The sequence below is a fragment of the Meles meles genome, chromosome 5 (genome assembly GCF_922984935.1).
Source record: "Meles meles chromosome 5, mMelMel3.1 paternal haplotype, whole genome shotgun sequence".
Taxonomy (NCBI): domain Eukaryota; kingdom Metazoa; phylum Chordata; class Mammalia; order Carnivora; family Mustelidae; genus Meles; species Meles meles.
The window spans coordinates 100,915,233-101,029,286 of record NC_060070.1 but is presented as its reverse complement, the minus strand read 5'-3'; the positions used below and the strand labels follow the sequence as shown (position 1 = coordinate 101,029,286).

Here is a 114,054-nt window from a genome sequence, read left to right as displayed (position 1 = left end):
TCTTCCAGTCCCATCCATGTTGCTACAAAAGTTGGGTATTCCTCCTTTCTGATGGAGGCATAATACTCCATTGTGTATATGGACCACATCTTCCTTATCCATTCATCCATTGAAGGGCATCTTGGTTCTTTCCACAGTTTGGCGACCGTAGCCATTGCTGCAATAAACATTGGGGTACAAATGGCCCTTCTTTTCACTACATCTGTATCTTTGGGGTAAATACCGAGCAGTGCAATGGCAGGGTCATAGGGAAGCTCTATTTTTAATTTCTTCAGGAATCTCCACACTGTTCTCCAAAGTGGCTGCACTAACTTGCATTCCCACCAACAGTGTAAGAGGGTTCCCCTTTCTCCACATCCTCTCCAGCACACGTTGTTTCCTGTCTTGCTAATTTTGGCCATTCTAACTGGTGTTAGGTGGTATCTCAATGTTGTTTTAATTTGAATCTCCCTGATGGCTAGTGATGATGAACATTTTTTCATGTGTCTGATAGCCATTTGTATGTCTTCGTTGGAGAAGTGTCTGTTCATATCTTCTTTTTGATATGATTATCTGTTTTGTGTGTGTTGAGTTTGAGAAGTTCTTTGTAGATCCTGGATATCAACCTTTTGTCTGTACTGTCATTTACAAATATCTTCTCCCATTCCGTGGGTTGCCTCTTTGTTTTGTTGACTGTTTCCTTTGCTGTGCAGAAGCTTTTGATCTTGATGAAGTCCCAAAAGTTCATTTTTGCTTTTGTTTCCTTGGCCTTTGGAGACATATCTTGAAAGAAGTTGCTGTGGCTGATATCGAAGAGGTTACTGCCTATGTTCTCCTCTAGGATTCTGATAGATTCCTGTCTCACGTTGAGGTCTTTTATCCATTTCGAGTTTATCTTTGTGAACGGTGTAAGAGAATGGTCGAGTTTCATTCTTCTACATATCGCTGTCCAGTTTTCCCAGCACCATTTATTGAAGAGACTGTCTTTTTTCCATTGTATATTTTTTCCTGTTTTGTCGAAGATTATTTGACCATAGAGTTGAGGGTCCATATCTGGGCTCTCCACTCTGTTCCACTGGTCTATGTGTCTGTTTTTATGCCAGTACCACGCTGTCTTGGTGATCACAGCTTTGTAGTAAAGCTTGAAATCGGGTAACGTGATGCCGCCAGTTTTGTTTTTGTTTTTCAACATTTCCTTAGCAATTCGGGGTCTCTTCTGGCTCCATACAAATTTTAGGATTATTTGCTCCAGCTCTTTGAAAAATATCGGTGGAATTTTGATCGGAATGGCATTAAAAGTATAGATTGCTCTAGGCAGTATAGACATTTTAACAATGTTTATTCTTCCAATCCAAGAGCATGGAACAGTCTTCCATTTTTTGTGTCTTCTTCAATTTCTTTCATGAGTGTTCTGTAGTTCCTCGAGTACAGGTCCTTTACTTCTTTGGTTAGGTTTATGCCCAGGTATCTTATGGTTCTTGGTGCTATAGTAAATGGAATCGATTCTCTAATTTCCCTTTCTGTATTTTCATTGTTAGTGTATAAGAAAGCCACTGATTTCTGTACATTGACTTTGTATCCTGCCACGTTACTGAATTGCTGTATGAGTTCTAGTAGTTTGGGGGTGGAGTCTTTGGGGTTTTCCATATAAAGAATCATGTCATCTGCGAAGAGAGAGAGTTTGACTTCTTCCTTGCCAATTTGGATACCTTTTATTTCTCTTTGTTGTCTGATTGCCATTGCTAGGACTTCTAATACTATGTTGAACAAGAGTGGTGAGAGTGGGCATCCTTGTCGTGTTCCTGATCTCAACGGGAAGGCTGCAAGCTTTTTCCCATTGAGGATGATATTTGCTGTGGGTCTTTCATAGATAGATTTTATGAAGTTCAGGAATGTTCCCTCTATCCCTATACTTTGAAGCGTTTTCATCAGGAACGGATGCTGGATTTTGTCAAATGCTTTTTCTGCATCAATTGAGAGGACCATGTGGTTCTTCTCTCTTCTCTTATTGATGTGTTCTATCACACTGATTGATTTGCGAATGTTGAACCAACCTTGCAACCCAGGGATGAATCCCACCTGGTCATGGTGGATAATCTTTTGAATGTGCTGCTGGATCCTGCTTGCTAGGATCTTGTTGAGAATCTTTGCATCCATATTCATCAGTGATATTGGTCTGAAATTCTCCTTTTTAGTAGGGTCTTTGCCTGGTTTGGGGATCAGGGTAATGCTGGCTTCATAAAAAAAGTCTGGAAGTTTTCCTTCTGCTTCAATTTTTTGGAACAGCTTCAGGAGAATTGGTGTTATTTCTTCTTTGAAAGTTTGGTAGAATTCCCCAGGGAATCCGTCAGGTCCTGGGCTCTTGTTTTTTGGGAGGTTTTTGATCACTGCTTCAATCTCATTACTAGATATCGGTCTATTCAGGTTGTCAATTTCTTCCTGGTTCAATTTTGGGAGTTTGTAGCTTTCCAGGAATGCATCCATTTCATCTCGGTTGCTTAGCTTACTGGCATATAACTGTTGGTAATAATTTCTGATGATTGTTTCTATTTCCTTGGTGTTAGTTGTGATCTCTCCCTTTTCATTCATAATTTTATTAATTTGGGCTTTCTCTCTTTTCTTTTGGATTAGTGTGGCCAATGGTTTATCGATCTTATTGATTCTTTCAAAAAACCAGCTTCTAGTTTCATTGATACGTTCTACTGTATCTCTCGTTTCTACCTCATTGATCTCTGCTCTAATCTTGATTATTTCCCTTCTTGCATGTGGAGTTGGTTTGATTTGTTGTTGATTCTCCAGTTCTTTAAGGTGTAGAGACAGCTGGTATATTCTGGATTTTTCAATGTTTTTGAGGGAGGCTTGGATGGCTATGTATTTCCCCCTTAGAACTGCCTTTGCTGTATCCCATAGATTTTGGACCGAGGTGTCTTCATTCTCATTGGTTTCCATGAATTGTTTAAGTTCATCTTTGATCTCCTGGTTGATCCAAGCATTCTTAAGCAAGGTGGTCTTTAGCTTCCAGGTGTTTGAGTTCCTTCTGAACTTTTCCTTGTGATTGAGCTCCAGTTTCAAAGCATTGTGATCGGAGAATATGCAGGGAATAATGTCAGTCTTTTGGTATCGGTTGAGTCCTGCTTTGTGACCCAGTATGTGGTCTATTTTGCAGAAGGTTCCATGTGCACTTGAGAAGAATGAGTATTTTGTTGTTTTAGGGTGGAATGTTCTGTATATGTCTATGAGGTCCATCTGGTCCAATGTTTCATTCAATGCTCTTATTTCTTTATTAATTTTCTGCTTCGATGATCTGTCTATTTCTGAGAGAGGCGTATTAAGATCTCCTACTATTATTGTATTCATATCAATATGGCTCTTTATCTTGATTAATAGTTTTCTTACGTAATTGGGTGCTCCTATATTGGGGGCATAGATATTCACAATTGTTAGATCGTCTTGGCGGATAGTACCTTTAAGAATTATGTAGTGTCCTTCTGTATCTCTGACTACAGTCTTTAGTTTAAAATCTAATTTATCTGATAGGAGAATTGCTACTCCGGCCTTCTTTTGAGGCCCATTGGCATGAAAGATGCTTCTCCATCCCTTCACTTTCAGTCTGGGTGTATCCTTAGGTTCAAAATGGGTCTCTTGTAGACAACATATGGATGGGTCCTGTCGTTTTATCCAATCTGCAACCCTGTGTCGTTTTATGGGCGCATTTAGGCCATTCACATTGAGAGTGATTATTGAGAGATAGGTTTTTATTGACATCGTGTTGCCTTTGAAGTCTTTCTGTCTATAGATTGTTTCTATATTTCTGTTCAATGATATTCTTGGGATTTTTTCTCTTTTATAGGACCCCCCTTAATATTTCCTGCAGTGTCGGCTTGGTGGTTGCATAGTCTTTTAAGCCTTGCTGGTCTTGGAAACTCTTTATCTCTCCATCCATTTTAAATGTCAGTCTTGCTGGATAGAGTATTCTTGGTTGCATGTTCTTCTCATTTAGTACTCTGAATATATTTTGCCAGCCCTTCCTGGCTTTCCAGGTCTCTGTGGAAAGGTCTGACGTTATTCTAATGGGCTTTCCTCTGTATGTAAGAAGCTTCTTTGTCCTAGCTGCTTTTAAGAGGGTCTCTCTTGAAACATAATTCCCCATTTTAACTATAAGGTGCCGTGAGGACTTTCGAGAATCTAAAATCTTGGGAGGAAATCTTTCTGCCTCTAGTACATGAACGTTGTTTCCATTCGTGAGATTGGGAAAATTTTCATAGACAACTTCTTCCACTATATCTTCTAGACTTCTTTCTTTTTCTTCCCCTTCAGGGATTCCAATAATTCTGACGTTGGAACATTTCATGGCATCGTTTATTTCCCTGATTCTGTTTTCGTGGCTTCTGAGCTGTTTGTTCCAGGCTTCCTCCTGATCCTTTCTCTCTATCTGTTTGTCCTCCAGATCACTAATTCTATCTTCTGTCTCAGTTACCCTAGCTTTTAGAGAATTTAGATTGGATTGGAACTCATTGAGAGCATTTTGAACATCATCCCTGGTGGCTTTCAGTTCTGCCCTAACATTGTGAACATCATCCCTGGTGGCTTTCAGTTCTGCCCTAATCAATTCTGTTTGGTCATCCATGGCTTTCTCCAACCTAGCTATTGCCTGGATAATTGTTAGTCTGAATTCCTTTTCTGACATATTGTCTATGTCGATAGCCATTAGCTCTGTTGCAGAAGGCCCATCCTCTGTATTTTTCTTCTGTTGGGTATTCCTCCTCCTAGTCATTTTGGTAAGAGATGACTAAACAGATGCAGCTGGACTTATCGATTGTGGTGCAGTCAATGTGCACCCTGGAACGCTTCTGTGCAATCAGGATTCCCCACCCAAATGAGAGAAAAAAGAAAAGAAAAAGAAATAGAGAAGAAGAAAGAAAAAAAAGGGGGAAAGAAAAAAGGAAAAAAAAAAAAAGAGAGAGAGATAGGAAAAAAAGGGAAGATACAAGAGAAGGCTCAGCCCCAATGGGCCACAAGGTAAGATTTGTGGAGTATACAAACAAAAACAGACAGACAAAAAGAGTGATAAAAATATATGACAAGAGAAAAAAATATGTATATATAAGCAAAAAAAAGGGAAAAACCTCCTCAGAAAGAACCCCAAGTATAAGATTTATATATTTTCAGGACAGACACAAATTCACAGAAACACTGACAGAAGGAAAAATTGGGAGAATGGTTATAGATTCTCAGTGTGGGTGAGGAAGGTTATTTTGATTCTTCCTGAAGGTATCTTGATGTTTTTGTTAAGGGACTCAACTTTCCTAAGTTACAGGGGGATTAGAAACTGGTTTGCCTATAGGGGTAGCATTGATTGGGGAAAGGGGATTACCTTGAAGTTTAACTCTATATGTATAGTAGAAAATAAAAATTAAAAAAAGAATAAACTAGACTAAACTAAGTTAAAATTAAAAAAGAATTAACAAAATAGAAAAATGAAAGAAAAACACGGGTGTATGTATCGAAAAGTTCAGGTTAGAAGGTTATTAAAGAATTTGATGTACTGGACATCTCAGTGCGATGGTAAATAGGTTAAAAAATTATGTGTATGTATAAAAAAAAAAGAACCAGAATATTGGTAAAGAGTTAAAAATAAAAGTTGTATTTATGAAGTAGTGGTGGTTGTTCTCTTGTAGTCTTTTTTTTTTTTTTTTTTTTCTTCCTTCCTGGATGGTTTTCTGGGGGAGGGGCCTGCCACGTGGGTTTTCAGACAATGATGTTCCCTGAGTTAGGTCCTCCCACTCCCCTCAAGGGGGTGAGCTCTTTTTTTTTCAGCCTTTTGTTCTCTGGGGGTTTTTATGTTCTTTCATCTGCTTTCTCTCGCCTTGACAGCTTTTGATGGTTTTTGGAGATTTAGAGGAGAGCAAACAGCACCCCAACCTCCCTCTCAAAGAGATGCCTCAGACTGTTTTGCAAAAGCTGCTGGCAGAGTTGGTTCTGAGTCACTGTCCCTGGGGATGCAGGAGCTCCTCGTTGTGCCCAAAACCAGGGCAGTGGTGGCTGTCTAGGCAGCTCCAGACCGCCAGAGAGGTTCCGAGCAGAGATCGCACACTGAGATTTTCCCGCTGTCCCGGGCTGGGAATGTCTGTTTTTTCCGGCTGCCAGAGCTCCAGGCTAGCGCCTATGAGCACCTATCCCAAGGGAGGGTGTGGGACGCGCGCGTTTCAGGATTGCCATCAGCCCAGCCCCTCACCGGAGCCAGACCCCACTCGTTCTCGGGCGCGCTGGCGTTCAGGTGCACTGGCGGCTCAGGGACGGAGACCTGATTTCTCCGCCGCACCCTCTCTGGCTCCGCGCCAGGGGAGGCTGTCCTGGGTCCGGGCACTTAGGTCCCTGACCCTAACCGCCCAGGTTCCCACTATTACCCCCCCCCCCCCACCGCCATCCTTTGCTGTTTGTTTTTTGAGTGCTTTCAACCAGACTCCAAGTTAATGCTGGTCCCCAGACGCAGAGCACTCTCGTGTTGGGGTGTTACTTTCCAATCGGTCACCTCTGGTGTCTCCCTCCCCCTTTTGTTTATCTTCCGATATCAGTCCGACGCTCCCAGTCTGCTTTACCTGCCACTGGCGTCTTCTGCTCCAGTAGAGATCCAGACGTGTATAATTCTGATCTCAGGCTGATTTCATGGGTGGTCGGAGTTCTTTGGTAGGTAATCAGCTCACTTTAGGGTACAGGTTGAAATGGTTCCTCCTCCTACTTCCCCGCCATCTTGACTCTCCTGAATTTTTTTTTTTTTTTAATCAGGCATAGTGCTTCTCTGTTTCATTTTTGCTGTGATTTTTCTATGCTTTCATTTGGGATATATTCCTCTGTGTCTTCACTTTGTCTTAGTCTCTGTGTTTGTTCCTGTGGAATAGGGAGGTAAGCTATGTCCCTGGTCTTGAAAGTACTGGACTTCTGTCCTGTAGTGTCCTGGAGTGGAGTGCCCCCTGGGCACCAGAATCAGCTGCTCCAGGAGTGTCCCTGTGGAGGCTGCATGTGCCCCACTGTGCGGCTGAGCTGTGTTTGTCTTCCCCTCGTCAGCAGCAGTGACCTGCTATGCCTGCTGTGGGCACACGGCACTGGGTTTGGACCCTGTGCCGTTGAGGGGCCTGATACCAGTTTGGGGCTTGTAGGTGGATGGGATCGGCAGTCAGATGAGGTGTGTAAATCAGCCTTTCTGCTGTAGCTGCAGGCCCTAGGAAGGGCAGCACTTTCTCCCTGTGCTCCACAGAGGCTCTCACTGATGGGCAGGACCAACAGTCAGACCAGATTAATCTTGCTGGTGCAGTTACCAGAGCACCGAGCAGTGGGGCTTTGCTCCCTGTACAGCCAGCTAAGAGGCTCTGCCTCTGGAACTGGGGGCGCACTGGCAGATTGAGTTGTTTCCCTCTCCCCATGGCAGGAGTCGCTTTGGGGGCGGGGGGGGGGAAGGGGTGCTGGCGAAGTAGGTGGAGCATTAGTGCTGGTTGCCACCAGTATCTGACTGTCTAGTCTCGGGGAGGGAGAGCCCCCAACAGCCCTGAGCCCTCCTACCTTGCCCTCCACCAAGGTGTGAGAAGGGGGTTTGCGGAGGAAACGCAGCAGCAAGAGAAGCCGACTCCAGGGTTAGTGCTTAAGCCAGAGTCCCCATGAGGACAGCTGAACAGTTCAGGCAGGAGCTGAAATGCAAGTTCTCGAAAATGTTTCATGGATTTTTTAGGAGTGACTGTACCTACTGCCCTGTCAGCTTCCCCTGGTACTTGCTGGCTTCTGTAATGTCCAAATAGAGCAAAGGAAGGACATTTCTGAAGTTGAAAAGCTTCTGTAGCAGGATTTGCAAAGAACAGTAAAAAAAGGCTACACGGCAAAAATTCCTTCTAGTTAGTTATCTTTGGGTGTGTCTTCGGGTATTTTTTTATTTTCTGTATATTCTAATATTCTCAAAATAAATGTATATTGCTTTTTTTTTTTATTTGACAGACATAGATCACAAGTAGGCAGAGAGGCAGGCACGAGGAGTGGGGGGGGAAGCAGACTCCCTGCTGAGCAGAGAGCCTGATGCAGGGCTCAATCCCAGGACCCTGAGATCATGACCTGAGCTGAAGGCAACGGCTTAACCCACTGAGCCACCCAGGCGGCCCAATCTGAATGTGGGGGGCAGGCACCTGCATGGTTCAGGCAATTAAGCGTCTGACTTGGTTTCGGCTCAGGCCATGATCAGGGTCATGAGATAGAGCTCCCCCCCACATCAAGGTCTGCGCTCAGCTCTGAGTCGGCTTGATTTTTCTCTCTCCCTCTGATCTCTGACCCTCTCCCCTGCACTCTAAAATTAATATTTAAAAAAAAATTTAAAAATCTGTACAGAAAACAATTTAAAAAATACTACTTTCAGCTTCAAGCCAATGATGTTGAGAGTTGCTTTAGTGGGCACAAGGAAAGCTTTGAACGTGGTACCCACGGGCTGTCTGCAGCAGGTCTTGACTAATCCAGGCATGGTGGCCAAACAAGAAAATCTTTGATTCCCACTCTCCTTAGGAAATTCTTTTCTAGCTGTATTTGACAAGGTCCTAATCAAATGTCCTTTTCACTTGCATATCAAAACTACTGGTCACATGAAGAGCCGCCTTACCTTAGAAAACAGGGAGGAAAGCAAAAAGCCTAACTTGAGGGAAACACCATTTCTCAGATGACTACAAAAAGCCAGCTGAAGTAGGAGTCTCTTCTTTTCAAACACATTCCGGATGTTTGGTTTTCACCTTAAACATAAACATAAAAGACTTTTCCCATATCGAATTGCAGGAACTTAGGAGGCATCTTTTAATGTCCACATTAACTTGAAAGCAGCTGTGGCTGCAGCTGCTGATTTCTGTAAGTGTGTGCGTCTTTCACTCTAGCTGTGTTTGAATCACCAAGGAGAGCTGACTCTGGGAGAGAGCTGCCCGGCACCAACTCTGAGACCACACAGCAGTGGCACTGTCACTAGGGAGGCAACACAGCACACTCGGGGGCTGGCGCTCTCCCTGTTTGAATTCTGGACAGAGTGGGGACTGGGTTTACGTGATCATCTGCTGTGTTCTTTGAGGAACAGAGATGCCCAGCTGAGTTTGTTGAAGGGCTCTTGGCTGGAGTGTGGAGATCTCTAGTCTGTGGCTGCAGAGACCACGGATGGAAAAGAGGCAGGTTCCTAAGCTCTTGCTGGCTACCACAGGGCTGTTTATGACTCTGTGTAAGGAAGGCCACCCAAAGGCATTTTGTTGAAAGAAATGTTTATTATTTTTATTGGTCAAACAGTCTCAAACAAATTCAGAACAAGTTTTCACATTTTGAGCCTTTAATGCAAAGACACTATGTCATGCGTGAGAAAAATGCTGACCCAGGGGAGCCCTCCCCTGAAGCAATTAAATACCAGGACAGTCAGGCGGAAGGAGACTTGTGGGACAGAATTCTGCTCAGAAATCCTCTTGAAAAAGGACATGATTTAAAGCTCATCTGAAGATTTTTCACAACATAAATGTGCCTGAATAACTTGTAATCTCAACTTCTTAATTTCGAAACAAAATACCCCAAGTATCAACTATCCCTTTTAAATAAAAAAAATAATCAATTTATACTCTTCTTAAAAGAACTCTAACAATGTAAAATAAGTTCCAATTCCATATATATATATATGTACATTTATAACTTAGGTGCTCTTTTGCTCTATATACTTTTATTCATGCACCAGTGACAGAGGACTGGATGTGAGGCCCTACAGAGGCCTCTCTGAGAAAGCAGTGTAGCTCCTCACTCTGGCAAAGAACAAGGGGGTGTACATCTTGTCAATCTCAAAAGCAGTAACTGCAGTCTCACCAGTTGATCTGGAAAGAAAACACAAAATTACCGGTTACAAGGAAATTTCAACTCATTTAAAATCCTTATATATTTATAGGGGAGAGCTTATCTTACGCTTTAGTCTTTTTAATTTTGAATTCGTATCAGTAAACTAAAAATGAGAGCAGCATGATAAGAGAAAACCACAGGCCCAAAATTGTGTCACTTAGACCAAGTTCCCAAACCAGGGCCCAATACCTCATCTAAATGCAATCTCAAATCAGTCGCGAATCTTCTAATGGGCGCCCATGCTTCTGCCACATGGGCCCTCTCTACCCTGCGAAGGAAGATGAGGTAGCCTGCATGGTACGACTCCCTGCTCCTCCCCCTGAGGGAAAGCAGAACTGCCTGGAACAATCCTTCCTGCCCCTACCCTCCTTTCATAAAAACCTTCCAAGTTTGTGCAAATCCTCTGAGCTCCCCTCTGTACCCTTAGATGGGATGCTGCCCAATTCAGGACTTGTTTAATAAAGCCAATAAGATAATTAAAATTTACTTGGTTGAATTTTTGTCATTTAACAGATTTGGTGGCAGCAACAGGATCCAAAGTGAACTTGTGGCAGTGCCTGGGGACGAGAAAACATAGGCGTGATACCTATGAGCCTTTGGAGTTCACTCTTTCTCACCATTCTGAGGGCCATGGTAAGTTCCTCTCAGTTATGGGTTCTTTGTCATCATTGCTGACACTCAGGCTCCCCAGCTACATGGTGTCCCTTTACAGGGCAGGATGGCTTGTACAGCCTATCGCTAGTGGGGATCTTGGAGGCCAAAAGGCCACAAGAATTGGTGGGGATGGGTCAAGCACTTAAGGCCTGTTACAAGTGCTCAAAACCTCAAGAAGACTGCTGGGATGGGGTAAGTCGATCATGACAGGTTAGCCTGGCACTAGGTCACCTAATGCATGCAGACGCCTCCAAAAGGTTTCAAAATTCCAAAAACAGTTTCACTGAAAGGTTTTATTGCAACAATGTTAAAAAGAGAAAAATGTGGGTACCTATAACAAGACTGTAAGACCGAGTACTCGTTCTCATCTGAAATTCTGCCAAGTTAAGGGCCTTACAGACACCCTGTTATCTGCTTTCTAAGCAGGGCCCTCATATGAGCCCCTGTCAGAGCTGACGGATTTTCTGATAAACTGCTACATCATTCCTTAGACAGTCAAGGGGAGACCAGCAGATACCAGATCGTGCCGAGGGGATCCTGGACAAACTGGCAGAAGCCAGCAAAAGGTGAAAATTCTTACCAGAGTCCCAAATCTCTGCCTGCCAAGTCAAACAGAAAATAAAATCACACTGTCCTTCCCTTCTAAATCCAGGCCCACTGGTTAGTGATCCCTTCTCTCGCAGGGACAGCTGCTATCTTTTCTGTTTATCTGGTTTTGCATAACTGGGCTTGGCTTTCTGCCTGCTTGGGACAGGCAGGTTGTTGGTTCTGTCTTTTGGCCATCATTGTGAGTGATTCTAGATTTAGGAAAGTTGATATCCTCTGTACCCTCCTTGTTGATCCACCTTTTTTACCCAACAGAATCTATTCAATACTGCCAAAAATACGTAAAGTTAGAACGATGTACCCAGAGGGGAAAAAAGCAAACTGAGGATACTACAGTTGGACAACTGCAGCAAGCTCTGATGCCATGGAAGTCAACAATCCAGTTCTCTGGACTGAACTGAAAGCAGTTGTCCTTACGTTACACGTCTTTACAAACCAGCAATGAAGCTCTCCGGGCAACCAAAAATTCCCCTATTCCTTTACCAATCCCAAAATGTCCCCTGCTCATCTCAGACAGCCTGTACATTACTGGCCTTTGGAAACCAAATTTCTTGTAGAAGGAGCCTGCACTTTTTCCTGTGCTTTTAAAATCTAAATGTTCAATATTCTACCTGGTCTTCTCCAAGAATTCCTTAGTCCATCTCTTTAAAATACAAACTTAAGGAGATGATTCTTATCAAGAAAAAACAAAATGGGCAAAGTCATTTGAACTTTATGTATATAAAGAAAACCTTTACCCACGTAGCCAGGTAACCTCAACACATTCAATGTACCAGGAAAACGAACTCACATCTGACTTTGATAAATCCTGTATTTATTTTAGGGCAGGATTTTCAAAACCAGCAATAAGGTCTCTGAGCCAACCTGTTCACATGTGTTTATACATGTGTTTTAGTTATGTGGTACTTTCCACTAATGGTATTGCTAAAATGAATTTGTAAAAGCTCTTTAGTGGGTTTGAAGGCAAGTGCCTGTATTGAATGGGCATTCTGAAAATCATAAAGTCAGAGACTAACCCAAATGGTTAAGTGCATGTGATCCAGGAAAATATATGATATAAACACTAGATTATGGTTGATGGTTTAATTAAAAGACATGGTTTTAGTTATCAAAATTAAATATTAGGGGTGCCTAGGTGGCTCAGTGGGTTAAAGCCTCTGCCTTCGGCTCAAGTCATGGTCCCAGGGTCCTGGGATCGAGCCCCGCATCGGGCTCTCTGCTCAGTGGAGCCTGCTTCCTCCTCTCTCTCTGCCTACCTCTCTGCCTACTTGTGATCTCTGGCTGTCAAATAAATAAATAAAATCTTAAAAAAAAAATTAAATATTAAACTTATTCTGAGTTTACTAGACATATAAATTCACGTTCTCTAAGATGTATATACACAAAACATAATAGCTTAGGAGAATGGCTGACTTTGTCTAACACATTAGACAAAGTGTGTGTAGTAATCTAAACATAATTCAGGACAAATAAAGCTAAGCAAGACAAAAGTTTATAAATGAGATTTTCGGCAATATATGTCTACTTAGTTTTCCCAAACTTTTTAAAATAGCCTAAAACCTTAAACTGAGTTAGGTTAAATGATGAATTAAATTAAATGCATTAAATATCTGGATCATTTCCAAATAAGATAAAGTACTAAAACATTAATAAACATAGGTTTATCTACTTTTGGCTTCATATTACAGAGAAACTAAAAGATTTAAAAATGCTAATGCTACACTGAAACGTGAAACAGCGCATGATTCAAGAAATTTTAAAAATGTATTCCTAAGTAAGTGAATTTTTAAAAAACGCTACTTTAACAGTTCAAAATTGCTCATTTCTTAGTTTTCATTAGAAATTAAGGGTTTGTTTTTTTTTTTAAAGATTTTATTTATTTGACAGAGATCACAAGAGGCAGAGAGGCAGGCAGAGAGAGGAAGGGAAGCAGGCACCCCGCTAAGCAGAGACCCAGGACCCTGGAATCACGACCTGAGCCGAAGGCAGAGGCTTTAACCCACTGAGCCACCCAGGCGCCCCTAGAAATTAAGGTTTTTAAGAGTTAAGAATTCTAATATCTTTGTATGCCAGGAAAGCAGGCTATGTTTTTCATAGAATAAAGTATGAGAAAAAGGGATACACTTTTTCACTAAGGAAAAAGAAAATAAGTTTGTCCTAAAATAAAGCTGGTTGTTAAAGGAAAAAAAAAAAAAGACAAAATCTGGATGTAGAAAAGAGGTTGTAAAAGGTTTGTGGAAACAGGGGTGCCTGGGTGGCTCAGTGGGTTAAAGCCTCTGCCTTTGGCTCAGGTCATGATCTCAAGGTCCTGGGATCAAGCCCCACATCAGGCTCTCCACTCAGAAGGGAGCCTGCTTCCCCCTCTCTCTGCCGCCTCTCTGCCTGCTTGTGATCTCTGTCAAATAAGTAAAAATTAAAAAAAAAAAAAGGTTGTGGAAACAAATCTTTAAAAAGGAATTTATGTGTGGTCAGACAGGGTAAGATTAAAATATATTTTTTAAAAATGAGTTTCAATACAAAGAAAGATGGTACAAAATTAGAATTTAGTTTTCTCTCTGTTAAAAAAAAAAACAAAGTTTTCTTGAACTTTGGTCTGCTTTTGATTAAGAATACAGTTTCATAACAATCTATAATCCTACTTTTAAGGCAAGTGCTTTAAAACCTTTTTAAAAAATTCTGACAAACTTTCAAAGGACCTATTAAACTAATGAGGCTTATTCGCTGTTAAGTGAATACTAAGCCTTCTCTGTGGCACAAATGGCTAAAGTCCACCCTGCGTCCACAAACATGGCCCCCCATTAGTAGACTTGCCAACAGCCTGCTTCTAAACCGAAGACAGTGAAATGAGTGAGCACTGACTGCAAATTAAACACACACTTATGGAAACCCAGGATGGCCCGGTTCTTCCTGGCTCCCTGACAAATCCCACATTTTAATTTGTGCATTCCTTCACCCACCACAGCACACTGACAAAGACTCAAATTATAAACAGACATTGATAGACTTTTATGAAAATACAAAAACACTCTACCATTAATGTCTGACCTGTTTGGTCACCACCACTCACCATGTCCCACCCCCATAACCTAATTTTGTTCCCAGAGGCTTCCAACGTCTGCCCTCTGGATCCTTTGAACGCTTGCAGCTGAACCTCATTCAACTGCCACTTAGTATGGATGGGTGATCAATAGGTTCTTATTCTTTTTTTTTTTTTTTTTTAAGATTTTATTTATTTGTCAGAGAGAGAGAGAGAGAGAGGAGAGAGTGCACAAGCAGGCAGAGCTGCAGGCAGAGGCAGAGAGAGAAGCAGGCTCCCCGCTAAACAAGGAACCCGATGCCAGACTCAATCCCAGCACCTTGGGATCATGACCTGACCTGAAAGAAATGGCTTAACCGACTGAGCCACCCAGGCACTACTAGGTTCTTATTCTTTTATGTATGTCTTCTAGATGGGTTGAGATTTTCCCTACTGTAGGACTGATGTCCTCATAGGAAAAACCAACCAAAAAAAAAGAAGACTTAAAACTGTGTTTCCCACTTGGGGTATATTTCCACTATCTCCAGGGACCAAGGCAGCCATTTCACTGGACAAATCACATGAGCCTCAACGAAAACCTTACAAGCTTCTTGGAATTCTATCAATATACAACCTTCTGATCCCTTGGTGTCTCATGCTCGTGGGACCAGTTACTCTAAGTCTCTAATGTCTTATGCTCAAGCCTGTCATCTATAGATTCAAGAAGCTTTCCTGGATCCCAATTCAAAGAAACCTGTTAATCACAGCCTAGATTTTGGTGACTGTATAAACGTTGTCAGGGGAAAACCACCCTCCAACCCCACTGGAAAAGGACCTTTCTAGGTGCTCCTGACCACTGACACTGAAGCCCTGGGTACACGTCACACAGAGAGGGCTCCAGTCAACACCTGGTCCTGTACAGATGCTAGAGACCTCCACACATCAAAGCAATGAGCAGAAGTAGCAGACTTGGAGGCGGTCTTCTTCCACCCCCCGTGACAGATGGACTTCATACACTAACTAAATGTAAGCCCTTTCTCTTTCCCTCTCCTTCCCTCTAGCATTGGCCTGGAAAGAAAACACCCTCATCTGTGTCTTCCAGGCCACTGCGTGGGAGGAGTATAACCTCTGGAATTTAAAATAATCTTTTATTTCAGGCTAGGAGATAATCTAACTGGGCTTCTAACTTTTCACAAGCAAAATAACAGATCATCATTGGTCGAATCTAATTTACGTTGTTAAATTAAAAAGGAAACATTTATGATTCAGATTCACTCCTTTTCATAGGTCCCAATTTCCTTAGTTAAGGATACATATAAATGAGGCTCTGACCAATTCTCAAAATTATTGCAAAATTTGCTGCTAAAGCAAAGCAGCACCACAAAGACCCTTGGACTCTCTAGCCAAAGTTGTCCTTGATTATCTCTTAGCTGAGCAAGGAGGTGGTGGGTGTGTTTACTATCAGTAATTACTATCCGTAACATAGTACTATCAGTAATCCTGCTTTTCATTTAGCATTCTGACATGCACATTTTCCTAAATTATTACTCTTCAGAAGTATTTAATAATAATTTATTTAATAATAATTAAATAAATTTTCACTGTCTGCCTGTACCACAATTTCCTTAATAATTCCCTCCTTTTTTAAAAAGATTTTATTTGAAGAGACTGAGTACAAGCAGGAGGAGGGGCAGAGGGAGAGAGAGAAGCAGACTCTGCACTGAACAAGGAGCCTGATGCGGGGCTCAATCCCAGGATCATGACCTGAGCTGAAGGCAGACGCTTAACCAACTGTGCTACCAAGGTATCCCAATAGTTCCCCTTCTGTTGGAGATTTATGTTGTTTTCATTGTTTGGTAATTAAGCTGCTCAGAGGGGATTCTGCCTGTCCCTCTCCCTCTGCCCACCTCTGCTCTCTACCCCTCTCTCAAAATCTTTTTTAAAAAATGTGGTATTTTTGATTACATCCTTTGAACAGATTCCTTAGGAATGCTAATAAGTAAAACGCTACAGACATTTTAAGGATCTTGTTAAAATGTAATTTAAGAAGAATTATAATCCTAAAATAGAATTCAGTGACTTAATATTTGCATGATCAACAGCATCATCCCAGTGGGGGAGGGAGGGGAAGCAAATAGTAAGTAATACTACTACAACCTTTTATTTTTGTCCCCCAAAGGGATAAATAAAAAGGCAGAAAATTCAAGTAACTTTATATGTAGAGTAAGGAAGTGAATATGAGCATTAGCAGTTACAAATGACACCTATAAAAATGTCTTTTTTTCTCCTAAAACATGATGCTTTCTATTTATTTGGTACTATGCTGGGTTTGGTTTCTTTCTATGAGAAGAAAACAGAACATTCCACTGCATGGTTTACTGAGAGGAACAAAAAGGAGATACATGACTGCTAGGTAAGAATGAAAAAAAAAAAAAAAAGAAAAATGCTTTCTCAGTTCTCAGGACCTTTCATACGAGTAGGGAAAGCGTGGAAATAAGCCACAGAAAGTTTTCAACCCTGTGGCTAAGGTTGTGAAGTAGGTTAATAGAAGGTGACCTCAAAATTTGTCTCCAAGAATTCTGGATTCCATTTTGGAAGCAAGAGCCATCAATCACACACCAATATTCTCTCAAACCTGACAACAGCAAACCTCACTATCCACACAGATTGATGGTTCACTTACTTCTGTGCTGCTCCTTTCTCACACATATTGCTGTGCTCCTTAATTACTCCTTACAGGTAAATCCGAACACAAAAAGCTTTAAATAGGAAACACCTAATAGATTTGGCTTTGGAATATGTGACATCCTTTTAGAAGACTTACCCTCCTTGCTACAATTTTATTAAAATCAGTGTATAATCCCAGAGGGTAAACCAACTGGAAATAAAAGTTCAAAAAAAAAATGGTAAGAGTGAAGCACTGGAGAAGAAAAAAGATTTGAGGTTTTAGAAGTGCCTTGAGTAAGTCACTGAGGAGGTAACACATGGACAGCGTAAAGGTGACGAGTACCATTCTAATTCCGAAGTGGTGGCACCCGTTCCCATGCTTATTCCCACGGCCACTGGGGAGAGCACCACCTCCTGGTCCACTCTTTTGCGTGCCTGACAGACTCCTCTAGAAAAGACGGTCATTGGCCAGGGACGTCTCTGTGATGCCACTATCACACTGACAGCTCTCTACCTAGAGCACAGCAAACTCTGGAGGCGTCTACAGGGGCCATGTAATACTCTGTAATGTAACGTCAGGGAACATAAAGTGGTTTCGTAACAGAACGTTAACCCTGAGGGCTTTCAAATCAGAGAGTCTGCTGAGCCTGATATGAAGTACACATTTATTGTGCAGCTTTGGCATCTGTACTACATTCACCTACCTGTACGTGACATGACAAGAATGATGGATCCAGATGAGTTTGTTGAACCTCTGGTGGCCACTGGAACACAGCTGGAGCCCCACATGAAAACTCTGATCTGCTTCTTGTACGGGGACACGACGGAAATATCTGTATTTGTAGTCAAGTGGTTTCTATAAAAGAAAAAGTGTGTGAGCTATCATGAACCCCCCCGAGAAGGGGGTTACATGTAACTATGACAGGCACCTATCATGCAAGGGTAAAGTAAAAGTTACATCTTCTCTACACACAGTAGGGGGGTCTTGGGTATCAAATGAAACCTGAAAAATGGTAAGCACTCTAAAAATAAGGTTTTCTCTCTCTCATCAGCTCAGTTACTCAACACAACCACCCCAAGATCCCCAGAGCCTTCCTGAGGCAGGCAGAGAAGCCAGCCACCAGTGGCCACAAGGTGAAGTGACTCCAATGAAACCCTGCCCTAACTAACACATGATGCCAGGGAAGAGAGGAGGATCTGATATAAGGAAAACATCCGAAAACCATATTAATTATAAAAGTATTGGGCAAGGGGCACCTGGGTAGCTCAGTGGGTTAAGCCTCTGCCTTCAGGTCAGGTCATGATCTCAGGGTCCTGGGATCGAGCCCCGCATCGGGCTCTCTGCTCAAAAGGGAGCCCTCTTTCCCCTCTCTCTCTGCCTGCCTCTGCCTACCTGTGATCTCTCTCTGTCAAATAAATAAATAAAATCTTAAAAAAAAAAAAAAAGCATTGGGCAAGTATTTATTCCAACTACATCACAACTGACTCCTTGCGTACCCATTTTTAAAACCAGTATTGAAAAACACATACAAGAAAAATTGTGAAAAAAAAATTAGGGCCTCAATGTGTTAGAGTTAAAAATATTCTGGAATGTAATAATTCAACAATATTTGCTTGGCATTTTTTTTCCCTTTTTGTAAGAACAGGAAGAAGGAAATTATCTTACTTTAGCTAATTTCCAGTAGAAATTGAAATTCTCTGTAAGAACATCCTTGAGAAAAAATGATCTATATAAGCTAACTTAGAAAGGAAATCCCTTATGATTCAAAATAGGGATAGCTAAAAAACATATTCAGGTATAACTTCACTAGTTATTTCATAGCACATTTTGGCTTTACATTTTCTAATGTAAAAAACCTAGACCAGAAAAAGAAATCACTTAGAGAAAAACAAGCTGATCCAATTAAAAAAAACCCCACATTTCAGAAAACCCTCCAGCTCTCTTCAGAGAGATGTTTTAAGTCAATAAACATTTTGTGTAACAGTATACATTATGGAACAGTATTTTCTTATCCTTTCTAATCAAGAATGCTTGAGTAAGTAGAGTACTGAAATAAACAGAGAACCATTAATTCCAATCACATACTCACCTCTTCTTTTTTCTTAGTTATCACAGCAAATACTTTGGTCTGATTGTCTGTATCTTGTGATAAGCGATAATGACCCAATAGAATTGCATCAGTTCTAAAAATTAAAAAGTACAATTTAAGTCCAAGTCTATTAATCAGTTGTTACATGTATTTAAATAATCTAGGAAGTAATGTGTTCTAACAGCGGTTACTCAACTTGCTCGAGAAGAATCAGCTAGGATGTGAGTAAATCTAATTTGCAAGGGTTCCGAGACCAAGACCAACTGAAGCACACTCCCTAAGCAGAGAGGCTCAGGCACCGGTGTTTTTCCTAAGGGCCCCTATGGAGTGCTGTTTTCATCAGCCGGTACTAAGTTAAGGAAGCGCTGGGTTATATTAACCTGCAAGTAACCACAGAAAATGTGAACTGGACAGACAACTACAGAAAAATACTACCTAGTATTCCTAGTTCTTAAGCGAGGAACAATGGACTGCGGCTCCTCGGGGGTTGTCAACACCATCACAAGGCCATCAGGGAAGAATCTTATGTACCTGTGTAAAAAGAAAAAGAACACCAAAAAACACCACACACACACACACACACACAGTATAAAATATGTCCTTGTTTCCTGGCACCTAAACCTGTTCACTGCTGTGAAATCAAACTAGAAATACCATGGGCCAAAAAACTGGCAAAACAACATTAAAACAAACATGACTCGCAACCCATGAGGCCAGTGAAAAAGAAGTGAAAACAGTCTGTTATTTTTCTTAGAGGGAACTGTCAAACTTTCAGTTTTATTCCTGAATAAAAATAAATATACCTCTGTTAAAACTGTTTTTTTTCCTAAAGCACTAATTAATTAAGGTCAAGAGTAAGACCTAATGATCATACACAGTAGTTCACATGTCTCCTTATTTCTCAAGGCCAGTAACATCTGATGGACAGTACGGTTGAAAGAGCACCAGCTAAGTTAAAAGGCAAATGAATCCCACCAAAAGCAAAAAACAATGAAGAGCTCTAAAATGTAAAGGGATTCGATTTAAAAGCTAGGAGGAATTAAATAATTTGTATTAACCTCTTGGTTCTTTAAGTTCAGTTCCTGTTACAAAACTGGAGAAAAGTACTGAGGGTCATTTTGTGGACAAATGCGAAGGCCACAAACAACAGTTGCCCAGTAACTAATGAACTAATACTTGGAGAGAGAGAATTTTTCACTCACTCAGTTTACTACAGTTGTACCTGTAATATTCCACTTGGTGCCAGGCTCTATAGAAACCATCAAGAGACTGTTCCCCTTGACGAATATATGTCGTTTTACTGATATATACTCCTATAAAAGAAAGTTTTGAGGTTTTTTAGTTTTGTGTGTTTTTTTACAGTTAAAATCAGCTAACATGTTTCCAGCTTTATTTTTATTGTGGTTTCCTTTAAGTATGATTAGAGTACTTAGATCTGTTACAGAAAGTTAAGACTGTGTACTTATCAAAATCAACATGCTAGACCACTATTTCTCCTAAGTTCTGAAGAGTTCAACTTACCATCAAACCGAACACGGGGCCTTTCTAAAAACATCTCCCTCCAGGATGTGTACGGAACAAGCTTAATACAGCTTCTGCCCCAAACTTTCAAGCAGGCCAAACGCCATATCTCAGGGTCTCTAGGTAATAAAAGCATAACATCAACTTATAAAAAAGGCTAAGTCCCTAAGCGCGGAAATATTTCTGCAAGAATTTGATGAGTACCTGCAAGGCATTGACCAGGGCTCTAGAGACAGATAAGGCAAAGACCTTGCTCTTTTCCTTGTAGGAAAGCAAACCATACTAAGAAAACAAAAGTTTCAGATAGTATGCTCAGTGCAAAAACAAATGAAGCAGGGTAAACAGGCAAGGACAGCTATGGTGGGGGAGGAGAGACTACTTCAGGCACAATGGCAGAGAAAGTACCTGGGCAGAAGCCATAGCAAGTGCACAGCTCTAGGTGGGAGGGTGTCTGGTGTGTTCGATGAGGACCACATGGTTGCAGCTAACTAAGCCAGGTTCACAGGCTGCATGACTGGAGGGGCAGTCGGGGGCTTACAAGCTATTTAGTGACATGGATGCCACTGAAGAGCTCTGAGTATGATTTAGGCTTTCTAACTCTGGTAGTCTGCTCTCTGGGTGCTCTAGGGGTCTAAGAGGGGAAGCAGGCCACTGCCATAATAACCCAGACCGGCTGTAATGGGCAGAACAAGAAGGGTCCCTGGACAAGGAGGAAATGTCAGATTAAAGATCTATTTTTAAGGTAGCACCAACAAGACTAGTTATGGGATTAGTGTAGAAAACTGAGTATTTTTTTTTTTTTAAAGATTTTATTTGAGAGACAGAGTGAACGAGAGAGAGAGTACAGCAGCAGAGGGAAAGGGAGAAGCAGGTTCCCTTGCTGAGCAGGAAGCCCGACACGGGGCTAGATCCCAGGACCTCAGGATTGTGACCCAAGCCGAAGGCAGACAGTTAACCAACTGAGCCAACCAAGTGCCCCACTAAGTATATATTTTTATGTAAAATATCCATGAAAGATTACCAGTCTCAAATCATTTTATACTAAACTATGATTATTCTTCACAAAGCAGTATTTTAAAAAGTACAGGATAACTTCAAATGGGCCAAAAGAAAATGCTAGTGCAATCTAAATTTAAGTCATTACCACGTAATGGTATTTAGAGTTATTGTGAAGATGACTCAAGTTTATTTTCCTAGCACAATTCTTTTTCCAAATCAGCTAGGATAGCATGCAAACTGCTCTATGGAAGTTATACGTGTGACTACATCTGCACCCTGGAAATCCAGTGCACTCTAGCCTTTAAGGGCTAGGGGGTTTGGGAAGATCACATAAATACAGCTTAGGCAAAACCGTCCATTCTGAGTTTTTACTGAGTATCGATCAAGTTTTTTTCTTTTTCGAAAGTGGCAAAAGGCTGTAATTCTTTCTTCACCCCTGCCTGAGTTATTTTAAAAAGATGAAGTACCTGGCACAGATATAGAATCCTCTGCACACCTGCGACAGCTGCTCTAATGACCTGAGGTCCAAGTCGCTAGACACCACCCATCGGAAGATGTACATCAGGACTTCCATCGGCAGCACTGCAAAGAAAACATCGTCCCTTCAGCGACCCTCCTTGGTTATTGGACGGTCTCACTCTCGGACACAGGCAGCTTCACTACTCCCTGACTCTGTGAATCACAGCCTCCGTATGGCTCAGAGAGTAATAAATGGTTTTGGACATCATGACACAATTTTTTTTTCAGTATAGAACAGATCAGAAGCTACTTTTATAAAGCACCTTTTCCTTCAAAAGATCATTTTAACACCAAGAAATATTAAAATAGTCCGATATGTATATATTTATACCAAATTATGTATGTATACGTAATCCATACTGCATTTGCCGACAAACTTATTTTCAAGTGTCTTTCTCTAGAAAACCCCATGACTAAACAACACTTAACATATGAAAAGAAAGAAACATTCATTTTTATTAAGATCTTTTTATTTATTTGAGTCAGAGAGTGTGAGCACAAGACAGAGGGGCAGAGGGAGAGAGTCTCAACTAGACTCCGAGCTGAGCGCAGAGCCCGACATGAGGTTCGGGACACTTGACTGACTGAATGGCCCAGGTGCCCCAAACACTCATTTTTAAGTATGTAGCCTCTGGGGTGCCTGGGTGGCTCAGTTGGTTAAGTGGCTGACTTGGGCTCAGGTCATGGTCCCAGGGTCCTGGGATCGAGCCCTGTCAGGCTCCCTGCTCAGCAGGGAGTCTGCTTATCCCTCTCCTTCTGCCTGCCTGTTGCTCCCTCTGCTTGTGCTCTCCCTCTCACTACCTCTCTCTGTGTCGAATAAAAAAATAAAATCTAAAATAAATAAATAAAAATGCAACCTCTCTCAGGCTGAAATGCCTCATGACACCTGTCTTCCTCTAATTTTCTTGGGCAGCTTCAACAACTCAGACACCCTTTTAAATCTTCACTGAATCAAGAAGGGCATCCTTGAACTGTACTCCAAACTCCTTTCAACTTCAGATTTTGAAAAGCTTATTACTATATGCAAACAGTAATTATAACTAGCTCTCCCAACATACTTTGAACTAGAGCAATTATTTGGCTAGTTATCTGACCCTGTAAGTTTGGAAAATTTAAATCTAAAGTGAAAGTGTGCCTCCCTGAGTTCTAATAGCCATGCACGCTTACCTGATATGTGAGTCTGATTGTTCTCCAGCTCAGGCTGACACAGTTTGAGCACAGACTCCTGGAACGTGAGCTGCTGCTGGAAGCATGACAAGAGGTCTGCCATCTTGCTGTCATCGTCATTATCTTCCATGCTGAAAAAGGAGGGAGGTGAATAAATTAAGTGCTTCACTCCACAAACGTAGAGCTTAGAAACTGATTTTCAAAAACAGTCCTTTCAAATCTGCTTTACAAAAAGTTATCTAAATGCAAACTCTTAACTACTTTTTTGATTTGATAAAAGTTTACTCTGCCTCACAAAGAAGGGCCATACCAAATTTTTTGGCGAAAAAAGCTTCAACCATTTTCATTCTTACCCAGAAAGAACTAGAATTTTGGATACAAATGTTGAGATTTAATTAGTCCATTTTACTGTAGAGATTTGAGTTAGTGAAAAAGATAATTTCAAATGATTTTTAAAAACTTATGTAAATATATTCCATACTAATGTGACTACAATCCATTCTAACTGGATAAAAATCAAATATACAGATGTCATCTGCGGTACTTACTTACCAAGAGTTTTCTAACAGATGTGCCTTACCACCCTACCTTAAGAGAGGAAAATATGTAATTTAAAAATCTTAGCAGGGTCCTCAAATCATCTACCAATCATCTAAACAAGGGTAATTCAGTGTTTAAAAAAAAAATCTGCCTTTAATTTTTATTGAATTAACCTTAAAAGCGATCAGATGTACAAAGCAGCTTAGATGAGATTAAGGTCTGAAGACCAGGAAGGGCTAATTATACCACAAGAAAGGCACGTGTGGCAGAGGCTAGATGGGTACAACGGCTGCTCTACCAGCACTTCACAGAAGGCAGAAAACAAGAACAAAACCAGGAGAGTGACTTTCAGGGATTATTAGACCTGATAAGAAAGAAACACCTTTATCCTTCAAGAACTTTCACAGCATCTGGGCTTGTACAAAGGGATGGGAGAAAAAAGAAATGCTTCTTGAACGTTTTTAATATAGCTTTTCTCAAGAGCACCTGCACTATTCCTCAAACTGGCCGAGAGCTGGGTCTAAATGCCCGCCAGGGTATAAGGAGGCTTAGAAAAAGCCACATGATTCATTTTGAGTTTCAACTACCTCACACTATTAAATTTCATTTGGTGAACAACACCATTAGCCTCCAAGTTCAGACAGACAGTTAAGACTAACTTCACTGGGATATTTTTATGATCCAAAGCTTGAGTGTTAATACTGCAAGCAGTTAAAAAAAACACTGGCAATGAGAACGTTATCCATAAAGGTAACTTAATTACTTCATGACGGAGGTAATACCCTAACATAATGGTAGTATTTTATTACTAAAAACACTATTTTCCTATGTATTGCTCATTTCTAACCTGACATTCTCTCGTGGGTAGAGAGACTCTCCTCCCTCTATTACCGGCAAATTGAGCTTTTGGAGATAGATTAAGCCAAAAACAATTTTCTATAATTGGCTTGCAAATCTTTTGATCTTTGTCCATGTAAAACTATCAATGCCGCTTTATGACTTTGATGCAAGAGGCATCTATCCAAAGAAACACAGCTTCTATCCTGCACCTGGGCTTTTAAACATAGTCTTAACAATGTCCTCCCAGATACCTTAAGAGAATAATAAAGTCTTGTTATAATTCAGCATTTTCTTAATAAAATGAAAAACCTTTTAAAAAAAATGTGTAACTTCAAACATATCAAAAAGGAGAAAAACTAGTTTGATGAAACCCCATGTACCCATCACCCAATTTCAACCATTATCAACATTTTGTCAGCTTTGGCCTAATTATATTTCCATAGATTTGACTTTTTAAAATAGGTTTCAGGAAGGTGAACTGTGTCTTTTAATTAACTTTCAATAATCACTGCTTTTATTTTTAAAAAAACTCTTGCCACCTTATCTTTGTTTTATCTGTTTAAAATGTGCATTTCTATATTTTAATCTTAAAATTTCCCTAACTAAAAAAAATTTCTACAACTTTATAAACAAGTCTTTATGCTAAAGACTATATAATTTAACAGAATTACCACCATCTTCTTATCATGTTAAGAGTCAACAGGGCAAAGACGCTTAACTTTAACAAACTCTATGTATTACTGTCTATCGAATTATATACGCACTAGCTGTTTCCAACGCCATCACCATCTGGAGACCGGGTATAAGTAATCTTGAACTCTATATCAGGTACAAGTTGCATAGCCCTACGATAAAACTTGATGGCTAAAAGAAGAAATAAAGCTAAATTAGCTATGACCACACATTTTTTGTCATTTCCTTTGATTACCTATAACTGTGGTTTAATTTGGTAACTTTCTTTACAAACAGCCAAATTCCTTTTTTCTACATGCAGTAGTAGTTCAGTGAACAAACTTATTTCCAAGCCTTACTACTTAGAAATAACCTTTTTTTCTAAAGCTAACACATTATAGCAGCTTAAGGATGGTTAGCCCTTCCCACCTTTTCCCTCAGCCTCGTAGTTAGAAGCAATCTTATGTGGTTGTCTTTCTTCACACTTTGGAAATGCAATTGCTGTAGACCCAAGAAAAACACTTTTAAGCAACCTTTTGTTTCTAGGATGCAGAGTTAAGGATAAAAAAAAGGCTTCCTACTAGGTAGAAGAAAGACTTTTTAAAAAAATTAACCTTCAAATCCAATTTCCTTTAGTCCAGCTGCCTATTACTTAGCTAACTAACATTTAAAACCTATTTTCTTATAAAGTTCCTGGCCAGGTGGTTTAGAGCTATGGTATTTCGCAATCTCTCCCACAAAGTGATACAACAGAACTTGAGACTGCAGAAGTCAACCAGCTCTTCTTCCTGTAGACAGACTCTATTCCATTCAATATATTCTGCTGTGTTCTGTTACTCTGGGTGAATTACTGTACACTAAATGGAGATGAGAATCTTACAAACTAACGAAGACTGTGGAGGGATCTCACCATTTGGGCTCTTTTAATACCTGAGTGAAAATATCACTAGAAGAAACTTGCGAATAAAATGCAGCAATCCTGAAAATGTTATTTTGAGGACATTTTCAAAGTGATTCAAGCACAAGCATTTTTTCCACGCCCCAATTATTAGCTTTACTATCACAAAATGGAAGCCTACTTACACACCTAATACAGTAAAATGCCCCACTGCTCTGTTTGTTTATGCATTTCTAATGGGTTAATAAAAGAGGTAATTAAAGCCGAGGGGTAATTCCTTAGTGTAAACTGTAAACTAGTAAATATATATATGTTCCAGAAACTATCTTTTATATTCCCCTCCTCTGCAGTAATTTTCACCCATAAAAGAATACACTATTTTAAAATGAGAAAGTTATTTTTAAGACCTTAATATAATGAAGAATTAATAAATACTGAAACCTAAACGTAGACCAATATGATGATGGTTCACAGCAATATTTTTTAAAAAGAGGTTATAGAGAAATACAATATTTAGTTTTGATTTGGTAGAAAACAATTTTAAATATAGGGAGACTAATGTCTACATACCAAATATATTCTAGTTAAAAAAAAAAAAAATTGTTCAGTAACTAAGAGTTGTTATTCAGAAATGTCACGACATATGATCCTGGGCCCTGAGTTTTTTTACCTTCATAGAGAGCTCCATTCTGTTCTTCTTCTACTGCTTTTAGGAAGAGTTCTCGAGCCTATAAAAATAGTGAAATGCAATTTTTGAAAGTCTATTTTAAAAATGAGTATGCATGGCAGTATAGCCTTTCTAACCAAGTGCCAGAATGATTGGACACCCACAGGCAAAGTAATGAACCATGACCTAAACCTCACATCTTACATAAAAATCAACTCAAAAATGGATCGTGGACTTAACTGTAAAATAAAAAACTTATAGGAAAAAGAATTTTTAAAATGTTGGAGACCTATGGCTGGGCATACTTGATCCAAAAAACACAATCCACAGAAGGAAAGGTTGATAAACTGGCACTCATCAACATTAAAAACTTTGGCTCCATGAAATACCCTGAGGATGAAAATGTAAGCCACAGGCTGAGAGAAAGAATGTACGAGCCATTTACTCAACAAAGGACTGTATTTAGAATAAAGAACTCTCAAAACTCAACAAACACAAGCAATGCAATTAGAAAAGACAATATATTATACAGAGAGGAGAGAAAGGTGGCAAACAGCACATGAAAAGATATTCAACATCATTAGCCACTAAGGAAATACAAATTAAGATCACAGTGAGGTATCACTATATGCCTATCAGAATAGCTAAAAAGGAGTGACAAGTGCTCGCTTCGGCAGCACATATACTAAAAAGGAGTGACAACCCCAAGGGCCGATGAAGCTGTGGAGATGCTGGACCACTCAGATACTGCTGCTGGAAACATAAAATGGTGCAGCCACCCTGGAAAACCTCTGGGCAGTTTCTTTTAACCAAATAGGCACTTACTATACAACCCAGCAACTGCACTCCTAGGCCAGAGAAATGAAAACTTACATTCATGCAGAAACCTGCACATGAATATTCGTAGCAGCCCTATTAATCACCAAACACTGGGAACAACCCAAATGTCCTTCAACTGGTGAAGAGTTCAACAAACTGGGGTGCACCCATACCGTGTAGTACCACTGAGCAATAAAAAGGAACAAACTACTGTTATACTCAAACCTGGATGGATCTCAGGGGAATTCTGGTGAGTGAAAAATGCCCCTCAGAAGGTTATATTCTGGAGGATTCCATTTTTGCACCATTTTTTGAATATCAAAGTTACAGAACTGGAGAAGAGATTAGTGACTGCCAGTGGGTAGGAATGGTGAGGGAGTGGGCGACAGGAGAGAACTACAAAGGTGCAGAAAAAGGGAGTCCCGTGGTGCTACCACAGTCCAGATCTCGATCATGGTGGTGGTTACAGGAAGCTACCCATGTACTATTTATATACATGCACATAAAAAAGTGCTTACAAATCTCGGAGGTCCGAATAAGCGCTGGGCATTATACCAATGTCTATTTCCTAGCTTCTGATATGGTACTATAGCTATGCAAGGTGTCACCACTGAAGAAGAAAGGGTGAAAGGTGCACGGGGCTTCCATGCACCTAGGTTTCTGTAATTATTTTCAAAATAAAAATTAAAACAAGATGAATATGGAAGTTTATAGTTATCATGGTAATTTCAATTACTTAATGCCAAATTGCTTGTAAAATATTTTGTGTAAACGTGAGAGCCTCTACGGAACAGGAAAAATGGAAAGTGTAATGTGCCTATGTCATGTAAGTACTAAAAAGAGGTTTATTCACCAGGTTTATTAGACAGCATTCCAAATACTTTCAGTGTGAGCACTTTCAAAGTTTTCCAGAAGAAGGAAATAATTAATGCATCATTATACATTGGTTCAACTCAAAATGTAACAAAATACTGCATTAAAACCTTTGCAAAGGTGTTAACATTTGAACAAGTTTTTTCTCCTTTTGGGTTTCTGCTAATAAATTCAGAAGCGTCGAAATTTTAGAGACCAAATGAATCTTGGGCATCTAGAAATTGCCAAAGACAGTTGCATAAAGACACTGTACCTCTAGAAAGAAGCCTGTGAGGGGAATGGTGGTATCATCCAAAGCACCTAGAAGTAGTAGTGAAGATGGACATACCAGTATACTTCTGCACATGAGGAAAAGTTTTATTTCATAAGTTACGTGCTTATGTCACCAGAATACAATTAAAATGATCACTTACTTACGACTCTGAAAATTCTCATGTGCAATTGAAAAAAAAAAAGTTCCTTTGTCACAATGTCCATAATACTTAACTTTTCTTCTTTTGCCAGTTCTTGCTTTCCTTTGGTGTCTGGTGCTTTCAGTAAAGAGCCTTTTGATGCTCTGCAAGGCCGAGTTTCTAAATTGCTAGAGCCTACACCTGGAGCAAGTTCAAACATCCACTGAGCTCGGAACATCTGGAGCTGTGCCTAAGGAAAGAAAAGGACTTTAGGGCTCACCAAGGAAGAGCAGCTCAGCCCTGGACAATTTATCAACAGGCCCGACATCAATTTCCATATAAATGCATACTTAAGACTAGAAAACATGGTCTTTTAAATTACTAAATCAATATCCATTCAACACGTTACCTTCTAAAATACTGTTCTGCTTAAATCTTTGAAAAAAAAAATCATGAAAAGTTGCCTGATTGTCTATATGGGAAAAATCTAATGGTATCAGAAAACCAAGTTCTGGTTAGAGTTGGAAAGATAAGCTGTCTCCTATGGGCTGAACATAAAAGCTTTCAAACATTTGTTTACCTGGAATACATCATCTACTAAACATGGAAAGTACTGTTAATAATTCTGTAGTTGATGGGGTGCCTGGGTGGCTCAGTGGGTTAAAGCCTCTGCCTTCGGCTCGGGTCATGATCCCAGGGTCCTGGGATCGAGCCCCTCATCAGGCTCTCTGCTCCACGGGGAGCCTGCTTCCTCCTCTCTCTCTCTCTGCCTCTCTGCCTACTTGTGATATCTGTCTGTCAAATAAAAAAAAAAAAATTCTGTAGTTGAACCCTAAGTCTTCCTTTCAAAAGGATCCTCTTTTTTTAAAAATTTTCTCTAATATATCTCATAAAAAAATTCTGAATATAGAAACTGAAGTTCCCCCGTGTGGTGGACTCTGCTGTGCTGCCCAGATCCCTTCAGCAATGAAGGCACTGATCAGCCCGAATGCTGGGACTGCTACAGAAACAGCCCTCAGCTGTCAGCCCATGTGGGCACTCGCCTACGCAGGATCACGCCTCTTCCCCGGCGATCTCTACCCAATGACTGATCAACAGCTGATCGAAGTGTGAAAGGCTCTAGTTCCTCCATACTCAGAACTCCCACAGAATTGGCTGAAATGGTCCATTAAGACGGTACAGCAGTTAGACTTATGTAGCTTATGTACTCTTATGTACTCTTATTCAAAATAAATCAATCTTTAGAAACGAACTGCTTGATCAAAGGAAATGTATGTTTTTCATCTTGTTCCATGTTGCTAGTCTGCCCTCCAAAAAAGCTGTAGCAATTTACACTTCCTGTGCACTGCCTGAATGTCCTCAAAGACTAGACAACAAAGGGCACTGTTCACCAATGTGATTAAGAAAAATCTCAGTGTAGATTTAATCTGTATGTTATGAATCATGAGACTCTCTCTTCAAATATTTAATAGCCATTTATATTATTTTTTCCATTAGTTGTCCATTCGTATCTTTCTATCTTGTGTCATTTATATTAATTTATAAGGATGTTCCATATACTGAGGGTGGGTATCAATCCTCTGCCAGTACATGGTAAATAGTTCTCCCAGCTAATCATTTCTCTCAATTTATGATGTCTCTTCTACATATAGGTTTTAACTTTTGGGTGATCAAATCTGTTAATCTTTTTAAGGTGATGGGTAAGTTATGTCTTATTTGGAACATTTTAAACTCATGTATTGAACCTCATAATGGCAATTATTATCTTCAGTGTGAGCACTTTCAAAATTTTCCAGAATAATAATTTGTGCATCACTACACATCTGTTCAATGCAAAATATAACAAAATACTGAATTAAGACCTTTGCAAAGGTGTTAACATTTGAACAAGTTTTTTCTCCTTTTGGGCTTCTGCTAATAAATTCAGAGGCATTGACCTTTTAGAAACCAAGTGAATCTCAGGGGTCCAGAAATTACCAACAAGAGTTCCACGAAGATCGTGTATCTGTAGGAAAGCGCCCATAAGGAACCCGTGATACTTCAGTATCATCCAAAGCACCCAGAAGAAGTAGTGAGGGACAGACTGGACCTGCTGCTTGTGGAAGCTGGTGAAAGGGAGGATCCCGAGCTCACCTTCTCCAACAGACATACCAAGACAACATCTACCACAACTCATTCCGTAAATGACCTGAAGACGCAGAACAGATCTTCCACAGCTAGTTACAGAGAGAAGACCACCTCGCAAAGGGTAAGAGGGGCAGAGATAACAGCTGGGAACCAAATCCCCAGGAAGACTAACAACTAACAGGAGGGACATCACAAGCATAGAGGAGTGAGGGGATCAAACCCCATACCAGCCCTGGGAAGAGGAGTCCCCATTACATCTGGCTTTGAAAATCAGTGAGGCTTAATTCCAGGAGACCCAGAGAGCTAATGGAAAAGGAGTCTCCATCCTTAAAGGGCCAGCACACTAAAAACTCTACCAGGAAATAGCACAGAAGTAGCACTTTGCAAATGCTGGGATATATGTAAAGGGCATTTATTAACTAATTCTAGGACATGTGCCAAAGGGGTGGGTATTTGCAGGAGAGTTCTCCAGGAACAAAAGTGCTGGTAGGTGCCATTTTTCTTCCCTCCCCTAGCCTGGATAGTTGCATGCATGCAGGAGCTAATTCTAACACTATCCACCTCCCTTGCTAGCACTTTGTGCCCAGCTGCTGCATTTACCTGTAGACCTCCCACCCTAGTAGGCACCCATCCAAAACAGCTCTATGCCTGCTACAGCCAGCAAGGCAGCCCTGGCCAGTACCAACAAACCTTCTAGGGACTCCTATCATGGGAAGGGAGATAACCCCACACAATAACATGTCAATCCCTGCAACCAGCCTCTTTGCTGGCAGTGCAGGAAGTAAGCCCTGACCTTTTGTGTGCCTGCAACTGTCAGAGTAGCAGTTAACTGCAGACAGCCATTGTGAAGACTGACTCCAACAACTATAAAGCCCATGGGAGCCAGGCATCTAACAGCACCAGGAGCAAAACCTGCCCAGGGCACCTGCAGGAAGAAAATCACTGGAAGGAAGTAGATCACTGAAAGCAATGGACTGAGGGCAGTCCAATCCACCAGCATGCCCGTATCAATCACAGCTCATCCACAAGAGGGGGGCAAACACAGCCTACACAGCTCATGGTGTGACTAGCTCTGGTGACCAGGGGACTGAGCTACAGGGCACCTCAGGACTTCTTTCACACAAGGCGACTACTTTCAAGACCAAGACATGTAAATGACTATCTAATACAAAGAAACTCAGAGAGTCAGACAAAATGAAGAGACTGAGGAAAATGTCTCAAATGAAAGAATAAGACAAAAATCGCCACCGGGGAAAACAAACAAACAAATAAACAAACTAAATGAAAACAAGATAAGCAATGTGCTTAATAAAGAGTTCAAAGTATTGGTCATAAAGATACTCAACAAACTTAAAAATGGGTGAAATCAGTGGGAACTCAACCAAGAGATAGAAAATATAAAAAAGAACCAATCAGAGCCAAAGAACTCAGTAACTTAAATGCAAAATACACTAGAGAGAATCAGATCAGAGGACACAGAAGAATGGATCAGTGATGCAGAAGACAGGGTAATGTAAAGCGACCAAGCTCAATAGCAAAATGGAAAAACAATAATAAAAAAGAATGGGTTGGGGCACCTGGGTGGCTCAGTGGATTAAGCCGCTGCCTTCGGCTCAGGTCATGATCTCAGGGTCCTGGGATCGAGCCCCGCATCGGGCTCTCTGCTCTGCAGGGAACCTGCTTCCTCCTCTCTCTCTGCCTGCCTCTCTGCCTACTTGTGATCTCTCTCTCTGTAAAATAAATAAATAAAATCTTTAAAAAAAAAAAAGAATGGGTTAAGCGACCTCAGCAACATCACTGAGTGTAGTAATATTTGTATTATAGGGGTTCCAGATGGCGGGGACAACAACTCATTGCAAGAATACCTGAAAAATTCCCTAATCTGGAGAGGGAAACAGATACCCATCCAGGTCTAGGAAGCACAGAGAACCCCAACAAGATGAACCCAAGTAAGTCCACACCAAGGCCCATAATTAAAATGGCAAAAAATATAAAGAGAGAATCTTAAAAGCAGCAAAGAAAACAGTTCTATATGAGAAACCCCATCAAGCTATCAGTTGATTTTTCAGCAGACTTCACAGGCCAGAAGGGGGTGGCATGCTGCAATCAAAGTGCTAAAAGGAATAAAACCTACAACCAATACTCTACTCAGCAAGGCTATACTCAGAACGGGGGAGAGTTTTCCAGATAGAAAAAAGTTAAAGAAATTCATCACCACTAAACCAGCCTTATAAGAAATGTTAAAAATAATCCTGTAAGTGGAAAGAAAAGGTCAGATCTAGAAGAAGATATTAACAAAAAAAAATTTACTGGTAAAAGCAAACATACAGTAAAGGTAGTAGGTTAACACTTGTGAAGCCAGCATGAAAGGTGAACAACTAATGTAATAAAATCAACTATATCCATAAAGGTTAGGCAAGGGATACACAAACTAAAAAGATGTAAAATAAGACATCATATACAAAGAACAGGGAATGGGTAATGAAAATTTAGTGCTTTAGAATGCATTTGAACTTAAGTGACCATCAACTGAACACAGACTGGTACATGCACAGGATGTGATAAATGAACCCATGGTAATGGATACACAAAAAATAAAGAGGAAGGAATCTAAACATAACACTAAAGAAAGCTATCAGTCACAAGGGAAGACAGCAAGAGAAGAAAAAAGGAACAGAGAAAAGCTACAAAACCCCAAAAACAAAGAACAAAATGGCAGTAAGAGTATACTTATCAACAAGTACTTTAAATGTAAATGGACTAAATGCTCCAATGAAAAGACAGGGTGTTGGATGGATAAAAAAACAAGACCCACCTATATGCTGCCCAGAAGAGACTCACTTCAGAGTCTGAAAGATGGTGGCAGATTAGGAGGACACTAGGATTGCTTCATCTTTCCAATACAACTAGATAACTATCAAATCCACCTACACACTTCAGAAATTGACCTGAAGACTGGCAGAACAAACTCCACAACTAATGGCAGAGAAGACGCAACATCAAAGAAGATAGGAAGCGTGGAGACACAGCTTGGGAGAGAAAGAGATCACGGGCACTGCAGGGGGGAGGGAGTCGCAGGTGCAGAGAAGGGCTAGAGACAGACTAGCACACAGGGGAGAGCACAGTGTGGACACTTGCTACCTAACTTGCTTATACCAAACCCCACCACCCCATGATCCACAGGTACCATTCACAACTGCCTCAGTCCCATTGTGGCAGGCCCCTTCTTCCCCAGTAGTGCAGCCCAAACCCCTGCTCACACCATGTTTCCTGACCCAGGAGTTTTATAGGGCCTCAGTTCTGGTGGCAGTGGTGACAGCTGTCGTTTCATAAGCAGACCAGAGCATACCTGGTTAAAATGCAACACATTCAGGCCAGGGACCAAACACTGCCCATAACAGCCAAAGGAGCCTCTGCAGACTGGCCTGAAGGATAAAGCGGCCAGGACACAACAGCAGAGTGCACAGAGCACACACTGGAGACACTCCCTGAAGCACCAGGCCCTGGGGAACAGGAGACACCAGACTGCAGAGCACTACAGGACCTCTTCTTCATAAGGCCATCACCCTCAAGAATAGGAGACACAGCTGACTTTCCTAACACACAGAGGCATGCATAGAGACTTAGACAAAATGAAAAGACAGAAGGATTTGTCCCAAATGAAAGAAAAGGACAGGGGCACCTGGGTGGCTCAGTGGGTTAAGCCTCTGCCTTCGGCTCAGGTCATGGTCTCAGGGTCCTGGGATGGAGCCCTGCATTGGGCTCTCTCTCAGAGGGGAGCCTACTTCCTCCTCTCTCTCTGCCTACCTCTCTACCTACTTGTGATCTCTCTGTCAAATAAATAAACAAAATCTTTAAAAAAAAAAAAAAAAAGAAAGAAAGAAAAGGACAAGGCCATGGCCAGAGATTTAGGTGAAACAGATATGAGTAACTTGCCTGACAGAGATTTAGTAATGATCATAGAGATATAGAGAATAAATATAAATATTTAAAATTAAAAATAAATAAATATAAATAGAGAATAAAGTAATGATCATAAAGATATTCACTGGACTCAAGAAGAGTAAAAGACATCAGTGAAGTCATTAACACAGAGATAAAGAATAACAGAGAAAAAGGATTCGATAAACGAAATGAGAAACACATTTGATGGAACAAACAGCAGCTGGAAGAAACAGAACGAATCAATGACCTAGGAGACAGAATAATGGAAAGTAATAAAGCTGAACAGAAGAGAAAAAAGAATTATGCAAAATGAGAAAGAATACACATTCTTTTCAAGTGCACATGGAACGTTCTCCAGAATAGATCACATGTTAGCCTAGAAAACAAACCTCAACAAATGCCAAGAAGAGTGGAGTCATACCGTGCATCTTTTCTGACCATAACATGATGACACTAGAAGTCAAACACAAGAAAAGATTTGGAAAGACCACAAATACATGGAGATTAAATAACATGATACTAAACAATGAATGAGTCAACTAGGAAATAAAAGAAGAAATTTAAAAAGTACATGGAAACAAATAAAAACAAGAACACAACTGTCCAAACCTTTGGGATGCAGCAAAATTGGTACTAAAAAGTAACTTTATAGCAACGTAGGTCGCCTCAAGAAGACAAATCTCAAATAAACAACCTAACCTTACACCTAAAGGAGCTAGAAAAAGAACAAACAAAACCTAAAACCAAAAAGAAGGAAATAGTAAAGATTAGAGCCTAAATAAATGATAAAGAAACTAAAAAAAAAAAAAAAAAAACAATAGAACATATCAATGAAACCAGGAGCAGAGTCTCTGGAAAAAAAAAAAAAAAAACCCATAAAACGGATAACTCTCTAGCCAGACTTATCAAAAAAAAGAGAAAGGATCAAATAAAACCACAAAGGAGAGAGGAGAAATAACAACCAATACCACATAAATACAAACAATTATGGGAATATCATGAAAAACTATTATGCCAACAGACATCTAGAAGAAATGCATAAATTCCTAAATACATAAACTACTAAATCTGAAAAAGAAAAAGAAAATTGAACAGACTGATAATTAGCAAAGAAACCGTAAGAAGAAAAAGCAAAAAGAAAACCTCTTAACAAACAAAATCCAGGACCAGATGGCTTCACAGGGAATTCTACCAAACATTTAGTTAGTAATAATTGTGCCTAAGATAAACTTCATTGGCTTTAATACTGCTGCTGCACAAAGCTCTACCAAACATTTAAAGAAGAATTAATACCTATTCTTTTCAAACTATTCCAAAAAGTAGAAGAGGAAGGAAAACCTCCAAATTCATTTGAAGAAGCCACCATTACCCTGATAACAAAACCAGATAAAAGCACCACTAAAAAAGAGAACTACACACTGGGTGTTGTGCAAAAAGAATGAATACTGTTACGCTGAAAAAATTAATAAAAAGGGGAAAAAAAAAAAAAAAAGAACTACAGGTCAACATCCCTGATGAACATAGATACAAAAATCCTCAACAGAAACCAACAAATGGAATCTAACAATACAGTAAAAAAAAATCATTCACCACAATCAAGTAGGAGTTATTCCTGGGTTGCAAGGTGGCTCAATACTTGCAAATCAATCAATGTGATACATCATATCAATAATGGGAAGGATAAGAACCATATAATCGTTTCAACAGATGCAGAAAAAGCATTTGACAACGTACAGCATCCATTCATGATTAAAACCCTCAACAAAGTAAGTTTAGAGATACATATGTCAACATAATTAAGGCCATATATGAAAACCCCACAGCTATATGGTCAATTAATCCTTGACAAAGCAGAAGAGTATCCAATGGGAAAAAAATAGTCTCTTCACAAATGGTGTTGGGGAAAACTGGATAGCGACATGCAAATGAAGGAAACTGCATCATTTTCTTATACCCTACACAAACATAAATTCAAAATGGATTAAAGACCTAAATATGAGCTCTGAAACCTTAAAAACCCTAGAAAAGAGTAAAGACAGTACTTCCTCTGACACTGGCCATACCAACTTTCTTCTAGATAAGTCTCCTGAGCTAAGGAAAACAAAAGCAAAAATAAACTATTGGGGAACTACATCAAAATAAAAAGCTCTGGGGCACCTGGGTGGCAGAGTCAGTTAAGCGTCCAACTCTTGGTTTCACCTCAGGCTGTGATTTCAGGGTCGTGAGATCAAGTCCTGCATTGGGCTCCACACTAAGTATGGTGGCTGCTTAAATTTCTCTCCCTCTCCCCACTTCCTTGCCCCTCCCCCATGCACTATCTCTCTAAAATAAATTAATCTTAAAAAAATAAAATTAAAATCTTCTCCACAGCAAAAGAAACAATCAACTAAACTAAAAGGCAACCTGTGTAATGGGAAAAGATATTTACAAATGACATATCCACAATTAAGAACCAGTTAGTATCCGAAAAAGATAAAGAACTTAGAAAACTCAACACCCCCAAAAAACCAAAGAATACAATTTGAAAATGAGAAGACAGACATTATTCCAAAGAAAAATCCAGATGGCCAAAAAACACATGAAAAGATACTCAACATCACTCATCATCAGGGAAATGCAAATCGAAACTACAATAAGGTATCATTTCACACCATCAGAATGGCTAAAATCAACAACGTAAGAAACAACAGATGTTAGTGAGGACATGGAGGAAAAGGAACTGTTGGTAGAAATGTAAACTGGTGCAGCCACTGTAGAAAACAGTTTGGAAGTTCCTCAAAAAATTAAAAATAGAACTGTTCTTCAATTCAGCAAGTGCACTACTGGGTACTTACCCAAAGAATACAAAAACACTAATCCAAAGGGATACATGCACCCCTATGGTTACAGCAGCAAAATGTACATCAGCCGAGATACAGAAGCAGCCCAAGTATATCCATCAATTGATGAATGGATAAAGATGTGGTATAAATAGACACTGGAGTATTATTCAGCCATTAAAAAGAATGAAATCTTGGGGCGCCTGGGTGGCTCAGTGGGTTGGGCCTCTGCCTTCAGCTCAGGTCATGATCTCAGGGTCCTGGGATCAAACCCCGCATCGGGCTCTCTGCTGAGCGGAGAGCCTGTTTCTCCCCACCCCTCTCTGCCTGCTTGTGATCTCTGTCAAATAAATAAATAAAATCTTTTAAAAAAAGAAAAGAAAGAAAAGTATTATATAATAGTGTGAAACGGATAAAAGGATCAATCCAAAAAAAGATATATTACAAATACCTATGCATCTAATATAGGAGAACTTAAATATATAAAACAAAAATTAACATAGAAAAAATGGACAGTAACACAATAATAGTAGGGGACATGAACACCTCATTTACATCAATGGACAGATCATCCAGACAGAAAAACAATAAGGAAACAAAAGTCAATCGATACTGAAAAAAAAAAATCAATCTACACAGGAGACCAGCTGGACTTAACAGATACATACAGAACATTTCAACCAAAATCAATAGAATACACATATTTTTCATGTGTAAATGAAATGCCCTCCAAGACAGATCACATGCTAGGCCACAAAATAAGTCTCAATAAATTTGGAAAGTTTGAGATAGTTACCAGAGGGGAAGTGGATGAGAGGATGGGTGAAATAGGTGATGGGAGTTAAGGAGTGTACTTGCTCTAGTGATCACGCACAGGATGATGTCTGGAATTGTTGAATCACTATATTGTACACCTGAAACTAATATAATACTGTACATTAACTATGTTGGAATTAAAATAAAAAATAAAAAATAAAATGTTTGAAATTATTATCAAGCATTTTCTCTGACCACAACACTATGAAACTAGAAATCAGTTACAAGGGAAAACAATAACCACATAAGGGACTAAATAACACATTACTAAACAACCAAAAAATCAACAAAGAAATCAAGGAAGAAATAAAAAAAAATACATGGGAGACAAATGAAAATGGAAATACAATGGTCTAAAATCTTTGGGATGCAGTTGAAAGTAGTTCTAAAAGGGAAATTCATAGTGATACAAGTTTCTACTCAAGAAATAAGACAAATCTCAAAAAATCTAACCTGACATCTAAAGAAACCACAAAAGAACAAAGCCCACAGCTAGTACAAAGAAGGAAATAATAAAGATCAGAACAGACATATATGAAACAGACTAAAAAACCAACAGAAAGAATCAATGAGACGAAGAGCTGGTTTTTTCAGAGAAAAAAAAATTGGCCAGACTCATCAAAACAAAAACAGAACTCAAGGAACTTCAGAAATAAAGGAGGAGAAATAATAACGGACACCACAGAAATACAAAGAATTGCGAGATAATATTATGAAAGAGTATGTGCCAACAAACTGGACAACAAGTAGAAGAAATGGATAAAGTCCTAGAAAAATATAGTCTTTAAAACTGAATCAAGAACAGAAAATTTGAACAGATCAATTACCCTAACATTTGATCTGGTAATTGAAACACTCCAACAAACAAAAGTCCAAGAATGGATGACTTTTCAGGTGAATTTCAACCATTTTTTTTTCCTATCAAGCGTTTAAAGAAGAATACATACCTATTCTTCTCAAACCATTTCAAATACAGAAGAGGAAGGAAATTTCCCAAATTTACTCTACAAGGTCAGCATTACCGTGACACCACAAAGAAAAGGAAAATTACAATAAAAGAAAACTACAGGCCAAACTACAGGTCATCCAATGACCCCAGATGTACAAATCCTCAACAAAATATTAGCAAACTGAATTCAGTAATACATTACAAGGATCATGCACCACAATCAATGGAATTTATTTTAGGGATGCAAAGGTCTGATTCAATATCTGCAAATCAATGTGATACTTCACTCTAACAAGAGGAAGTATAAAAACCGTATGATCACCTCAACAGATGCAGAAAAGTATTTGATAAAATTCAGCATCCATTCACAATAAAAACTCTCTGAACAAATGGGTTTAGAGGGAACATACCTCAACATAATAAAGGCCGTATATGACAAACCCACAGCTAATATCATACTCAGTGGTGAAAAATCCAAAGTTTTTCCCCTAAGATCAGGAACAGGACAAGGATGCTCACTCACCACTTTCATTCAACATAGTACTGGAAGTGCCAGTGGCAGCAATCAAACAAGAAATAAAAGGTATCCATGGGGTGCTTGGTGGCTCAGTTGGTTAAGTCGGTCAAACTCTTGAATTTGGCTCAGGTCATGATCTCAGCGCCATGGGATCAAGCCCCTGTGGCAGGCTCCATGCTGGGCACGGAGCCTGCTTGCGACTGTCTCCCTCTTCCCTGTACCCGCAAACACGTGTGCATTCTCTATCTCTAAGAAAAAAAAATAACTAAAAAATTATCCATATTGGTAAGGAAGGAGTAAACTGTCACTATTTCCAGATATATATAGGAAATCCTAAAGGCTCCATCATGAAACTATTTCAGTAATAAATGAATTTAATAAAGTTGCAGGATACAAAATGAATATATAGAAATCTGCTATATTTCTGTACACTAAGAACAACGTAGCAAAAAAAGAAATTAAGACGACAATCCCATCTGCAACTGCACCTGAAAGAAATTATCTAGGAATAAACTTAACCAAAAAGGTGAAGGAGCTGTATTTTAAAAATTATAAGATGCCGATGAAAGAAATGGAAGACAATACAAATAAATGGAAAGACATGCCATGCTCATGGATTAGAATTAATACTGTTACAATGCCCACACTACCCAAATCAAATCTACAGATTCAATGCAATCCCTGCTAAAATACCAATAGTATTTTTCGCAGAACTAGAACAAATAATCCTAAGATTCATATGGAACCCCAAGGACCCTGAAGAGCAATCATGAGAAAGAACAAAGTTTGAAGAGGTATCATAACTCTCTGGATTTTAAGATATACTACAAAGCTATGGTAATCACAACAGTATGAGACTGGGACAAAAACAGATACAAAGATCAACAGAATAGAAGAGAGAGCCCAAAAATAAGCCCACACTTAAATCGTCAATCTACAATAAAGGAGGCAAGAATACGCCAGGGGGACAAGACAGTCTGCAATAAATGGTGCTGGGAAAGCTGGACAGCTACATGCAAAGGAATGAAACGGGACCGTTTTCTCGTATCACACACAAACAGAAACTCAAAGACCTAAATGTGAGACCTGAAACCACAGAACTCCTAGAAGAAAACACAGGCAGTAATCTCTTGGACACTGGCCTTACTAACATCTTTATGGATATGTCTCCTTAGGTAAGAGAAACAAAAACAAAAATAAACTATTGGGACTACATCAAAATAAAAAGCTTCTCCATAGCAAAGGAAACATCAATAGAAAAAAAGACAACCACTAATGGGAGAAGAGATTTGCAAATAATCCAAAATATATAAAGAATTTATACAACTCAATACTAACAAAACAAATAATCCCTTAAAAATGGGTTGGGGGCGCCTGGGTGGCTCAGTGGGTTAAGCTTCTGCCTTCTGCCCACGTCATGATCTCAGGGTGCTGGGATCGAGCCCCACATGGGGCTCTCTGCTCAGTGGGGAGCCTGCTTCCCTTCCTCTCTCTCTGCCTGTCTCTCTGCCAACTTGTAATCTGTCAAAAAACAAACAAACAAACAAAAAAACCTTAAAAAAAATGGGTAGAAGACTTGAATAGACATTTTTCTTAAAAAAAGACAGTGGCCGACCGGTACATGAAAAGATGTTCAACATCTGGGCGCCTGGGTGGCTCAATGGGTTAAGCCTCTGCCCTCGGCTCAGGTCATGATCTCAGGGTCCTAGGATCAAGCCCCGAACTGGGCTCTCTATTCAGTGGGGAGCCTGCTTCCGCTTCTCTCTCTGCTTGCTTCTCTGTCTACTTGTGATCTCTGTTTGTCAAATAAATAAATAAAATCTTTAAAAATAAATTTAAAAAATTATAAATAAGTCACAGATGAAAAGCACAGCATGGGGAATACAGCCAACGATACTATAATGACATGTAGACAAATGGTTTTAAAAAAAAAGAAAGTCTGGGCGCCTTGGTGGCTCAGTCGTTAAGTGTCTGCCTTCGGCTCAGGTTATGATCCTAGGGTCCTGGGATCGAGTCCCACATTGGACTCCCCGCTGTTTTTCCTCTCCCTCTGCCTGCTGCTCACCCTATTTGTAATCTCTTTCTCTCTGTCAAATACATAAAATCTTAAAAAAAAAAATCTGTAACACAGCTTTAATTTACATATTCTGTAAGCCAATATGAAAATACAGTTAAGGGGCGCTTGAGTGGCTCAGTGGATTAAATCTCTGCCTTCGGCTCAGGTCATGGTCTTGGGGTCCTGGGATCAAGCCCTGCATCAGGATCTCTGCTCAGCAGGGAGCCTGCTTTTCCCTCTCTCTCTGCCTGCTGCTCTGCCTACTTGTGATCTCTCTCTCTGTGTCAAATAAATAAAATCTTTAAAAAAAAAAAAAAGAAAGAAAGAAAATACAGTTAAATTCGATGCAAATAAGAACCAATAAATCTTGGAGCACCTGCCTGGCTCAGTCAGAAGAGCATGTGACTTTTGATCTTGGGGGCTGTGAGTTTGAGCCCCATATTGGGGGTATGTACTTATGTACATAAATACATACGTAATTTTAAAAAATAAAGAACTGATAAATCTTCCTAAGGAAGACCAATTTTTGCTTATGGGTGGAAAGCAATGGAATAGAATTAAATATACACTTGAAGAAACATGCCTGCAGATCTGTTTCAGCAGGGCTTTCGTTTTCATCATCTTCTGCTCTGACAGTATCAGAATGACAATCTTCCTCAGCTTCTGCCTGAGGGGAGAAAAAAAAAAAGAATCATCAGGAATATGCGAACATCAGTTTCCCTTTGTAATCCACATTTCCTTGAGCTACCTGCCCAATGAAATATTTAGTTGCTTCTCTCTAGGTATCTCCTTCACAGCTGAAGTTTAATGATTTGATACTTTAGTAACCCTGTAGAATAAACAACTTCACTGGGCTCTGGTTAAAATGTTCTGGTAGGTGATTTAAAACAACTTTGCTTCAAAAAATAACATGTAGCAGCAGCACAGCGCTCAGCAAGTAGTTTCTGTTTCATGGATCACTTAAAATTTGACTATTTTTAGCCCATATTTGGATGTCCTTCCTTTTACACGACTGACATGTTACCAAGATGTGAATATGACTTTTGTCCATTTATTATTTTAAATGTCCTAGGAAAGCTCATTAATCAAAGACATGTAATAGTGAATGTTTTTGTAAAGAAGGCTGTTCCATTTCACAAACCCAGGTTTTTATATATTGAATTGACTTAAAGTGGAATAAAACCGGACTAAAATTACTGTGCAATGGCCTGGGGCGTTTAGTACAAGTTTCAGGTCAGTTTCCTTGCATTTTATTCTTGTATTCTCAACATATGTTTGCTAAATTAAACTGAATCCTACCTTCCAAGGAAAATGACATGTTGCCTCAGGTCAGTGTGTTGGCTAACAGACTTATTAACAAATGGGACTTGCTCAACACTTCATGTGTTCAGTCCTATAATGTAGCAATAGGGGAAATGACCTGAGGGTCAGAAGTAAGAAATTATAAAACCAATTTCACTTGTTCCAAAGATGTAAGTTTATAATTGTAGATTTTCATTGCAGTTTGTTTCTAGGGCAAAAACATTTATATTAACACACATTTTTGAACTTGGCCACCAGATGGACGTGCAGTACTTCACAGAGCAACATAAATAAGCCCTGCTTCTTATCTCTGACCACCAGGCTCAGAGCAGAGGTGCCTTTGAGACTTGAACTAGATGGTGTAAGTTAAGTGCTAGGCATATTGTAAAGGATAAATTAATGAAAAAATAAATGAAAGAGGCCAAGATTCTGAATTAATTTCCAGAAAACTGGAAAAATGAAGCATTAATGTATCACCAAATACATATTTTTAGTATCTAAGCTGGAAGTTTTCCTACTAATAGGAAAATAATAATGAAGGACTTTGAATTAATAGATCCCACTGAAAAGGCTCTTTCCATTCTCCAGTAAGAGGCTGATTTATTACTGTAAACTCTAAGTACAGCTAATGTGTGGGGACCTGAGCTCTCTAGGGTATCCCCTTAGTAACTCAGCCTTCTAGCTCTGTCAGAGCAGTCATGCCTAAGTGACTTCTTTCAACAGCTTTCTCTGCTCTCTCCAGCAGCAAGCTCTAGCATATGCGGCTTGCTCTCTCCACCTGGAATAATTTCTTCCTCATTTGGCTATTTCTCGTCCTTCAAGGTCCCAGTCAGGGACTATCCCAGTAAAAAGGACTATCTGGTCTTCTGAATTGCCTTTGTTTGCCTACAAAACTTGTGCTTTTATCACAGCAACTAACATTTGTATTGACATTTTGTCTCTTCCCTAGAGTCAGTGTGTTGGGAACAAGGATCAGTCATAAATTTGTAATCTCAGAGGGCCAAACACATTGCTAGAGTTATAGTAAAAGCCTGTCCAGGCCTCAGCTTTTACACATGTAAAGAAAGGGTGTTGGATGTGGTAACCTCTGAGGTCCCTTTTCTTATATGAGAATCTATGATTTAAAAAGTTTACCATAAATCACCTTTGGTGATTTGATCCGGTTATACTGAAGATCTAATATTGTGCTGGGGGTCTAACATTATGCCAGGCTACTAGTAAGTGCTCAAGAAAAAAAAAAAAATGCCCGAATTAACCAATTAAGCATATCTCAAGGATGAGGAAAAGAAATGAGAAATCAATAATACAGAAATCATCTTCTCCCCTGAATTCCTGCTATTACTGAATTCCAATCCTTTATTACTTTAATTCTGGCAGTACAATCACAATAAATTGGGGGTTTTACATTTTGCCAACTCAAATACCAACTGAGATAAATAGGTCCCCAGCTGTCACCCAGAGGTTTTCACGTTATTTTTCATAACTGAGTCTGGCATAAACAGCACCTTTCGCGTGAGCAGTTCACATCTCCATCATTTTACTCCTGTTTTACAAACAGGATTAATGAAATATAAGAAGTTAAGTGCTTAATCCTGGTCAGAGAACCACTTCCGAAAGTTGAAGGGCACAGTCAATTACTGCTTTTTCTATCCTCCAGGTTAACTTAATAAATTCTTTCGGCCATCCACTTGTCTGTAATGAACTCATTAGTCTGGTATCACTTCACACTCGATTCATTTAATCCTAGCTAGAGATTAGTTTCTCAGATGGGAAATTTATTCAAAGCCAAAGAAAGGTAGCATAGAGCAGAGACTACATATTCCAGCATGCAACAGTCCCATGGAATTTGCGTTGTCAATTTCTGGAGCTTAACTCAGTCCCTCTCCATTTGGACCGCACTAATGCTGCTCAGGCCCTCACCGCTCAGTGATGAGACATAATCCCTCTGATCCCACAAGGCCAGGACCGCCTGCCAACATCCTACCCTCGGCAAGGACGCGTCACGGGGCAGGTGCGTCCTAATCCCAGGACTCCTTAAAGGATCTGAACGGCTTCTCCGTGGGTACTGCTTTCCGGAGGGGGAATAAATCAACAAGTGTCTCCGTTTGCCAAGGCTTCCCCCCTTCCCCGCCCGCCAGTTTCAGACCTGCTACGGCTCACCTCAACCTATCCTCATTGCTTTGGATAAAATCCCTAGAGGAGAGTAAGACTGGCTCGCTGTCCTCAGCGAACCAAGAAAAGGCATTCTTCTCTGCTCTCCTGCACACCCGCTCTTCCTCACTTCGGGTCCCCGCCACCCCGGGCCGCGGGGGGGCGGGGGGGAGTTCGGCAGGAAGGAACCGCGGGGAGCGGTCAGGGCTGGCACCCGCTCCACTGCTGCTCAGGCCAAGGGCCTTACAGTGGGTGGCGGCCGAGTTCCCACTCCTCCCAGTCTCCACTTCCCGCTCTCTCGGGGCTCCTCCCAGGCCTACCCCCTTCTGCACACCGCACTCCCTCCTCGCAGTATCCCTCCCTCCGAGTCCCCCCCCTCCCGGGTTACCATGCTGGCGGGGCAGCCGGCCGCGGTTGAGGGGCTCTCCGCGCCCCCTCTGCACCGCTCCCCCGAGGAGGTGCGCTGGGTGTCCGGGTGTCTACTCCTGCCCGTCTGCTGCAACGGGGCTTAGCAGAGTTCTCGGTCGGAGAAGCGCACCAGGCAGCGGCAGTAACTGCGGGCCCGGCGTACGGCAGCCATCTTCGCGGGGCAGGGGGCCAGATCCGGGCGTGCTAGAGCCACGGCCGGGAAGTCGCGGAGCGGAGGGACGCCCGCTGCCAGCGGAGGCCGAGGACCGTACGGACACCAGAGCGTCGGCGCCTCTGGAAAGCCCGGACGCCGCGGCGTAGCTGCCCCCTCTACTGCGGAAACCTGTGCTGGCGCACTGAGCGTGCGCAGTACCGCCACTGCGTGCGTGCGCCTCCCGGCTCACCTGCCCCGCGCGCGCCGCCTAGTGGAGGGGTCGGTGGCGTGGGCCTACTGCGTGCGCGACGCGGTATTGGCTATCGGGTCACCAATTTGTTGACCTGAAATTCAACCCACGTGTTTGTCTCGGTGACCCCTTATGCAAACTTGAACTATAATTATCTAAAAAGTGTTTATAACTGAAAATTTAGGGTTGAGACCCTAAGGCGAACAACCCTTAAAGAGCATTGAACTTGGTGCTTCGGGAGGTCGCTAGTACGCTTTTCCGAGGTTGTCCAGAGTCCCACGCCGGGAATGCGGGGAAACAGCGAAACTCCAGTACAGTCACAGGCTGTTAGAATGGCTAAACTTTTTGAAAGCACGGATCTGGAGGTTGAGGAAAAGATAGGCTCAGGAGAGAAGCAAGAGAAATGCCCCGCAAAGCATGTCTTACTATAGATCCCATCATGCAACCGCTGAAAGACGTTGGGGCTCCTAAGGCCCTGAAACCCGAGTCCTGCGGAGACGGCGCCCGGGAGGTACTCTGGGATTTGTAGTCAGCTGTTCCTTTTAGAGTGCCGGAACTTATCCCGCGATACTAGCCCCACCTCTTAAAGCCCAAACACCTGACTTTGTTTCCTAAGAAGATAAGAAGACACCCTTATTTATCAGGCAATTTATTATGTTTCCACATTTTACATTATTATCAGTACGGAAGTTTGCATGCTCTGTGAAAACCTACAGTCTTACAGCCTCATACCTTCGTTTGGCAAACATTTACTGAGTTTCTACGATTTCTACCAAGTGTCAGGTACTCGCAGTGATTAGGTTTCCAAGAATGAGTTCATCGATCCCAGAGTTTACATCTATTATCCATTACTTTATTCTGGAGATACTAGAAATGCAATACATCTTCGGCAGAAAAAAAGAGTAAAAAAGTGTGTGTGTGTGGGGGGGGGAATGCTGAGCTACAATAAGAAAACCCAACTGCTTTCTTTTAATATTAGGATCCACCCTGCAGATAGGTGTTTTTATTGCTCCCTAAATCAGCTACCTAGTAAAAGGAACTTCATGTTTAACGAAGGCCAAGAAACTCAACAGTTTTAATTTTTAAAGGAAACGTTAGTCTTTTAAGGATGATTTCCTCCCAATGACCTCTTTAAAATTAGATTTTCCAATTTAAATGGGTGGGAAGTTCAGATGTAAGGATTTATAGAAGAAAGTGATATGTGACTCATGAACACAAAAAAAAATCAGTTTTGCAAATAAACAATGAGGTATTGAAATGTTTTCAGAACTACTCCATTTCATTAAACATGTTGAATGCTAATTTAAGATATCTTAGTTAATCAATACAGATGATTTCTATTCTAATTAACAATAAACCTTAAAATAATAATTAGTATTCATAATGATAAATTAAACACCTATTTTATTAAAATGTTATGGGGGCACCTGGTTGGCTTAGTGAGTTAAGCAGCTACCTTCAGCTCAGGTCATGGTGTCAGGGTCCTAGGATCCATCCCTAATCATGCTCCCTATTCAGTGGGCAGCCTACTTCTCCCTCTTCCGCTGCTGCTCAGCCTGCTGGTGCTCTCTGTCTCTCTCTCTGTCAAATAAATAAATTAAAATTAAAATAAATAAATAAATAAATAAAATGCTCTTATATTTCAGTTACGAATATTCTATTTTAGACCAATATCCCCTGTATCCACTATACTTCAGGTTTGTATTATCCTATCATATTATGTTTACAGGATTATAATTTTCCTGACCTGAATCACATACTAGCTCAGTGGACCCTTGTTAAAGGTAGAACAAGAGAGTCCCTATATTTGCTGGGTAGACTTGCTTGGACAACTGGTAATTTTAGATACTTTAAAAATCACCTTTCATGGGAGCAGAATATAATTTATTAGGTCACCCCTCTTGTTTTCCTGTCTTTTCATTGATAAAGACTTTCAGTTTTCATTTACCATATGGTTTGGGTGTCATATAGGTAAACACAAAGATAGATAAATGTTATACATTTCCCAAGTGGCCAGATGATCCTTTCCCTTCTGGGACAGGAAATCTTGTATCTTTTGGGTTTCTTCAATAGGAGCAAGAAGAGAGAGGGATTCAGGTCTTTGTTATAGATTCTATTAGGAAAAAACAATGCTGAATTCTTAGAATTCAAAAATAAAAGCAGAGAAAATTGATATGGTGATGAGCTGGAGAATCTAAACTCAGAGAAAGATCCGCAGTGTGTAAATGGGCTATTGCTTTATTGATTAAAATTGTGTTGCTTATGGCAGTACAGTTCCCTAGACCAGAAGCATCAACACCAGAATTCTGGGAATAAGGCCCATCAATCTGTTTTCACAAGTCCTCAGATGATTCTAATGCCTCGAACTAAAGTTGCCCCCTCCGCTATGGGCATTAAACTAGTTCTGAAAAATATAAAGACGTGGGGGCAATTACATGAATTTAAATCGGGAGCCTTGAATCAGTTTCTTGTCTCAAGGTACTTCCAGAACCAGTCCTTGTATGTTCTGGTGATTTAAGATAATGTCTACAGTATAATTTAGGACACAAGTGTGTTTAGCACACAAGCGTTCGGTTACACATAACTAATTACACACAGAGGACAATTGTTGCGTACATCATATCTAGTCCGTTTCCCACCTGGATAACAATCCAGTTTTTCAAACTAAAGTTGCTAACTATAGAACTCTTCCAGCTCACATGAACGCGAACGGGACAATCCGTTGCGTTTTTATTTTAAAATATTTTTCTTGCGGGGAAACGAACACAATCTGCCATCTTAACCGTGTTGGAGTGTACGTTTCAGGGGCATGGATTGCATTCACAATGTCGTGCGTCCCCGGTTACGTTTTTCGAAAGCCGGGAAAGGGTTTTCACCATGATTACCTGTAATGAAATGTACTCAGAACCTGCGCCCACAGCCTCCATTTCTAAATCTGGGTACCTGAGGCAGCCGACCTGCAAAAATGCGTGCGGGTGGAGCTGGGGGGCGCACGGGCGGTCAGCGGGCCGCAGGGATCCCTGGGCTCGGTGCGCCCCGGCGGGGAGCGCAGCGCCGCGGCTCGGCGCCCCCTGGGCGGCCTGGACTCGGTGCAGGGACGCGCAGGGCCAGCGAGGGGAGCTGCAGGGTAACTTTTCCCAGGGAAAGCGGCCGGTTGTCCCCGCTAGAAGCCTCCCTGCCTTTTGTTTGTTTTTCTGCGGGAGGCTGGAGAGCGGCCGGGTTCCTGCTGCTCCACCATGCGCTGCGCGGCCCGTGCGACTCGCCGGACCTCCCGGGCGTCCCTGCACGGACCGCTCGGCCTGTCCTAGCAGGGATCGCCCCCATTCCCAGTTCCCTTGCGAGCCGCTGCGCCCCAGTCGCCGAGGAGCTGCGCTCACCGCAGGGGCGGGCCCCCGCCTGGGTTCGCGGCGCCAGTAAGTGGGGCCAGGGATTTAGGGGCTTCTGCCGGGAGATCTGTCACAGGGGGTGAAGGACTGGAGCTGTGGGGGGACCCCTACCTGGGGCCCCCACGAGGGGCTGGAAGGAGAGGGAGAGGCTCATGGGCTGTAGTTTGTCTCGCGGTCATGTGGCTCTCTCCCTCTTGGCTTGGAAACTCCGGGTTGCTCGGAGTCTGGAAGATTTTGATGGGTGTTTACCTTTCGGTGTTAGGGGAAAGACCGGTGCCGGGTTTGAAGCCCCCTTAGTAGAATGTGGAGGACTTGTTCTTGGAATTTTCCTGACTAGGCCTGTGGCTGTCCCACATGGGGTCTTAGCAGGAATCCTCTCACATTTACGTGCAACCATTTTTCACTGGGTTTCTTTCTGCTCTGATTTCTTCTTACGAACCTGAGTAGATGTTAGGAGAGGGGTGTTGAAGGATTTTTTTCCCCAGAGCAGCCGTTTCTTTTGTAATGTGCCTTTTCAAGTCTGACTTGGACACTGACATTGAGGGCTTTTACTTTTAAATATAAAAGTAGTTTAAGGCATTCTGCGGAAGAGGGTATTCATTTCCGCTTATAATTAAGTAAAGATCTGCTTTTACTAAAGCTGGGCTATGCCGAGAAGATACTGCCTTGAATTTTGCATAAGTCTAGATTTCTCCAAGGTATTGAGACTTGTGTTTTTATTTTGGCCCGGGGCACTCTTCGTAGCAATAGAAGTTTCATAGCTAGACTTCTCATTTCTTGCATTTTTCAGTGAGTAGGCTTTGAGGATGTGCCCTAACAGTGAATTGTACTGTTGCTGAATGTAAAATTAAAATGAGCTTGAAATTTGTGTAGTCAACATATAAATTTATAAGAAATTGTGTCTCAGACATATGCTAACTGTACTAGGAGTTAATGTATGCATAGATATGCACATTTGAAATAGTTTCTGGACAAAGAGCTGCAATTTGGTAAAGAACCCCCCCCCCTTTTTTTTAATTTGGTAAAGACTCTTTAAGGTCTTCCTATCTATCTGAGGACCAATAATTGTAAAACGCTAGAAAGTGGGTGTAGAAATGAGAGCAGTGCTGGGATCCTCTGTTTAAAATGATGTCCTGTACTACTGCCCTGTTCCCTAAGGTCCAGCCCCCTAGGGACCCTGCCTACTTTCTGTTTACCCTCTGTCCACTTTGCCTTGCCCCTTCTCCAAAGTCAAAGCTGTTGGCTGGGCATGAGTGGGCAGCCCTCTCCTAGTGAGATCGGTTTTGTTTTAGATGATAGGGGGATGTCTTGGAGGATTGATGGAACCTGTCTGAGTAGGCAGAGGTCTGTGCTCCTTGCCAAGGGAACTCAGCATTTACTCACGCAGAAGTGGTTTTTCTCACTGAAGTTTCTTACCTACAGACTACCTGTAAACGAGCTCCCAGGATAAAGAACAGGTCTTTGGGGGTTTTGTTGACTATGCAGCACCAACAAAGCACTTTTTATACGTTCATTGTTTTATTCTTAGTGGCTTTTGAGGTTCCCAATAAAGATGGAAAATCATGTCAAACTTGAACCTTTGGAATTATCTTTAACCATCTTTTCCTTCATTTCCTTCATCGTTTGTATCTGTGAGTCACCAAGACCTTTGAAATGTGATTTATACCAATCCCTTCCTCCATATTCTAATCCAGAACCTCACCCTTCCTCTCCGGAGGACTGGAAGAGTCTCTTAGCTGGCCACCCAAGCCTGGCTCTTAGTAAGTCCTCAGTACCAGTTTGCTGAATGAATGAATGAATGAATGAATGAGACGTTCCTCTTTGTCTTCTCTTCAGCATTTGTCCATCTAATTTTTTTAAAAGATTTTATTTATTTATTTGACAGGCAGAGATCACAAGGCAGAGAGCAAGCAGAGAGAGAGAGAGAGAGGTGGAAGCAGGCTTCTGCTGAGCAGAGAGCCCGATGCAGGGCTCGATCCCAGGACCCTGGGATCATGACCTAATCGGAAGGTAGAGGCTTTAACCCACTGAGCCACCCAGGTGCCCCTGTCCATCTAATTTTTCTAAACTATCACTTCCTCAGCTCTCTCCTGGTTCCTCTCCATGTGCTATCTCAGGTCTAAAATAATTTGCCTGATTTTTCAAAACCTTCATAATCAGGCCTCACCCCTCCTATCCAAATCCTATTTTCAGCTCAGCATATGTCCCTGTCCCCTGCTCTATGCGGCTTGGTCTGGCTGTCCTGCTGAGGGGGCCAGGCTCCTTCCTACTGCAGTGTCACTGCCTAGATTGCACCCCTAGAAACCCCCCTTCTTCCCCATTCTCCTGGGCAAATCTTACCCATCCTTTGAGAAGGATCCCACACCCTCCTTCCCTAACGTGTTCTCTAACTACTCATTTATCTTCTCTTTCTTTATTTTTTTTAAGCTTTTTTTTTTTAAGTTATCTCTACACCCAGCATGGGGCTCAAATTCGTGACCCTGAGATCAAGACTCCCACACTCTCCAGACTGACCCAGCCAGGGGCCCCTCTCTTCTCTTTCCTTAAAGTCTTTTTTTTTTTTTTTTTTTAAGATTTTGTTCATTTATTTGACAGAGAGAGTGAGAGAGGGAACACAAGCAGGGCAGCAGGAGAGGGAGAAGCAGGCTTCCCGCTGAGCAAGGAGCCCGATGTGGGGCGCTATACTAGGACTCTGGGATCATGCCCTGAGCCAAAAGCAGATGCTTAACAACTGAGCCACCCAGGCACCCTCTTTCTTTAAAGTCCTTTTTTTTTTTTTTAGGATTTTATTTATTTGACAGAGAGAAAGACAGCGAGAGAGGGAATACAAGCAGGGGGAGTGGGAGAGGGAGGATACTTGTTTGTTAATCCTTCATTATATTGGCTGCATTGATCTCTAATTGGTTTAGGTTATTTTAAGCCTCTTCAGGGCAGAAGCCATAGTTTATGCACAGTAGTGTGATGTCTTGGGCTTTGGAGTCAGGCAGAATTGAGGTCAGGGCCCCAGGGCACTGATTATTCCTGCGGCCTGGTGGGATTACCTCGATTTGAAAAGAGGGGCCATTCCTCCCCTCTTTTCACCCCGGGGTGGTGTGAAGATGGTCTATAGTATCTATATAGGGTTGGCCCCGCCCTACATCCCCCAGTGATTCAGTGACTCCAAGGGGCCTGAACATTTAGGACCTATTTGGTGGGTATTAGTTGACTGACTTGTAGTAAACTACAAGTCACGGCTCAGCCCCGAGGCCCAGAGGACAGACAGACGTGCAGTGAATCCTCCCTGAGCATTATCCTGACCTTACTTAACATGGCTTGAGCTGAGGTTCTTCCTGGCTGCAGCTCTGCTTCTGGGATCTGTTGCTGTTTTTCCATCTGAACCTTGCCAGGAACACTACTGTCTTCTAGTTGTGTGTGTGTGTGTGTGTGTGTGTGTGTGTGTGTGCGCGCGCGCGCATGTGTGTGTGTTTCCTCTCCCTGCTTCTCTTGCAGAAAGCGCCTCCGTTTCATTTTTTGGGATCTTGCTGAGTTGGAGTTGTACCTAGGCCTTCTATTTTTCTGCTTGTGGGGTGTGTGTGAGCATCTTTATTAATGGCAGAACTCCTTGCCTGGTGCTTTCTTGGCAGAATTCTGGGTGCAGTGACCTTTCTGTGTATGTTGATCTGTCACCCTGTGAGGAGACTCTCCCTTAACTATAAATTCTCTCCTTGGCTATCTTTGCCAGCCACAGCGTCCTGAGAGGGACGGATGAGTGGAGGACTAGAAATCTCCTCTCTGCAGACCTCAGCGCGTGCGGCTAGGAGAACGTGCAGAGGAGTACACAGGCTGATTAACACACACACACACACACACACACACACACACGTTGTTTGGGGGTTACGATGCCACCCTATCCTAGGTTGTGACTCTGCTTACCCCGAAACAGCTCTGATGTTATCCATACACATGTGTTCTGGAAAATTACCTCATAAAAGCAATTTGGTAAAGCGAGTCATTTTGTGGGCAAGTTGCATTACAGTCCTGAGTGCTACGGCAGGAAAAAATCGGAGGTGTCTTTACTTGCAGCCAGAGAACGACGAGCGTCAGCACAGGTCTTCTCAAGATGGTAAGGAAGGTTGATGTGGACATCCAAACTCACCCTCTCTGCTCCTACTAGGTGCTGTGTGATGTTAGGAAAATACTAGTCTGCAGCCGATCCTAAGGAGCTACTCAAGCCCAGTGGAAAGCTTCCATTCCTGATTGCCTTGCAAGGAAACTGAAGTGTCCTGGCACGAGTCAGTGCCTGACTCACTGTGCTTTGAAAGTCGAAACCTTCATAGAAAGAGTGCTTGTGGTCTGGCTCACCTGTGCAGGTGAAATGAAGCCCCGTATGAGTGGACTTGTGAAGTTGTCTCCGAGTTTGAAGAAAGCACATCATCTGCCCCCCCCCTTTTTTTAGTATCTGGTTCAGGATTAACAATACAGTTATATACTTTAAAAAGACTATTAGAGGGGCGCCTGGGTGGCTCAGTGGATTAAGCCGCTGCCTTCGGCTCAGGTCATGATCTCAGGGTCCTGGGATCGAGCCCCGCATCAGGCTCTCTGCTCCACAGGGAGCCTGCTTCCTCCTCTCTCTCTGCCTGCCTCTCTGCCTGCTTGTGATCTCTCTCTCCGTCAAATAAATAAATAAAATCTTTAAAAAAAAAAAAATAAAAAAAAATAAAAAAAAAAGACTATTAGAACTTGTTACATTCACACATTAAAAGATGTGCTACTCTGAGGATAACAGAGATTCTACTCATAGTTTTTTGAGATTTTATTTATTTATTTGAGAGAGAATGAGAGCTTAGAGGGGGGAGGGTCAGAGGGAGAAGCAGACTCCCCACTGAGCAGGGAGCGCAATGTGCAGACTCCATCCCGGGACTCCAGGATCATGACCTGAGCCGAAGGCAGTTGCTTAACCAACTGAGCCACCCAGGCGTCCCAAGATTCCATTCATATTAATTGGGTCTCCAGGTCTCATCTGTAAAATGAAGGCATTGGATCATCGTTAAAGTCCCTTATAGGAAAAAAAAAAATCTAATTCTGTAGTCTAAAGTTTTCTCCACTTTATGCTATATCTGTGTTGAATTTAGGTCCTGTTGAACTTAGTTAGCATTCAGTCTATACTGATTGGCATTGGGTTATATTTAAATTTTTTAAAAAATATTTTTAATATTTAAATATTTAAAATATTTAAATATTTTAAATTTTAAATTATACCTTAAATTTTTCCAGAATTTTAAGTTTGTTGTCTTAACTCAATTTTTTGAAATGGGAGGGCCACAGTAGTGCCTTGCATTTCCTTTGGTACTTTTACCATGTCACCTGGAGCTCTTAGTAGCCACTTGATAAATGTACAGCAATGGCCAAGGGCTTGTGAGAGCCCCATATTTGTGAGGAGAGATCAAGGTGAGTCATATTTTACCTTTCTGTAGGTGTAATATGACCTGTGCTAAAGTGCTGATAGCGAGTGGCTGCCCTTATCATTACTATGGAAGATAATGTCCCAGAGCCCAAGGTAAAGTATTACGGTGTAATGTCCAACTACATACTTAACAATGTCATGAAGGTTACTGTCTGCATGAACTTGTACTTCCCATAAGATAATAATGGTTTGGGCCTCTTGGACACTGCCTTTGCTCTGACAGTAAATTTATTAAAGAGTGATTTAACTCAGACAAAACTGAGAAAAAGGGTACATATTCCTGTGTGTTATTTTAGCTATTGAAAAACAAATGTTTTCATGCATTTATGTAAAAATTCGTAGAAGGATTCATAATTTGCATGTTCTGGCCCCCATATAGTCGTCCGAGCTTGCAGAGAAGGGAGGCACAAGAGGATGGAATATGCAGTGGGAATGAGGTCGGTGGTGCAGGAAAATCACCAATAGTGAAAAATTACCCTTTCCAGACCCGTAATGTGCTCATTCATTCATTCATTCAGCAAATGCTTATTGTGAGCAGCTCTTTGTGCCAACTGCATGCCAGGCCCCTGTCTAGATGCTGGGACTAGAGTGAGGAACGGAAGAAAAATTCTGCCCTCAAGATATTTATAGTCTCAGGAGAAACCCAGTTTGTGTAACGCCATAACCCCTAGAACCCCATGGTACACAAGGCTTATGTGGAGAGGGCTAAAATGTTTGTTTATGTGCAGATTTCCTCTGTTTCGGGGTAGACAAACTGTGCTTTGTAGGCATATTCTGCCTGCTGCCCATTTTTTTTTACACCGACTGTATGGAACACAACCCATTCATTTACATACCGTGTTTGAGTGAGTGCTTTGGGGCTACACTGGGGGGGTTGAGTAGTTGTGACAGAGACATAGCCCTCAAAGCCAAAAATATTTACTAGCCCTTCATGGAAGACGCTCGCTGACCCCTGCCCTGTTTTATTTTTATATTAAGTCTTTACCTCTTTGATATGTTTTATTGACTTGTTCATTGTGTGTGATAGTGAAGCACCTTCCGTTGAGTGAGATCAGACCCTGAGTTACAAGATTTGCACAGCCCTTGAGCTACACCGTGTGTTCTCGTTCACTTCCTCTATCTTCACCTCAGCCTGCCCTGCCCCCCATCAGTCATCAGGTGGTTCTCAGGCAGGCCTCCATGCTGGACTGTTGTCACCTATGACAGCCTTTATTGTTAAGCCTGGGGGGACTGTCCCCCATCTCATCCATAGTTTCACATAAGTCGGAGTGTTATTCTTCCTCTTGTTCCTCAGCATCTCACGCTAACTTCAGCTCCTCACAGTCCCCACGGGCCACCTATAGTGATGTGCCCTCGTTTAGAAATAATGTCCAAGTGACCAAAGACTTTTTTTGGTTCAAGGCCTGAGCACTTTGGTCCTGTAGGAGAAGCAGTGGGAAGTCGTGCTACTGAGGGCCCTGGTGCACGAGGAGTTCTTTGCTCAGAAGTGGGGTTGAAGGAGGAGAGGGAGGGAAAGGCCTGAGCAGTTTCTGGGGAATAGCAGAGGCATACCAGCTAGCTAATTTTCTTCTCCCCTCACTCCAGTTGATGCAGTAGCCAAAATCATCTTCAGTAAAAACAAAGCAAATTTCACGTAAAGAAGGTTCCTTTGGCCTTCTAGCTTCGAGCTGCTGTCCCCAAGGCAGAAAAAAGCGCTAACCTAAGAGGCAAAGTACTTAGAAGATGTTTTTGCTGAAATGAATATGGGCAGAAAGATTAGGCCCCAGAGAGGAAAATATAAACACAGATGTGCTATTTTTAGTACCCCTTTTAAAGTAAATTAACAGTATTAACTTAACTCTTGCAAAGTTATGACACTATTTGGACCCAGAGTACAATGCGCTGTTACCTGCAGGATAAAGTAAAATGGAGCTCTGAAGTGCCGTGAGAAGGGCCATTGAATGATTTTGCACATAATTCAGCTTTCCTAGGAGGACACATAAGATTAAGTGTAACACGGTTAAGGCGGAGGGAGAAAAGCTGCTCAGAAGGGTCTGAACTTAGCAGGGCCGGTGAACCGCAATTCCCAGGTTAGACCAAGTTTGTATACAGTTTTCTGTGTTCTCTCTTGAAGAATTAGTAATTGTGACATTTACTCAATGACGGTCCGAGATGCAGACTGAAGAACGGACTCCCATTGTCCTTGCCCTCAGCCTGTTCTGCGGGCTGGGAATGAGCAGGGGAGTGGGTATGCACTGCTGGCCACGAGCAGATGTTCTTTGCCTCCGCTGAGGATTGAAGCCGAGGGGAGGGAATTGGGGCGGGTGGCAGGAAGGTTTTCCCCAATGTCACCTAGACAGAGAAACTATGACATTGGTTTCAGAGGTTTGCCAGAACTCGACAAGCGAAAAAGAGATGTATGTTTGTGTTTGTTGAGTACAGCTTTGCCCAAAGGCCAAAGGCCTGAGCTGATGACATTGAGGAGGCCTTTCTGTGATTTCCTGAGACGCAGTAATTCCAGCGTTGGGGTGGGAGGACCCTGGCGGCCTGCCGGCGTCAGCCTTTCTGTGGTATTTACTGCTCTTCCATTTTAGAATTCCAGGGCATTTCCAGTCAGGTCGAACAATTTGATGATCATCACGTCGCACGTGAGGAAATAGCGCTGTGTTGGGAGATACTTACCAGGGTTGGTACAGGAAATAAATAGCAAAGACTAAAATTCAAATTTTGATCATACGAACAATGAGTACCTACTGTGTGCAAGTGGAATGTGAGGTGCGAGGGCAGAGATGAAGGGAGCGCGGCGAGTGTCGCTGCCGATCCTGAGGGCAGGCCTGTGTGTCACTGACCCCAGGGACGGGCTGGCAGTGAGTGGGGGACAGGGTACTGTGGTGGCTGGGGTAGAGAGCTATTGTGGAACGGGAGGCTCTTGAGGTGATGTTTGAGCTGGACTAAGGGAACGGAAGGAGTAGATTCTGATCTGGGGGCCTGGCTGAGACAGTGAGGCACTGTCCCCCTCTAATAGAGAGATGTCATATAGCGGACAGGGTCACTCTGGGCTACTTTCCCTTTACTAGCTCTTATGTGTGTGACGGGAAAAGTAGGAACACTGGGTCCATTTTTTTTAATCTTTTTTTAAAGATTTTATTTATTTGTTTGAGAGAGGGAACACAAGTGGGGGGCGTGGGAGAGGGAGAAGCAGGCTTCCTGCCGAGCAGGGTGCCCAATGCGGGGCTCAATCCCAGGACCCTGAAATCAAGACCTGAGCTGAAGGCTGATGCTTAACAACTGAGCCACTGAGCAACACCCCCTTCTTCTTTCTTAGACAAAACTAACTTGAATCCTGACACAGAGTCACAGAATCAGAGATCATTAGAGCAGACAACCGCCTCACTTCATCAAACCCAATATCCCGACTGCATAGAAAGTAAACCTAAGGACCAAGAGGTACTCCAGGTCACAGGGGTTGGTGCCTTTGGCTCTACCCGTGGGATCTGGACTAGACTGAGCAAATCCTGAGAGAACCGATTTAAGTGATCAAACTGCTATCTTACAAATGATGTGTATTTTGTATCCTATTCTCTCTATATACTCTGCTATCTATTCTGTAAAGGAAAAGGAAGAAATTGGACCCAGAACATATTGGGCCCGCATCAAGTAGCATTATGGGAAAAAGACACTGTTCAGTGTTCATCAAAAGACTGGATGGGCTGCAAAAAATGGGTGTGTCAAGAGTATCTCAGTTTTTGTCAGAATAATGGTTTGGGGCAATCTACAATATGTGACAGAGTCCCAGAAAATTATTCTGTTTGAGTTAAAAAGAACATCTTTAAAAAGACCACTAAATGACCCCAACAATAGTCTTTGCCCAAGTGCTGTGAGCTTGGGTGGTCAGGGTTTCCATCCCGGGTGGGTCCCATGATAAAGGCAAAGGCCGACTCCCCATACCCAGTATTAAAAACACAAGGAGGGGGCACCTGGCTGGCTCAGTGGAGCATCTGACTCTTGATCTTGGGGTCTTGCGTTCAAGTCCCACATTTGGTATACAAATTACTTAAAAAAGTAAAATAACTTCAAAAAATAATAATATAAAAATAAAAACCTTTCCTTTAAAAAAACAAAAATCAAAGAGATGGCGATAATTCTGCAGGACAGGTGAAGGCATTCAATCATCACTACATCATTTGCTATTTAAAAACAATCAACAAGCCTGTGAGCTCAGTCTATGTGATGATGCATTTGAGTTGAAACTGGGACCCAAGCCCTCTTTGTCTGCATTCACTTCCTCCATTGCAGACAGTCAGTGCTGGGGAGGTCCCTGCTGGGTTCCCTGATGTTTGGTTGCAGAATGAGGCCAACTAGAGCATGGCCACATCACTGGTTTCCATATTTGGACTTTGAGCTATAAAGTACTTCCTGTGCCTCTCATTCTCAAATCCTCAAAAGATTTCATTATCTTTGGATCTTTTGTGACCTTTCTTTTGAGTCAGCTTGGGTTCCTGTCTCAGTTCTGTCACCTATGAGTTATGTAACCTTGGACAAGTCACTTGTGTCTCTGTTTCCCTATCTAGAAAATTGGGGCGGGGGGCAGGTTGATGATCACAGCACTATGGACAAGTTGCTTGTGCCTCAGTTTCCTTATTTGTAAAATAGTAATAATAATAGTAGTTCCCACTGGTGGAGTGTTGAGAATTGAATGGATTAATATATGCAAAGCACCTATAACAGTACTGTACACAGACAGACCAAGTATTTAAATTGTCATTACTATCCTTTTGGCTTATTTGATGTATTAGGAGGCTAAGTGTGGATTAATTCTAGTGAGTGCTTTATCCAAGTTAATTCTTGGAGGCAGAGCTGTATTTAGAGTACTGCCCATCAGCTGGTTAGCTAATTCCCAAGAAAGGATGGGCTGCTGCATTGCGTTCCCTTCTCAGGCAGTCTGCACCATGAGCTACGAATTCAAATGCTGCCAGAGACAGAGGAAGAAATATAGAAGATTCAGAGAAGCTGGGTATGTGCTTGTGAAACAGTAAAGGAATTGCTCTTCTCTTTAAAAACAAAAACAAACAAACAAACAAAAAAACCACATTTTTTTCTTTCTATTTTTTCTCCAAACAAGAGGGGCTTTTTAGGCTGTCTTTTACTTTGTCACTTTTGATGGAGGTCCAGAAACAGATAAATATTTTTCTTCCTTTCTTTTTCTTTTTCTTTTTTTTTTTTTTTTTGGTTTTATTTATTTATTTGACAGAGAGAGAGAGTACAAGCAGCGGGGAGCAGCACGCAGAGAGAGCAGGAGAAGCCGGCTCACTGAGCAGGGAGCCCAATATGGGACTCCATCCCAGGACTCTGGGATCATGACCTGAGCCGAAGGCAGATGTCCAACAACTGAGCCACCCAAGCACCCTGAGAAATATTTTTCTTCTAGTAAAACAAGTTGTGTGAAGGTACAAAAATAAATGACTTCTAAAAGTATTGGCAATCAATGTGATATATCCATTTTAGGGACAACAGGCAGGAGACCCTTGCTCAGTCTAAAAGGATGGTGATATTTCTCTGTTTTTTTACTACCATCAAAGGCTAAGGAGCTGGTGTTATTAACTCTTCAGTTTTTCCAGGGAAGCCCCAAATCTCATTTTTATAGAAGAGTTCCTATTTTTAAATATAGACTCAAAGCGTACCTCTGAATTCAGTTCTCAGGCTGCTGGTTTGCAACCCCTGGTCCACACGGTGTGGAATCTCCATATGCTAATGTCATATATTTAGGGATTTCAGCCAGAATTGTGAAGTCTTGTCCACTGTGCAAAATTAGAGAGAAATCCTCTCTGTATTTCAGAGAGGACTGCCCTTGTTCACTGGGTAAGTAAGCACAGACTTCTGATTCCATTCCAAAAACGCTCAACTTTGAGTGAATGAAGAGCATTGCTTCGTGATTCGGATGCTCGTCTGAAAGGCTTTGGGACTTCTGTTGGAGAGTAGCTGGCTAAATACTATCCCCCAGAGATATCAGGTCCCCGGAACCTGTGAGTGTTACCTTGTATGGCAAAATAGACTGCAGATGTGATTTCATTAAGGGATTGGAGGTGAAGAGGGTACCCTCGATTATCCGGGTGGGCCCTAAATGCAACAAGTTCTCATAAGAGAGAAGCGGAGAGAGGTTTGACATCACCCAGAGGAAAAGGCCGTGGAACCAGAGAGACAGAGACTGGAGCCATGCGGCCAGGGCCAAGGAAGGCCAACGGCCCTAGAAGCTGGAAGGGACAAGGAAGGGATTCCCCCTAGAGCCTCTGAAGGAAGTGCCTCCACCTTGATCTCAGCCCACTGAGAAGCTCAGTACTGGTTTCAGACTCTGCCTCCGGAACTGTGAGAGAATAAATGTCTGTTGCTCTCAGGTTTATGGTAGTTTGTTATGCCAGCCATGGAAAGCAAACATAGCTGGTATGGAAAACTTTTTATATTTTTTTGAAGAGTTATTTTTTTTGTCAGCATATGGGCAAATGGAATGTCCTCAGAAATTAGCCATGATTTCGAGATCAGTGGCCCAACACCTGGAGAGTCCTAGCCAGTGGTTCAAAATGACTTCTCTTTACTTGGGCATCTCTAGCGTCCTTGTGGTCTCCACCCCTCCCACCCCTGCCGTGTCTCCTACTCACTGTGCGTGTTCTACCTCCCAGCTAGACGGGAAGGTCCTCGAGGCCAGATCTACTTCCTTCAGCTCTTTGGATCTTGTCTCAGAACTGAGCATAGTGCCTTGTGCATAATTTTTCACCCGTGTGATATATTGTGGATACTTTAATTTTTTGAGCATATTTCAGATATTCCTGTAGATCTGGAATAAATATTTGTATACTTTTTTTTAAAGATAGATTTATTTATTTATTTATTTGAGAGAGAGAGAAAAAGAGGAGGCGTGGCGGGGCAGAGGAAGAGGGAGAGACGATCTTAAGCAGACTCTGTGCTGAGCACAGAGCCTGACACAGGGCTTGATCCCAGCACCCTGAGATCATGACCCAAGCCAAAACCAAGACTGCACCACCCAGGCACCCTTAAATATTTGTATACTTCTATAAAAATATAAAAATATGTATTTCACATATTTCCGTATTGTACAGCAAAAATGTGGGTCAACCTCACAACAAATTGTAAAATTTTTTACCAACTGTAAAGAACCCGAAGTAGAAACTTCTTCTATTTATGTAGTGAGATCTCAATAGAATGACTTAGAGACCCGGTGTTGTGGAGAGGAGCCGACATGATGGGCTTGAGAGCAACCAGAATGATATGACTATGATTTTTATACTGAGTTGAGACTCAAGTTAGCTACAGTTAAAAACATAGTTTAGCTTCATGGCTTTTGTTCTAAACAAGCATTCCAAAACACCGAGTTAATAAAATACATTGCATTACCCAACTTTTTATTTCACATGTGCATTTTACACATTTGAGGTGGTCTGCTTTTTTTTTTTTAAGATTTTTTATTTACTTATTTGACAGAAGGAGAGAGTTCACAAGTAGGCAGAGAGGCAGGCAAAGAGAGTGAGGGGGAAGCAGGCTCCCTGCCGAGCAGAGAGCCCAAGTGGGACTCAATCCTTGGACCCTGAGATCATGAACTGAGCTGAAGGCAGAGGCTTAACCCACTGAGCCACCCAGGACCTCTGGTCTGCTTTAAAAAAAAAAAAAAAAAAGAACTGACTCGGTAGATGTGGATGTCTCTCAAGCATCAAAGAGTATCAGTTAGTTTGCTGAAACTGCTTTCCTGTTAAAACTCAGACTGAGAGTTCTGTGATTTTCTTGGTTGCCTTTAACTTAAGCTCCCGTTCCATGTGGTAAGTTTCACTATCAGTAACGTGCAGACCGGGTCCCACATGGGTGTCAGGACAGTCTAGTCTGTTGGGCCATTATGAGAGGATTTGCAGAATCTGGGTTTCGGTGCCAGCTGTAGGGCGTACTTGTCTGGGAAAACCATCCGCCTAACATGGAGGGACCCTCAAGGCCCAAGAGAAGTTGGGTTTGGATAAATCCTGGGGAGAAGAAGGAAGCCCAGTCCCAGCTGGCTAGTTGTCCAGCAACCCTGAGTGACACCCAGGGCCATTTTTGGACACTCATCCTTGTTTCACCCCAAGATTTGTAGTCACGTGTTCTTCCAAACTGGAACCTGATCATGGTGGATGGAAAATGAACCTTAGGCTAACAGAATTACTTCTTCTAATTTGTTTCCACCTATATTCCTCTTGCAGTCTTCAAAACTGTGCTAGTGACAGTTCAATCGATTGATTGACTGAACTATCACCTCCTGTGTAGATAGAACTCTGTGTTGTGTCTCTTAAGTTGGAGTAGCGTTAGTCTACTGTATCCAGAATGCTTTCTGCTGTACTTGATGGATATCTAACATTGGCCTCGTCAGCAAAGACCTTTAATTAGGTCATATAATGAGAAATCTAAGGCTGATAATTTTAGAGATCATGCAGGAGCCCAGTGCTATCATCGCAGACTCAGCCTCTTTCTTTCTCTCTTCTTATTCTTTCTGAGCAGACAGGATTCTCATGTTGAGAGTTGATTTCTCATAGTCACTGGAAGGCTGTCTCAGCCCTAAATATTACAGTTTTATGCAACCATGTTTAAGGCAGAAACATAGGGCAACCTCTTTGTCAGCTGTCTATCAGGGAGGACATTCCTTCTCAGAAGACTTTGTCTTTCCCTTACCAGCTCACTTTCCTTTCCAGCTTATGAGTGAGAGCCATAGTCCCATTCCTAAACAAATTTCAGTGGCAAGCGGGATTGCTTTGCTTGGCTTAGCTGGATCAGAGTTCATGCCCTGGGGCTGTGGTAGGTGGCTGCCATCCCCGATTATGTGGGATCCTGAATAAAATCAGGGTTTTGAAAATTAAGCAAGAAGGGCAGCATTGCTATAGGGTAGATCAGCAAAGGCATCCGCTGCCTCTCCCTTCTTTTTTCTAGTGCATTGTCCATTGCCTTGTTGTTTTCCCAGAGCAGCAGTGAGATTTTGTTCAGTTTCAGATGATGACATGAGTCATCATATTTGGGCCACCACAGAAATGGTGAACAACTGAAAATACCGATCTCAAATGTATTTAACCACTTCCTGCTGGGATGTGCTCAGAATTGACTGTGGGTGGACTGAAGCTTCTTGTGTAATGCTCATTTGAATAATACCACTGCATTTTTTTAGTATGGGAAATAATTCACCAGAGTACAGACGAGCAAGCTCAGACAGTTGTCATAGTCCTGTCCTCTGGACCCAGACATAGTGCCACCAATCCCTCACTCTTATGCCCCTTTGTACACTTGAAACAATGATCAGGGCTTCCCCAGGTCTCTTTTGCTTCAGGTATTCTTTCTTCACTTACTCTGGTTGTGCTTTTATGTAGGCCCTTTTTATGTCCTTTAATGTCTGTCTGGAAGTTTGTCACCCAAAGTTGAAATGACCAGAGTCATGCAATGTATCAACCTTTTCTGAATGCTGTGTTCCTGATAAAAGTTCCAACCAGGCATTACCTTTGGAATAAATAAAATAAACAACCTTAGATCTACTTATAGCTGTCTGCTGAGCATCCGAGCATCTCCAATGGGAGGTTTTGTATATACCTCAAATCCTACACCTTAGAAAACAGAACCATCATCTCCACACCTTGTCCAAGTAGCACATGCGCACACATTCCATATTCCAAAGCTGTCTCTCCTGTACCTAAGAGTCAGCCAGTCCAGAGCCTTTGTTCAGGCCTTCAATGTATATCACATGGACTACTGCAAACTCTCCAGACCAGTCTCCCTGCCTCTAGTCTCTCCATCCTAACATCTGTGTGGTCTCCAGAGAGACCTTTGTTGCCATTTCCCTGCTTAAAAGCCCTGGAGAGCTCCTCTCTGCACTACAAGACCAAACTCCTCTGTGACAAATATAACTCCTTCGCAACTGGGCCCCAACCTGACTTTCTAGGCTTGTCCTGCCATTTCCTAACTGCCCTCCATGGTCTTTATGCCTTGGTCCCCTACTTCACCACCTGGTTGCACGTTAGGGTCACCTAGAGAGCTTTCTTAACTACTGAAACTCATTCCCCACCCCTGACCTGACCTTTAGAGGTGGGGCCTGGGCATCAGTATTTGTTAAAAGGTGATTCTAACGTTCCGCCGGGGACGGAACCACTGGGCACTTGCCTGCGCCACTCACCTTTGCACGTAAGTTGCATTTTGCACACTGCTCCATTTCTAATTCCTTTCTCTCCCTTTTCTGTATAGTAAAACTTGGCTCATTCTTCAAAACCTCAGTCCTGCCTCTTCTCTGAAGGGTCGTCAAATCCCTCCCTCCACACGAGAGCTGGTTGCTCTCTCTACTGTGTTCTCATAATACTTTCTACATTTTTCATGATCGTGTCAGTTGTGAGTTACTTAAGGAAGGACCCTTACCTTATGCATAGTGTGCCCCAAAAGCCTCGCATAATACTTAGCATCTCAGTAAAGCTTCAAGAAAATTCTACACTGTCAACCTGACATCAGTGCCCGATGAGACACTAGTCTGATCCATTGTGCAGTTACCATGTAATCACCTGAAATAGTGTGAGGTTAAAGAGCAGCCAGCATAGCATGGTGAGAGTCAAATGTTGCTAGAGTAATTGAATTTTGTTCTATGATGATAGGACAAACTGTAACAAGGAGAAGTTGTGAGGGCGGCTGTGTGTTAAATGGATGACTCACTCTATCTTGACTTCACTAAAGTTCTTAGTTCTTTCACAACTGGCTTTCTCAATGATAATCTAGAAGCGTTGTCCCGGTTATACAATTTAATTGGATGAAGAAGTAGTGGAACATTAACTACCAACGAAAGGCTTCTATAATTAATAATTTATAGATATGAATCAGTAATGGAATGCCATTGCAAAAAAAAAAAAAGTGGGGAGAGCCCACATGCTACTGGAATGTACATCATTATGAAGTTTGGTCACCGCAGCTCATCAAGGGGATGGAGAAATGTGTGAGGACTCAGAGATGAATGCCAAAGATAATTAAAGGAGTGGAAAAAGGTCCTATGAGGAAAAGTTGCATAATTAAAGCAGAAGGCTGAGAGACACACATTTGATAACAATTTCACGTACACACAAATATTTGTGGGATACTTTCTTTTATATCAGCAACAAAACGAAGCATGAAGAAATTTAGCTTAAATCAGAACAGGCAAGTTATAGTTGGATATAAAGAAAAATATTCTAATTAACTGGATTAGAAAATACAAATCTGGTCATGTTATTCTTAAGTTAAAAAGAAAAAAAGTACAAAAAGCTTGGGGCACCTGGATGGCTTAGTTGGTTAAGCATCTGCCTTTGACTCAGGTCGTGGTCCTGGGGTCCTAGGATTAAGCCCCACTTCAGGCTCCCTGCTCAGTAGGAAGTCTGCTTTTTCCTCTCCCTTGGTCCCTCCCCCTGCTTGTCCTCTCACTCTCTTGGTCAAATAAATAAATAAAATCTTTTAAAATTAAAAAAAAACAGATGGAGGTAAATATGAAAAAGAAGAAAGGGAAAACAAGGAGTCAGAAATTGCTTATGTTGTGGTTCAAGTACTCTTTCTGTGTTGTTTTGAAATACAGCCATGTTGTATGATAGTGTTCTAATATTAGATTTTATTGAATAATTCTACATTTGTATGTCTTAAGCTGAAGTTTGCAATAGGTATCTTTTTAAAGATTCTATTCCTCTACCATTTTGAGAAATTTTTAAACTTCTAAGTAGAATAATTTCAAACATACAGAAAACTTGTAAGAATAGTGCAAAGAATACCCATATACCTTGACCCATATGTACCTTTTGTTAACATTTTACCCCATTTGTTCTCTCTATCTCTACACTCACACCATTCCCTGCACACACACCCCCAATCTTTTTGTTCTACCCAATTGAGAATAAATCGCATATATCATGGTCCTTTACTTATAAACCCTTCAGGATATGTTTTCTAAAAATAAGTCCATGCTTTTACAGAACCACAGGACAGGTATCAACTTTAGTGACTTTAGCAGATGCAATACTTTGACCTAATCTACCGTCTGTATTCCGATCTTCTCCATTGGCCCAATGATGTCCTTTGTAGCGTTTCATCTCCTTTGGTACAGGATCCAGTCAAAGCCTATGTTTTTCAAAATGGCATCTAAGGCCCTCCACAAACAAAACTCTGGGGTTCTCTCTCTCCAGTTCCAAGCTCCCCACCTTTTCCTCCCTCCCAGGTTGATGCCTTTGTTTCTGCTCCTTGGACTGCTAGAATGTTTGACCTTACCAAACACCTACTTTCTTGTTCTCTCAAGCTCTGTCTTCTGTGAAGACTTTGCGTATGCCCCTTCTCAGCTCAGATGGAATTGACCCAACTGGAAGCCAGCGGTGCGGAGGCGGGGTGGGGTGTCCTTTTAACCTTGCCAATGTCCTGAACCCAAAATGTATGCATACTTGAAATATCTTAGTGCATATTCATGAGTACCTATCCGGGCCCACACACTGTGTGCCCTTATCCCCTTGCCGTGAGACTCTAAGAGCTTTGAAAAAAGGAACAATACTTTATATTCCTTGTATCCCCAGGCTGGAACATAGGGTCTCTCACCCAGGAGGGGCCTTAGAAGTATTTATTAATCAGCAGTAGAAGATGTCACTGTAAAGAGCTGTTGTAGGAAGTTGCAGGGAGTTTGAGCCTGTCAGGCTTTAAGAGGAAGGAACATACCCCTTTGATCAGGGGCCTCAAAATGGCTCAGAGGGAGGGGAATAAGTTTGGGGTGGGAGAGTTTGTTCTCTGAAAGGTCTCCAGTTACAGAGTGTGATGAAATCAGATATAAGCTTTACATTTAAAGCTTCCCAAAGACCCGCACAACCTTTGCAAGAACAGACTGGATTTTTTTTTCACCCATTCCCCCCACCCACCTCCCCTCTGACAACCACAGTTCTTTATATTTAAGAGTCTGTTTTTTGGTCTCATTTTGTTTTGTTTCTTAAATTCCGCATATGAGTAAAATCATATAGTATTTGTCTTTCTCAGACTGACTTCTTTCACTTAGAATTATACTCTCTGCGTCCATCCTTGTCAGAAATGACAAGATTTCATTCTTTCTGATGGCTGAGTAATATTCCATTGTGTGTATATAGCACATCTTTATCCATCTGTCAGTGGACACCTGGACTGCTTCCATATATTGGCTCTTCTAAATAATGCTGCAGTAAATATAGAGGTGCATATATGTCTTTGGAATCAAGTTTTTGTTTTCTTTGGAAAAGAAATCCAGTAGTGCAATTACTGGATCCGATGGCAATTCTATTTTTAATTTTTTTTAAAGATTTTATTTATTTATTTGACAGAGAGAGATCACAAGTAGGCAGAGAGGCAGGCAGAGAGAGAGGAGGAAGCAGGCTTCCCGCGGAGCAGAGAGCCTGATGGGGGCTCGATCCCAGGACCCTGGGATCATGACCTGAGCCAAAGGCAGAGTCTTTAACCCTCTGAGCCACCCAGGCACCCCTATTTTTAATTTTTTGAGGCACCTCCATGGTGTTTTCCTCTGTGGCTGCACCAGTTTGCATTCCCACCAACAGTGCATGAGTGTTTCTTTTTCTCCACATCTTCGCCGACACTTATTGTTTCATGTGTTTATAATGTTAGCCATTCTGAAAGGTGTGAGGTGATATCTTGGTGGTGGTTTTGCTTGGCATGTCCCTGATGATGAGTGATGTTGAGCATCTTTTCATGTGTCTGTTGGTCATCTGGATGTCTTCTTTGGAAACATGTTTGTTCAGGTCCTCTGCCCATTTTTAGTTTGTTTGGTATTGAGCTGTGTAAGTTCTTTATATATTTTGGATATTAACCCCTTATCAGATACATCATTTGCAAATATCTTCTCCCATTTAGTGGAATATGACTGGATTTATGTTTTTAAGATTTTATTTAAAAAAGCTTTTAATGTAATCTCTACCCCCAGTGTAGGGCTCTAACTTAAACAACTCTGAGATCGAGAGTCACATGCAGCTAGGTCTCATAATAAATAAATCTCCTGGATTTATTGATTTATTTATTTTTATTTTATGGGTTTGTTTGTTTTTTTAAGATTTTATTTATTTGACAGAGACACAGCAAGAGAGGGAACAGAAACAGGGGGAGTGGGAGAGGGAGAAGCGGGCTTCCCACCAATCAGGGAGCCTGATGTGTGGCTAGATCCCAGGACCCTGGGATCATGACCTGAGCTGAAAGCAGAAGCTTACTTAACGACTGAGCCTCCCAGGCGCACCTCCCGGATTTATTTTTAAATTCCAAACTAATTTTGGACTTCCAGAAGAGTTACAAAAAACCATACAGAAAATTCCTAGAAATCCTTCACCTAGCTTCCCCTAATATTAACAAGTTCTATAACAAAAGAACAATGATCAAAACCAAGAAATTAGCATTGGCGCATTGCTATTAACTAAGCTACAGACCTGATTTAGATTTCACCAACTTTTCCACTAATGCCTTTTTTTCTGTTCCAGGGTCCTATTCAGGATCCCACATTGCACTTAGCTGGTCACATCTCTTTAATTACCTCCAATCTGTGACAGTTCCTCAGCCCGTCCTTGCCTTTTATGATCTTGACACTATTGAAGACTATAGGTCATTTGTAGAATGTCCCTCATTTTGGGTTAGTCTGAAATTTTCTTATGAATAGATTGAGGTTCTGCATTTTTTATAAGAATACCATGGAAGGGAGGTGCCCTTCTCATAACATCATATCCAAGGTTCATGAGGTTGTAAGTTTTATTAATGGTGATACTGAATTTGATCGCTTTGGGTAAAAAAGTTTCTGCTGGATTTTTCCCTATGGAGTTACCATCTTTCCCTTTGAAGTTAATAAGTATCTTAGAGATATTTCGAAACTATGTAAATATCCTGTTTCTCCTCAACCTTTCATCCACTCATATTTGCATCCATCAGGACTGTTGTCTGCAACAAATCTTACTGTGGTATTTGCCTAACAGTGAATTTTTTATTTCCCTCTTCCCTTCTGCATTTATTGATTGGAATTCTTCTGGAAGGAGAAGCTGCGTGGACTGGATTTAGATGCAGAAGTTCACATACTTCTAATGAGTATTTTCTGATCTTTTGATTTTTCAGATAAGTAGCTTGACAGCCTTATTTTCCTCAGGGTGCCTGGCTGGCTCAATTGGTAGAGCATGCGACAACTCTTGATGTCAGGGTCGTGAGTTCAAGCTTCATGTTGTGCGTAGAGCTTACATTAAAAAACAAAACAAAACAAAACCATAAAAAACCTTTATTTTCACATTTATAATTTATTAATGTTTACATAAAAGCATTGCAATCACTTAACTTATTACTACATTTTCTTTATTATAGGCAGATTGAATGACTCAATTTTTTTTTTTAAAGATTTTATTTATTTATTTGACAGACACAGATCACAAGTAGGCAGAGAGGCAGGCAGAGAGAGAGAGGGAAGCAGGCTCCCTGCTGAGCAGAGAGCCCGATGCGGGACTCAATCCCAGGACCCTGAGATCATGACCTGAGCCGAAGGCAGCGGCTTAACCCACTGAGCCACCCAGGCGCCCCGAATGACTCAATTTTATAAATTGCAAGACCATAATTTCTTATTAGAGAAAACACAACTGAATGACTTTTAAAAGGGCACACCCTACATATAGGCCTTAAGAAATTTGTTGTTCCTTGTTTAGCTTCTGTATGTCTAGCAGTAAAAATAATACTGTTGATGCCTAGCCACAAATAGTCCGTGGAGCACATGTAAATTCTCTACCGGGAGAACTTTAATTTTAACATTTCTTGGCTTTGTTACATTGTAAATCGTAGCAGAATTACGCAGAACACGGTATATTTAGTACAGATTTTTGTAGCTCGGCAATTTTTATCAACCGTAGTTTTCATGCCGTGTTTGCCCACAGTGGCTGGTCAGCAGAAAAGCATTGAATTGCAACTGATTCATTTCTGAGTCAGTGATAAATTCACTTTCCAAGAGTGGTATCTCTCATCTTATAAAAATTAAAAAGAGCCTTATTTAGGCCAGAGGTTGGCAAACTTTTTCCATAGATGTCCAGATCATAAATATTTTAGGTTTTGTAAGCCATATAGTCCTTGTCACAACTGCTGAATTCTGCTCTTGTGTGTGAAAGCATCTGTAGACAATGTGCAAATTAGTGGCCATAGCTGTGTTCCAATAAAACTTTATTTACAACAACAGGTGGTGGGCGGGGGGAGGGGTTGTCATTTGCTGAGCCCCAATTTAAACAATAAAAATACACAAACTTAGAATGGACATTAGCAGTTACCCTTGTCTCGCATTTGTCTCTACAGGCAGAAGACTGATCTTTGAAAATATGTATTTGGGAGATAGTCACGTTCTATTGAATACCTTGTGCTGGTGCTGCCATCGAAAAATCTGGTTACACTCCGGGGAGGCCTGCCGCCTCTACAGGACTGCACCGCCTCGGCCCTGAGATGAGTGTCCGGCCTGAGCGGGCACACCATGAATAGATACACAACGATCAAGCAACTCGGGGATGGAACCTACGGTTCCGTCCTACTGGGACGAAGCATTGAGTCTGGGGAACTGATTGCCATTAAAAAGTAAGTTTTATTCTCCACTCGCATAGTCCATCTTCAACTCCACATTGTCAACATCATTTTAACTCTACCCTCTGCATTTCTCACTACTGAAAAATTTCTAAAGTGGGTGGGGTGGTAGGATGCAGGGAGGAAAGTCTTTTTTTTTTTTTTAAAGATATTATTTATCCATTTGAGAGAGAGTGAGAGAAGGCAGGAGAGCGGAGAAGGTCAGAGGGAGAAGCAAACTCCCCGTGGAGCTGGGAGCCTGATGAGGAACTCAGTCCCAGGTCTCTGGGATCATGATCTGAGCCCAAGGCAGCTGCTCAACCAACTGAGCCACCCGGGCACCCCTGGAGGAAAGTCTTAGACATTGATTTCTGCAGGCTAGGTGACTGTCGGCTCTGGAATGTTCATGGCAGAGGTCTTAAACACATCCCTACTTTAGATTTGCATACAGCACTAGTATTTTTTCAAAGGGTCTTATCCTAAAGAAAAGAAAAGAAAAAAAAGTGTTAGGCTAGTGTGACATAATAACGAGCAGGTTTAGAAACATTTCATTGGAAAGGAGACTGAAACTCTGAGAAGTTAAGTGACTTCATTTGGGTCATTTACACATGGTACACATGGGGGTAATCTGGGGGCTGCTGTCTTCCTCTCCCCTGTCCACTTGCCCTTTGCAGTATGTATTAGTTATCTGTTGCTGTGTTTAAAACTAAGAATTCATCATTTAAAACTACACACATTTATGATCTCAGAGTTTAGGTGAGTCCTTTAGGGTCTCTCATGAGGCTGCAGTCAAGGTGTTGGCCAGTGCCGGGGTCTTGGCTGAAGGCGGGACTGGGAAAGGACCCACTTCTAGGCTTACTCACGTGATTGCAGGCAGCATTCCATACCTCCCTCGTGGTTGCATTGAGAGCCTCCAGTCCCTGTTGGCTCTTGGCTAGAGGCTGTCCTCCATCCTTTGCCGTGTGGACCTCTCCAAAGAACAGCTCACAACTTGGCACCTTGCTTCAAGATGGGGCCATGAAGGCCGTGAGAGAGGCTTCTACCAAGGTGGAAGTCCCATCTTTTTGCTTTTGTTAACTAATCCCAGAAGTGACCTCCTCTCAGGTTGCTGTATTCCATTGGTTCGAAACAGGTCATTGAAGGGGAGGCATAATCCCAGGCACCAGGAGGTGGGAGTCTTCAGGGACCACTTTAGGGCCTGCCCATCCTACCCTTCTATATTCAGTGACTTTCTCAACATCTCCGTCTGGATGCCCTGCAGACACTTTGAACTCATTGCATCCTGAACTGAGCTTTTATCCAACATTTTCCCTCTCTTGCCCCAAACCTGTTTTTCCTTCAGTGTTCCCTATCTGGAAAATGATACTACCATTCCTTCGAAACCTGCATATCCTCTTGACCTCCCTCGGGATGCCCAGCATTGGCCACCTAGACCTGTAGATTCCAACTATGTATATTTATCTGACCCACTTACTGCTCTGTGTTCACCCTGCCAACCTCCCATTCAACCCATTATCATTTACCAGCTCTACCACTGGAATAATCTCCTCTCTAGGATTCCTGAGTTCCATTCTACCCCTCTTCATTCCAGTCTGAAGGGATTACTTTAAACACATGACTCTAATTGTCTAAAATCCTTTGCGCCAAACACTGTGTCTCTGCTGCCCCATCTCATCACCTTGCCCCGCCTGACTTCAGTGTGTTGTGGTGTACAGTTCTATGCCCACTACCAGGACACTTACCCCCAAAAGCATATGGGAGATCTCAACCAGGGCACCCTCCATACCGACCAATAGAAGGCCCCCAGCAGGACTAAGCCCCAATTGCACACCTTGGTATCAGCTCAGTAACATACACTTTAATGGGTTTCCTGTGTCTCTGTTTCCATTTTCCCTGCTCCTTGCTCTGTCTTCCTGGAATCACCACACAAATAAACTACCTGTACCCAAGTCCTTGCCTCACGCTCTGCTTTCAGAGGAACCCAAACCACAGCATTTTGTAGTATCTTCCTATCAATTTTAGGTATCAAGCCCCCAATTTTTTTTTCCCACTTTATTTTTTTCAGCATAACAGTATTCATTGTTTTTGCACAACACCCAGTGCTCCATGCAAAACGTGCCCTCCCTATTACCCACCACCTGTTCCCCCAACCTCCCACCCCAGACCCTTCAAAACCCTCAGGTTGTTTTTCAGAGTCCATAGTCTCTTATGGTTCGCCTCACCTCCCCAATGTCCATAGCCCGCTCCCCCTCTCCCAATCCCACCTTCCCCCAGCAACCCCCAGTTTGTTTTGTGAGATTAAGAGTCATTTATGGTTTGTCTCCCTCCCAATCCCATCTTGTTTCATTTATTCTTCTCCTATCCCCCTAACCCCCCATGTTGCTTCTCCATGTCCTCATATCAGGGAGATCATATGATAGTTGTCTTTCTCTGATTGACTTATTTCAGTAAGCACGATACGCTCTAGTTCCATCCACGTCATCGCAAATGGCAAGATTTCATTTCTTTTGATGGCTGCATAGTATTCCATTGTGTATATATACCACATCTTCTTGATCCATTCATCTGTTGATGGACATCTAGGTTCTTTCCATAGTTTGGCTATTGTAGACATTGCTGCTATAAACATTCGGGTACACGTGCCCCTTCGGATCACTACGTCTGTATCTTTAGGGTAAATACCCAGTAGTGCAATTGCTGGGTCATAGGGTAGTTCTGTTTTCAACATTTTGAGGAACCTCCATGCTGTTTTCCAGAGTGGTTGCACCAGCTTGCATTCCCACCAACAGTGTAGGAGGGTTCCCCTTTCTCCACATCCTCGCCAGCATCTGTCATTTCCTGACTTGTTAATTTTAGCCATTCTGACTGGTGTGAGGTGATATCTCATTGTGGTTTTGATTTGTATTTCCCTGATGCCGAGTGACGTGGAGCACTTTTTCATGTGTCTGTTGGCCATCTGGATGTCTTCTTTGCAGAAATGTCTGTTCATGTCCTCTGCCCATTTCTTGATTGGATTGTTTGTTCTTTGGGTGTTGAGTTTGCTAAGTTCCTTATAGATTTTGGATACTAGCCCTTTATCTGATATGTCGTTTGCAAATATCTTCTCCCATTCTGTCAGTTGTCTTTTGGTTTTGTTAACTGTTTCCTTTGCTGTGCAAAAGCTTTTGATCTTGATGAAATCCCAAGAGTTCATTTTTGCCCTTGCTTCCCTTGCCTTTGCCGTTGTTCCTAGGAAGATGTTGCTACGGCTGAGGTCGAAGAGGTTGCTGCCTGCATTCTCCTCAAGGATTTTGATGGATTCCTTTCTCACATTGAGGTCCTTCATCCATTTGGAGTCTATTTTCGTGTGTGGTGTAAGGAAGTGGTCCAATTTCATTTTTCTGCATGTGGCTGTCCAATTTTCCCAGCACCATTTATTGAAGAGTCAAGCCCCCAATTTTTAATGTGACCTACAACATGCTGCATCACTTGGCTGCTCCCTGTTTTCTTTAGTCTCATCTCCTGTCACTAACCCCCTGCTGACGTCATTCTTGTCACTCTGGCCTTTCACCTTCTTGAACTCATCAGACACCTTTTTTAATTTTTTTTAAAGTCAAATACCTTTCCACCCCTAGCCTTCACGTTGATATTCCCTGCCTCCTGCCTCCAGGGGCTAAATTCTGCTGATCCTTCAGGTCTTAATTAAAATATCATCTCTTTTCAGAAGTGCTTCCTGGTAGCCCAGACTAAATTCGGTTCCTTTGGGATCTGCTCTCACTGTGTCCTGTGCCTTTCCTTCCTGGCACTCAGTACAGAAAGTGATGATTCACTGCCCACCCTCCTGCCACCGTGTCAGGCTCATGAGGGATGCCCCTCTCACCATTGTATCCCTAGTGCATGACAAGACCCCTGCCATGCAGGAGAGGCTAAAGAGTATTTGGGGCGTGAACTCCACCAGCAGACCACGTGACAGTGGGGACAGAGTGTGAGAGTGAGGTGGAAAGATGGAAGTTAGCCTCCCATTATCCAGCAGGAAGACCTTCAGGAAAATCACACGACTTCTCTGTTTCTTCATTTCCTTCCTTGTCCCATCTGTTTCCCCGGGGCTGCTGGAAGAGTCCAATGAGACCATGTGATTGCAGGGCGATGAGAGATGGAACCTGGAAACTTGAGTTTCCGGTTAGCCTATAGGGTTCTCTTTCTCTCCCCTCAGGCTGTTGGCTGGGGTTGGCAGACAACTTCTGTATAGGGCCACACAGTAAATATTTCAGGCTTGGCAGGCCACATGGTCTGTGTTCTTGTAAAAGCAGCCATAGGCCACGTATACATGAATGAGTGTGGTTGTATTCCAATAAAACACTTTTTGGAAACTGAAATGTGAGTTTCATAAAATTTTCACACGTCGTGAATTCTTAATCTTCTTTTGATGTGTTTTCCCCAACTATTTAAAGAGATGGGGTACAGTTGGCTCATGGGCCATAGTTTGCCAGTTCCTGCACCAGAGGGTCTAGAACTGCGTTGTCCAACAGGGTAGCAAGTAACCATAGGGCATTTAAATGTGAATTTTATTAAAAGCTGAGTTCCTATGTTATGCTAGCCATATTCCAAGTACTCTCTACCCAGATTTGTGTAGTCTTGTGACTACCATACTAGACAGCACAGAACATTCCCATCAATACAGAAAGTTCTGTTAGAAAGCTCTAGTCTAGATCAAAGAAGCCTGAGGGATTAGCCTCCAGGACAAAGTTAGCCAATTTGTGATGGAGCAAGATAGCTGGAGAGGTCTTGCCCTGCCTTTCCCTGCCCTGTACCACCTCTGGGAAATTTTGTGATGTAGGTTTGATTGCACTGCCGGGCTTTAAAATGAATGTTTTGGATGGTATAGTATTTGGTGGAAATTGAAACCAGCTTTAAGCACTATTCATTAGATTCAGAATGAAAACATTTTTTTGTTTTGTTTTGGGTTTGAGGTTTTTTAGGTTTTGGGGTTTTTTGTTTATCCACCCACCCTCTCCCATCCCTGAATGAAACCATTTTTAAACAAGAAAGTTGAGCCTGGTACTGGGAATAAGCACATTATATGTTTCTTTGTTCTCTTTTAGAATGAAAAGAAAGTTTTATTCCTGGGAGGAATGCATGAACCTTCGGGAGGTTAAGGTATTTATTAATACACCAGGGAATAATTTATGTATGGTTGATTAAAATAGCTTTATACCTGCTTAGATTTATGGTTGATAGTGTTAGTCATTCTGTTTGAATTGTTCCACTGATGCCAACAAAAGGGGGCAAATAACAACATTATACAACGAATAGCTCAAAGGAGAAGCTTGCTAAAATACTAAGAAATCTACTTTTTTAAACTTCAGTATAGTACTGTTAACTAAACCACAGATTTATTCCGATCTCACACATTTCCCACTAATATTCTTTCCCTTTCCAAATGTCGTGAAATGTACATATGTGAAATTTACCATATTACGAATTTGTAAGTGCACCATTCAGTGGTATTTATGACATTTGTATTGGGCCTCACTTCCATCCACCTCCAGAACTCTCTTCATCTTGCACACCTGAAACTCTGAACCCATTAAACAACAACCCCTGCGACCCCTCTGCCCCCAGCCCTTGGCAAACACCCTTTTAATTTCTGTCTCTATGAAATTGACCGCTCCAGGCACCTCAGGTAAGGGGAAATCATACAGTATTTCTTTTTTGTGCCTGGCTTTTTTCACTTGGCGTCATGTCTTCAAGGTTCATGTCATAGTCTGGGTCAGAGTTTCCTTCCTTTTTAAGGCAAAATCCTAGTCAGTTATAGGTATATGCCACATTTTGTTGATCCACTCACCCGTTGATGGACACTTGGGCTGCTCCTACCTTTTGGCTCTTGTGAACCTTCTCATTTCTTTAAGCTCTTCCTTTCCACTGGCTCCTTCTCTTCAGTCTCTAAATAAATATATGTACCCTCTCTCCTCCCTGATCAACTGAGCAGCGAGCCTGGCGTGGGGCTCAATCCCAGGACCCCAGGATAATGGCCTGAGCCAAAGACAGACGCTTAACTGACTGAGCCCCTTAGGCACCCCGCCAGTTTGTTTTCTTAGGCATTTTCTTGCCTGCAAGTGTTGAGTGCTGTCTTCTCCCAGGGCTGTATGACTGTGCTTTTTGCCCTGCTGTCCTACCTCTTTTTTTTTTTAATAGATTTTATTTATTTATTTATTAGAGAGAGAGCATGAGAAGAGAGAGGTCAGCGGGAGAAGCAGACTCCCTGCTGAGCAGAGAGCCCGATGCGGGACTTGATCCCGGGACTCCAGGATCATGACCTGAGCCAAAGGCAGTGGCTTAACCAACTGAGCCACCCAGGTGCCCCTGTCCTGCGTCTTTCTTGCCTTTACCAGGTGCTCTATAGTTCCCCCGTTAAAGAGCGATGATTTCTCACATTCCATCCTTACCGGTGTTCTCCTTTGCTCCAAGTCTCCCCCCGAGTAATTTCATTGACTTCCCTCACTTCAGTGGTCTCGTCAGATCTTTTATTCTTCATAAGCATTGGACCAGGGGTTGACGAATGGCCACGTCCTGTTTAAATGTAATTTTGTTGGAACACTTGTCCACTTATATACATATTATCTATGGTGGATTTCATGCTTTGGTAGCAAAGTTGAGTATTTGTGGCAGGGACCTAGATAGCTTAAAATATTTATTCTCTGTCCTTTTAAGGAAAGTTTGCTGACACCTGCTTCAGGCCCACATATCCAACTGCTTCATGGATATCAGTACCTGAATTTTCTAGAATGTCTGCCTCTCCTAGTGCTCCTGTTTTCTCCCTCTTCTGCTAATGATCATTTACCCATTCACCCAGAAACTGCAACTCACTGTAGGTGGCCTCTGTGACCTCACTTCCTCCACATCTCCTCCACCCTGTGTTCTGTCCCCAGAATGATCTCGGCGACATTCAGCTGCTCACACACTACCTACCGTTTCCTGAGAGACTACTGTGAGCCAGACAGCACATGCACTGTCTTATTTCATTCTCATGATTACCTCACGAGGAAACTGTTAGTACCTTGGGTTTGCTGCTGAGAACAGCTGCGACCCAGAGACTCAGTCACGTGCTTGAGGTAACAACAACTCTAAGGCCACAAAGCTTGGTTTCAGACCCACGTTTGTCAGGCTTCAAGGCATATACATCTGGCATCCAACCAGTGTCTTCCCTGCCTACTTCCCCCATTGGAGTCTTCTGGATGGGCTTCCTTCAGAACCAAACTGGGGTGGTTCTCATCCCTCAGGCATAGACCACGCCATTCCACTCCCACACCCATACCTAAGAAGGGCTTCTCTCCTGACATACACTTTCCCTCCCACTGCGTCTAGATGCTACTCTTCCTTCAAGTCATATTGAGAATAATACACTCATTGACCATTCAGTTTGCTGATCGTTTCTTCCTGAAACATTTCTAAGTTGTCTCTGTCTCTTGTCTCTAAGTTATCTTTAACTTATCTCTGTCAGTCTCTTGACCCTAATAAAATCTCCTTCATTCTGTTCTGTGGATTTTGCATTCATGCCCTCTCTTCTTAATTAGGCTGTTTGCCCTTTACAGGCAAGGACTGTGTCTCATGCCCCAGGGCCCCCTTGAGGAGCAGTACCTTGTGGTTTTGTTTAGTTGTTAAGAACCTTCACCCACGTGAGGATCCACAGTCTCCACTTGGACTACTGACCTGGGTTTAATCTGCTATTTGTGCTTCTCAGCTCTAACTGTCCTGTCTCTTCCTCTCCTTATAAACCTTCCCTGTGCCTAAATAAGATGCCTTCTCTCCGTAATGAGTCACATGAAATCTCCCACACAAAATTCATCCCTTTTATATTAAACCAATAATGACTTTACTTGTCCATGGGGCTCACGTAGAAACAACTATGAGCCCTGAACCCGTAATTCATGCTCAAAACACACGTCAGCCCAAGCATTTAAGGTACTCTGCTCCTTACCTAGAATCCTCCTCTTGGAAAGCTTAAAAAAACCTACTTCCTTTTCCGCTGACTGAATTTGCCCAGTTCGTTCTGCTGCTCACCCGCTGGACGTGTGTCAACTGTGGCTGGGATGCATTTTAAGCGAATCGAAAAGGCGGCTGCAGGATTGAATACTTACGAGTTAAGCAATGTTTGTGTTTGTTACTCATGGAGAACCTGGAAACCAGCCTAACTAAAACAAGTAGTTGGCCTGGTTGGGTCATTCTAGAAGGATCCAACCTTCGGTTGAGGATTTCCTGCCTGAGAGTCTCCTTGGCAGGAGTTTGTCTTTCAGGAAAGAGGCTCCAGAAGACTTTGATTTTGTTCTCATTCACTGGCCATATTTCCTCTCTCTTCCTGGTGGCTTGAAGTAACTCGATGTGTTTACAGCACTCCCAAGCTCTGATTCCTTGGGTGCATTATTACTGGGTGTCCTTCTAGATTTGGATATTCATGTTCACCTTTTTATCTTCAGCCACCGTGTGTATTTTATAAAAGAAGTGTTCTTTTGAAGGAAATTCAAACATCAGGAGGGCTTTACAATGTATTTTTATCGGAGTCACTTCTCTGTGAGGAGAAGGCTTTTGGAATTAAAGGGCTCATCCCACTGGCCTGTGGCCCTTGGAGGCTCCCTTGCAGGAGACTCTTAATCAAATTCTGACCATCTGGTGAGCAAAGCTGCAGTTTCTCTGGCTGTGGTACATGAATAGGATCACTGCTCACGAATGAAAAAGTGTACCCGATCACCATCAACAGAACTAATGATGCAAACAGAAAAAAGTTGACAGGTAGGTGCGACAGGAACAGGAGAACTGCACGTGCACAAGGATAAAAAATCAGGTCATGCCCCATTTTCTGAGCCACCCTCTTGTTTCTCATCACCTGCCTGACCTTTTTTGCCTTTGCTGTTCTTGAAAGCAGAACTCTTTTCTCCCTTCTCACCTTGGAGGGGCCGCGGGATGGGAGACTTTGCAATGAGATTTCTCCTCTTTTTTTTAAAAGATTTTATTTCTTTCTTTGACACAGAGAGAGAGAGAGATTGACAGTGAGAGAGGAACACAAGCAGGGAAAGCAGGAGAAGGAGAAGCAGGCTTTCCACTGAGCAGGCAGCCTGATGCCGGGCTCGATCCCAGGATCCTGGGAACATGACCTGAGCCGAAGGCAGACATTGGATGACTGAGCCACCCATGTGCCCTGAGATTTCTCCTCTTCCTCCTTTCTCCTTTAAAACTCACATTGGTGGGGGATGGGCTAGATGGGGGATGGGCATGAAGGAGGGCACTTGTTGGGATGAGCGCTGGGTGTTGCATGTGAGTGATGAATCACTAAACACCACTTCTGAAAGCCAGTACCACATCATGTGTTAACTAACTTGAGTTAAATAAAATATTTAAAAAAAAATAAAACACCCATTGTAAGGACTGCTGTGTGCCTCATAGACACACATGAGTCCAACGAAGTTGAGAGCCTCGGGCTATCATCACCCTCTGTCTATGAGAACAATTTCCCGTTCAAAGCGTCTGCAGACTGTTGGCTGGTCATCTCGGCCCAGAGCAGCTGCCTTCTCTAATACTAAAATGATCAAAGCCTCAGCTTCCCATTGGTTGCCTTCTGGCCGTTTTCATGGCATGAATTCCATCATCTAGAGGGAGTGCGCCTAAAATAGCCCAAGCCCATTGCCTGGTGCAGCAGGTGGCTAGAAATACCCGTCATGGTCAAGTACTTACTGGCTAGTCAGCTAATCGCAATGCCTTTGCTGCATGAAGTCATTACTGACTTCGGAGAAATACCATGTATTGTCAATGAAATGGGAATTGTGGCATTTCTGTGGTTCTAGATTTAGATGTTTCTTCCGAAGTATACGTGCCACTGCTTTTCTTATCCAACAACAGATTTTCTCTCATTTTTTTCTGTTTCTCCTTTCAGTCTTTAAAGAAGCTCAACCATGCCAATGTAGTAAAATTAAAAGAAGTTATCAGGGAAAATGATCATCTTTATTTTATCTTCGAGTACATGAAGGAAAATCTTTACCAGCTCATTAAGGAAAGGTACCGTTTGGTCGTCACGATCTTAGAAATAAAGACCACAAAGTGCATGTGTTTTCTTTTGCTTTTGTCTATCGTACTTAACGCTGCTTAGGCTTCCCTGTTGAAAGCCGCCGGGTAGATGAGGGGCCCAGCCCACATTCCTGCTCGGGAGGCCTCGGGATGGCTTCATAGAAGCGACTTTCAGTGCAGCCGTTTTCATGCTTCAATGGGTTATTCACCCAGAGAAGCTCAGAGATTGAACAGAAACTCTGCAGCTTTCCATTCCCACGAGGACGTATGGACAGAGCAACTAGAGGTCAGGGTGTCATGGCCTCATTTATTCTGATGCCTCCATGGAGAACTTGGTTTCTCGAACTTCCCTTCTTGCTATACAGGGTGCAGAGGCTTACGTGCTGGGAAGAGGAAACTAATAACAAACTTGCCTGCTATGGTCATTTTGAACTTTTGACCTAAAGTGAGCCACGTGGAACTTCTCGGGGATATTTTCTCAGTGGCAAATGAGTACCATTCACAGCTTCTCTCTGAATGAACTCAGTCAATAAATACAGTCTTCACGGTCACCAACAGCAGAAAAGCAGCATGGCTTGCCTGACTTGGAGGGGAATACAGCACTATCCCCTACTATCTACTACATTTCGTAAGGACTTCATCTGGAAGACCTCAGATTTTCCCCATTACAAATTTTTCAAGTTTCGTATTATGGAGAGAGAAGATTTTTATATGATAGATCAGAGGTTTTAGAGGGGTGGCTCCCATAAAATGTTTAATCTTTTCTTCTTAGTAACATAACTGAATATACCAATTGCCAATATGCCAATACAGCAGTGTTGACAAGGTAGCTGCCTTGTATGGACAAATGATTGTTTTTCTTTGGTCTTTGTTATCAAAGGACCTGGTCACATTTGTGTGTAAGCAAATGTTTTCTTGAATTCCTACTGTATAACCAAAAGAACAGGAACATAGAGTATTTGTTTTCATATGTAAATCTAGATTTATAACTTTTTTCCTCCTCTGTCCCATCCAGAAATAAGTTGTTTCCTGAATCTGCCATAAGGAATATCATGTACCAGATATTACAAGGACTTGCATTTATTCACAAACACGGTAGGTGATTTAGAGTACTGTGCTTTTTAACAGCAGTGAAATGTTATCAGATAGAAGGTACAGGAAGCATCAGGGTCTTTGGTGACTGCCTCCCAGAAGAGGTTGCTGGGTTGAGAGGCTGGCAGTGGGGTTTGGGTTATGTTCTCTGTTGTAACTTGATTTCTGAATTTTTCTCGTTGTTTATCATGTCTATGTGTTCTTATTCTTTAGGCTTTAAGGTTAAGCTCACTGGTTATAGATCTAACAGTTATTCCTGCCCGTTATCTGGTGTATTAATAAGACCCCTTAGATTAGGATTCAGAGACATTTCCACATGTTATGTTTAATCTACCTTTACTGCTTCTGTGTGGCTTCTCATTTTTCTGATGTATTATATTGCAGTTCAGAAGCCTTCAAAAATGGCCTAACAAAATTTATTCGAAACAGGAAAATAAAATCAATTAAAAGTTAGCAAAGAGGTGGGGCGCCTGGGTGGTTTGGTGGCTTAGGCCTCTGCCTTCGGCTCAGGTCATGATCTCAGGGTCCTGGGATTGAGTCCCGCATCAGGCTCTCTTCTGGGAGGGGAGCCTGCTTACTCCTCTCTCTCTCTCTGCCTGCCTCTCTGCCTACTTGTGATCTCTCTCTGTCAAATAAAATAAATTTAAATATATATATATATATAAATTTTTTTTAAAAGTTAGCAAAGAGGGGCTCCTGGGTGGCTCAGTGAGTTAAGCTGCTGCCTTTGGCTCAGGTCAGGATCCCGGAGTCCTGGGATCGAGCCCCATAACAGGCTTCTCCTGCTCTGCAGGGAGCCTGCTTCTCCCTCTCCTTCTGCCTGCCACTCCCCCTGCTTGTGCTCTCTCTCTCTCTCTCTCTCTCAGTCAAATAAATAATAATATCTTTAAAAACAAAATAAAACAAACAGAAAGTTAGCAAAGAAAAAGACAAAAGGTATGGATAGAGCTAAAGGGGGAAGTTAATTGGCAAAATGTGTGTCTGCAAGTTCTATTTAAGTAAAAGAAATAGGCTATAGATTTGATTTTGAGCTTGCTTTCTGACAATGCAAAATGTGAAACATTACCAAACTATATCCAACGTAGTTCCCCCAGCCCTAGTAAAAATAGTCCAGTTGCCCAAGAGAGGCAGAACTATTCTTGGAACTAAGACCAAAGAGGTTTATCTCATGAATCCTTCTAGAGGATTCTAGTTTGCATAGAGCAGTTTCATGTCATGTCCCTTATTCTAGGCCAGTTATATCACTTGGTCAGAGAAAACAGTCCTGCTGGGAACCAGTGTGATTCACTGTAAGGATGGTCCAGGGGCGCCTGAGTGGCTCAGTGGGTTAAAGCCTCTGCCTTCGGCTCAGGTCATGATCTCAGAGTCCTGGGATCGAGCCCCGCATCGGGCTCTCTGCTCAGCAGGGAGCCTGCTTCCCCCTCTCTCTGCCTGCCTCTCTGCCTACTTGTGATCTCTCTCTCTGTCAAATAAGTAAATAAAATCTTTAAAAAAAAAAGGATCGTCCAAGGAGCGATTTAGAATATCTAGAGGAACAGATGGCCACATATTCGCTGGGAAGTCCTCCAAGACTATTGTCCATAGCTGAAGATTGGAAAGGTGCTGAGTAGCAATGACTCTGAGGCTATATTTTCCAGCAAACACCTGGGGGGTTACTAAGTCTCTGCTACTAACTAGACACAGACCCACCTTCTTGTGAACCTAGAGCCATGGGATGGACGTGTCCCCCAGTGGAGCCAGGAGTTCTGTGGGGGGTCATTTGAAGACACTTTAACTTGAAAGACAGATGGACCAAGCAGTTGATCTTGCAGAGGCGGAAAGCCGTTCAGTTCACCCCCAGCCTGAAGATGTTGCCACTGCAAATACTGCACCATCAGATGAGTTTCATTACCCAGTAGGGACCCCGGGTGGAAGCCCTTTGATAATACGGTCAGCACAGATTTGACAGATTGGCAGGGAGTAGAAAAGACACCGCACCTTAGCCAGTGGCACGACTCATCTGGGATCCTTCCCAGCCCGTCTTTAACCTCTAAGCAGCCCCTCGGTTAGAGGCTAAATGAAGCACAGACAGATAGACAGAGGCTCTCTGTGCAAATCCATGTTGGCCTCAGGCATATGCTGAAGAACCAGTGAGTAATAATGCAAGACTGAGTCCACTTGTGAACCAATTCCAGGAGAGAGTTTTTAGTAAACAGTCAGCCTGATTCTGCTGGCATTGATAGAGCCTTCATTCACCAGGATTCACAAGGGATGGAATTTGCAAAACATGAAAAACTGGTATGGTGTCTAAGGGACAAATCGGGGGAGAAGGGTAACTTACTACAAGTAAGAGCCCAGCAGAAGGAAGTGACGAGAAACCAATGAGATTCTCAAAAGGGAAAGGTCAACCAGAATGTTTTCACCTAGGGACAGTCACATCATGGCTTAGTTACTCAGGCTGTTGACTCAGTCCTGGAAACTGAGTAGTGGACCTAAGAGAAAGTGAATATTCATTAGCTTTCTCTTCTTGTCCTTGGGTTGCTTTTCATGAAACTCGGCTTTCTGTTGCCAGAAAGGACTTATAATCTTTTTGCCTGGGTCTCTACCTGATTGCATCAAATGAACACACACGCTCACACACGCGCCTCATCCTGTACATACACATCTACACATACACAAGCCCACGTACCTGCATGTGCGCCACCCCCCCAACACCTGCACACACCCACACCCGCGAATGCATGTGTGTGCACCCACACGTGCATATTTGTATCCAGTAATGTAGCTTCCAGACACTAATGTGACACCACAGCCTCTGGGAACTCTACACCGTCAGTTTCCCTCACCCGCCTTGGACACTCAGATCATGTATGAAGACGGCTCAAGGGAAGGCTCAGGTCATGGAGTAAAGTCAGACCACCTCTGTTTTTACAAGCCCTGTGCCATTGCTCTTCCCAAAGATTCTTGTGGACGCTTTTCCCCAGCTGTTAAGTTAAGTGCCCAGATCTAGCATGAGCTTCATAACACTTCATCGGTCATCCAGCTTACTTCCTTACCACTTTCTCAGTGAGCAAGGACAGATGGTATCTATGCCTTCCAAAGAAGAGACTGACGTTCAGAGAAGTTGAAAGACCTGCCAAAGGCCCCCCTGCCGCAAAGTAGTGGGGTGGAGATTAGCTCGGGGATCGTGCCCATTTGTGGTGCTTTACTAGAAGAACCAGCCTTCTCTCACAGAGAAACAGAGAATCAGAGGTGAACAAAATAGTGATAGTAATTGTAGGTGGGAGGGATATTAATTTTAAAGGTCATTTTCATTGATAAATGATTTTCAGAAATATTATAACAGTTGGTTTTTATATCATTGACTTGCCTTTGTTTAAGTACACACGGAACTCCATACTATCCCTTTCCTCCAGTAATGGAAAAGAAAATCATCTCAAGCACTTCACAGATTTGTCTTGTTAGCTTGTTCTTACTGTGAGAAGGTGCATTCTGTCCCCGGGGAGTAGACTCCTTCGAGAGGGGAGAAGAGCGCTACAGGTAGTTGCTATGGCCATAGTTCATGTCACTGAGTACTTTCCCCCTGCAGGGAATGAAAACGTGACTCCACTTGGTGCTGATTGAGCAATGCCAAAGCATATGTACTTTGCTGCAATTACATAATTAATGCAAACCATGTTTCACCCTTGACCTGCCCTTGGAAATGCCCAGCTCACACTTACCCATGCAGGCAGTCAGAAACACCTTAAGTGGCGTGGAGGACAATGTTTTGCCCCCAAAAGTGGTTCTCTGCTTCTGTGTTTCACCACTGTCTGCAGAGCATGACCCGGGTTAGCCCGTGGCCCTTCTGTGCGTTGCTGTCCTGTTGGTCTTCGTGATCATAAAAACACTGTAGTTTTAAATTCAGTAATATCTGTGCAACTAACAGCTTCCATCGCAGGGAGGCATGCCATGTAAATTCCTTGTGTTTCAGTAGTCCCTGGTTATTTCCATATATTCATATCAAGTTCATCATTAACAGAATCCAGCAGAGGGGAAAAAGCCTTCTTTGTGGCTTGATGTTTTCCTTGCCCAAGGGTTGTTGATGAAAAGTAAGCACCACACACTTTCTGCCAGGATGAAAGAGAAGATCCTTCTGTTACTTGACTGGCATGGGGGTACCCTGAAATTAAGTTGAAGGTCTGTTCCTGTCTTCTGGAAGCCAAACAGTTTTGAACTGGAAGGTTCTTATCTTACTAGCACTTTGCTGTTGCATGATGTCTGAATGAACCATCTGTATGGGTTTCCATTGTGAATCGGAAGCCCAGAGGAAGAAGTGGGCTCATTGTGACATGCTCCAGTGCCCACACCAGCAGAACACAGACCTAGCTCCGCACTGGATCAGAGGTTAGCACCACCTCCTCACAGGTGAAGCGCATGGCTAGCTTCCCAAGCCTTAATTCTTTTTTTTTTTTAAAGATTTTATTTATTTATTTGACAGAGAGAGAGAGATCACAAGTAGGCAGAGAGGCAGGCAGAGAGAGAGGAGGAAGCAGGCTCCCTGCGGAGCAGAGAGCCCGATGCGGGGCTCGATCCCAGGACCCTGAGATCATGACCTGAGCCGAAGGCAGCGGCTTAATCCACTGAGCCACCCAGGCGCCCCCAAGCCTTAATTCTTACATGCAAAAAATGGAGCTGTGTCAGCCTGCCCCCCTATTGAGAGGATAAGAGGATTCATACTACTGCTGATGACAAGGTCTCACAACGGGCCAGCGTGCCCAACATGGCTCTAAAACTTTTATAAAATGAACACATTACATCCTGCAAAACAAGCCCTCAAAGTTTCCTTCCCATTTTCCAGATTCAGAAAGTAAGGCACAGAGAGGTTAAGTGATTTTCCAGACAGTGAACAGAATTGAGATTTGACTGGTCTGCACACTTAACCACTATGCTGCATTGCTTCTTATATGGAAATTACAATATTTTGTTAAAATAGAGATGAAAAATAGGGGCATCTGGGTGGCTTAGTCGGTTGGCATCTGCCTTCGGCTTGGGCCATAATCCCAGGGTCCTGGGTTCGAGCCCCACATCAGGCTCCCTGCTCAATGGGGAGTCTGCTTCTTCTCCCTCTGCCTGCTGCTCCCCCTGCTTGTGCGCTCTCCCCTCCCTCCTTCCCTCTCTCTCTGTCAAATAAATAAATAAAATCTTTTTAAAAATAGAGATAAAAAATAAATATATAGAATGTGAGGGTCTTATAGTTTTAATTACGAAGGAATAGAACTCATAGGTATAAGACTAATAGTAGCCAATTTAGTAATGAAAAGCACAGAGGGCTAGATCTTCTAAAGACATATTCCTGAATGCTTCCTAGTTAAAAAGGCTTATACTCAAATACAGTATAGCAAACAACGTATGTCACCTGACCAAGACAGTTTTCATTAGTCATTTGTAAGGCTTTGTTTGCAGTTAAGTTTTTTCCTAGCCAGTGTTCCTCTGATTGTTTGGGGCCTAAAGTATGATCTATAGATCACTGTCAGATACTTACACAGATACATGGTGAGGGTGGGGGGGACCAGAATCTTCATTCTCCTCATTTAATGAGTGTATCTGTTCTGGTGGGATTAAAGAGGAGCTAGCAGTGAGGGAAGGGATAGAGCTTGACTAATGCGAGGAGGTGGTCAGTGTTCACGGGAGCATGATCTATCGAGGAAGCAAGGTGCGAGGTCCACAGTGTGAGAGTGACACTCGTATCGTGGTACAAGTCAGAGTGATGGGACGAAGGCGCTAGTTCGTTGAGGTTGGTGTTACAGATGGTGGCAGAGGGAGCTCGCCATGGGGCTTGGACGCTAGAGGACAAATGATTCATGATGAGGGAAAGGCCACATGCGTTTGGAAATAATAATTTAGCCCAAGTAGAGGAGAAAAAGGGAGTCTAAGAGGAGAAACAGCGTCAAAGGGTACTTGAGAGGACTGGAATCACAAATCCAGATTTAACTGTAAGGACTGAGAGGGAGAGACTAGAGTCCAACAGTACAATGGCGCTAGCCCATTTCTGGTAGCATGGGGAATAATTAACCACCCCCACCCCCGTCACCAACCAGTGACTCAGTTTTCCCATCTGTTCAGTCAGAAAATGATGTTTGCCATTTCTTTTTTTCACCGGTGTGTCTTTAATGCTCTGAGTTTTTAGGAAGAAGTTCCGTGGTCCCACAGTTCATAGCTTTTCAGGGTCACAGGGGTTTTCCTGCGTGCACTGACGAAAGATGACTCTCTGGTAACTGCTTCTGTCTTTGCACATTCTTAAACCAGTTCCAAGATGGGAGCATACAGCCAGGCCTTCTGGGAGATGGAGGGTCCTCTGAAGAACAGAGGGTCCCAACGTGGTGACTCAGTTATACTGAGTTAGAAACTGCCCACTCTGGTGTGCGTTGATCATCTTTATCTAATTCGTCTGATACTAAGCCATCCAAACTTGTCCACATCAGAAAATTCTTTGATTTTAAAGGCTATCCTTGACTAATACTGAATTACCATTTGAATGCTGACGGCCTCAAGTTTGGTTCTCACTATAATTTAGGTTTCAGGTATTATTAATTTGGTTAGGATACTTAAGGAAGTGGTGTGAAGAAGGCCATAGGGTATATATTGGTATGATGGCGGAATAAAGAATGAAGCAATGGAGTATAGACATACTACATTTTTTTTTCTTTCATACACATTTCCACACAAAGGAGATATGTAGGCATATGCACACACATACTCAGATGGCATGCCAATAGCAAAAGTCTCTGTGCCTGTCTCTGGTCTAACCCGGGTGGGACTCCTTTAATTTTCTCAATGCCTTGGATTATGGAAAACAGAAGCAGCCTTTGGTGAGAAGGAAGTACTTCCTCTTGTCACTTGTGGCCCTCTTGAATATATAGGATCCCTTCTATACGTCCAGCCCCTCCTTTTTAAAAAATTCCTTGTGTGGTTTTTTTGTTTTTAAGATTTATTTATTTATTTTAAAGAGAGACCATGGGTGGCAGGGCAGTGGCAGAGGGAGAGAGAGTCTTAAGAAGAACCCACAGTGAGCACAGAGCCCAACACAGGGCTCAGTCTCTTACTCCTGAGATTAGGAACTGAGCCAAAATCAAGAGTCGGGACACTCAACTGACTGTGTCAACCAGGCATCCCCCTTCGGCCCCTTCTATGTGCTCTGTAATTACATTTATTTTGTGCATTCTAGCCAACCATTCGCCTGCAGATCCATCATTAGGCCATAATATTATCCGTTTGGAGTGTGACCTAATACCAAGCTCTGGCGATGAACAGAGGGGAGGGTCTTAAAAAAAAAAACAAAAAAACAAAAACACGTTGCTTTCGGGGCGCCTGGGTGGCTCAGTTGGTTAAGCAACTGCCTTCAGTTCAGGTCATGATCCTGGGGTCCTGGAATAGAGCCCCGCATCAGGCTCACTGCTCAGCAGGGGTCTGCTTCTCCCTCTCCCTCTGCTTGCCGTTTCCCCTGCTTGTACTCTCCTGCTTTCTCTCTCTGTCAAATAAAAAAAGTAAAATCTTTAAAAAAACAAACAAACAAAGAAGATGAGATCAGGAGAGAGACAAACCATGAGAGACTCTTTTTTTTTTTTTTTAAAGATTTTATTTATTTATTTGACAGAGAGATCACAAGTAGGCAGAGAGGCATGAGGAAGCAGGCTCCCTGCGGAGCAGAGAGCCCAATGCGGGGCTCGATCCCAGGACCCTGAGATCATGACCTGAGCCGAAGGCAGCGGCTTAATCCACTGAGCCACCCAGGCGCCCCTCATAAGAGACTCTTAATCTCAGGAAACAAACTGAGGGTTGCTGGAAGAGGATGGGGCCGTTGGGTTATGGACATTGGGGAGAGTATGTGCTACAGTGAGTGCTGTGAATTGTGTAAGACTGATGATTCACAGACCTGTACCCCTGAAGCAAATAATACATTATGTGTTAATAATAATTTTTTAAAAACCAACCAGTGTTGCTTTCCATGATACATGATCTCCAGTGCATGTTCAAGTATAACCACATCACAATCGCCCACCCCTTCCTCTACAGCAGAGAGGGTTTGGGGGATTTAGTCCTTCTGGAACTGCCCCCATGCTGAGGACTTCCTGCTTTGAGCCCTCAGGGTCTCCCCCACTGCTTCAGGGTCACTGCTCTTCTCACTTCTTAGCTGCTGTCTGGTGAGCCTTCCTGCCTCCTGGTCTTCTCTCTATTGCCCCTGACGACTTGGCCAAAGTAGATGTGTCACCATTGAGCTCTTTCACATTCCCTACACATTCCTACCTCTTCAAGTCTTTGGTTCTGTCAGTAAGACTATCTTATGAGACCACCATGCTCCCGCCATAGTGCTAGGCCCTCAAAAAAAGTAGAATCATGGCTTCTACCCTTGAAGTGCTCCATCTAATCAGAGAGAGATGGTCAGTGTACCTGAAAATGGCAGAGTTCTCCTCAAGTTCAGAGGGAAGAGCCTATCATGTCTCTAGGGCAAGAACTGTGTCCATTTGGGTTGCTTCTGAATCCACAGTGCCTGGCCCAGAGGGGGCCCTCCGTGAACATTTATTGGTTGATTGAGTGAGTGAAGAAGGCCAGCATAATTAAAATGACCTCCTGGAGGAGGAGAAACTCAACGTAGGTCTTGAAGGACAGCGAAGATTGGGATTCACATAGATAAAAAGGAACAAGGGTACAACATTGGGAACAGATACAATGAACCTGAAGGAAATGAGGGATTTTACCTGATTGGAACATATGTTATACATCCTGGGGATAAGTATTAGATAAGTCTATCTCTAGGTATACTGAAAGGTGTTCGAGCTTATTAAATAACTTTAAAGGAGCCATGGAAGGCTGTGTATGTGGGGGGGGGGGGGGCAGTGACAAGGAAAGACAGTATTTAAATTATCGGGAGGTGAGGAAATCCAGAGAAGCTGATCGAGGAAGGCCTGCCAACAAGTGGCAATAGAGGCATAGAGGAGAGCAAAGATTTAGGAGGGAGGACTGAAAGGGGGCAGGAAGGGTCAGATAGATATTTGGATGAGAAATGGAACACAATTCCATGACTGTTTGGAAAGGGTCCAATATAACTACAGGGAACCAGGATATCGTATCCCCGAGGTTTGGGAAGGAGAGATGATTTGGGAGAGGAAAAAAGTGGTTTGGGACAGGTTGATGAGGGAGACAGTGATATCCAGCAGCAACGCCAGTGGAGACGGAGGTCCAGAGAAGGGTGGGAAAGGCATGTCAGAGACGTAGATCTGAGCATCTTCAGCATGGAGGTTGTCAAGGAATAGTGTCGCTCTTCTGTGATGGCCCTTTATTCCCCCCATCATGTGCTAGTTGGGATCCAACTGTCACAACATTGATTAAAAACAGCACATAACAGGGGCGCCTGGGTGGCTCAGTGGTTTAAGCCGCTGCCTTCGGCTCAGGTCATGATCTCAGGGTCCTGGGATCGAGTCCCGTATCGGGCTCACTGCTCGGCAGGGAACCTGCTTCCTCTCACTCTCTCTGCCTGCCTCTCTGCCTACTTGTGATCTCTCTCTGTCAAATAAATAAATAAATAAATAAATAAATAAAAACAAAACAGCACATAACAAATAACACCATCAGCAGCTTTCGCAGAGTTGTGTACCCAGTGTTGGTGTTCCACCGCGACTGAGAGTCGTGCACAATGATGGCCATATCAGTGGTGCTCTGTACAAGTGGAAGGTTTTGGGTTTTCGAGGCATTTATCACTGATCAGTGGGTATCTGAGCGCATCTGGAAATTTCGCGAGTTGAATATCCTGCGCACACCCCCAGAGCTCTGTGGTAGCCGAGACGGGCTTCCCATTTGGTGAGCTGTCTTTGCCTCCCACAGTACATGCTGCAGATACCTCTGCTTCTTCATTAGGCAAAGTAATAAGCATTGAACCTACGAAATATTTGTTGCGATACACCAGAATCTCAATACGAGTAGGTCCCTTCTTAAATCCCTTGTTCCTTAAACAGAAATTGTAATTGTGTTTTTCTTGTGATATAAACTCTCAAACTCATAAGACTTTTGTCTTTTGAAATGGTTTTAATCTCAGATTCTTTCTAGCTGATGTGGGCAGTGTAGGCATGAGATAGATAGATAGATATAGAAAGAGATACCTATCTATCTATCTATACCCCCCCACCGGTGGGTGACAATTTCTTTTTGCAGTTATCTCAGCCCATAACTGAGTTTTGATATTTTATTTTTTAAAAAGATTTTATTTATTTATTGGACAGAGAAAGACACAGCGAGAGAGGGAACACAAGCAGGGGGAACACGAAAGGGAGAGGCAGGCTTCCCGCTGAACAGGGAGCCTGATGTGGGGCTTGATCCCAGGACCCTGGGATCATGACCTGAGCCGAAGGCAGACACTTAACAACCGAGCCACCCAGGGGCTCCCAGAGTTTTGATATTTTATTTATTTATTTATTTTTAAAAGATTTTATTTATTTGACAGAGAGAGAGATTACAAGTAGGCAGAGAGAGGGGGAAAGCAGGCTCCCCACTGAGCAGACAGCCCGATGTGGGACTCGATCCCAGGACCCTGAGATCATGACCTGAGCCGAAGGCAGAGGCTTAACCCACTGAGCTACCCAGGTGCCCCATGATGTTTTTAAAGCTATTTTCTATGTTGGAAAAAAAGGATGATCAGTTTTTGAACTGTTTTACATTTTGGCGAATTCATCAGTGGGCAATGAAAGAAGTCCTGTGCATAGAGCCTTTGGTGTCATTCCAGGCTACTTCTCAAGTTACAGCTATTTATGAAAAGAGAAATGCAGCTGCAAAGAGTAATGCAGAAGCAAACATGTATTGGGATTTCTCTCTCTACAGGTTTCTTCCATCGGGACTTAAAGCCCGAGAACCTCCTCTGCATGGGCCCGGAACTTGTGAAAATTGCAGACTTCGGGTTGGCCCGAGAAATCCGATCCAGGCCCCCATACACAGACTATGTATCTACCAGATGGTAAGCCCTCTTTCCTCCAAGTTACTTAACCGCACTTCTTTTAAAATACACCATTATACTGAGAATAACATTAATGTCACAAATAAGTAACTTTTCACTGAGAGCAACAGTGCAGTTTGAAACACATATTTGTAGGTAAATTGGCATTGTACCAGGTTTAAAAGCTTGGGCTATAAATCCTTTTACAAGGAGGCCTGTGATGCTTTTCCATGATATAAATAATATTTTATATACAGCCCTTACTGAAGACCGTTTCCTAAAAGAGTTGTGTAGAAAATTCTCCAAAGACCTGTCTAAAAAGCCAGCTAATGGCTATTGCTAAAACTTTGAGACCGGAAGCATTTAAGCAGTTGGCCATGACCAAGAAGTAGCCTGCAGACAAGTTTATGTTCCCTCTTTCTCCTTTTCTTCCTTTTCCTCACTCCCACTCTGTGTTTCTCAAGGGTGCCGTACAGAAGAGTCCTGCAGAGAAATGCTCAGTAGGAAAAACCATGAAATAGAGAAGCACTACTTTATGACAGCAGCCCCGACAATGGCCAAGCCGTTCTGGGTCCACCTACCCCACGGAACTAGATAGCAATTAGAAATAGAGAAGATCTCTCCCTGAGAATGGATGGTAGTATTTCATTGAACTTCTGGCCTGTAGCCGCACTAACCGGCAGTGCATCTTTGGCCCTCCAGGTACCGGGCTCCGGAAGTGCTCCTGAGGTCCACCAGCTACAGCTCCCCCATTGACATCTGGGCCGTGGGCTGCATCATGGCGGAAGTGTACACCCTCAGGCCACTCTTCCCTGGGGCCAGTGAAATTGACACCATCTTCAAAATCTGCCAGCTGCTGGGGACACCCAAAAAGGTAATGATCCTGAATGAAAGCCTGGGGGCTGAAGCCAGCAGCTGCCCCTCCACCCATCCTTGCTTCCTGTCCTGCACCCACACAGCCCTAGCCCAGTGGATTGCCTGCTAGTCCTTACAGTCTTTCCCTCAACCTCAGTGGCCCTTCCCTGCCCTTTCCGCTGACGTGGTGGCCTCTGTCCCTCCTGCTTTTCATCTTAAGTACACGTGTTATGGCTCCTTCTGCTCCTCTCGCGGCCGCCCCACCTCCCTCGCTGGGCTTCTCTATCCTCCTGGCTACGACTCCTGCAGCCCTTCACAAGTCTCCTAACTGAAACCCTCCTTGGGCCCGCGATCACATACTTAGACCACCTGTGAGATTTTCTCCCGACACCCTCACCGTCACCTTGGACTTGACACCTGATACAGATTGTGATTTGCTGACCCCCACCTAGCTTCCTTCCCCTGTTCTCCATCCCTGTCCACACTCGCACCAGAATCCCAGCGCCCCAGCCTTGAGGATAAATTTCAGTGTTTCTCTCTCTCTCTCTCTCTGTCTCTCTCCTATACCCTCCTTCCCTGGCCACAAATCCTGTAGAACTCCATGGCACGGCCAGCGGTGACCCTCCCGCTGTGTCTGGGGCATCTTCTCAGTCCAGCTGCCGTCAAGTTCTGCCCCCAGCTTATCTTTAGCTCTGCAGCCAGATTCCCCCAGCCAAACAGCAGCCCTGGTGCTGCCTTCCCTGTGAAAAATACCCATTGAGTGTCCACACCACAGCCTGCTTCACCCTCACCACTAATCTCCCACGTGCTCCCTTGCACCCGGCCTGGTGCGGTCCTGGAGGTGCCCCCCTTCCCTGCCCTGCGCACATGAGCTCCGCTCCCCTGCCTGAATGTCTCACGTGACTGAATTCCACTCTTTCCAGGCCCCTTAATAATTTACGTCCTTGCTGCTGCTCTAATCTCCTCTCCATTTCAGCTGTGCTTTAGGTTAGTAATATCATTATTCTTGGACATCTTTGTGCCCTGGACCATGGGCTTATGTTGACTGGTATTCGTTTTCCAGGTCCTGGCACCATTGCTTATACAAACCAGACCCTCAGAACATTTTAGATCATTTGAATGAATTATGAGTGCTACCTCCTCAAGATTTTCCAGAAATCTCTTGCTGGATATCTTTGCCTCCTCTGGTTACCTGTAACTTTGTTGCAACCCTCATCACTTTTTTCTCTGTATTATTGTGTTTTAAAATAAATGCCTTTTTTTCTCTTTTTGGACTGTAACGCCAAATCCTGGATTATTTTTGATACCCAACAACACTAAGCACATAATAAGCCCTCAATAACCATCTAAGTGAATAAATAACATAAGCTATACATAATGCCACTTTACCTTTAAAGATAAAATTATACCAGAATGTGTTTTGTTAAAAAAAAAAAAAGCGATGGTGGGGGAGGGGAACCTTAAAGATTATTTGCTTGTCGTTTTGCGTCATTACCTCCAGAATTTAGTGGGAATGATGCATGAAGCAGTGGAGAGCTTGAGACTGAGGGGAACAGCTTTCTTTCCTGCTGGACTTCTCAGCACGGTTATTTTGAATTATCAAGATGGGGTTATTGTTGGGCACCTGGGTGGCTCAGTGGGTTAAGTATCTGTGTTCCGCTCAAGTCATGATCCCAGGGTCCAAGGTGTGCTCCTTGCTCAGTGGCGAACCTGTTTCTCCCTCTGCCTGCCCCTCCCCCTGCTTGTGATTTCTCTCTGTCAAATAAATAAAATCTTTAAAAAAAAAAAGGAATATTATATAGGGTAACACAAATTTATTTAACTGGAAACAAGGTGTCTTCTTTTCTTTTTTTCCACAATACAGTTTCTCAGCGGTTTCTTAAAACCTCTGTCTCATAGAACACAATTGGGAAAACACTCATTTGAACAATCTCGTGTTAAGGTTATAAAACCAGTTGGTGGCAAATTCACTGTGTTTCCCACTGTTCCCCCAAATTCACGTTCTTTGCAGTCCCTCCATTAGCATCTTCTGTGTTTCGTCAGACGCAGTGCCGCACCGTGAGTATGAGCGTGGTAATGACATGATTGCTTTTCCGGTAGGGGTACGTGGGCTGGAGTAGGAATGATCAGAACAAGTTGGCTAAGCAAGATCTTCTGTCTTGTCCTTCTTTCAGACTGACTGGCCTGAAGGCTACCAACTTTCAAGTGCGATGAACTTCCGCTGGCCCCAGTGTGTACCCAATAACTTAAAGACCCTGATTCCAAATGCTAGCAGTGAAGCCATTCAGCTCCTGAGAGACATGCTCCAGTGGGATCCCAAGAAACGGCCAACAGCTAGTCAGGTTTCCTTCCATTTCCTTCTGTTCGATGCATTTCTTGGGAAGTTCATATCTGACTCTGGATAATTCCTATAAACCTCATAGGAAGTATCTTGCTTGGTATTATGGGTGAAAAACAGTATCAAATGCCACTAATGGTATATTATATATAAAAACAAAATAGTTTGAAACTCACTGTATACAGTTAAAGGTTTAAACAATACAGTTGCTTTGGAAATTGGCATACAGGTTCCTATCACCACGTATGAGGAAGAGAAAATAAGCAAATATATCTACCTGTCTTTGGAGAAAGTTTTCAAAGATATTCTCTAAGTTAAGACTACGTAGCAGTTTGCTTACCAGGCAGTATGGGTTGTCAAAAGGGAATTTGAAAATATCTTGTGAAATCCAACTCCCTCATTTTACAGCTGGCACAGGGAGGGCGACAGCCAAGGTAGAGCTAGGACGATAAGCATCGTTCATATTTGATAGCACTTAACAGTTTGTAGATGCTTTAGTATGTTCTTACGTGATAGTAACCCTGTGAAGGTTCTGTGAAATCAGGGGTAGTGTTTTCCTTCTGTGAGAAAACTGAATCTCAGAAAGTTGAAGCAATCTCCCCTAATCATTCATCCAGCAACTAGTACAGATAATGCCCTGGACTGCAGTTCAATGACACGGATTGTGGGTCTCCTGCTTCATACATCCTTTTTTCTCAACCCGCCCTCCCCCAAGGCCGCTTGGACTTATATGATAAAACACCCTTGTGCCTCTTGCAAGCCTCCCTCTGTAGTGTGTCTGGCTCCTTCCCAGCAGCCCCTCATCCCCGTGGTGGTTACGTGGCTCAGAATGACAAAGGTGACTAGTTCTAATCAGGGATGATGATTCAGCTAAACAGAAGTGATGGGGGCCATTTGAAGATAGGGCCAATGTGATGTTAGAATTTGTGAGAACCAGAGAGACCATAGCTGGAGGTTAAGGAATTATGGAAAAGCAGCTTTCCAAAGGCTCAGAGGAGAAAGAGCCATAATTCGGTACCATAAGACTCTGGGTGGCCGCGGTTGGAAAGCCCACAGAAGTGCACTGGGGTGGGGGGATGAAATTCATAAATATCCTGAGGACAGGAGAAACGCTTTCTGACAAACCCAGTTTTTAAAATTTGTACCCAAGAGATGAAAAGAAAAAAATCTATAGCAAGGAACCAAGAGAACAACGTGTACTTTTAAGAATAGTGTCAGAAAAGCTAAAAACGGCCCCAGATCAGTTTGCAGAAGTGCCTGGAACTACAGAGACTTCACAAATTAGATGCCAGGGTCCAAAACCAGAGTCTCCACGTTATTGGCCTCTGCGTCTACACTTACATGTAATCATTACAGATGTTTATAACAGAGCTATTAAGAAAGGTTCTGTTCTGTTTGGTGATTTCCATTCAAAAACACTAGGGAATACAGAGACTATTTCAGAAAGAATTGTACACCCCAGCCCTTCAAGATTTATCCCCTGACTGACCGGAAAACTGGATTGCTCAGAACAACTAACAAGGCTTGCCAGTTGTTGATAGGCAGGGTTTCCCTGTATCCCGTCTCACATTCTTGGCATTCCTGGGGTAAAATACCTGCTCGTTTTACGCTTGCCTCTTTGAAGTCTTCCAGGATTATTGTGTTTGGCTCTCTCAGCTTTATATTATTTTTTTTCTTTTTATGGACTGAGGAAATTGGCTCTGAAAGATGAAATACTACATTTAAGACACATAGCAGGGGCGCCTGGGTGGCTCCGTTGGTTAAGCGTCTGACTCTTAATGTTGGCTCAGGTCACGATCTCAGATCCAGCCCCACATTGGCTCACGCTCCGTGGGGAGTCTGCTCGAGATTCTCCCTTTCCCTCTCCCAGTCCCTCCCCCCCACAAAATAGATACATAGCAAATAAGTTACAAAACCAGCATCTGACTGGTTATTATATAAGACTGATGAATCATAGACCTGTACCTCTGAAACCAATAATACATTATATGTTAATTAATTGAATTTAAATTTAAATAAATAATAAATTAATACATACCACAAATTGTGATTTGCCAACACGGACCAATATTTCTATGGCTCCATGATACAATGCATATGGCAATTATTTAAATATCCTTTAACTCTTTTAGTGAGGTCTACTTATATTAAATGGAAGTTTCAAAGGAAAAAAAAAACCAGCATCTGTGTTGAGCGAGATACTTTTCAGAAGTAGCAAAGGTAATAGCCGTGTAACTGGCTGCTTTATCCAGATAATTTTAAGTGTATAAACTTTATATTTTAGATAAGGAAAGTCATAGAGTATCACACATTCAATGCTGTTTTCTTGTTGGTTTAGGCTAAGAAACTGTAATAAACTGGTCCCATGAAATGTAGCTCAGTGAGCCTGATGGTCGTAATCTTCCTGGCTAGACTTTTCTCCTACAACAGCCCTCCGTGTTATTCCAGGCACTTCGATATCCCTACTTCCAGATTGGGCATCCGCTGGGCAGCACCACACAGAGCTTTCAAGATTCAGGAAAAGCACAGAAGGATGTCTTGGAAAAGGCAGGCCCACCTCCTCACATCAAGCCGGTCCCCCCCGCCCAGCCCCCAACCAAGCCACACCCACGGATTTCCTCGAGACAGCATCAAGCCAGCCAGCCGCCTCAGCATCTCATGTACCCCTACAAACCAGAGGCATCCAGGACAGATCACCCGAACCATCTTCCGGAGGACAAGCCAAGCCCGTTGCTCTTCCCATCCCTCCATACCAAGAATCCTCAGTCGGTAAGCAGTGAAGATTTGCTAGGACGCCTTGTCTTGCCTGTACCTCTTCTGACCCCACCTATGGTGTGAAAGATTTCCTTTTTTCAGCCTATAAAGTCAATTACAAGGAAGGTTGATTACAAAAAATGTGTTTTTGCAATATCATGGAATAATGAAAGGAGCTTTGGCCTTGGAGTTGAAGGTCTAAATTCAAGTTCTGGCTGTGCCCGTTAGCAGTGGGGCTGGCGGCAGGCAGTTGCGGTGTGGCGGTTCAGAGCTCCCCATTGCGAACATGTTTTGAAAAATCACAAAGTGCCATAATGAAATGTATAGGTTGTCATTCCTATTAATGCTGTCGACGATTGTGTTAATGCTAGGCTGTGGATTGAGCCCAGATCGTTCTCCTTCTTTGGGACTGGTGCGCAAAAGGAAGGAAGGAGTGCTAGACTCAATAACCTGATCGGGGCATCTAGTTACCAGTAGGTTTGTGGTGCTGAGAGCCTGATTTTCTGACAACTTTATGCAGAAGCAGGATTCTTTCTGTCGACAAGTATTCATTCACTGATGCCGGCTCCCGACCCGCACTGATCTGCCCTGTGAGGTTACCGGAGTGCTATCTTTAGACTGTTTGCTGGGCCCCCGCCCACAACTTTGGAAGCAGTGTGTATTTGGAAATTTCCTACTATAGCTAATTCTGTAATTAAATAGTATCTAGATCTACTAAGAAGGCAAAGAAAGCATGTTTGCAGTGTTTTCGGTAAATGAGCAGGATGACTGATGTCTGAGCTGTATTCTCTTGCATCTCTGTTTATGACAGAATAAAGCCTGTTAATGTCTTCAGGGATGAGGCCCGGATGACAGCCTAGCTATCCTCCCCATATGTGAGCAGTACCTTAGACTTCTTTTTAGGGGCACCTGGGTGATGCAGTCAGTTAAGCGGTTAAGAGTCAGTTCGGCTCAGGTCATGATCTCGTGGTCGTGAGGTCGAGCCTTGCATCAAGCTATGCGCTCAGTGTGGAGTCTGCTTATGCTCTCTCTCCCTCTCCTTCTGTCCCTTCCCTGTCTCTCTCTCTCTCTCAAAAATAAATCTATTTTATTTTATTAATTTATTTATTTGACAGAGATCACAAGTAGACAGAGAGGCAGGCAGAGAGAGAGAGAGGAGGAAGCAGGCTCCCTGCTAAGCAGAGACCCTGATGCAGGGCTTGATCCCAGGACCCTGAGATCATGACCTGAGCCGAAGGCCGAGGCTTTAACCCACTGAGCCACCCAGGTGCCCCTAAATCTATTTTAAAAAAATGTCTTTGTAAAAATCCTTATCTTATATACCTGAATGTCCCCATAGGATGCCAGGGGGTGGGATGCGTGCAGGAGAGGTGAAAGACAGAGGCCCGGCAACATGCTTCCCACAGTGGCGTGTGGGGAATGATACGCCCCTGTCCTCCTTTTCATCAACAAGGAAGTGTGGAATGGGCATTACTCATGGATGATCTCCATTAATGCCAACTGTCGCTTTGTCCCCCACTCCTCGGGTGCACAGAAAATGCTAGCTGGCCTGGAACACAAAAATGGGGAGATCAAGCCCAAGAGTCGGAGAAGGTGGGGTCTTGTATCCCGGGCGACAAAGGATTGTGACAACTGGTCTGACTTGGATGACTTGGATTTCAGTCCGTCCCTCCCCAGGACTGACCTGAAAAACAAGAAGAGACAGAGCGAGGAGGCTCTCTGCAGGCAAGTGTGCACCTCAGCTCTGGACCCAGATTGAGTCTGGGGCTTTTGAATCGGTCTGTACCTCTCTGATGGTGTTTCCCATCTCATGCTGATCCAGCCACGTTCCCTTGCTTCAGATTTGAGAGCGTTCTGGACCTGAAGCCCTCTGAGCCCATCAGTACAGGCAGCAGCGCCCCTACGCAGACCTCCTATCAGAGGCGAGACACACCAACCCTGAGGTCCGCGGCCAAGCAGCACTACCTGAAGCACTCGCGATACTTGCCTGGTAATAGAAATGCTTGCCTTTACTTTCCTCCTCGATAAGAAACCATTTCCCTGGAATCACGTATTCACAGAGATTCTGTTTTGGAAGGCAGGCGCCCCTGGGCTTCTAGAACTTCAGAACTGGCAGGAACATCATAGAAATGTAAGATGTAAGCCTCTGTGCAGCCTATTTTCTAATGCTGGGAGCCAGACCCTAAACAAATAGACAACCAGTAGTTCCTGTGGTGGTAGAAGGCGGGGAGGAGACGCCACTGTAGACAGAGGGCTCAGGAAGGGCCTCTCTGAGCGCATGGCTCTTGTCTGGGCCCCCAGAGAATGGCGAGGAACAAATGAGGAGATCAAAGGCAGGGGAAGCAGCAAGTGGAGAGCCTGGAAGGAAGGCAGGGGCTTGGCTTGTGAGGGGAAGGGCAGAGGGGCCAGCGTGACCTGAGTGTGGTAAGACGGTGATTCATGTGGCACGGGGCATCTTTGGGAGTCTCGTAAGACATTTGGAATTCATTTCACAAGTAGCAGGAAGCTGTCAAAGGGTTTTAACTGGAGAGCACACTAGGTTCACGTTCATCTGCGTGCTGAGTGGCTGAGGGCAGGCTGTAGTTCTCGTGCAGGTAAGGGGAGTGCTGGCTCAGTCTGGAGCTGCGGGGCCCAGGGGACACGAGGTGGGAGCAGCAGGCCCCACTGGTGGATTGACTCCTCGCCTCTTGGCTGGCCTCCCAGGATGACCTGGAAGAAGAGAGAGCAGGTGACAGGGTACAGCAGTGGTTCGGGTATCGGGACAGAGACACCCTGTGTCCACTGGGCCAAACTCCAGTGGCCACAGGCCAAAGGGTGCCAGGGAGGGAATTAGAGTTATTTCTTTTTTGGCTCTAGGAGAGGAAGGAGGATAAAGGATGAATTCAGTCTTTCAGTTCTGAAAACCATCTGCAGTGCTTGACATAAATGGGAAAGTGGGCGGTCTGGTGGGTGGTTTGGCTTGAGTTTGAGGTGATTGATTAAGGTCAAGGCAGCCTTGGGTGGGATAGAGTCTGTGAGGGTCTCCAGTGCTGACCCTAGTCACCAGCACTAGATGGCGCTAATGGTCCAGGTCAGGTGAGAAGAGGGATCTGGGGGACAGAATGCAGAGAGGAGAGCAGGGAGCTGCAGAGCTGGGGGGGGGGGGGTGGGGAAGGAGGACCAAGAGGAACTTGGGAAGGTGATGGACAGGTCGTGGCCCATGCAGGGGTACAGATGGGAATGACCAGGAGCACTAACACCCAGGAAATAGCACCAGAGGGTCCAAAAGAGAAGACATGAGACACACCTGTTAGGAGGAGTTTAGGGAGACCTCTTTCAGGCTGCCCACCAGTGAGTCAGCCTACTAAATCCCAGGACACCATATTTCTTTCTTTCCTCAGCAATCTATCGGACAACCTCACGGTCAGTTTTTGCTCCTAAATACATTATATTCCTACTATGCAGGAAGTTTAGACAAATTGAGTTCTGTGATGAGGTTACCACTAGAATCTGGTTCAACGTGAAATAATGTATTTTGCATCTGAAAATCATTTCTTCCCCATTAGGAATAAATATAAGAAACGGCATACTTCCAAATCCAGGCAAGGATTTTGTTCCATCTAATCCGTGGTCGAGTTCTGGTTTGTCCGGAAAATCTTCAGGAACAGTATCAGTCATCAGCAAGATAAATTCAGGTGAGTAGTGATTATTAACTCTGAAATGACAAGAGGCAGATTCTCTGGATACACCAAGGCGGTCCAGAGAGACAGGCTATGGAAATGAGAGGGTTTTCTGGGGTGGAAACCCAGGGTGCCCCCTTGTCAGGCCACGCTCCTGTCTTTTTCTTGGCAGCAGGCTCTGGGGACCCAGCCAGCTGCCCTGGGTCTGCCCCCAGGCATAGCTGGGAAGTTAGGCATCTCTGACTTCCAGGGCCCTGCCCTGCTGGACATGTAGCTTAGCTCCACCTGCCTGCTCCAGCTCCATCAGCCCCTCTCTCTGATGACCCAGCCTTAGCCCAGAGCATCGAAAAATCTCTTCTGGACAGCTCAGAGGGCCGTCGCACTTTTTTGTTGTTGTTCTCAGTCCCACTTCTTTTAAATGACTAAGGGAATTTCCTAAGCCTTCCAGGCAGGCATTCCCAGCAGGCCTGTTCCCTGCGCCATTTTCCCTCACACGGGCAGCCCCTGTCATGCATTGCTTCCCTTCCACATTGCCAGGTAAACATCTGGGCCTCACTTCTCCCTGCTTCATCCATGACACGTTTATTTATTTTGAGAAATACAAAAAAGAGGGAAATGAGGTATCAATGCCCATGTGCCCACCCCAGCTCAAGGAGTCAAATTTGGCAAGTACACATGAAGCCCACCGTCTAGGCCCTCCTACCCATTCCCTCTTTCCCCTCTCCTTCCCCCGACCCCTACCTAATTTGATGTTTATTACTTCTGTGCATTTTTTCAAAGATTCATGAACCACATAGTAATTTTTACATGTTCAAAAATTAACACGAACGTAATTCTGGATCTTCACTCATTTTAGTAATTCTGTTATGATCTAGCAATTACACAGAGCTGTGTAAGACACATCAGAGTGTGTGTTATAAAACCTATATAACTTATATCACCATATCACCCCCTAACTTATGACTTTTACTGGACCGTAATGTATTTATCCTTCTCTCCTTGGTGAGCATGGAAGTTGTGAACCATCTTTGCTATAGAAGGAGCACGGAAATGAACCTGGGCGTACCCTCTTGTCGCGCACCTGCGTGAAGGTTTCTCTGGGTTGATGTGAACAGGTTAAAGGGTGTGCTCATCTTTGACTTTACAGATGTTGCCCAGTTGCTCTCCAGCAGGGTCTGGGAGTGGTGCTGCATCCTTGATGCCACTTGGTACCGTCACGATTGCAAACTGTGTGCTGGTCTGATGGGTGTGAAATGGCCTCTTGTGGTGGCTTAAGCTTGCATGTCCTGTGTACTAATGAGGTGGAGCACCTTCTCTCGTGGTCATGGACTGTACGTTCTTTCCCTTTTGTGACTTAACCTGTTCAGATTCTCTCATTTTTTGGTGTGTACCTATTCACCAAAAATGCAAAATGTGCTCTTGCACAACACAGCTCCTTACCCAGGCATTGTCACTCGGCCACACATTCTCCCCCGGATATAACTTCCATTTGTATAATGGCCCATGATAACATTTGTCATCATTCCGTGTGTACCTGAAGTCTTAATAGGCTCGTAGATCTCTGTTCATCCATCCAATATGTATTGATCACTGCTACATATAAGGCATCCCATTAACCTCCTAGAACACTGGGTCCCCATACAGTTCCAGCCCTTAAAGCACTCTCACTCTGAAAGGGCCATAAAAAGTGAATATATTTAATATACATCATTAATTTTTCTGATTACGGGCAAGAGTATTTAGCGTAGACTTACTTGACATAACTAAATAGTTAGATCTTAATTAGTTAGCTAGTTAACTACTAAATAGTTAAGTAGACTTACTTGTCATAACTAAGTAGTTAAGATCACCTACCTGCATGCCGTTCAGTAAGAGAGTGGTTTGTGGATTATGGTTTAGCTGGATTCTATGATTTGTACATACTGACCTAGAAGGATAACTCTTCTCTGTTTTGGAGTGGAAAAAGCAAATTTCAGAATGGGCTAAACCCATTATTCCAAAAAAGAAAGAAAAGCGTACCTTTCCCTTTTCTTGAATGAACCAAGCATCTGGGCTCTATTCAGGCACAGGCTACAAGACCGACCCCGTCTTTGCTGCCCCTCTCCCCCGGCCTTTCTGTAGCGTGGTGTGGAGAAATGCTCTGCCCGCAATTCACTGTTCTTATCCTATTTCCCCCCCTAAAAACAAACAACTAATTCTTTATTCTTCCACACCTGTGTGACCCTGTTGTGTTATGTGCACGTGGGGTCTTCGTAGTAATGAGCTTTTGCTTTTGTACATCAGTTGGTTCCAGTTCTACAAGTTCTAGTGGACTGACTGGAAACTATATCCCGTCCTTCCTGAAAAAAGAAGTTGGTTCTGCTGTGCAGAGGGTACACTTGGCTCCTATTCCAGACCCTTCTCCGGGTGAGTCCTATTTTGGGTTATTCCTGAAGCAGTTCATCAAATGATTATCGAGTCATGGCTTTATGCCAGGCATGTTGTAACCAGAGGACCCACCAGGGCAGGGTAGATGCTCACCAGTGCTGAGGAGAAAAACGAGGTAGGCAGGATATAGGGAATGTAGAGATTGGAGTGTGCATGTTTAAAGAAGGTGCCAAACCCTAAGAGACTCAATCTCAGGAAACAAATGGGGTTGCTGGAGGGGAGGGGGGGATGAGAGGAATGGGGAGGCTGGATGATGTACACTCGGGAGTGTATGTGTTGTGATGAGCCCTGGGTGCTGTGTAAATTGATGAATCACAGACCTGTACCCCTGAAACAGATACTACATTATATGTTAATTTTAAAAAAATAATAATTAAAAAAATAAATAAAGAGGGTGGCCAAAGAAGACCTCACCGCCAAGGAGCTGTTGAGTGACAGTGTGTGAAGGAGTTGAGCGGGCTAGCTCTGCGGTGTGGGTGAGGCTGCCCCCCAGCCCCGGGTTCCTAGCGCGTGGGCCGGGAGGTGGGCGTGTTCCCAGAAGAGCCCAGAGACAGGAGGCAGGTGGCAGGGGTGGAATGGGCGGGGCCACCATAAACGTGCTGTCCCTGCCTGTGAGGGACCTGGACCTGGCAGCCACCGGAGGGTCTGGGGCAGAAGGGTGAGGTGATCTGACTCGCATCTTGCAGCCTCACTCGCGTGCTCCTGGCAGCGGGGAAACTGGCTGTTGGAGTCATCCCAGCGGGTGAATCACGGCCCGGCTGCTGAGAGCGGAGCCGGGCCAGATTCTGAGTCTGTTTGGAAGGGAGAGCCAGTGGCATTTGCTGACCAATGACACGTGGGCTGGGAAAAAAGAGGGGTCAGGAATGACACCAGTGTTTTTAGCCTGACAACAATAGAATGGAGTTGTCGTTCACCGGGAGAGGGAACACTGAGTCGCCCACCCATGCTTCTCTTGAACTCCCATTTTCCGATATTTTTGTCACCAGGATGCATTTGTTTGCTGTGTTTGCAGGAGTCCCATATCAATCCGACTCACCTTCCTCTTTAATTGCAGGCTATTCTTCCCTGAAGGCTGTGAGACCTCATCCGGGGCGACCTTTCTTCCACACCCAACCTAGAAGCACTCCCGGGCTGATGCCCAGGCCTCCGGCTGCTCAGCCCGTGCACGGCCGGACAGACTGGGTTTCCAAGTACGCCTCTCGGCGATGACCGGCGAAGCTTCTGGACATGGGGGAAAGCAAGACACGGCCCCTCGGCCATCTGGTTGGTGTTCTGCCAACAAGAAACTGGCGACGGTGTGAAAGCAAGCAAACACTTTATAGTTACTCTTCTGAACTAAGACATTTCAATATTCTTTTTAAGGTTTTTTTTTTTTTTGAAATATTGATTTGAATGCAATTCCCTTTTTTTGTACAAAATTATTTTATTCTAAAACTGGGTCCCATTATTTTCTTAAGCAGCAGCATTTTGTATATATGGATTATGTTCTAGCATTTTATACAGTCAACTTTGTAACGAACTTTTTAAAAATTAAGTGATTTTCCTTTGGGGTTCCAGATAATATTTTATACAGATTTTTTAAAATGTAATAATATTGATGCAGTATTGCAGCAGGGGTGCAATTGGAGGCTACATGATAGAGGGTTACTGACTCACCACGTGCAGATATTTGTGAAGTGGTTAAATTTTAAATGCGGCACACTGGTACATCGGCTTTCTTGGACCAGCCTCAGCGCTAGATAAATGATCTTCTGCTTTTCTCAATATCAGGTTATTGGTTTGATTCTGTGACACCACTGTGCTGTTCTAAAAATACTATTATGCAATGAACTTTGCAGCTGAAAGAACTCCAAGTAAATAGTTTTTGAAATTTTTACAACCCTTTTTGGTGGTTGGAGATATGCAAGGTGGTTGGAGAGATGGTTTTATCACGGTAGGCCATCCCATTCTATTTTCTCCCATTTTTTGATGTTTCTTCCATTTTTGAAATCCAATTGTATAAGTAGCCCCAAAAGGGAAGCTTTTCAAGCCAACAGGTCTTTCACTCAAAGGTCAACACAGTCCGTTAAACTTATCTTCCTATCAAGACGCATGACCAAAAAGCTAAGTTTCAAAGCAGCAGAAGATTTTTTTATTGTAATAACTGATTGACTCTTACATTCGGTCCAGTTCTCCAGGCCTGGCTAGGAACAGACAACGAAGAATCTTCTGTCCTAGCCACATTCTCAGGGCACTTTGGGGAGCAGGACGGATTCATGGCCGAGGTTCCGCTGACCTGGGACGTCCCGCTGACCTGGGACGTCCCGGCTACCATGATGGTGGTGTCAGTAAAGCGTGCCACATTTGAATTCGTAACCCTTGTGTAGTTTCTTCACACAGTGGGAACTCTAATTTGTTGGGTAGAAGCTGTTCCATTGAGAGGAATGTTTACAGCAATTTTGAAAATGACAAAGCTAGTTTGGAGACAGAAAAAGACAAAAGGTCCACTCTTCGTCCATCTCTGTAGGCCCATCTGCCCCCGCCTGTGGTTTACCTGAAAGGCAGGAGGGAGGGTCTCCGCCAGTGGACGTGATACAAGCTCAGTAGCGCATTGACTCACATTCTCCCAGGCCCCAAGCTACTCTCATTTGGTTCCAGGTTCCCGGATCTAGCAGGTTGAGCCGTATGAAATTGTCTACCATTTCTATAGGTTAAAATGACAGATAAAACAGAATGTCGGCACTTTGACACAATTTAACCCACCCCGTGGGTAAATGATTGCTTTGATGTATTCGTAGCGCGTTAGAGGCTGAGCAAATTGCTGGGGCTCCCATAGGGCCCTCATCTAAATCAGGGAGTAATTTCCGCTTGGGGGAATCTGGCGCAAAAATGTACTTGACCAAGCACTATGATCCCTAGGGGCGTGAGAAAAGCACATAATGGATGTGGATTTGATAGGGAATATTTTCTGTTAACAAACTGGCAGCAAAGCTTCAGAAAACAAATATGTATATGTAAGCACAACTTGAAGCTGAGTTCACTTCTGTATTATATTCTCAACTCATTATCTAAAGCAGCAGAAAATGTGTTTTCAGAGATGAGTCCTTTACTGCGATTACTATTTATTTTCCCTTTCTGTATTATGTATAAAAAGTAAGTTAATCTGTAACCTTGCCCAGCTTGCTGGAAAGCTGGTTTTAAATTGTAAATACCTCTTAGAGAAGCGAATGGATTGTGAAAACCATATTCTTGGCACTCTAGCTTCTGTTAAGGTCATGACATATTTTTAAATGGAAAAACCCAGTCACCTGGTTATTATGCATTATAGAATTGTTTCTGTAATACTTTTGTGGGCCCACATTCAGAAAATATTTCCGTTTTCTTCCTCTTACTTTTTGCTTTATTTATGAGTAAACAAGTTCCCTTAGGAAGCCAAACACGATTATCCTTGTGGAAGTCGAGAAGCTGATGTGCAGTCGAGAAAACTAGAAGACTGAAAAAACAATGTAAATTCTAAAGAACCAGCAAAATCCTGGAAAGTTCTCTTTTTCCCCTCCGTAAAGGATAAACGGCAAATGTGTATGCACGCTGTTTACTATAGAAGGGAATCGTGACCATTTTTTGTTACGTGAAAAATTAAATGATACCTGGTGTGTCTATCTTTTAGTTAGTTGGGAATTAAAAGATGTACTGTAAGACACCAAGAGGATTGAGGAGTTCACTGTACCTATCCATGACTATACCTCATTTCCAGTCAGAAAGCTTTTCAGGACGTCGGGAAATGGTACAGGAATGGCTCTCTTTCCACACCCAAAGGTCTGGTGATAGTGGTGTGCCGGGGGGTACATGTGCAAACCGCAAGGCAAGCCGCATGGGCATAAAAGCTACTCTTGGTGTGACTGTTCATCTTGCAATAAAATTCCATTAATTACTAAACACTCACCCAGCTCATGTATGATAGGATTTAAGTAGGAAGAAAATTGATTTTCAAACAGTTTTTTTAGACACGTCTCATAGATAGGCTAAAAGGAGTATATACATCTAAGTGACACTGTGTCATTCTGATGTTATCAAAAGTTGAATACAATCAAGGTAATGTCTAAGTACAATAACGGTAATACTGGGGCTCATGGGCACAGTCTTTGCTCATGAAGTAGCGTTTCCCTAATATCAAGCCATTGTTTTGTGCCATTTAGGAGGAAAAGAACGCAGGCTTATTTAGGAGGAAAAGAACGCAGGCTGTACGTTTCAGCTCAGTGTATGACCAAAAGCAATATGTTTATAAGAGAATGTTTGACATGCTAATTATTTTATGTCATTTAAAGCATACTGTAGCAACTCGTTTGTTTAATATATGTGCTTAGTTTTTAGAATTATTTTTACAATTTCCAACCAAAGTACTGTATTTTATATAACTTATTGTGAGGACCCTCTCATGGAAACCATTAAGAAGGCAAACTGGAGGCAAGAATCCCATCGATCTGTATTATCTGTTTCTGGGCTAATGTGAATTTCAAATGACCCGAACAGTCTTCTGATCTTTGTACTGAGAGCAGTGTAGTCACCAGATTTGATTACAAGGCAATAACTGAGAATATATTTATTTAAAAGGCAAATAGTCATCACAATGAGAATAGAGGAGAAGAGAAAACCACTGACACAAGCCCCTTCTGAAATAAAACATTGCGTTTTGAATAGTTTGTCCTAAGGTGTTTAAAAACGTTAACTTTATGTAAGGAAAATTCTGCTCCAAATAAAGTTACAGTTAAGAAAGAGAAATGATCTGAGTGTTCCGTTTTTATTTTCAGTGTTCTTCCATTAGAAGGTAATAGTAAGGCTCCTGGCAGACTCAGTTGGTAGAGCACGCCACTCCTGATCTCAGGGTTGTGAGTTCAAGCCCCGTCCTGGATGTAGAGATCACTTAAAATCTTTCACAAGAAGATGATAACATTAGTATTTCCTAATGTGGGGTTTTGCTATTTTATAACTTCTTAATGCTTAGTACAGTGTTACTGCCATGAAATTAAAAGGATAAGCTTAGGGGTTCCTGGGTGGCTCAGTGGGTTAAAGCCTCTGCCTTAGGCGCAGGTCATGATCTCAGGGTCCTGGGATCGAGCCCCATATCGGGCTCTCTGCTCAGCGGGGAGCCTGCTTCCCCCCTCTCTCTCTGCCTGCCTCTCTGCCTACTTGCGATCTCTGTCTGTAAATAAATAAATAAAATCTTATAAAAAAAAAAAAAGAAGGATAAGCTTAGAGCAGCTACTGTAAAGAGTTATTCTGCAATCTGGAGACTTTTATTTTTATTTTTTGTTTTTTGGAGGCTTTTTAAAAATTTAGTATTTAGGGGGCGCCTGGATGGCTCAGCGGGTTAAGGCCTCTGCCTTCAGCTCAGGTCATGATCCCAGGGTCCTCCAATCGAGCCCCGCATCGGGCTCTCTGCTTAGCTGGGAGCCTGCTTCCGTCTCTCTCTCTCTCTGCCTGCCTCTCTGCCTACTTGTAATCTCTAGCTGTCAAATAAATAAATCTTAAAAAAAAAAAAATTTAGTATTTAGCAAGTTAGGTGACTAGGAATATTTAAAAAAAGAAAGAAGCAGATGGAGACAATTTGATTGCCAATTTCATTGTGCCTCCTCATTAATACCTACATTGTATGCTTTCAGCTTTTCACAGCATACTCCTATGTACAATAAACACAGTCAAATGAAACTCATCACTTCGTGAATTACACAAAAGACTCCACTGGAAATTCACTTCCCATTCTTTGGATCCTCAAAAGAATTTTGTAGGGACACAATTTACCGAAGGTGCATTGCTGAATCCCTAAGTGTGAACTCAACAGCATGTGTGTAACTTTTTGGAATCATCTGCCCATCCTGCCCCTTCAGAGGCCTTAGGAATTTGAGCTCCCGCCAGCCTTCCTGCTAATAAAATCTGCTGTTAGAGTCTCCCATGTGGAAGCAGCTTTCCAGCTTGAATCTCTGACTCGTTCAGCCTACTTGCCTCCACTCCAGCTTCCACCACGTCCTTCCGGGTGACCCAGAAGTCCTACAGGATGTCCACCTGCCTCCTGGGGCCTTCAGTAGCCTCTCCTACATGGGAGCGCCTGGCACACACATCAGCTCCTCCCTGGCCTAGCTGGCATCACCGCCAAGGTCAACGCCCAGTACCAGGGGCTCACCAGCTGCAGTTGCAGCCAGGCTGAAGCTGAGAACGTGTACTTGATCTAGTACAGGGAGCTGCAGACCCTGGCTGGGAATCACGCGGATGCTCCCCAAAAGCTGGAAAATAGAGAGTTCCGAGATGAACTTCAGCCTCAGTCAGCTCCAGGATGAGATGGAGGGCCTCCAAGGCCAGAGGGCTTCCCTAGAGGCCACCATAGCAGCGTGGGGAGCTGGGGGAGGGAGGTGGATTGCATTAAAGAGATACTCCAGGGCCCTGGGCCTTGGCTACCGCCTGCGCTCCTTCTAGTCCAGCTTCGGCTCTGGTGGGGGCTCCAGCTCCAGCTCCAGCAGCGCCAGTTCCTTCAAGGCCATGCTTGGTGAAGAAGATCAAGACCCGTCATGAGAGGCTGGTGTCCGAGTCGTCCGATGTCCTGTTCAAGAGAAGCAGCTGCTATGATGCCTCCCAGTCTCCCCCATCCGGTGCCTGCCATAGAGCCTTTGGGGGAAGGAGCCGTGCAGGGGAGCACTGGGAACAGGAGACCCACCTAAGGCCCATCCCCGGTCCTCAGCTGACCCTTGGGGGGAGTCTGTTGCCCTGGGTACCCCTCTTGCCCTTGCCTCCAACTAAAAGCCCATTCAAGTGTCTTTTCTAAAATAAAGCCTCAGGGCTCCAGCTGGCTCAAGTCAGTAGAGCATTTGACTCTTGACCTTGAGGTTATAAATTGGAACCCCAGGCTGGGTGTAGAGATTATTTTAAAAATAAAATAAAATAAAATCTAAATAAAATACAATAAAGGTTCACCTAGATCAAGTCAGTACAGCATGCAACTCTTGATCTCAGGGTTGTAGGTCGGAGCCCCAAGCTGGGTGTAGAGATTACTTAAAATCTAAATAAAACCTCAGTGGGTTCAGCCAAAAACAAATCCACAAAAATAAATCCCTGTTGTTGGGGAGTGACATCACCGAGATGGCAGCACAGGTTGTTCCTGACTTCATGACCTCTCATGGGAAAACCCAGCGACTATTCAAGATCAAGACACCACTGAGAATCCCAGAAAATGCAGTTGAGGCCAAAGCGTGCCCTGCCCCAAGGAGACCAAGAGCTTCTGCATTAGGAGGGTAGGAAGTGACTATATTGACCGCACTGCCTCCCCCAAGACAGCCTAGCGCCACACAGAGAGGTCTCCTCTGAGCCTCTCATTCCTCAAGTGGGAAGAGAGAACCCCAGGGGGACAACTGGACTCCCCTGAGCATTGTGGGCCACTTTGGAGGAGCCCCTCCCTGCGCACACCAGGTATGCGCAGCTGTTGGGAATCCGTGATGAAGAAGCAGGGAGAGACTTGCAGCAACTGGCACACACCTCTCAGCAGACCGAATTCATTCTTGCAGTGCCCAAGGGGTAATCCCGACCAGCAGTTTTGCTCATCTGCAGAACCAAATCAGGAGTGCACTCTGGCCAGGGAACGTGGTGGGGTGCAAATCCGTCTGTTTCAGATCCTCAGACGTGGAATTTTGTTGGGCCTAGAGCTCAGTATGCCCATGCCCAGGCAAGGAGCTGAGTCACAGCACTATCTGCTGGGGAGTGTCTCCCAGCCCCATCTGACTGGAAGGGCTGGCGACAACTCCAGGAAGCTGTGTGGCCCAGCAGCACTCAAGCTAAGAGGCTGAGCAGAGCTGATCACCCGCAGGGCAAAGCCAGTATGGGGTGCAGTGTTCCCATGCTGTGCCCAGGCGGGGGTCTGATCCACAGCCAAGACTGAGGTTAGCTCCTGGCTCCGCCCAACCTGAGAGCTTGTTGGGGAAACTGAAAGCAGCCTGGTGCAACCCAGCCCCCTTCCCAGCAGGCAAGGGAGCTGACATGCTTGCTGTAGAGGGTGTCTTCTGGCCCCGTCTGATCTGAGGGGCTGGCAAAACATCCAGCAGTACTCAAGTCTAGACACAGGCAGAGCCCACAGTTTGCGGAGCAAAGCCAGTGGCCCCGTTTGGGGTGTGGGTAGACTTGAATTAAGAAAATCAATGAAGAGCTGTACCAGCTTTAGAGCTGCTTCTCCTGCTGCATCCAGGCAGGGAATCTCATTCTCGTAGCCATGCTCATCACTGGAGACAGACTTCAGTGTAT

General features: G+C 43.1%; 2 protein-coding genes across 4 annotated transcripts; one reads left to right on the top strand and one right to left on the bottom strand.

Moving 5' to 3' along the window:
- Positions 1-9,231: 9,231 nt before the first annotated feature.
- On the bottom strand, positions 9,232-46,122 carry FBXO9 (F-box protein 9). Of its 2 annotated transcripts, XM_046005027.1 has the most exons (13): positions 45,872-46,122; positions 42,614-42,697; positions 28,896-29,051; positions 26,721-26,778; positions 25,245-25,344; positions 23,101-23,231; positions 21,882-21,996; positions 20,416-20,534; positions 20,117-20,207; positions 19,330-19,425; positions 18,895-18,988; positions 17,509-17,660; positions 9,232-9,839 (listed from the first exon to the last, which is right to left on the bottom strand). In XM_046005027.1, exons 1-13 carry the CDS (start codon positions 45,872-45,874, stop codon positions 9,731-9,733), a joined length of 1,308 nt encoding a protein of 435 aa, XP_045860983.1. In that variant the 5' UTR covers positions 45,875-46,122; the 3' UTR covers positions 9,232-9,730. The 2 variants fall into 2 exon arrangements, with proteins under 2 accessions (XP_045860983.1, XP_045860984.1); XM_046005028.1 differs by lacking the exon at positions 28,896-29,051.
- Positions 46,123-49,436: 3,314 nt separating this feature from the next.
- On the top strand, positions 49,437-110,553 carry CILK1 (ciliogenesis associated kinase 1). Of its 2 annotated transcripts, XM_046005125.1 has the most exons (14): positions 49,437-49,708; positions 71,436-71,708; positions 76,775-76,829; positions 81,598-81,719; positions 82,744-82,823; positions 93,651-93,783; positions 94,465-94,636; positions 96,792-96,959; positions 99,404-99,724; positions 101,244-101,434; positions 101,551-101,699; positions 103,255-103,383; positions 105,652-105,774; positions 106,850-110,553. In XM_046005125.1, the coding sequence occupies exons 2-14, from the start codon at positions 71,608-71,610 to the stop codon at positions 107,002-107,004; spliced, it is 1,899 nt and encodes a 632-aa protein (XP_045861081.1). In that variant the 5' UTR covers positions 49,437-49,708; positions 71,436-71,607; the 3' UTR covers positions 107,005-110,553. The 2 variants fall into 2 exon arrangements, with proteins under 2 accessions (XP_045861081.1, XP_045861082.1); XM_046005126.1 differs by lacking the exons at positions 49,437-49,708; positions 76,775-76,829 and having other exon boundaries at positions 71,609-71,708.
- The last annotated feature ends 3,501 nt before the right edge of the window (positions 110,554-114,054 follow it).

Bases quoted from the DNA above. Each gene is read 5' to 3' on its own strand.
- CILK1 (XM_046005125.1), top strand. From the start codon at position 71,608: ATGAATAGATACACAACGATCAAGCAACTCGGGGATGGAACCTACGGT. The intron at 103,384-105,651 runs GTGAGTAGTGAT...TTTGTACATCAG, and splicing joins CATCAGCAAGATAAATTCAG to TTGGTTCCAGTTCTACAAGT. The intron at 105,775-106,849 runs GTGAGTCCTATT...CTTTAATTGCAG, and splicing joins TATTCCAGACCCTTCTCCGG to GCTATTCTTCCCTGAAGGCT.
- FBXO9 (XM_046005027.1), bottom strand. The intron at 21,997-23,100 runs GTAAGCGTGCAT...TTTTCTTTGCAG, and splicing joins CAATCAGACTCACATATCAG to TGCTGCCGATGGAAGTCCTG. The intron at 17,661-18,894 runs GTGAGTATGTGA...TTTCTTTTATAG, and splicing joins TAACTAAGAAAAAAGAAGAG to AAACCACTTGACTACAAATA.